The sequence below is a fragment of the Pseudopodoces humilis genome, chromosome 6 (assembly GCF_049639895.1).
Source record: "Pseudopodoces humilis isolate 2021_Gansu_Grassland_sample_001 chromosome 6, ASM4963989v1, whole genome shotgun sequence".
In the NCBI taxonomy this organism is placed as follows: domain Eukaryota; kingdom Metazoa; phylum Chordata; class Aves; order Passeriformes; family Paridae; genus Pseudopodoces; species Pseudopodoces humilis.
The window spans coordinates 7,369,220-7,512,305 of record NC_142205.1 but is presented as its reverse complement, the minus strand read 5'-3'; the positions used below and the strand labels follow the sequence as shown (position 1 = coordinate 7,512,305).

At 42.7% G+C, this 143,086-nt stretch overlaps 4 protein-coding genes across 12 annotated transcripts; 3 read left to right on the top strand and 1 right to left on the bottom strand.

Moving 5' to 3' along the window:
* Positions 1-47,861: 47,861 nt before the first annotated feature.
* On the bottom strand, positions 47,862-67,105 carry TACC3 (transforming acidic coiled-coil containing protein 3). 3 transcript variants are annotated; one of them, XM_088056778.1, is made up of 17 exons: positions 66,965-67,073; positions 66,091-66,151; positions 63,201-63,381; positions 62,915-63,060; positions 59,529-60,608; positions 58,299-58,398; positions 57,684-57,876; positions 56,648-56,694; positions 55,657-55,790; positions 54,920-55,031; positions 54,070-54,222; positions 51,721-51,797; positions 51,587-51,630; positions 50,482-50,642; positions 49,050-49,156; positions 48,713-48,833; positions 47,862-48,031 (listed from the first exon to the last, which is right to left on the bottom strand). In XM_088056778.1, the coding sequence occupies exons 2-17, from the start codon at positions 66,147-66,149 to the stop codon at positions 47,966-47,968; spliced, it is 2,781 nt and encodes a 926-aa protein (XP_087912904.1). In that variant the 5' UTR covers positions 66,150-66,151; positions 66,965-67,073; the 3' UTR covers positions 47,862-47,965. The 3 variants fall into 3 exon arrangements, with proteins under 3 accessions (XP_087912904.1, XP_014114817.2, XP_087912905.1); XM_014259342.2 differs by lacking the exon at positions 66,091-66,151 and having other exon boundaries at positions 66,965-67,105; XM_088056779.1 differs by lacking the exons at positions 62,915-63,060; positions 63,201-63,381; positions 66,091-66,151; positions 66,965-67,073 and adding an exon at positions 61,547-61,594.
* A 1,450-nt stretch (positions 67,106-68,555) lies between these two features.
* TMEM129 (transmembrane protein 129, E3 ubiquitin ligase) lies at positions 68,556-76,118 on the top strand. The gene is made up of 4 exons (XM_005517903.3): positions 68,556-68,983; positions 70,101-70,575; positions 72,816-72,975; positions 75,467-76,118. The coding sequence occupies exons 1-4, from the start codon at positions 68,779-68,781 to the stop codon at positions 75,713-75,715; spliced, it is 1,089 nt and encodes a 362-aa protein (XP_005517960.1). The 5' UTR covers positions 68,556-68,778; the 3' UTR covers positions 75,716-76,118.
* Positions 76,119-80,675: 4,557 nt separating this feature from the next.
* Positions 80,676-104,932, top strand: LOC106629128 (uncharacterized). Of its 7 annotated transcripts, XM_088056478.1 has the most exons (20): positions 80,676-80,806; positions 82,038-82,142; positions 90,858-90,989; positions 91,761-91,910; positions 93,030-93,170; positions 93,780-93,896; positions 94,299-94,406; positions 94,809-94,922; positions 95,065-95,169; positions 95,537-95,668; positions 96,440-96,589; positions 97,375-97,515; positions 98,125-98,241; positions 98,644-98,751; positions 99,154-99,267; positions 99,642-99,755; positions 100,476-100,668; positions 101,534-102,021; positions 102,128-102,226; positions 102,573-104,931. In XM_088056478.1, exons 1-16 carry the CDS (start codon positions 80,760-80,762, stop codon positions 99,745-99,747), a joined length of 1,887 nt encoding a protein of 628 aa, XP_087912604.1. In that variant the 5' UTR covers positions 80,676-80,759; the 3' UTR covers positions 99,748-99,755; positions 100,476-100,668; positions 101,534-102,021; positions 102,128-102,226; positions 102,573-104,931. The 7 variants fall into 7 exon arrangements, with proteins under 7 accessions (XP_087912604.1, XP_087912605.1, XP_087912602.1 ...); XM_088056479.1 differs by lacking the exon at positions 102,128-102,226 and having other exon boundaries at positions 102,573-104,908; XM_088056476.1 differs by having other exon boundaries at positions 102,128-104,908.
* A 376-nt stretch (positions 104,933-105,308) lies between these two features.
* Positions 105,309-112,935, top strand: LOC102114584 (histone RNA hairpin-binding protein). The gene is made up of 8 exons (XM_005517904.3): positions 105,309-105,624; positions 105,875-106,006; positions 108,176-108,280; positions 108,782-108,841; positions 109,106-109,237; positions 109,825-109,974; positions 111,239-111,323; positions 111,971-112,935. Exons 1-8 carry the CDS (start codon positions 105,581-105,583, stop codon positions 112,085-112,087), a joined length of 825 nt encoding a protein of 274 aa, XP_005517961.2. The 5' UTR covers positions 105,309-105,580; the 3' UTR covers positions 112,088-112,935.
* Positions 112,936-143,086: the final 30,151 nt, after the last annotated feature.

Here is a 143,086-nt window from a genome sequence, read left to right as displayed (position 1 = left end):
GTAATAATTTTAGTTTCTTTTTAAAATAACATTTAAAACATCCTACAAACATACAGACATGATAGTGTACCTCTTACATGTCCACAGCCAAACCTTGCATCTAGCCCAAGTCTGGAGGAGGGGAGGAGATTCCTCTGGCCATGCCAGTCCTTTTGATCATCCAGGGCTTCTAGAGCTCTTTCCATAAACTCCCCTAAATCAGGGAATTGGAAGAAATAATGTGCTTTTTCTCAATAGTTCTCCCCCACCCCAGCTCTAAAGACTCCTCACAGCTTGTCACCCAAAATGAAGGATGGAGGCAGCACTGAAATTCTCCCATCCTGCCTCTGCCTAGCCAGGGAGCAGGATGGTACTTCTGACCTCCAGCTGAGGTACACCGGCATCTTGCCAGCCTATAAAATCAAGTTTCACCAATTAACTTTCAGTAGTGGAGGGTCTGGTTAGAAGTACTCAGCTCTAATCCCAGATAATGTGTGACAACTTTCAGTGTGCTCATTCCAAGTGTTGAATGGGCTTCAGTGTTTCCTACAGCTCTGTAATATATGCCACAAATATATAAATCTTTTCTGTGGTACAGAAGAGAGAAAATTCTCAAAATGCTGACTGCAGCAGAAATAGAAACATCTCCTCATCATCTCCTGGTTTTAGTGGTTTGTGTCTAAATATCTCTAGAACTCCAGCTTCACCTATTGTTTAGAAATGCCTGTGATTTCTGTGCTGTTTTTTTGACAGACAGCTAGGAATCCCTTTGTGATTTGGAATTTAACTTCATCTCACCTTAACCTTCCCTATCTGACAAAGGTGTTGCCAGGATTAATTAATAGCTTAAGGTGGTGATTAATGAGTAGATATTACAAAACACAACGTGCCACCGGATGCTGAGGATTTTTGGGGAAGTTTGGAGATCAGCATTCCTAAGGAGCTAGTCTGAGCTTGACCTCTCTCAATTATAAAATCGTCATACATTCTCCACGAAATGGAAATGTTCTCTCATGTTCACTTTTGGTAACAGGCTGGTGAATGGTGAAGGCTTCAGTTGATGCTTCTGGCTACCCATAAATTTCTGCAGGATTTGTAACCTTCTGAGAGATGTTCCAAGAAAACAGATTAATTTTCTTTCCCCCGCAGTCTTATTTTACTTTGAATCCTCAGCATTTTCTTTTCCTAAAACAAGGTATCAAAATATCTTGGATGGAATTTTTCAATGCATACTGTGAAACACCTTGCCAAAAAACATTCACTTCAAATGGTATTTGTTTGGAGTACCTGAGTTTTCCTTCAGCCTCAGGAATTCTGCTTAGCACAACTCCGTAATATTTCAAAATGGAAACAAAATAACACTGAAATTTATCAGCCATATGCAAAGCTTTTTTAAACTTCATGCATTGATCTTGGTTAACTGAAAATAAGTTTTTCTGGAGTATTCTCAATTTTTTTTACTTGTGTTCCTCTTTTTTGCTTCTTCTCAATCATCTTGTTTTTATCCTCTTACAAGTTTTCAGAAAGGTTACTTCAGGTTGGGAACAGAGTGTAACACTTGTCTTGCCTACTATCAATATTTCAAAAATAACTGTTAGTGAACTATTTTACATTTTCATGGATTTTCTTCCAAACACCAGTACAGTCATTCCACAGAGGTAGTTTAGAACAGCTCATGTTCTTTATGATTCTGTAATCTAAGCAATAGGCCAACCCAAAAACGAAGGAGAAAAAGGTATTGCAACAAACTGCCAATTATTTTTTAACATCTCTTTATTTCAAAAATGTAAGAGTCTTTAAGAAAAAGGAAAAAAAATAATGAGAAGAAAACCCTCTTTGGGAAATTTTCCCTTTAAAAATTTAAAGACAATGCTCTTTCTCACTGTGGGAACCACTTCCATTTTAGGACTAAATAGAATAAATATTTTTCCTGTTGTAAAAATTATGGTGGAGAAAAGAGTGAACTAATTTTTTGTCTCTACCTTAGTGGTCCTCTTACACAAAACCAAAATTAAATATAAAATCAAGAACCAGAACTCATCCTCTCCTTTTCCATTATGTCACAAGGTATAGGTTATCTTCCCAATTGGGAGAGAATTTCTCATGAAAATAAGGCCTGGACAGAATTACTTAACCTTAAAATTAAATGTTGTCCCTTAAGGAAAATTAGGTTTTGCTGAGCTAAAACTCTTAGAGATTTGCTAATCAAGCCACCGTTTTGCTCTGCAAATTGCCATAGAACTCACATCTCAGACCTCAGGCAAAACCATCACGGCCATACAGTGCACACCACAAACCCAGCCTTCCCAGAACAGGTGGACAATTTGACCTTTTAAATAGTTGTGTCTTTTCATTTTTTGTTTCTAAAGCCTAGAATTAAATACTGGTCTCAACAAAACAACCTTGAAAGAGGCCTTGGGATAGCACAACCTGTGTCTGCTGCACAGCCATGATGAAAAGGGAACAAGCCTCTATTGTGCTTTTTGCAGCCCCTTCCCCCAGGATTGCTGTTTTGACACATAAAGCCAGGATAAAGGAAAGGGGCTGTTATTATCCTCTGCCACATCTCCATTTAATGGGCTGAGAACCAGGGCAGGAGGTCCCATAACTTATTCTTGGGCACACACCCAAAGCCTGTGCCAGCAAGAGTATTTAACCCAGCTCTTTGTCCCTGGCCAATGTTTTATCAGTAATACCCATTTTTCCCTCCATAGATATTTTTTGTCCAAACAAATACACATGTTTAGGCTACCCCTGCTCTTTTTCCATGGCACATCATCCCAGTAAACCATTCCTTGGCACCTGCCCAACCATCGTGGCCATCGTTTGTTTGCAGCTTCATCCTTCAGAGCACCATGTCATTGTCATTGTCATTTTCATGTCATTGTCATGGTGCTCCACTGAGATCAAAGGTCCCAACCACAATGGAGGCTTGCTTGTTTTAAACATTACCTAAATTACATTTTGATAAAATCAATCATTTCGTAAAGTGAAAACTTTTCTAATAGAGTTGACACATAACCAGATTTAGGTACAGCATGTCCTTGGCTGCAGATGAGCGACTGCTGTTAACACAAGTCATCATTTCTGGGAAGGAGGAGACAATTCCCCATGGCACCAAACCGTCATTCTTGGAAAAAAAAAGCTATTTGTGATTGGGACAGACAAGTTGCCTTTGCCAGGTTGGGGATGACTGGTATGGGCACAGCCAGCTCATTTAAAGCACCGTGAAGTGTAGCAGAACCAATCTCTAGTGGAGACCTGCTTTGGCAGAGCCAGAGATTAAGTTGATATCTCCCAACCCTGTAATAAATAAAGGCAGATATGAGTGTTGGGAGTACTTTATCATGTTGACAATTTTAACCAAGATTTTATTGCAGGAGAGACTGCTAATATTAACCCCATCCATATTAATTAATGGTCAAATATGGTTTTTTTCCAGATTCCCCAGAAGTCTAAATAGAAAACCTCATATATTTTCAGGAAATTCAGTGATTGTTTTGAAAATTCTACATTCATTTGTGTTTCTTGTGAGTTTAGGGACAGAGTATTGGGCTATGGAGGAAAGCCCACCTCCATCAGTAGGGGCAGAAGACATGGAGAAGGCAACGTCCCTTGTGCCACCCAGAGTTAGCCCCAGGAGTAAGAGTCATGTCAACCAGCAACATCCATACCAGGGACAGGGTCTGGTCTTCAGTGTCAAGGATAAAAAGCTTCAAGTAGGTCCTCCTGTAGACTCTCAGACTGATTTTACCTGATGTATCTAGCCACAAGGCCTTTTATTTCTTTGCATGGTTGTGCATTTCCTAAGAGTTGTGCCAGAAGTGGGAGTAAGGAGACATTACACATAATGGTGCCCTTAAAGCTCTTCCAGCCATCAGAACAAGGGAGGGTAGGAAATCTAGCCAGAAGCCCAGTTTTTCAGAATGGAAGTGTTTGGATAAATACTGACTGCTTTGAGGTTTAACCACTCTGGAGCAAAATGAAGAAAACAGGGATGGAAACTGCCTCTAAGATCACCCAGGCTCATTTGTCTGCCAGGATAGGGTTATGCTTCTCCACTCTGTCCAGTCCTGGCATAAAATCCCTTGCCAAAGAACCAACCTGCTCATTTTGGTAAGGCAGGAGAAGTCCTCATCCTGTCAGGGAGGGTAGTTGCTCAAAGCAGGGGTTTTATGCCTTTGTGGCAGCAATTAGTGCTGGCAGCGCAACCTCAGAATCACATCACATGGTTATTTTCTTCTAGAAAAGGACTCATGTTTTACTTGTTTTCTCCTGTTCTTCATTTTATACCCAAGTGAAACCAGCGCCCATTGAACCAAAATGCCTTTTCTATTACTTCACCATTTCCATCTCTTTTCTTTTCCCTCTGCATGTTGCTGAGAAATCATCATCATGTCCTCATGGGGAAAGATTAACACCTCAATTTACTAGCAGTGGCCGCAAATTTTCCTTTCTCAGTTTTATCTCATTGCTCCTCCATGTACCTCCACAGCTCCCAAGAGAAGCTGTAAAGAGAGAAACATTCTTTTCCTCCCAGAAAGCAGTCCAAACTAACATTTTCCTTTGTCTACATAATCCATTGTCCAAAATTTAGGTCAGATTCTCAGCCAGTATAAAGCTCACAAATTCATACTCTCTATAATTTTATGGCAGCTGAGAATTAATGTAAAATGTGTCTGAGGAAAAAAATGAGCCTCTGTTTTCAGACTATCCTGGCTTCACAAACCAGTCATTTCCAGTATTGCTGAAAGAAACCATCCCTCAGGTAGGATGGGAAAAGAGACTGTCCAGTGCAGAAAGCAGGTTATTGTATATATCCATATAATCTTTACACAAATGCAGCAAAACAAGATGCTGCTGTATCCAGGCTAAAAACCTCTAGGGTTAAAAGCACAAGCATTCAGTCTCTCAGAATTTTTTTTTATTTATTTTTCATGACAGCTTTTGTGGCCACATTTATCTTTACAAACTATAAGGCCATTGACAACTTCCAAAAGCATTTCCTGCTGTGCTGTCTCAAAACTCACACACTTCTGCCTGCAGTGGAAACCCTGCAATGAACACGTGCATCAACTGTTCTGAGGGCTGCATAAGATACACAAGAAATATGGAAGCCAGGAAATATGATGGATAAAACAGGCTGGATTTTCATCGCTGGTGGCCACAACAACAGCCATAGAAAGTGCAATAAGAACAGTGTTTCCAAGAGGATGTGAGGTTATGGATCCAGCAATATCAGTAAAAGGCATCTGCTCTCCAGTTTGACCACATAATAGCTAAACTGCTGTATTTTCCACACTGCTCAGCTAAACAGCTTAAATTGGACCCTCTCAAAGGCTAAAAGGAATCAATTTCATCCTAAATAATTCCAAAGCCAACCTGAGCAAAGCCTTTGGTTCATGCCAGTTAAAGTCAAAGGCTTTATGGCACTGGTTATTGTTCAATTTTCACCAGCAGAGTGAAGAGCAAGGGCTGCATTCACCTTGTCCTCCCCCTGCAGAGATGACCAGCAGCTGGTAACAGGGATTGCTCAGGAGTGAGGAGCTCCCTGGCTCAGTCCTCTGCTCCCAGCTCCATCTCATTGCACCTTCTCCTTACCTGGAAGCCATTAACTCCCTGGTCTGTGCTCCCCTTCCAGGGGCCACTCTGCAGAGAATATTGCTGACCAGTTCCTGGTATGTTCTTTCATCTGATGAAAGAGCTTATTTAAACAGAAATCTGAACATTGCTTCTCTGCCAGGCACTGGCTGAAAATATGTTAGTAGATGCTTTGTCATGAGCAAATCCAGGCCATAGTTTCCTTCTAAGTTCCTCAAGTTCCAGTTATGAGGTCCTCAGTTTTCAGCCAGGTAGGTAAAAATCTTTCACATTTTTACAGATGGGGGAACTGTGGTGGAGCAGAGAGTGAAAGAAACACATCCAAGATCAACAGTGACATTTTTTTGGTGGCAGAGTGAAGAGTGAAGCTCAGATCTCCTGCCATACAGTTGGGGTACTTTCACCACCACACCACCCTCCTTCCTTTGCAAGCCTGCTAGAGCTGGGTTAAGGGACAACACTCCAAACCCAGTGGCACCAGCCATCCCACAGAGAGAAAAACAGCGCCCAAGGTCAGCGTCTGGATTGCTAAAATGCAGAACTGAGACACATCACACACATCTCCTGCAGAAAGACAAGCACATGGTCACGGCTGGAGTGTCCCACCACCATCTAAGGCACAAAAAGCTAACTTTTGCCTGCAAAGAAAACTACAGGGAGTCATGGAAACCACTTGCAAACAGCCCTGTCATTCAGCTGAGGGCCGGAAAGAACAGACCGCAGGAGTTATGGGCCATGTACCTGGTGATCAGTGGGGAAGGAATTAATTTCACCTAATTGAGATGCCTACATGGTAGAACTGGTCACTGCCAGGTTCTTTGATAAATGATCTTTAAGGGGACACTTGTCTCACCTACTCTAAAGCTCTGTTTTAAGATAAGTAGAATTATACCCTGGATATTAAAAACCTGTGAAGTGATGCTTAGTCCAAAGTGGCTTTATTAGATATACATATGTACTTCATGTGTATGCAAATACAAGTGCAATTTGCACTGCAATATTTGGCCATAGCAGAGAGCTGATAGTTCTGATCATGGGAAACATTTCCATTATAAAAGATGGCAGTGAAGCTGAGAATTGAGTGCTTTTGACTCAGTCCTGTTTATCAGTAGATTAAGGCCACGTTCTTGTTTTTCTCTGGGCATAATAGGAATCAAAAAGTAAAGAGCCTCTCCCTCTCTTCTTGGTCTCTTCTTCTGGTCACATCTACACCCAAAACATCCTCTTTGTGGTCAGCTGGGGTTACATGCACAGCTGATTCTGGCAGCTTGGGGCTTTCTGTTACTATCTCCTCTCTCCTTCTCTGGTGTTTCTGGCACATTTGCTTTTACACACTCAGAATTCAACCAGAACAATATCTTGACTCCAGGTTTGCTTTCTGCTGCCAGTGAAACACCACAGGCAGTACATCTGGGTTTCTGAAGGGCCTCAGTACAGCTTCTGCTTTGGTAAACAGCTTCTATTACTTAAACTCAGACCTATCTGTCTGGAGTGGAGGATGGCCATAATAGCCAGAAATTCAGTGATATTCTGCAGAAGTAGCCAGACATGGGTGAAACAAGTAGCAGAGCTTGTCCCTTTCAGCTCAGTCCCCTCCTGAGTGATCTTGGACAGATCCTGCTTTCAATTGCTTCCTATTTTGCCAGATTTAACTGTGTGGGCTGAAATGTTATGCTGTGAATATCTGCTGCACACTAAAAGTTTCAAACCAATTTGAGACAAAACATTTCAGGAGATTTCGTGCACAAGACAAGGGAAAAATACATTCTTTTGCCCACGTTCAGGAAGCTGTTTCATGAACAGTGAGACTGAGGAAATGTGGTTTCACTTCAACACACAGGCAGGTCTGGTAACTCAACTCCTCTGCAACTCCCCTTGTTCCCCCCATGTCCTCCTGCCTGCTCCCTGGACAATCAGCAAAACAAACCATGGTTGTCCTGAGCCACCTGCCTATGAGCAGACTGGACATGACAAAATTCAGCCTCTTCCCACCATTTTCAGAACACTCACATGCATCTCAATTCTCAGCCATTAAGTTTCAATGAACTTGCAGGAACTATATTGTATTTGGGTTCTCCCCTCTTCTCTCAAAATTGGTTTGCAATTAGCCAAGTGATTAAAAAAATGAACACAGATGGGCAGAGGGAATGATCACATCTTTTCACTGTGAATGACCCTTCTTTTCACATAGGTTAATATCTTTATTGGACCTTTACTAGTGGCATGACCAGCTCTGCTTACAGCCTATTTAATATGTGTTCTGTGTATTAATGCGTACCTAAACACTGTGCAGAAATGAAAATTCATAAAGGACCTAATCCAAAGATTTCCAGGCTCCCCTGTGCTGCTAAGGCCAGAAAAAAATTCTTCCTCTTCCTCTTCTTCTTTTTCAGTCATCTGGCTGCACCTGATCTTTTTCAGAAGTGCATGAAAATGAAAAAAATCAATGAAAGTCTACTTGAAGAAATGTTATCTAAAACATGAAATGCCTGGTAGCTTAGGAAAGAGATGTTAGTGGTCACTACCCAGATCAGGACAAGTCTTACTGTGTAAAACACCAGCTAAATGATATCTTCAGGGCACTCACAGAGGAGGCACCAGTACGATAAGATTTTTTGACCATTTTTCTGATGTGACCATTTGGATTTAGTTCAGGTAAATAAAGTGCCATGGAAAAATGTGCATTGGCCACTCTTTCCCTTGCACTATTTGTAAAGGATGTCAAGAAGACAACAAATCCCAGCTAGTCATCCAAGTAGGCTAATGAGCCACAGACTCACACTATGCAAAACCATTGTTCTGCACACAGTATTTTGGCTGACAAAATACCAGCAAATCAGTACTGAAACTCTTAGAGATCAGAGCTACAGTGTTATTATCAATTCTTCTTCCACCAGTCCTTCCTCCATGACAAGAAGGATCACACAGGCAGGCCTTTTCATGTGCCCCAAAGTGTCTGAGATGCCCATCAAAATGAACAATTCATTCTCCTGGTGTTGCATGAAGAAGTCCCCGCTCCTTGGTGACTGCAAAAGCTTCCTGAATACAAGAACATGCATGTAATTACCAGCAGCTCTAAGGTTAGCATAAATCAAAGTGAGAAGTCAGCTGCCAGGGGCACTTCAGAAGCAATGCCCACATCTCAAACGGAGCTGAGCTAAAGCAATAACCCCATCCAAGTCCCTGAATGGGCCATGGCTTGTAATGGGCTGGCACAAAGCTACATTATCCCACAAGCTGCACCTGCTCCTGGAGCTGCTGTATCAGCAGCACATAGAGGTGCCACCTGGCAAGATGGCATTTCCTGAAGCCCGTAATGATGAGGCAAAAAAAAAGTTCCAAACAAACAGATGGTGCCCACAGAAATGGGAGTTATATGGAAACAACAAAGGGCATTACAGCAGCCACTAACACACTGCTCTCAGCCCTCTCTAAACTGTCACGCACATCCTTAGTGGGTGGTAAAGACAGGCCTAAATTCAGGTGCCTTCTCTCCCAGGAAAAAAGGGATCTTGTTTTTCAAGTTCATTGCTCCTCAAACTGTATGAAAAAGATTAGAATCACAAAGACCCACTGAACAGTGTCTGTCCCTCAGCATAAAGACAGCAAAAAATAAAACCCAGGGACTGACAGTGCTAGGAACAGGCCATCTGCAAAGGGATGTAAATGTGACTGTGCCCCCAAGTCATGGCTTACAGTCTTGGAAAGCTAAAACATGCTGACTGAAAGCACGCAACTAGTGCCAAGAAGAATATAAAGTATGGGAATACAAGGAGTGGGGAGGTGGTCAGATTTGCAAGAGGAAAACAAAAGCTTGTTTATCCCAATGAATTAATTGCAAAACATGGAAGTAACAAACAGAGGTGCCTCTGCCATGGGTTATTGATTCTGACAATGTCCAGCCCCTGTTGCAGCCACCAGCTATAGAATAAATGGCCTAAAAGGAGAATAACTTCCTGACTCACAATAGTTACACCCTGAAACATAAGAGTTTATGTCTTTTCCATAGCTGTTGTTTATCTAGTCTTTAAAATGTTATTATTATAATGCTGGATAGTCCTGTCATCTGCTGAAATATCTCATCCGTATTTCCATACAGCCAATTTTTTCTTCAGTCACGACCCTCAAGATTTCACAATAGTGTTGAAATAATAACTGTGCTTCAAGGATTTGAAAGAGCTTTGCAAATCATGGGCAAGATCCTGTTTCCCTTCTCAGGAGATGCCCCAAGTTCATACTGGAGCCTCCAAAACTGCAGTGCTCTTGGAGACTGAAGTTACCTTTCCATGGGAAGTAAACTTAAAAGTCAATATCAGCTCATAGGTGGCAAGATACACCAGAAATCCCTGGACCAGCTTCCTGAAGAAGCAAACCATTAATTGTTCACTGCTGTTAGTGTCATTTCCCAACAGTGATTCCCTGTCCCACACCAAACACTTACAGGCTTTGTGTGCCAAAGCAGTGGCAGACACAGCTCAGCATTGTTCACCTCTTGCTCCAATTTCCTGAACTTTGGTAGATCATTTAGGAATATGGCAAAAGGTTCCTTTTTTGTTTTATGTTCTAGAGAAGAAAAACATCTCAATAGGGAAATCTGGAGCAGCCTGGATTGTTCCAAAGACTCCAGATCATGTATTTATGACAGTGTTATCTGTTCAGAGGGACCACTCTCCCTGCCTCAGGCAGGAGCTCTTTTCTCCCTGATATCCCTTTTGTGCAGCAATTGGAGAGGAGCAAGGAGACCCAGCTCCCCTCCCCATGCCACATCTCTTGCATCTTGGAACACTATTTTTTTTCCCAGTTTGCTTGAAACCCTGAGAAATACCACACAATTGGGAGAAACAATTCCAAAATAAATCTGCAGAATTGTTGGGCTGGATCCAGGTGAGCAGTGCAGGCAGGGTGGTGCTCTGGTGATGGCTCTGTGCTGTGCAGGGAAGGGACAGTAAATCCCTGTGGTCCAGGACTCTGGGGGCACTTTGTGTTGCCCCTCTGTGATCATTCCATTTCCAACCCATTCTGGCCACTGGGCACTCATTTTGGTTGTGTCTTGACTGGTGTTTGGCTCTGTCCTAATCACAGACACATCTTCCCTGAAACAAACAATAAAAGTGAAACATCTATGCCATCATCTCCACAGGCATTATCTAACCCCATCTCACACTCATCTGGGCAGAAAATCCAACACTGAAGCATTGCTCTTCCCAAAAGGATACCAAAATTCCTCCTGAGGAAGTTTCACATCCTTCCAGAATAACTGCAGAGTGCTGAAATCTCAGTCTGACCAACAGGTGAGCAACCTCACCTAGGGCTTGATCTTCTCTTCACGCAAGCCTAAACTTAAAGATAGCCTTTGTCTTCTTTTTTTTCCCCTTTAGAACACAGTGTCCCACTGTTGCTGGGTTTTAACTGCAGAAGGTTCAGCCATTAGTACCTGTTGTGAGACCAGAGTGGGTGACATAGCTGAAGTTAACAAAAAAGAGAAGCAGAAAGATGCACAAGTGGAAAGATGAAGATGAAAACAAAACAATTCAAACAAGAAGCACTTGAAATGACAAAAAAAAAAAAAAAAAAATTAATCCATGCCTGTAGGGGGGAAAAAATAAGATTTGAAGACAGAAAATTTGGCACAAGGGCAAACGCAGAATTATCACATTCCCAAAAATGGATCCAGCCATAATGCCAGATGCAATGCAGAAATAGTTCAGATCCAGAACATAGCCTTCCAGTGTCTATCTATTTCTGGGATAATCAGTACCATGGGGGAAAGGGAAATAGAAACACTATAAAGTTTATCTAAGGGATGGAAACACACCCAGCATTTGATGTAAGAAAAGAAAACGTGCTATTATCTAGCATGTGTGCTGCAGGAATGTACTACACTGCATGTGTACTGGGCTGGGGTCAAGGTCTATGGAGCTGAGCTGCCTGAGCGCACACAGAGGCTGGAGTGAAAATACTCTCTCACCATCTGCTCTGACATCATCTGAGCAGAACATGTAAAGACTGATGCTTTAGGGTTTATCCCAGACAACTCAGAAATTAACAAAAAGCCTCCTATAATCCATAAAACAAAACTTAGCAAACATTTTTGTGTTTTGCCATCTTTCTCTGAAGTACATCACAGAAGATAAAATGCTTCACCCACAACTGATCTAAAAACTTTTTGAGGTAAAGTGAAATGTTCGTATTTGCCACCACTGGAGAACTTGGTTTCTAAAACTTGTTGATCTGTTCCAAAGATGTTGGAAACAAAAAGTAAAGTGTCTTGTTAGAATTTTGGGAAAAATCTGCAAGAAAGAAGAGTTTGCACTTCACGTAATCAAAACAACTGAGCCAGAGAGCAAGAGGAGAGAGGAGAAGAGGATCTGAGAGAAAACCAGAAAGACCAAGATTTCAGGAGTGGCTAACAATTTCAATTGTCACAGCTTGTGCCAACTCCTGGCTCTGCTGGCTGGGCCTTAATTCACTGCCTCTGCTTTTCACAGACCAGCTGCCCCGATTATACAGCATCGTGACCTCTTTGGGGAAGGAATTGCCTTCCATTCTGAACGGGACACCTCCTAACCAAATTTAGATCCCAACAACATAAATGTAACTCCAACTTCCCTTGCAGATGATGAAGAGAAAGAGACTTTCTCAGAAGATCAGTTTTATGATGATAAAAAAGGACATCTACTTCATGATGTCCCACTCTACAGAAACTGTATTTTCTGTACTATTTCCATTGTCTACGGCTCTGCTGTGGCACCCACACCTTAACACTAAGCTTCAACACTTGGCCACTTAAATCCCAGCCTGTGTGTCCCTGTCTCTATTTCCAGGAGCCCAGACTCCAGTCATTATCTCAATATACAATAACATAATAATGTTAGATACAACTGAACACACTGAGACTGGGCTCACAGCCACCAGTTATTTAGGGACTCAGCTCCTAACCTGTGCCACGGCAAGGAAACCACTGGGAGTCAGGGACCTAAATACCTTGTGGATCAAGATCCAAATTCCAGACTTACTGGAAGTGGAAGGGCAATGAACTTTACTCACCTTTCATGGGCTTCAGCAGAGTCGTTGTGGTTTCATACTCCCTCTAACATCCACTGCTGCTGATCTGCTGACCTCAGGGGTCCTGGGATGCAGCCCACATTTGGGGCAGGATGATAATTGGTCTGTTTCTTGTTCCCAAGAACCAGCCTATAATCAGAAACTGGCAAGCCTCAGAGAGGCCAGTGTGCCATCCAAAAAGTTCATATGAAACATTAGGGCCAGGAACTGGGATCCAAATCTGCGGAGACCAAACAGGGTTTCTTACCATAGCAGGGCAGAAAGTGCTGGTAACAATAAGCATTTTGTGGTGTTTCACTCTGAGCCCCAACTGGAGCCAAGGAGAGCACACACCATCTGCAGATGTATTTTAGACTGCAATGAACCTTTTTTTTTTTCCTACATACTGGAGTGGAAAAATAGGCTGGGAAAAGGCTCTGGATTGTCACTTGCATCTATTCAAATATAGCTAGCCAGTCACTAATGACAACCTACATTGAGACATGTCCAAAACACAAACCAACCCTTTGATGGAGGTTTTTAAAAGTCTGAATAATAGAGGTTGGGGAAGGCGGGGGGTGTTCTTCTCCTGTCTTTCTTTTCCCTTCAGTTCTTCAGGGTCCCCGGATCAGAAGCAGGAGTGCCAAGATACAGGGGGAGCTGCCCATCCTGCCAGGTTCCCTCAAAGCAATGAATGCTGCTATTCTTCCTGTCCCACAGCAGGCTTTCCCCAAGGTCTCTGCCTGCTTTAATTCCCTGCTGTGAGCACAGGCCCCTCCCTGGTAATCAGTGCAAGTCTGCCATGGGTAAACTTCTGACAGGTAAAGCTGGAATTAAACATCAGCTTGCAGAGCACACAGCCCTTCTTGTGCAGCTTACCTGATGTGTTTTGGGGAAATTTACGTCCTTCAGATTTGCTCTGTGTGCCCAAAAAATTGTTGAAATATTTCTATCTAGATAGAGGAATCTAAAAAGTATCTTTTCATTCTATGAACTTGTCTCTTCTTTTGACACCTTGACGATCACCTCTCAAATTTCCAGCACAGAGGGACCTTGATTAAAGCTATTGAGGCACTGCAGGTTTTGACACTGTACTGCATGCAGGATTTTTCTCTCTGCTGACAGATCTTCAGTCCTATGAGAAAGAACTGGAATGTCTAGAAATACTGAGGATTACCCATTTTGCTTTTCGTTCTTTGATAGAGATACAATTCACGGAAACGCAGAATTGCCACATTTATTGAGAGGGTCCTGGATGTGAGTGGAGCACTGAAGTCATGCTCCCAACAGTGGTTCCACAGGCTCCACTGAAGCCAGGGAAAGCCAAAATCTTCCCCTTTGTGGGTTTCTAGAGAATAAGGATCACCTTCAAATCCCACCTGAATTTGGAGGTGAAAACTGTCGACCAGGCAGAGAGGAAGTGTAGGATGGTTTTTGACAGCCAGCTCCTCCTGTGACTGCCCTGGTAGGATCATCTCGGAATTTCCACCACTCTGGCTGTTTTCTGTAATCGTGTGAGGGAACACAAACAGACACAACAGACATTCTGGGTGGCCTGATAAGATTAAGCAAATGTCTAAACATCATCATTCCAAGAGATACACCAAAATGCCAGAGTTTGTCTTCTTCTTTATACCCCCTCCCTGATTCTGAGTTGGAAAAGCTAAACAGAAAGCCTCTGCTATTTCTAGATATTTCTATTTTAAACCTTTTCACTATACCAGCTAGGAAATGCTGCAAAACTGTCCTACATACTTGGAGATAATTGAGCCATTGAGTGCAGGAGAGTTCATTGAACCACACTGAGCTAAGGAACCAATTACAGTCTGACCTACTGAAGAGTCTTTTCATCTCTATCATTTTAATTCCATTCTTCTTTTTAATTAAACAGTTTATTTTCCAGCATAAAGAGGAAATCCCAAATGCTATTACTTGGGAATTGTCAAGTGATTATTGTCTTGCAAAGTCTATTCCTGGACACTCGAGGATTTATTATAGCTCTATACTAACTAATGAATGCTTGTAGACCCATCTATAGAACAAATATAGGTTTGTAGGAAGGTCTTAAGGGCCTAAAGAAAGGCTTGCATGGACACCAGATCATTTAAAATCAGTAATAAGTGGACTTCAGGCAGATAAGGATTAATCTTACTGGGTTTTTTCCTGAGAGTAGAGAGCTCTTCTCCTTCAGCTTTTCCATACCTGTCAACATCTCATCAAAGATCTCACATTATCCCAGCACTTAAAATGGTATTTGGGTAACTACAATTAATAGCACTAACATAAATCATTCTAGTAAGCATCAAATTACTCACAGACTCATAAAAACCTCTCTCAAGCTGGAAAACAATGTTGCACCAGCCAGGTAAAGACTCAGAAATATTGTCCATCCAGCAGATGTTCATCAATTCTGATCAGCATGGAAAACATGCCTTCTCCTCACATCTGGATATGGGTAATGGCTGTAAGTTCAGACAAGCAGAGCTTTGGTATAAAAAGCCATTGGAGTAATGACAATTCAATGAGAGGTTTTTCATTCTACTCTCTATTGCTTCTGTGTGTGATGCTCTCCCCACTTAATGGTTAGCACACTTAAAAGAACTGGAGAATAGCCTTTGTTTATGCCCATAAAATAAATCCAGAGGAAGTCAAAAGGCTGATGAAGAAAACTGTGCAAGTCTGTGAAGGAAGCAGATCTTGCAAATCAAAATCAAGAAGTTTGTTGGGAACAACAGATGCATGGCATGAATGAACTTCAAATTAAGCATAGAGAGGAACATTTAGGTGTTAGGCACAGAACTTACATCATTTTGGTAATCCCAAAGGAACTCCTGATTACAGATTACATATGGAGATATTTCCACCTTCCTCAGCCTATGTTATGACAAGAGAGAATAAGAGAATCACTGGGACCAGAAGTAGAGAAAAAAATTTTACCCAGCTGAAACTAGGAAAAAAATCCTTGGTACAAAATCATTGAAAAGGGCTGAAAACAACCCCAGAAGTCATGTACCACCTTCTGCTAACCCAAGAGAGCCCTCCGGAGAAGGACTTGGGGTGCTGGTGGAGGAGATGCTGGGCATGACCCAGCAATGTGCACTGAGAGCCCAGAAAGCCAAACATGTCCTGGGCTGCACCAAAAGCCCCATGGGCAGCAGGAGAGGGAGGGGATTCTGTCCCTCTGCCCTGCTCTGGTGAGACCCCACCTGCAGTGCTGCATCCAGCTCTGGGTCCTCAGCATAAGAGGTACTTCCTAGAACAGGTCCACAGGAATGCCAGGAAAATTATCAGAGGGCTGGAGCAGCTGTCCTACAAGGAAAGGCTGAAAGTGTTGGGGCTGTTCAGCCTGGAGCAGAGAAGGCTCCAAGGAACCCTTATTGTGCCCTTCCAGTACTTAAAAGCAGCTTATAAGAAAGGTGAGGACAGAAGTTTCAGCATGGCCTGTTGCAGTAGTTGAAGAGGTTATGGTTTTAATCTGACAGAGAGCAGCTTTAGACTAGACACAGGGATGACATTTTATACATTGAGGGTGGTGAAACACTGGAAGGTGCTGCCCACAGAGCCAGCTGATGACCCATTCCTGAAAACATTCAACATCAGGTTGAACAGGGGCAATATGATCCAGCTGAAGGTATCCCTGCTCATTACAGGGGTTTGGACTAGATGTCCTTTAAAGGTCCCTACTAACCCAAAGCATTCCATGGTTCTATGAAGAAAAAATTTCCTCTGTTGCCACAGATCTCCATGGCAGATACCACAGCCAATGCTGTCACTGCTTCACTGCCTTTCTACTATTCCTAATGTCTATATTGTTTTTCTTCTCTAATTTATGCTCATTGCTTCATGTCTTAGCTTCATATATTGAATATATATAATTAGGAAACCAAACCCTGAGGTCTTCATAGTCCTGAATTCTGAATTCTGGAGTACCAGCCAGCCTAGATCCATTTTTTTGTTGTTGTTGTTTTTTGTTTTTTTGGTTTTTTTCGTACCCACAAGTTAAGCTAAACATGGGATCTAAATGTCTCCACTTGCCCTCAAGGCAATTCCTCAAGGGAATGCAGATCCAGGATCTCAGGCTGGGAGCAAGCAGTCAAGCAACAGGGGAAATTTTACTTCTCTTTGTTCTGGCAGGAACCACTGTGGAAACGTGAGTAAATGTCACCCTTGGTTTTATATTGCCTAAGAGAACAAGAAATATAGACTGGCTCAGAAGTAAAAGGCTTCAGAGGAATATTGGTGAGCTGTGGGGCAAAGTCCTGAGCAAATATATCCCAGGCCCTCAAACAAGAGATTGCTGGCAGGAAGGAGGAGATGTGGGCAGGACAGGTGCTGAAGCCTCCTCTATGAGGTCTGGGACTGATGTGGGATTTTGGTCTCTTCAGGGCTGAGCTTTCTTGGGACATTCTTTTACTGGGAGTTTCACTTAGTTTTGTGTCAGGAAGAATACTTTAAAGGTTTGTTAGGTTCTTGTTTTTAGTGTTTATTAATATATTATTAAAAGACTTGGCAGGCTTACTTAGATTTTCTGCTCAAGTTCAACTCACTATTGACTGGCTCAAATTGGCTCAAATGGCGCAAAACAGCCTTGAAATGTGCAGCTCTTTTATCTTTATATTCATTTTCACTTAATTAACAATAGACACTTGTATTGTTTTTATATTTTAACTAATAAATTTTTTATATCTACTTGTGTAACTAAAACTGCAACTAACTTCTAAGTAATCACTCTTTGTGCTCTTAAAAACTGCAGAATTTTGGAGGAGAGGAAAGAAGAAAGAAGAGGTGTTAAGAACCACACCATTTTTCTTTTACCTTTATTCTATTTATAAAACACTCTAAAATTTATATTTTTTATTTCAGTGATATACTCTATACTACTTTCTATCTTTTTTTTTTTTTTTTAATAAATTCTGGTTTACTCAGGTATATTTTGAAGTTTTTCTATCAATGAGAGACAAAATTAATGCCTTTTTTTTGGAGGATAGGACAAACAGAAATGTTTCTCTGTTTCTGGATTCTTACATGGGACTTTTCCCAACTCAGCCAGAATACCCTTTTGGCAAATATTTCAGGGCCTCAGAAAAGATCAGACACCTGCTTAGCCCTCTATAAATAGAGTGGAGCAAAGAGAGGGAAGAGGGGCTGCTCTATTCAGCTGTGCCTCTTGCAGAGTCCTGGCCTGGCCCTTCTCAGCCTGTTCTATGATTTGGCTCCATGGATGATGACAGTAAATGATATTTTTGAAGCATTCTTAATTTTATCTTCTTTCAGAGGTCCTGTTCAGAAATCTGCCCTTTTGTGGCTTCACCAGTTCAACTCCCCTATGAACTCTGGCCCCCAAACTGTGAAATCACAGACAGTACAAGAGGAAGCTTGGGAACCAGGAGAGGTATTTCGGCTGCCCCAGCAGAGAGCTTTTGGACCAGCAGCTAATCCTTTTAATAATTTCTCACCACCTCATTTACTGATGTGAGCAGAGTGTCTGTCTAATCACCAGAGCAGGGTTTCTCAAGCTGTGTACTTCCAAGAGCCTGTGAAAACACAGTGGTTCAACCTGCTTAAAACTCCACTCCCAGGCTGAAGAGAGAGACAGAGAGACATCCCATGTCATCATCAGGCCCATCTATATTGAGGGAGACAGAAGAGGTGGCTGTGCCTGTCCAGGAAGATGTGGTGATGACTTCTAACTCATGCAAAAACATTCCTCTGTTTGGGGGTTGATGCCCAGAACAAAAGTAAAGGCACAGTTTGCTTTGCTAGTGTAATCCAAACTTCTCAATTTCCCCTTGTATTTTGGCCTCTGCTTCATCCTCCAAGCTGGGAATGCTCCTTCAGGAATGCAATAAGACTTGAAATGGTGACTGTGGCCCCAGGGCTGTGAGGCTGTGGCTGTGTTGGTCAGATGGGGTGGGTTCACTCAGCTCTTGGGCTGAAGTCAGCAGTCACAGACAGAGCACGAGTCCCAGCTCAACCTCAGCACATAGCCAGGCTGGGAGAAGTGAACTAGGAGGGCTTGGAAAAGAGTAAGTGAAGGATGGAACCAGTTCTTCACCTCTGTTTACAGGTGTTGCCACTTCAGTTGATTCATCAGGTACCAGAGTATCTCTCTGGTGTCTGCTCCTCTCACTCCATCACTCTGGACAACTGCATCAGCCAGTTTTTCTCTCCAGCTCCTGCCAGGACTGCTAAAATCAGCAAGATGTCACACCTTTCCACAGTGTCTCAGATATCTCCTCTGGAGGATGTGACAGCGCCCTGGGCAGGCATCGCTCACAACTTTATTGATTCCTCTGCTTCACTCTTCCTTTGATACTTCCACTCATGAAAGGAGTTTGGACAGGATACAGATTGGGTTTACTGCCCCAGCAGGTGCCTGTCTATCCCCCTGGCCAATTCTGAGTGAGTGATGGGCAATTTGGGGCACTTATTACCCAGATTTTCTGCCCCAGCTACCTCTACAGAGGAGCTGCTGTGCTGCTTATGCTGCATGCTGAGACTGGGCAGTATGAACATGGCCCTTCACCAACACTGTCTGGAGGATGTGATCCTCCCTTCAGACTTTGAAATAAGAAAGACATTTTTGAGCTTCTCTACAGTGGCCTGCATACCAACCCACTTCACTCCCAGGGCAGTAAAACAGAGCAATCTGTACCTTTCACCTCAGCCGTCTGCTTTTCATTTTCCCCTTTAATCACAAGCAGATTTCGTCTATCAGTGTGAAAGTTTAGCAGACCCAGAGACCCCTGCAGAGGAGGAGATCCAAACTCAATGCGAAATTCATTTTATGCCTGCTGATATACCTGATCCCTGGTTTGAAAAGAGGGATTTGCTGAATGTTTTACCCCCACAGAGAGAAAGAAAGAGAGAAGATTTTCACTCGCAGGAAGGTAGTTAAACAAATACCAGCAGTACTATAGACAGTCTCCCCCTACTTCAGGAATAAAAACCACCTTCCCTGTGATAAAAAGAAACACAAACCACAAAGGAAAATGTGCATGGTGACTGATTCACCCAGCTCAGTGACAGCTGACCTCTGCTCATTCTCTGATGTGTTCTGTATTTTCAAAGTTCCTTGTACTGTGAAAAAAGAATAACTTCAGCTCCCACAAGATGGGTCCAAATAGCTTAAAGCCCACCAGCAGGAGGGATGAGGGAGAAACAGAGATGCACACTGGCTGTAGGGGCAGGCATACTCCAAGTGTGGATTCACATGGAGGTTTCTCATTTGGGAAGGGTCTCCAGCTGAAGGATGTACATTGGATAGTCAGTGAAACCGCCAAGAGGCACTGTGTGGCTTCTCAAAGCCAAATCTACCACAAGGAATGATGCAAAGTGCAGCAGGAGCAGGTCCCCAGGTGGGACAGTCTCTTCTGGAGATGTCTCCATCACCCTGTGGACTGTTCAGCCTGTCAGGCTGGAGTAGGGTAAAGTGCATATGGAGGAACAGGTCAGCTCTGAATCACACACAGAGCACACTGGGAAAGCCAAAGAAACAGGGAGCAAATTCCTCAATACCTGAGGGAGGAACAGCTATAGTAAAAGATTTTTTTTTTAAGTTTCTTTCACAGCCATCAGCTTTGCTTTCCCCACTCTTATTTATTTTAGTGGATTTATACAGTTCCAAGCACTCAGTTCAGCTGAGCTTATCCATACACAGGGGAGGAAAACACATTGTCAAGACTAAGCATTTGAGCACAACCTTTGACATGCACATCCAGTGCCTGTGAGAGTGGGGGGAGCAGAGGGGCTGTCCTGGAGAAGGTTTGTGTGAGCAAGACTTTGGGGGCTCACCGTTCATCTCCCAACATCTGGTTCCCTTCAGAAAATCTCACAGACAGCAATAGCGGCTACTACTTGTCTCCTCTCTCCATACCTGGCAGCATCCCACACATTCACCTTTTGAAGTGTGTTCCCAAGGCTATGTTGGCCATGTCAGTCATCCCCCATCCCTGGGCTCTTTGAATTTGTTGACAAATTTTTTGTGCTTACCATACCAATATCTCATCACTTGCATCCAGCTAAGAAGCCATCTCTCCATTCCTCTTATTCTTGTAATGTGTATGGTGTTCTGATGGTTGAACTATTTACTATTTTTGTATCTGGGGAGCACACTGAAACTCAAATTCTAGCAGTCTCAAGACAAACATGAAAACAAATCTCCAGTAGCATAACTGTGTGACTTCTATTAATCTCCTCTGATATGTTTCCCTTCTCTGAACCTTTAGTTAATGTTAATTGTCTAGAAGTCAATCAAGATTAGTCTCTTATCCTAGATACTGATTCTTGCACAAAAGACAACTAGTTCTTTGCTACAGAATAGAAAAAAAATGTAGGAAAAAAGGGGAAGTGACTTGAAAGGGGCTTAGCACAACCACTTTTCACACAGGCTGCACCATGGCAGCAATGGGCTCAGGATGTGTGTGAAGCTGCTGTCAGCAGACACAAGTTCCTCAGGGTCACATATTTATCAGATGCACCCTCCTGGCCCTACCACACCTGAGCTGAGGATGAAATCTCCCTATGCACAGGCAATTTTGAAGAAGTTTAATTATTCTATGTAGAAATGTTTGTTATTTTGTGCTTATTCTAGCATTAAGGTACTTTCATACCATAATATTGACAGTGTGGCTGCTTAGGCACTGTAGGATGTGTTGTATTAAAACAATACCCACATGGTGCATTTTAATGGGGATCAAGGCTGAAAAAAGTTTTAACAGTTTGGTAAGTCTATGCCTCATGTTACTTTGCCATGCAGTGAAATAATCCCACATGACTCCATATTTTTTCTGTCTGACATTTCCTACAGTTAAATGGTCCCGAGAACCAAAGGGATTGGAACAGACAGGTATAAGCTCATCCCTGGAGTAGATGGAAAGGATTATTCTAGTAAGCTGAAGTGGTTGGAGGTAGGGGGCATTTCTACTGAACTTGCTGTTCTGGCTAATAAAAGAGCTGAGGCTTCATGTCAGTTGTCAAACTTGCATCGTTCCTGTGTGATGTGCAGTTCCCAAGCCAGCACCCCCCCTGCACACAATGGCATTTGTGAAAACTGTGTTTGCCTGCTCTTCTGTAGAGACAAGACAAATGGCTTGTCTGCAGGCAAACAGCTTTGTCACCTGCTGACACGATGGTCCAGAGGGGACACTGCTCTCACCACTTCAGGAAAGCAGGCTGCAGTTTGTGGGGACAGGGATGCTGTGGAGACCTGCATGGAAGGCATCACCCTGAGCCACCCAGCTCTGTGCTACCAGCAGAGGCTCTGGCTTGCAGCAGGTATTTCTCCTCCAAAAGACACTCTCTGGCTTGTCTCCTTGACTTGGACACATCACCTTCCCAGCTCTTCCCCTAAATAAGTTGTCATTGTGGTGGTCAGTTCCTCAGCAGCCACAGCCACCTGGGGACAGGCTGTTCTCTATCAGCCTGCAGAGGAGGGCCCACAAGCAGTTGTGCCTTCTGGAGACACCCCAGTCCCTTCTCAGGGCCCACACCCAAAACCACTCACTCAGATTACCACAGTATTGGCCCACAAATCCCAAATTAGATACAGAGGAAGCACAGAAATTTTCAAGAGATTCTGCATGTGCAAGTGGATTCAAAGTCACTTGGAAATGTCACCTCTCCAGACTTGTGGTGTGGGACCAAGCCCCACCAAACACACAAAGATCCTGCAGTTCATGTCCCTCTGTGTCTCCCCACGATCACCACATTGTAAACACTGTGCTTATACCTTGCCACTGTTATGAACCTGGGACTTTGTTCTGATACATAACATTTTTCTTTCCATAATAAACAGGTTTCTAACGTGCTGGAAATGCTAGGGAATAATCTGTGCTCAAGATAGCAGTGCTCTTGTGTTGAGTGCCAGCCATCCTAAATTGTTCCCTTGGCCCCAAGCTGGGAAACACTCACTGGCACTGGATAGCTCCAATCCTGGAAGAGTGGCAAAAGCAGGGAAACTAGGTAGCATCAACCCGCCCTAATACCACAGACACCCCCAGACTAACTCCCTTCAGAGGAGCACCTGCACACTCCAAACACAGCAGAGATGCAGAAGTTTGAGTGGGATATCGAGAGCTGGAGATACCATGGCCCTGTTACACACATGCTATCTGCTGTATGGAGTAAAAGGAGTTTCTTGCTGCTTGGTTTCCGGGGGGTTTAGGGTCCTTGGCTGATGGGAAAGGCATATGCTGGAGCAAAAGGTCACATCTCAACTTACTAATATTTGTAGACATTGAGGCAGAACAAAATTAAAGTTTGGACCTCAAACTGGGAATCTTAGGAGGTAGACAGACTAAACCTGCCAAAAATGCCAGTAGCTTGTAAAGCCCCAGCCTGGTGTTAATCTCTTGCCAAACAAGGCAGCAATAAACTTACCAGCCATGTTACTGGAGCTGGGCATCAGGGAGGAGAAGGAAGAGAGCCACAGATGAGTGCCAGGGCTGGCGAGCACCTTGCTGGCCAAAGGCAGCCTTCCCTCAGACCTCATTGAATGTGAATTCTGCCCCTGTGCAAGGCTTGAAATCTGAATGTTTCCTGACGTCCCACGCTCCTATTAAAAATAAACCAAAGAGGTTTCCAACAAAGCACCACATTTTATATATGCCAGGAAGAAAATGAATTAAAAATGCATATCTTTGTTTCTTCCTGACAGTATCACATTGATTCAAAGCAGTGAGCAAAACAGTGAGCAACAATCAGCGCTCTGCAAAGAGGTGCCTGTAACCACAGAAGGAGGAGGTTTTGTTCCTCACCCTTGGACTATGCTCACCAATAATCTGGATTTCCACACACATCTCCCTTCTCACCATGGGGAAATCTCAAGGCCTATTTGTGTGTAATGACTCTTGAAGGAAGAAAGCTCTGTAAACCATCCCTGACACTGTTGAAAAATCAGGAAACTTTAATTAAGGGAGCAAAAACAAAAAACCACCCGCAAGGCATTTTTGTACTTACTTTCACTAAGTGCAAAAACGAACTTCACAGGAATTTCATCCCACAGGAATTTCCAATATTTTAGTATTTGTTTCCGTTATGACTGGGGACAAAATGTTGAAATATCAAAGCATTTTCATAGGATGAAGTGTTCTGGGAAGCAGTGTTTTTTTACGTCATTTTGACGTGCTTCAGACTTGAACTTGCACCTGGCTGAGCTTCCTGGCTGTTCCTGTGCAAGTGCCTTGTGGTGCCAGGCTGCTTCTTTGACCAGCTCAGAACATCCAGGACTTCCCACCCAACATTCATCACCAGGTCCCACGGTACTACACAGAAATCCAAGAAGGCAGAAAGCAATAGTTCAGCACAGAATTCCTAATCCAGCCAATGGCTTGGTCTGTGTAGGAGAAGGGGCCATCAGATCTCCATCCTGTGCGGGCTGAGCATACGTAAATGCTTGACACAGCTGAGCCCAAATGTTTCATTTCAGCATTGTTGGCCTTGTTTATTTTTTAGCATAAATGATGGAGAATTTTTAGCCAGCTGTATCAGTTTATTGGTCTGTCAGCACTCCAGGGACATCCTCACCTCGAACTGCACAGCAGGACCATACCCCTGTTGACACAGATGGGCAGGAGAGTGGTGGCCAGTGTTGGGAATGTCTGTCCACATCAGCATGTCCTTGGCCTGGATCCATTCTGGGGGCTGGATCTGTCCATCTATTCCCTCCATCACCATCTTCAAGACATCAGGTTCTCCCACTGAATCTGTCCTCCTCTTGTGGTCATTTGTCCCAGCCCTGCCCCAAAAACTTCCTCTAGAGTTTTCTAGACGAAATCAAGGTCAGGGAGCACTGCAGCAAGTAGGGCCATCAGGAAGAAAGTCATCTTTGGAGGAAAGGGGAAAACCTCCTTCTCAACACAGAGCTGTAACAAAAATTCCCAGCAGTACAAGAGCCCTTGTGCCTTTTTCTGCTGGCCAGTCTCAGCATCAGGTTTTACCTCACCTGGCAGAAAAGGATGGTAGAACTGATTGTGAGCTTCATTTTTGAAACATGTCTGGCTAAAAGACTGCTATTGTACATTTTCCACTTCTGATATTTTCTCACATGTTGTTTTGTGCTCTCCAGCCATTGCCTTTCTGGGAATTCAGGTGATGTGTGGCTTTTGCAGGCATTTCTTTGCCTAACTTCATTTTTCCAGACATTTTTGGTATCAAGAAAAATAAGCCCCACTCCACACACACACTTTTTCTTTCAAACCTCAATTTCTCCTGGAGCAAGCGTGGATCAGCAGCTGGCCAGGACCACACACAGCTCTTCTAATATCCCAGCCTGATGAACAAGAAGGGGATGGAAGAGACAACCAGCACACTGTGCAAAAGGAAAGAGGTGAAATCCAGCCATCAAAAGAAATGGACTGTGAAGCCCTTGCTCAGATCAAAAAGCCTGTGAGCATTTAGTGACTCTTTTGATGGCATAAGGACAGAGGGACATGATCTGCATCCTAGAACTGTGCATGAGAGATCTCTCCAGGCATGAGCCCCATTTTGGGCAGGCTGGCTTGCCCATTGCTTTCTCTCAGATCCCTTGAAGGTCTCTCCATGGGCCAGAGTCTTGTGGGCTGACAGGGACAGAGGTGGGCACAAACACACTGTGCATGTTGTGGGCTTAATGAACAAAGAGAATTTGTCATGTGTTCCATCAGATCAAGATATGACAAATTTTAAGGTCCAGAGAGTGGAAGATTTTACTTCTGAAAAGACTGGGCAAGATGTCTGTTGGAGCAAGTATCAGCTGATATTGACTGGGAGGAAGCCTTTATCTCTCATAATACTATGCTAATTCAAACCAATTCAGATTTCCTCAGAGACTACAGTGGCAAGCTCAACCTGCTACAAGAACCAGGATTGTTCATAAGACCAGACTCATCTGACCAGACCTAAATCCTAGAAATAATGTAACCTGGTCAGAAAGCACCTGAATTATTGATGGGGAAGTTTACTGATGGTCCCACTGCTGTATCATCTGTCATTCAAATGTCTGATCCCAGTTCAGTCCAGGACTTCAGCCCTTTTGCTTGCCTCAGTGCCAAGAACCCCGAGTTCTCTGCGCTGGAAAAGCTGAAGCACATGGCTTGCTTTCTAGCCAAGCACCAAGGAAATCACAATTTTGCAACTTTACAGTAACCTTAATAATGCATAACTTAAATAAGATGGGACAGATCCTGACATTTTGCATCTTCAAATCCATCTGACAGCTGCCCAGTAGGAACTAATGAGGAGTCAGTCCATGTGAGGAATAATTTGCTGGTAAAAGAGAAATCAAATTCTACTTCTGACTCCTCACAGAAAATATACTTGTGGCATCAGAGCCAAGGGGTTTGTCTCAAAAAAACTCACCTCAGTTTATTTGAAGACGACACCAGAGAGTCAAATGATGCTTCTCAAAGTGTACAATTCCTCAGGACTGTAGGAATCAGAATTTCCAGATGCAAAATGCCATCACAGACTCCAAGAAAAAATGTCCAAACACACTTAGACAGGGACAACTGCATCCTGAGCCACCCTGTCTGCTGACTGCTGGCCCCAGCTTTAGGGGGGCTGTCCTTCAGTACCCACCCATGCAGAGAAGGGCACCATGCTGACAGATCAGGTAAAATCACTCTTGTGGTCTGCTCCCTAGCTACACTTCTTCAGGGTAATTTTACCTCTCACATTTTTTACTCTATCCATAACTAATTTGTTTTCTACACAGTTGTTTCCTATGTCTGCTCCTAGACCTGCCACCACTTCTCCTCCAATGATACTGAGCACCTTCTTTGATACTCCATGCTAAATTAATTCTTGCCCTGGAGACCTAAAGGGCACTAGAAAAAATATTTCCTCATTTTTTGGGGGGGATTGCCACTTTTCAGATGTGCTGGCTCCACCATTGTAGGAAAGGTGATTATGGAATGAGGAACACTTTATTTGCAGAGTTGCTTCTTCCTTCACAGGGAAGAAAGAACAGCATAGATGGGGGATGAATGGGGAGTCCTCACAGAAATGCTGCCTGATGGTTGAAGGTGGTACCAATACCTAAAAGCAGCAACTTGCACAGGTCAATGGCAGCATTTGTAAGAAAACTCTGTTTCCTGTCCTTTTATCACCTCTGGGTCCAGATCTGTAGGAGATGGCCACAGTATTACAGCCAGGCAGAACAGCACATTCTCTAATAAGTTTAAAAGTTGAACCCTTTCACTCAAATATCTCTTTATCCTTTATGTCTCCCTATATCATCTGCAAAACTGGAGGTCACTGTGCAACAGCACCTACTCACAGGTGGGTTCTCTCTCTCTGTATCTTCAATAACAAAAATTTAAAAAAATAAATTCCCAGCACAGGCACAGAAGCACCAGAACTAATTTTCCAACAGATGCAAAAGACCGTCAGCTAATGTAGGAAATTAAATGTTTAAGGAAATTATAGAATGAAAATATAAACTCTTGAGCAGGAGCCAAAAAATACAAATTCCATCATTTATCAAAAAAACCCTCCAAAATGGGCCTGAAACGGTGTGGGGAAAGCTGAATGAAAGGCTATATTCAGGCACAGCACTGTTTAGCTTACTTTTTGGACCTTTTCCCCTTATTGATGCTGTTGGGAGGCGCTCATTCCAAAACCTCTAATGCCGTCGTGTTCTGGGATGAGTTACTAAAAGCAACCATTCTTCCACATATGAAAACATTCGATTATTTGCATGTTCGGCGTCTTTAATGCCTCTTTTGTGCCTCTGTTTTTTTGTGGGGGGAGGCAGATGAGGGATCTTGAATTTCAGCAGTATTCTGATATAAACTTCCTCTGAGAGAGGGAAGGCAAAGAAGAAAAAGTTTTTGCAAGGCTGAAATAGAGTTGAGGCTGGCTGGCTTTCTCGATTTACTTGAAGGTTCTGATGGAGGTGTTATTCAGGACTTGTGCAGTGCTGCCAGCCCTGAAGTAAAGACTCAGCTCTAAAGCTGAAGCATTACCTAGCATTCCTTGAGCCATGTGACAAAAAATGCCCAATCTGAACCATCCCAAATTGTTGCTGCATTGGCACAAACCCCAGCACTGTGCACAGGACAGATGAAGGGCCCAGATGCTCCTCAAGCATCTCCACACAGAAAGGAGTGATAGTATGCAGTGCCAGGCATGTCTAGGCTGAAAACTTCCTGGCAAGCCACAGCAGTCAAGTCCAAACTCCTGTGTGGCCATCTTGGCTCTCTTTTGCATGGGCTAGAAGGTTACAGGAAAGCTGAAGGCACCTGGCCAGCCACAGACATGTTACCAGCATCAGGAAATACTCTAAATACTGCTCAACAGACCTGTGAAACTCATTGCTACAGGGCTTTACCAGCACTCTGGGAATAAACAGATCATGGCTTGCTCCTTAGCACACTGGATGACACCAAAACAGTCTGGTGCTGGGGACATCCCACCCTTCTGCAAATGCAGGTTAGATCTTGGTTAAAACTGCTGCTGAGCTGAGCTGTGCAGAGGGCTAAAAGCTCACAAATGGCCACTGGCCACAGCTCAGTGGAGAAGTAGTAATTCATTATACCATGATACTTCAACTCCTTGTGATTTTCTTCCCATACATAACAAACCTAGCAGGAATCCAAAAGAGAATGGCTTGCACTTATGGCTAACAAGATTAGCTAGTCACAAGAGCCAGTTTTAAACAAACAAAAAATAAGATGTTTGGACAAAATAAAATTCCTCAGAGTTTAAACCAGTGAATGGGGATTAGGAAGCTATTTCTCTGAAGTTCAGCTATTCCCAAACTCCTGAGCTGTGCTGTATCTCCTCCCAGAGCCTCCAGCCTGTGCCTAGGAAGTACTGGCATGGGCAAAGCACTATCCTGCTTCACCTCAGGCAGGCAGAGTCTGCAGGGGACAGCCAAAGGAGAATGCCCTGATGAATCCCACAGTGGTCCATGATTACTCCACAGTCTCTCTGCATCCCATTTTTGACAGGCCATTGTTTGGCACTGGAGCCAGGGATTTACCTGGAAAGGTGCTCCCGCAGCTCTGAGCCGCCCTGGTTTCCTCAGTCCCTCTGACTTTCCCATTTTACACTGCTTTTATTGGAGCTTTTATTATCGGTGAATAGAGCCCAGCTCCGCTTTCCTGGGACAGCAGCACCATCTAGAGCCTCCTCCGACATGTGCAATCCCCATTTGCCTGCGGGAACACCTTCCAGCCACGGCTGAGAAAAACAAGAGACAAAAATAATGTGCAGGTGTTAGGGTGGAAAAGAGAATGTGGCAGACTGAACAGCACCTCTGGGGCTAGTAAAGCTAATGCACAGTCATATACAGCTGGTGTGCTGCACTAAAAGCAGGGAGGTAGGCTTTGTACTGTTGGAGGCAACAGGGCTGTGATTTGTAGCTGTAATCTCGTTCTCAGGTAGCTCTGTTATGTATTTGGAAGAAAAAAAAGCTCTTCAGGGGTGTATGATCCTTGTATACTGCTTCCATGATGTAAAACAGGGGAAACAACTTGGGCAGAGCTGTAAAAGCAGCTGGTGACAGAGCCAGGGCTGCAGCCTGTAGCCACTGCTCACAATTTCCCAGCCAACAGTGGGGGGACATTGCTACTTTTCCAAAGGCAAACAAAGAGGGTCACTGCCTCCAGTGTGCTAAAAACACCCAGCCAGTTCAGATGGCAGTTCCTCCATGCACCTGGGCATGCAGCGGTGCTCTGCAGTGCTCCCAAGGGCCACTTAAGGAGACAATTTACATCCTGCTGCAGAACACCCTGGGAAATCACCAGTGGGAGAGAGCCAGAGAAACCCAGGTCTCTGGGCCATTCACTTAAGAGTTGGGCTCGATGATCCTTGTGGGTGCCTTCCAACTCAATATTCTGTGATTCTGTGAAATTCAATGGGAAGGGATTTGTAAGACAAAGCTCTGAGATAATGCTGGCAAGCAGAGCATGCCCCATGAGCACAGAGGAGAGCAAAAGTGAAAAAAACCCTTCATACCTCTATCTTCTGGTCTGGGGGAAACCCCTGCCTCATAACCCTTCACTTCAAATTCCCTGGGCTGGCCCCTGAAGGACTTAGATGGAGAGGGGACCCAGTACCCTGGGCATGAGTGGGATAGTGTGTCTGGAAATGCCATTTCCTCAAATCTGGGTTAGGCAGACACCGAGGTTTGCACAGGAAAGGACAGTCCTGCCTGGCCTCAGTGCTAAAGCCACCACTGAGGAGGTTACAGCAGCTGTACACATCTGCACTGCGGTACACACAGAAATGTGGGAGGAAGAGCTGGGTGCACCAAAAAAAAAAATAGGAACAAACTGTCCTAACCTATCCTCTCTGTTTTTGCAATAAATCTGTGTTTTGTTTTGCTGCTGCAGGAGCCATGGGACAGTGAACACAAGGGAACAGACAGATTTCTCCCCCTCCTGTGCAGAGAGCAGGACCTGCTGTACTGGCAGCAGCTGAGCCAGGCCCCAGCAGCATTTGTTAGACAGAGCTCCTGGAGAACAGATTGCACCTTGTGGCTACATCCATCCTAGAATCCTAGGTGGGAAAATACCCTGTCTACGCCCATGGGTGTCTTTGGCCTCCCACACCGGGGGGGAACTGGGGCACAACACAGCAGTGTGGGCCAGCAGGGTTTTCCAATAGGTAATGTGGGTGGAAACCTTTGTCTCTCCTGAGGAATTGTTTTAATCACTTTAGGGAAAGTGGCTGTATGCAGTAGGACACCACAGTTTTAGGTACCGAGGAGCAGCTACACACAAGTCCCAAAGCCACAACTGCAAAAATTTCTGTCAGGAGGGAGCAGAGATTTCCCAGGAGATGCTGAATTGCCAGGACCACGTGTCTTTGATCTTGTTCACTGCCTCGCTCTCTGAGTAACAAGGGACTGTATGGGAATAAATCAGCATATTAATGGGAATGCTAATTGCAGCTGAATCTGGGATGGACTAAAATATACACGTTCCTTTAAATTATGAATTCTACAATCCAGTTTGAACTGCACTTGGAACAGTTAGTGAGAGCAACTATTATTTTAAAGATCAACCATCCTTTCAGTGATTTTGATATTTAGATTAAAATAAAAATTCACCCAACAGGACAGATCCCCATTTCAACATCACAGCATAAACCAAACCACCTCACTTACAGTGCAGAGGCCACTCAAAGTAATTGAGGTCAGGATAGAGCCCAGTATTTGAAAGTGTGCCTTTTTAATAAGAGGCAGAAATACACTTCTATTCCCATTTCTCCCTGGCTGAACAATGCTGCAGGGATGTGTAATTGGCATTTCAATGCCTGTTTGCAGTGACCACATTCTTGAATGTCTGTAACTACAATTCCTACATATCATATATATAAATATATGCACAGATATATATATATATATGTGTATGTATGTCTGTGTGTATAGGCTGATTTCTTACCACTCCTCCCTGTGCAGAGGAGTCAGGGTGTTACCTGTTATTCCATTCCAATTTCCCCTGCCCAGGACAGCTTTACAATGGGGTTTAAACATCTTTAGCTCTTTTTTTTCTTTATAGGTGGCTTAATGAAGTCTAAAAGAACTGAAGCACTCCCTCACACCCACAAAGTTACACATGACCCTCAGCCTTGTCTTGCATCTGCTCCCACTGAAGCCAGAGAGAGCCAGTGTCAAAGCCCACTCCTTTGTGGGAGCCTGTCTCAGGAGGGGATGAGCTACAGGCCTAGTTATAAAGGTTAAATGTGCCTTACAGGACTCTCTTGAGGGCAAGAGGAGAGGTGAGAAACCACGTTCTGGATCTTCCCCACCTGATTCCAAGGTCTGCTCATTATCTGCCTCAGAATAAGTTCCCAGCCCCCACAGTGTCCTGCAGCAGTGAGTTCCAAACACCAAACCAGCACTTGTCACTCAGTCCTCTACTTTGTATGAATTATTCCCAGGCTTTGGTTATCTAATGTAGCCTAGTTGTCCAGTCTACCTTCTCTTTTCAGGCCATCCTCCTGCCAGGAGGTTTTTCCTCCCCTTTGTTTTATTTATGGTTATGGTCACCATTCTCCAGAGTGAGGGTGTATCCCACTGGAGACCACTCAAGCCATCTTAGTCCCATCTGCATTATGTCACTGTATGATATCAGAATCTGCATTAGCTGAGTATCAGCTGGACATACTTCCAGTGGCAGAGAAGCTGTGATAGCCATTGGAAATAATTTTAATTATTCACTATTTCCTATTTTTCTACTGTCTTTCCATTAAACCTTCTGTAGGGCCCAAAAGCACCTCATTCAGGTCATCTTCAGCCTTTGGCTGCCTGAGGTCTCAGTCCCAAGATCAGATGCCAACCTTATTGGCACAAGTGCAGCATCCAAAGCTACTCCCTGTGACCTCTCCAGAATGCCACTGCTAAGAGGCTCCTCCAAATCCCTCCTTCCCCCACCCACATATGGCAGTTTTTTCATGGCTTTCTGTGTTTGTCACAGACACTTCATACCTTCATCCACCCCAAAATGTTTGCCTGGAAATTAAGGCATTTGGCCAGTTTCCCCATTATAGCCTATTCTCATTTCTTTCTATGTCTTTGCTCAGGAGAAAGTGAATCTGTCTTGGGTGACAGCTCAAACCTGAAGATGATTAAATTGTGGCAAAGCCCAGAGCTTTTATAGCATCTCAATCTGGAAAACAGCTCTACTCCTAACAGAAAGGCTCAGAGACCAGGTCCAGGAATGCATACACTTCCTTCTATACTGAATTTAACTTATGGTGTGTTGTCATATATAGAACTGTTAAGTGGAGTGATTATCTTCTTTAAGGGTGAGCTGCAGTAACACTGGGATATGAAGAGGCTGCTGCACATGAACCACCAAAGTCAGATCTCTGCAGACCTTCTGCCCTGGGAGAGAGACAGGGAAATTATAGCGCTGCTGATGTCAATGTATGAAAATATATTGATTTCTGATTATTCTGAGTATCCTGATATTTCTGTTTATCTATGCATGCATATAAAAATTTGCCCTGCAGATTCACGTTATACAGGTATAGGCAGAGACTGTGTTTGTTTCTTTTGCAGAAACCTTGTGGCAGGCTGAAACACCCAGGTGGGACCAGAGTCCCCAAGGCCCCAGGGACAGTGGTCCTCGGTGACAGTGGTGCAGTCCCTGGCACACAGCCCCACAGGGATGTAAGAAGGAAAAGGCCAGAGAATAAGTGGTGCTGGGATGACTCTGGATTTACCACCACCAGCCTAACCTCCCTAAAGAACTCCTTGTGGGGATATTTCAGACAATTATAGAAGTCAGCCCTGCCTTACAGCATGGGAATGCAAAAATCAAAAGCTTTGAGTCCCCCTCAGCCCTTCTGGGGATTTGATCCATCCCATCCTAAAGAAGGATGCTGAGAAGGTTGAATCCCCCTCTGAAAATGCCTTTCCCTCCCCAGTGACCAGACAAAGGGCAAGACAACAAACTCATGTCAAGCACATATCCCCACTTTCAAAGAGCTACATCCATCAAGAGTAAACCCCCTCTCATCATCTGTGAGAGTGAAAGGACCCTCTAGAAGAGATGTCAGAGGAGAGGGAATATGCCCAATGTCCACATGAGTGGAGTGAGGACAAAAGCCCACAGAAGGTTTTCAGCACCAGGAAGGGTCTGCAGCTGTAAACCCCAGGCTCAGCTGTCCCCACTTGGCTGTGGGAAGATGCACACACCACTGCTAGAGTTTAGCAGGCGTCTCCATGCTTCAACTTCAGCATGGGCTGAAGCACATCTGGTATCTGAATATCAAATAAAAATTTCAGCTGCTAAAAAAAATTAAGAAGAAGGACTTCACCTCTGACCATGGCTTCACAAGCTTCTCCTGCCACAGGCACGGCTGGAGTGAGTGGCCAGTGGTTTAACTGGGCAGACATGCTGTAAAGTAAATACAAAAGGGGTCAAAAGTAAATAGTATGTTTTATAGCTGTTATACTTATTCTGTTGAGGTGTTTTGATACCAGATCCAGGGAGAAGAGGGTAGAAGTTCAATTCACTTAATGGGAACTGGCTCCAGTATAAGTATCCTTTCAAGATTTGTCAGGCACTGCTATCAAAGGGGATGGCAGGGTGGGTAAACACACCAGCTCTTTAGTCCTGCACATTTATGTTCAGTTTCACAGCCACACACTGATTCCAGCTCTCTCTAGATCAACATGCTCTTGGTGTGAGGCTTTGCTTCTCAAGCTGCAAACCCTGCAGTCAAGTGCACAAGTGAGGTTCTCAGCTCCTGACAAAGAGCATAAGCTCTCCACAATAAGAGATCACAATAGGGCAGAAACACTAAAAAAAATGCACAGTAAGGAAGAACACTGAGATTGGAAAAGGCCTCTAAGACCATCAAGTCAAACCAGTAACTTGATACTGCCAAGTCCACCACTAAGCCATGTCCCCAAGTGCCATATCAACACATTTTTTGGATGCTTCCAGGGACACTTTCAGGTGACTCCAATGCTTCCCTAGGCAGCCCATTTCAATGCTTGACCACCCTCCCAGTGAAGAAATATTTTCATAATACCCAGTCTAAACCTCCCCTAGCACAACTGGAGGCCATTTCAAACACTAACATGAAAAAATATTGTTATATAAGCCTTTGCTGCTGAAGCTTTCCTCATGACTGTTGGCATTTCTGCAATAGAGAGCACCAGGAATACAAACAGGTACCAATTTAATTTACTGCAAAAGCACAGCTTTTAACAAATGGAACTATGCAGCATACAAAAAACCTCAAAAGAGCTGAAGATCCTAAAAAATTTAGCCAGACTCAAGCCTACACAGCAAAGCACCATGGGATTTTAGTTCCATAGAAACCTTTACCAATAGAACCGAGTGCCTAAATTATAGCACAGGCCAAGAGAAATATGGCAAAAATATGTGAAAGTCAATGGAAATGCACTGTGAGTTGGAGGGCTCATTGGCTGCTCCCTAAGAAATGGTTTCTTGTGTTTTCAAACGTGCTAAAGAAGCAGCCAAAGAAAACCTGTGGGTTTTCATAAAGAAAACCAATGAGAGTAAATGTCTTTCCTTGGTGCTCTCACACAAGAATTTCAATTCAATGCCTTGGGATAAATTTTACACATCAGGTGTGTCCTTCACCCTTTGGCTGGCAGATGTCCAGCCAGGCTGCCCACAGGACAGACCCTCATGCCAGGTTGTGTCTAAACAATTCCTAGGTGAAGGTTTTAAAGAAGATGCTGCTGGGCACAGGAGCAATGGGTCTCTACTGAGCCATAAACTACTCACCCCAGTTCCTCTGCTCTCCTGGGCAGGTTCAGTGGAGGCATCACGGGCTATCCTGGAGCTGTGCAGACACTGATGGCCTTGCTGGCAGCTCTCACTCCACTCATGTGGACATTGGGCATTCCCTGACATCTCCCAGGTGCATCAGCCTATGTGTCTGCGAGATATAAAGATGTGGGGCAGAGCAGAGCTGCTCTGGAGCAGTGTTGACAACAAAGCAAACCAGTACCAGAGCTTCTGGGAGTGATGGATTTCTAGAGAAAAAACAAACCAAATAACTTTCAGACCAATGTGGAAGCAAGCAGTGTGTGTAATGGGCTGATGATGGGATAAAGAGGAGCAAACAAAAATGCAATGAATTTTACTGCCTCATTGTGATAAAAGCATGTGAATTGAAGCATTTGAGAATGATGGCCCCAGGAATGCAAAAGCTAAAGAGTCATTTGATGAACAATGGGACTCCATCAATAAAGGAAAAAACCACAATTATTTGGAGTTTAGTTTTTGTTGTTGGGGCTTAGGTTTTTGTGGGTTTTTTTCACGTGAAACCAAGGAATGGAGGACAGAATAGAGATTTCTGCTCCACAGCTGAGAACTTTGGCATCTGCATACAAACCAGGAAGCATGAATTCTTCCTGACTCAAGAGAGAGCTCTGTGGGACCCAAGATTTTCAGGAGGAATTACTGCAGGCAAAAGGCTAGACCTGTAAACAGGAAGGCCATCAGAAATGTCCAGGGAGAGGATGTGATCAACAAACACTGGAGCTGAGCAAGGACACAGCTTCAAGTGAAGGGAGGCTGGAAATAGAGAAATCATCTGTTGCAGGGCAGTGCAGGGATGTAGAAAAGTAAAAATGTACTTACCTATTAGACACCAGAGCAGGGGGAAAATGTTTTACTTCCCTAGCTAGTCCTACTTGCTAGAAGTCAGGCAAGGAAAAAGCAGATTTTGTGAGTCTTTGGAACCCTCCAGTACAATGGCAGCTGTTTGAGCAGGTCTCAAGGCTGGGTGGAATTAGACAGGATTAGAAGATTTTGCCCTCCAGTCCTCTCCCCTCCATGTAAAGATGCTTTTATTCCAGGACAGGATAAGTCAGGAGAGAGGCTGTCCTGAACTGTGGCTCTGAAAATGTGCTACCTCCCCCAAGGAGCAGAGCACAGCAGGACAGGCTGAGCTGTCCCTGGCATCCCAGGCACTGAGAGAAGAGCCTGCACCCTAAAGGAAATGTGAAGCACCTGAAGGCTGACAGCTCTCTGAACATTCTCAGAGGTAAATCTCAAAGAGGTGTCACAGAGACAGTCCAGACCCAGCTAAGGATGTGCTAAGCAGGAAGCCAGCCCTAAACTACAGAAACAGTGCCGAGCAACCAAGGGCCAGAGTGGGGAAAAGGCATAAGGACAGCACAGCCAGCAGCCCCCATGGACTCAGGTGTGGGTCAAACCCATGGATGGATCCAGTCCTTTGGCTCCGTGAATGTGGATCCATCATAACTCCTCACCATGCCAAACTCCAGTGGCAAGCCTGTCCAACATAAGTAGCCCAAAGTCCCAGGAGCTGCTCCTCAGGTCCCCTCCTCCCCTTTCCAGAGCTGTCTTCTCCAGAAGACCTCCCAGACCCACATTTCACAGCACACAAGCCCAGGTAGCAGTTTCCCAGGTGCCCCAGGCTGAGCAGGAGCACAGCTGTGCTTGTCCTGCAGCAGGAGCATGGCTGTGCCCGCACCATTTGCTCCTCATGGCACACGTCAGCCCCAGCACCGTGGCCCTGGCATTGCTCAGCCACTCGCTGGCAAACCTAAGGCAGCCCCAGGTTGGATGGCTCGGAGTATTTTAAGGCATATTCAGCTTTTATATTTGACAGTGGCTCGCTATGCACATTACAGTATAAAGGATTTTATTTGCTCCCATTGTTGCAATGTTTATTCCCCAAACTCTTTTAATAGTGGGTTTTTGACAAAGTGTTTCCCCAGCAGTGGGAATGACATACACAGCCCAAAGCAAACACTTGCAAGATAAACATCCTTCACATCCCAGGCTGGTCCTAACCCCTTGGAGCTTGCCATTACCTCCCTTGGAGCAATTCAGCACAACTTAATCAAAGTTAAAAATGATATTGTGTGATTTTATTTTTTGTACTTGTTCAGCGAGCTTTTATTGGCAGCTGCTGCCAGGACCTGGGACTCTGCCAAATTCCCTGGTTATATTGCTCCAGTGTGGACAAACAAAGAAGGCCTATTTAAAAGTCTCTTGGACACAAATAAGGTAAAAACAACAAAATAAAAAACAATGTGTAATTATTTGTTTCCTTTATGAAGGGCCTCCTTCAGAGTCCTTTGAAATTTACTCTGATTTCCACCTACTAAAGTCACCCAAGTGATTTATTTAATATTAATAGACATTCCTGAACCAGAATGTTACATCCAGAGGCACAAAATCCAGGAAAAAAAGTCAATCTACCTTTTCCTTTCATATTACACTTCCTGAGCCAAAATTCCAACTTTAGCTCCTTGCCTTTCCCAGTAACATTTGACATTTCTAAATACAACTCAAAAAACTTTTTAACTTTGTATTTAAATTATTTAAGTATCATTATATTAATTCAGAATTTTATAGTAATTAAATATTAAGGCCCCTGTCAACAACACATGCCTTTGGGAGCCTGGATTGATCTCCCCACCTCTGGCATTTCTGCATGAGTGCTGCCACTTTCTCACGTCCTTTTGCGGGTAATGAGCACTCACTCCTGTGAGTGACACTGTGGGTCCTGTCACCTTGTTACGGTCACTGCCATGGCACTGGCTCCTTCAGCAGTTAAAATGTCAGAAACACAAAGGCACTGCTGAATCCACAGCCTGAAATTCATCCCTTTGCACAGCACAGCCCCTCACCCCACATCCTCTACAAGAGGAAGGGGTGCAGAGAGAAGAGGAGAGAGGGAGAAGAGGGGAGAGGGATAGAGAGAGAGGAGAGAAAGAGAAAAGAGAGAAAAAAATATCTCCATTTGACAAGGCTATTTGGCAGTATTTTGGACCCAGAGTACCTCCTGTCAACAACACACACAATGTGCCTCTGAAAAAAACAGAGATGTACATGTAGTTCCTTGGCAATTGGAAATAATAGTCAATATACAGACAAACAGATTTTGGAGCATATGTTTTTGAACTCCCTAGAAACTGCTGTTTTTCCTTTTTTTTTTCCAGGTCACCTCCAATTTATTATGCAAAGGCAGTCACTTGCTAGTGTGCACAGTCCTGAGTCACAATAAAGAATAAGGAAAAAAACGCCCTCTCTACCAGCAGAAAAGTCTGACAGCAAAAGAGGGCTTAAAAAACAAGCTTCTTGTTTCTTCACCAGTGGTTTCAAAAAGGAGATTAGGGAGTAAATAAAACCCCTGTTTTGCTTCTCTCTCTCACTCAGCAAGTTTGTTTCTGAGAGAGCCTCTTAGAACTCATTTAAGTTCTAAGTTTGAAAATTTGAAGTCTAAGTAAAATTCAGGTCATTTGCAAGAATTTCTTGGTCTCTGGAAACATCTGAATTCCCACCTGTAATAGAAAGAAGGAGCTGAGGTGTCTGCCTTCTGTGCTAGACCATCTTCCCCACCTTGACTCCACCCAGGCTCAGCAGGTCCACCTACACCAGGGCTTGTGTTACCTGTGGACATCAGACAGCTCAGCCTGCTCCCACCTGGGAGCTGCCAGAAACTGCTTTTGCGCTTGGACACACTGCACTTTGGGCAGCCTCGGGGACATGGCACAAGGGCTGGAAACCCTTCCTGCTGCAATTCCACTTCCTCCACTCCTGGAGACAGAGACACCCCCATACCTGCAGTGTCTGTGCCAGGGACATGCGCCAGAACACACGTGGACTTGTTCTGTGCCTCATAAAGATGCTGCTGTCTTATTCTAGCAAGGTGGGTTTAATTCTCCTTACTTCTGTGCAAGATGTTGGCTCTTCATCGTTTTTGTCAGGATGGATGTGACTTGGACTAGGGTAGAGGGGAAGAATTGAGACTTCACCTCACAGAGCTCATTATTATTGAAATGTTGATTTCTGTTGGTGCTAACCCAGTCCCCCAAGTTTTGCAGTAGGAATAAAGCAAGTTGACAGTGCACAGTTTGACAGTCAAGTCAACTCCCTAACTCCTTCACACAGCCAGCTGCAGACGATGTGGATATTGTACTTTTACAATACTTTTACTCTGCCTTATCCTGATTGTCACAAATTCCCAGTTCAGATCCCTCTCTGCAATCTTGTGTGGACCTGGGTACATGCTGCTAATCCAGGGACCCACAACCCTGCCTGAGCCACATCAGAGAACCAGAACTCAAATTGGCCCATCCAGTTAATTTCTCCTGCTATCTTTATAATCTTTTAAAGCCCTTACCTTTATATTCTACTTACTGTTAATCAAACCAAACAAAAGCTGCAGTTAGTTTTGCTTGCAAGATTGGAATTGTAAATCTTTTATCCACGTCTTTAACATCTTCTGGATTTCACAGCCACAAATCACTGCAAAATCCAATTGAAAGATGCAGTCTGAAGTAATTACTTTGTTAGTTGCCAGGAGGATAAAGTTCCTATAAATAATATTCTTTACAATGCTGAGAAACTGAACATTACTGTGAGTACAGCAAGTAATTAAGCACACAGTAATGTCACACTTGGGTAGGCAGTACAGCCAGCCTTGTCTAGAGCAATCATCCTGCTTTGCTCCCTGTCCATCCATGCAAATCAGCTGAAAAACACCTGGCACACATGCAAAGTGCTTTCCTGTCAGTGGATCAGGAGTTCTGGTTAGCTGTGTGTGCTGGTTTTGGCTAGGATAGAGTAAATTTTCTTCATAGAATCTGCTATGGGGCCGTGTTTGGTGCTGGAAGCAGTGCTGATAACCCAGGGGTGTTTTTGTTATTGCTGAGCAGGACTCACACACAGCCAAGGCCTTTTCTGCTCCTCACCCCACTCCAGCAGCGAGGAGGCTGGGGGTGCACAAGGAGTTGGGAGGGGACACAGCTGGGGCAGCTGACCCCAAATGACCCAGGGATGTTCCATACCATATATATGGCATTATGCTCAGTACATAAAGCTGGGGGAAGGAGGAGGAAGGGGGGTTGTTTGGAGTGGTGGCGTTTGCCTTCCCAAGTCACCGCTAAGTGTGGTGGAGCCTGGCTGTCCTGGGGATGGCTGAACACCTGCCAGGGGAAGTGCTGAGTTATTCCTTGTTCTGCTTTGTTGCATGCACAGCTTTTGCTTTACCCATTTAAACCGGCAGTATCCCAGCCCATGAATTGTCTCACTTTCACTCTTCTGACCCCAAATCCACTGGAGAGGTGAGGGAACAGCTGTATAGGGCTAAGTAGCCAACTGGGGTTAAACATCACAGCAGGATTTCTGGGAGCTGGTGAGCCCCAGTGGGGCTGTGAGGGGCACTTCACATCCCTGGCAGTGCAGGGCATGGGGAGGCTGAGACCAGGCTGCCTGACAAGACCACTGCTATTTTGTAGTGGGACCTCTGAGATAGACTCATTATCACCTGCCTGTGAACCTCTCTCCTCTGGAACACACAAAGATTTTGGGATATCACTTATAGGGTCAAGAGCCTTGGCTACTTGCATTCAGGAGACAAATGGATCCTGACTAAAAATTTCACACCTTTTTTTGCAGAGGGCTTTGAAACTTTCTTCTTGTGCAAGGGGGGAATAGCCAATTCTCTGCAGCCAGGCTCATCCCCAGGGATCCCTAACACCAACACCAGAGACCAGCAGCTCCAGCTCTGATTACACTTGCTACAAGTGGCATCTTGCCCAGCCAGAATTGGGATAAAAATTAATAGATTTTAAAAACATGCTTAACTTCCTAGCAGACAGATGCATACATCATCTGCTCTTGATGTCCTAGGAAGCTTTGGTAAGCAAGGAGTGAAACCTACAGATATATGCATATACATACAGACAAATATGATGCCAGTATTTCCAGCTGCAGTTCTTTTCCTGACCAGGTTATCATAGATGCTTAGATTAGATCTAATCCTGGAAATCAGGATTAGGTACTCCTAACTCCAAAGGTCTTTGGGGGATTCATTTCTTTCCAGATGGGACTCTTCCTCTCTCAGGAGCCAGCCAAACACAGCCAGTGTTTACTCTTAAGCGTATACAGATACTTCCTAATTTATTTTTTTGTGTGTGTGTGGTCTGAATGGACATAATCTTCTAAATCCATACTGAGGCTGGCTCATGGTACATTCACACCTGGTACAGCTACTTATCAGTCATACACATTTCTCCATCACTTCATTCCACATCTCCAGCTGGTGTCACCACCAGCATCCTCCTTCTGCCTCCGAGCTCTGTCATTATCCAAGTGCTTTCCCAGGGCTCCTCAAATGGGTTTCATGGTAGAACAGGACAACAGCACTTGGAAGGATGAATTACAGACCCCTGCCAGACAAGCAGACTCCAGGCTGCACTTTGCATAATTGTCACTGCAGGGACCTCAGGCTCCAGAAGGAGGTTAATAACTCTCACTGCTTGTGAAGAGTCACTCCAAGCACTGAAATATCCGGAGCTGGAGTGATGGATTTGTCAGTACCAGCTGCTCCGGGCTCTGCAAAGGGATGCCCATGAGGTGCTTCTGCCTTGCTCAGGGTCCTAACAGCAGCCACACATTAAAAACTCTTTACTTAAAAACACTCATTTTACAGAAAACATGGAGCTGTTTCCACTTTTATTTTGAAACATCACATTTTTCTCATTATAAATATGTGATGTTTTACCACATGCTCTAATAACAGACACAGCTGCTACACTGCTTGTCACAGGTAATGCAAAAAGCACCCAAAATTTTTAGATCAGGTTTCTCTTTGGAAGGGGGAGTTATGAGCATCACCTACATTAAAGAGTTAAATCCACAGCAAATCTACCAGTCCTGCTGTCCCAGATTCCAGTGATACTAGATCTGGTCTGAAGACTTCAGATTTGAGACCCAGATATGAGTTCTATTGTTTGGAAACCAACTGCTGATCAAAACACTGTTTTGGAAATGATTTTTTTTATTTGCAGAAATCTCCATAGAAACTACAGCAGAGATTTTTCAAACAGATGTGATGCTTCATTGTTAATTAGTTCATCTATTGGAACAACAGCTTTCCTAGCATGAGATCTGTGCAGATAAAATTTGAAGTGCTAGCTCCAGGCTGCCCCTCAGATGGAAAATATTAGCAACACACTCAGTTTTTGGAACTGAAAACCTCAAGTGTGTGGTGTAAAAGGAGTAGACACTGTTAATCCCCAGACACCTCCAAGGAAAAGAGGTGCAGAGCACCAAAGTGGTCTGTCCAAGAGCATGTTACTACTCAGCCCTCAGATCCCTGTGCTCAAATTCACTTCATATCACCTAGGTCATTACACCCTGAAATTAACTAAACCCCATCTTTACTGCAACATCCAATAAACAACATTATTTACTGATATATGGATTATATGCTGTGGCTTTCTGCATCTAAATGCTGGGGGCCAGGGTGAATACCAGGAAAAAATCAGAGAAGCAGCAAGCAGATGATGCTATGATTGGGAAAACAAAGCAGTCATTGCATCCAAGTCTCCTCAGTTTAGGAGCCAGGCTGGATGTATTTTTAGAACAACATTTACCTTTCTTCCAACCCAAACATAGTTCTCCCATATAACACCAACAATGCCTTCAAACAGAACAGTGAAGCATGGTGCCATGATCACAAATAAAATTATCAGCTGTCAGGCACAGGCTCTTACAAAACTCCTCAGTGTAAGCCAGGGTAACACTTGTCACTTGCCTCCCAAGCACAGGCCAGTTGGCTTTGCTAATGGAAAGAAAGGAATGGTGTTTAAAATGCCAAGACACAGACAACCAATGGAACTTCTTGCATATTGAAATGTTGCATAACTAACTTTCCCAAAAATGTTCAGTTCCTGGATCTACCATCCATTGCTGGTTTGTTTCATTGTTTTTGTTTCTTTAATGCTACCTGTTAAATTGGAGACAAATCCCACACATGAAATGAATGGGAAACATTTGGATTTCCTCTGCACCTGGGTTTGACTGGCACCTTCCTGAGCTCCAGGAAGCACAGCCTGTTCATACTGACTGATATGGGCTGCTTGACCCCCAAAGCTTTCCAGTTAGCTTTGTTCTTTTTTTAGCTGGTGCATTCCCAAGAGGAAATAATGGATAACTAATTTGAAGAACTTAGGAAATGGGTTCATTGAATTTGACACACGCATTTACTTGTGTTGGGCGGGTGGTGATATTGGTTCTTGATTTAGAGAAAAAAATTATATGGCACTGGAGAGAAGGTATTAGAAAAAATGAAAAAGTAAAAAGTAAAGTAGTTGGCTGGGCTCCAGGATGCAATGTTGCTTAGCAAATTTTGAAAACAGAGAAAAAAGAAAAAAATTAAATGATTCATTAGCTAATTCAGTGTCATCCCGCACCATTTCCTCCAGAAGAGTCTGAAGCCCTGGCATTGTACAAAAGTTATCAAGTTTGGGGCTGAGGTGATACAGAAAATGGTATTGGAAGGGTGCAAAGATCTTCCCCACATAGTCTTGTGCTGCAAGTCTAAGTGGATTTAAAGAGGACAGTTTTTGTGTCCCAAGTGGCTCTTTCCTCAAGGCAAAGAAGCCAATCAACACCAGTGGGCACACTTGGTGCCACAACACATGTCAGCCCTGCTGAACAGCCACAGCTGCTTCTGGGCCACTGAGGCCCATCACACACACAGTCAGGCAAGCTGGTCCCCAGCTCCAGCAGCTCCTGTAGTGGTTTGCCCAAGGGAATGTCCTCTTACACACTCAGAACCAGGAGAGACTCCATGGAGATGAATAAAGTTACACCACAAACCTCTTGAGGACAGCAGAACTCCATTGTGAAACCCTCTCACACGGAGAGAGAAAAAAAAATAATCAGGGTTTGACACAGGTTCTGTCTGCAAATTACAAGAGAGACTTTCAAATGGCAAAGACATCACCAGCAAAAATCTGGTAGCAGGAGCTGAAAAGCAAATAGCTGATGTGAATTGCAGTTAATTTAATTTTACATACACTATCATCAAAAATCAGACAAAACTCATGAGGAATTTCCTTCCCCTTGACCAATACAAAGGATTTAGTTTGCCTGTATTAGATGTGCTGGAGAGGAAAAGAAATCTATAAGAAAGTAGATGCTGTGACTGATCCATTTGTCAAAGTCAAGCCACACAGATCTTTCAGAACCATAAAAGGATTAGTCATGTCATGATCTAATGACTTTTAAAGAAATGGAGACCTCCTCATACAGCCAAAGAAATTGCTGAAATTAAATGTTTTTACCATTTGTTTTCTAATGGAAAATTAGTACTAATTTCCCTTTTCTGCTTTATGTTATTCTTGTAGGCTTTTGTTCAGGTAATAAATCCATCCTCCAAACTGAATAAAAAAGGGAGACTGTTCATTATTTCTCTGATTTTCTTCTGTGTTTTAATTTTCACAAAAGGGAGGAGAAAGATACTTGCTTTGGAGCTGTAACTTGAAACCTAAGAAGTAAAGCTGTTTAGAAGTCCAGCTGAAGTCAGAGTTTGATTCAGCCCTTGCCTGGTCTTAATTTCACGCCAAGGTGACTCCTGAAATTCCCTCATGTCAAACTGTGACGTTTCTTTACGTACTCTGTGCTGTCAAAGCTTTACAATAGGACTGGAAAATTGGTCAACATGCAACCCACTAACTCTAGAATCAATCTGGAGAGATGCCCTGACTCCAAAGAGGTTTAAAGCCACAATGTCAGAACATGCAGGAAACTAAAGTCTGTGCTTGGACAATGATGAATGTTCTGCTGAAAATTTGTTTTGGTGGAACAGGAGTGAAAATGGCTGGGAAAAAGGTTCAGTACCTTTGCTCTACCTTAATCAGCTCTGAGATAAACCACATCCTTCCCAAGTACTTCAACTGGAAACAGGTTGTCTGGAGAAGAGGAAGTATCATCCTCTTTTGTACAGCACCTGAAAATTTTTCATATAAGTAATAAATAAAAGGCACCAAGTAGTATCACTTTTCCATCCTATAGCCTGCTTGCAGAACAGGCAGTTCACATCAGTAACTAAATGGCAATAATGCAAAAAACAAGACAGCATAATTCTTAGTAAGCAAACACTAACTAATCCTACTGAAACTCGCATATTTTCTACACAACAGCTCACACAAATTGACTAATATGTATTTAGGCACCTCCACTGTAAAGCTGAGTTCTGAGGGGACTGTCCAGCATTAGGATAGTCACAAGAACAATTCTTTAAATAAGGAAGGCAACACTTAAATGATGCTTTCAGCTAGGAATTACAAAATACCAAATTCTTATAGATTGTGTCAGTGTTAATTTGGAGGTACAGATTGCACCTGCAGAGAAAAATCATCCAGCCTTTCTGAGCATTTTAAAATAGAGGCCTTCCTTGCCCCCTAGCCTTCGGTAAGGACAATAGTTATCCAAGGTTATATCCAAGTTATCCACTGAGGTTAAGCCTCAGGGACTCATACATAGAAAAGTTGCTCACTCCTCCCTGCTCAGTGCCCTGGCATTTTATAGCCATCTCCATTCAAACATTGGTTTCCACGTACTGTCAGTTTTCTTGTAGGTACTGACACAAGCAGCAAACAAGAGAGCCCTGGGCAGATTTCCCATGGCAGGGGTCACAGATTACAGTAGGAATGTGGCAATTTCCAGTATTTAATATCAACAGGCAGTAACTGGACACACAAGGAGTGATTCTTAACGAAATTTTTCATATCATACAAGAATTTTCAGGCATCAACACAACCCTTGCACCTGTATCTGGCATGCTGGTCTCTACTGGTGTTTGTATTCACCTCCGTCAACACACTGGGGCTGGTGGTGTCTGTACAGCTCCTATATTCAATAAACAACAAAATACATTTTAAGTCTCTCCTCACGTCACCTAGCAAACTGGACCAGAGATATTCTGCATCAATAATAGAAAGCCAGGGGAAGAATACAAAGTCATTTTAGCCTGAAAAACACAAGAAGGAAAGGAAGAGCCCAGTGCTCCCTGATGCAGCAGTTTCCTAAAGGTGCACACAAGTGGTGTAATGCTTTAGCACCTGTAGCACAAGAACTCCAGAGAACATTGTCACTATTTACAGTTTACTATTTATCATACATTGTGCAGTTCTTTATCCATTCCAACAGAAATCCATAAAAACAATTGTCTTACAAGCATTAAGCACAACTCGAGAAGAGGGACAGCCTCCAGCATTGCAACGTGAAGCAGCACCCCATAAAGCCCCTATTTCAAAGGGCAGCAGCTACACCTTGTGGAAGTATTTAGGATTGCAGGTTTATCTCTAATAAATATCCCTTTATCCCTGAAACACTCTGCCCTTTGCTACCCCCTTTTTATGCACAGTGAACCTGTATAACACAGTGATCTATTGTAAAACAGCAGCTTCAACCAGTCACTGCTCTTTCCCCCAGACCAGTCTGGCTCATCACACCACAGCAATGATCCAATACCAGGGAGCAAAGCACAGCTCTGGCCTCTGGGATTGAAGGCTGAGCCCTTGCTAATTGTAGCCTAATAGCAGCAACTTCCATGCCAACCTCGTGTCTTGCCCAGAGAATCTGTGGATAACCCACCCTGGGAAGTGTTCAAGGCCAGGCTGGATGGGACTCCAAGCAACCTAGTCTCATGGTCCCTGCCCATGACAGGGGGGCTGGAATGAGAGGATCTTTGATGTCCCTTTCAAACCATTTTATTGCAAATCTAGTAAAAATCTGTTTCCATAACTAAGACATTTCTCAAATTAGACAAAGTATAAGATTTCTCACCAGTATGGTTGTCTATTTAAAAAGGAACATCCCAAGGGAATCCTACAACCTGAAGTTGAAGCAAAGGATAGTGAGTTTTGGTTTTGTACACTCTTCTACAGCTATTTCTTCTCTTCCATCTGCCACTTTCCTAAGCTACAAGTTAAAAAGTACAGCACAACTTCTACAAGAGCCAGGCATTTAATATCACTGCCACTGCTGTCACTCTCTCACATTAGTGCAGAAATCACAAAGAAAACCCCACAAATCACAAACCTGAAGCACATTGATTAACTGACTTTGATCTATAGGGTGCTCCTGCTACCTACACTGAGCAGTAGCTGCCTCACAGAGGAGCTGACTCTGTTCAAGGGATTGCTGTTCATTTTTCCACCTGCCCAGGCAGACTACATTGATTTAAGGGAAAGGCTCCAAGTGCAGCTCAGCACACTCAGCAACAACAGCCCTTCTGAAGAAGTGCATCTACAAGTCAAGGAAGTGAGGAAATAAACTCCCATGTAATTTTATAAATCTAAAGTTATAGCTTGCACTGAGACAATCCTGCTGCTGTCTGTCAGGTAATAACAGCTTATCCAAGATGTCAGCTATTGCCTAGGGCTGACTTCATCACAACCTGTGACCTGCAGCCCACAGCTCTCAAGACTCTCCATTACTGGCAGGACCAGGGAGATTGACTGAAGATTTTGTAGTCAAGTGTCAGACAGACTAATGACATGGAAAATCCCAGAGAAGGAGAGCAGCAATCAGTCCTGCCATTAAAACCTCTGCTTGGCTTAACTGCAAAAACAAAATCACTCCAGCTCATCTTAATAATAATAAAAAAACCCAAACCCACAAATCATAGCCAAAGTTTAGTTCCAAGTCTTTTTAAATTATTAAATACTTTATAGCATTTGTGCAGGCTCAGTTTTACTGCAGTCTTGTAACTTTGGAATGCCTTGATTTAAGTGCTAGAGCAGCAAGTGCAAAATAGAGACAATGCTCACAGCAACCTTCCCCAGCAAAGCCAGGTTAAGAGTATAGAGCTTTGGAGTTCTTACACAGGAAACAGACTGAAGGTACACCCATTAAAAGTTTTTCCTTTGAGCAATGTGTGAAAATGCTATCAAAGACATTGTTACTTACTGGAAACAGCCGTTGAACTTAAGTTAATAGATGTTTCCTAGAAAAGATACAGCCAATAATACAGAAGACAAATGTGAATCAAGAATTTTATTTTTTCCCCACATACATAAAAAGTGAGTGAACACACAAGTCAACAATTTAGAGAAAATAAACATATTTACAAGACAGTTAAGATATCAATTTTTTTCCATCTTCAAGATCAAGTCATCACAGATTTTCGTTAATTCATCATTTTCTTTAGTCTGTGGAAGAAAAAAAGCAAGTTTCAGGTATGTCCAAACTATGTTACAACCTTGTAGCGAGCTGAATTGCAGTAAGTCCTGTTTGCTAATAAATGCAACAGAAAGTCCATTTACATGATGGTGGCTCATGCAAATTTCATGTTAAGGACAGTCTACTATGCCAAAGGTCACAACATGGCCTCTTTAGGAGCCTCAGAAAATGAGCCAGAGTCCACTATACTGTTTCTCTTCTTCCACAGACATTCCCATAATACACGGAGACCAACTAATCCAGGGAAACAAGGCTTTTGGGACTCAGCCTTTGTAAGGTACACCAAAATTCAAGATACGGACAGTTTTAGATTTTAACCTTCACAAGACAGACTCTGTAAAATGATGCCTTGATACTTCTACTGACATGTGGCAATTTCCTGTTTGTAGAATTATTTAAAATCTTCTCACACAGGAGCCCAGATTTGTTTGGAAACGAACCTTGTGCTCCAAAAAAATCTGAACATAGAGGCAAGTCCTGACATGAGAGTTGTGCCTTATGTCTCAATGCCAATTTCCCAAAGCCTACCAGGACAGCAGCCATCCAAACTACCACAGTTAGCAAGGTTTCTCTAGCCCTGATACAAGGCAGCTCCTGACCTATTCTAAGGCAATAGCTTGAAGAGACTCACCCATGGCATTGTGACTGACCTTTTGCTCAAGGCTTTTCTCTAAAGACTGGATCCTCATCTGTTCTTTGCGCAGAGTGGCTTGAAGTGCTGCAGTCTCCGATTTTGCTTTGCTGCGAACCTGAGCAATTTCCTCATTGGCTCTGAAACAGGTGCAAGATGGTGTTTACATCCCCTCCAGACAGCATAGCAAAGCTCTCACAGAATCTCACTAGATGCTTGTACTTTGGATTAATCACCAAATGAAATATTTAATTTAAATTTAAGCCAAGTTTTGGCACTATTAAACCACATTCTGCAGCAACTGTGAAAACTATGTATGTCACTCCTGCTACCTGGCTTCTTGACATGGTACTTACTGCTTCAGCTTTTCCTCAGCATGTGCTTTGAGTGCCTGGTATCTCTGCTCCTCTTTCTTAATTCTAGCCAAGTAATCTTCTGCACATTTCTTCAGAACTTCTTCATTCTGTCCCAAAACCCCAAGAAGTTCAGTTAGCTGTTTAAGCTAGTAGATGGAACAGTCCCCCCACTTGAACAAATGGGTTATTTGACTACACCTGAGTGATAGGACTGGCTGGAATAACAGGAACTACTATGAAATCCCACAGTCCTATATGGACTAAACTGCCTCCTTTCAACTACCTTAACTTTGCAAACATTTATTCACCATATTTCCTCCCAATACATTATTTAGTAGCAAACTCTACTAAAGAAGGTCACTAAAATAACAGTCACTATTTGGTTTTGTTTGTTTTGCTCCAATTTTTTTTTAAAATCAGCTTTGTATTAAGTTACAATTGTCACAAGAATAGCTAGAAATCCAACTTCTTCATAGAACCCGTGGAAAGATTCAGGCTTTGGACCCTGATGTAAACGAATCCAACACTAACAGCAAGAAAATTACCTTGGTAGTCACACTATGAACACATTTTATTTACTATTGTAGGAAGTTGGAACTGTTTGAAACAATTGCTAAGACTCTACTAATTGAAGATCTTGAATTAGTAACTGTGTTTCCTAACTGTGTTTATCTCTGTGCAAAGAAAAGGACCTCTGGATTTAAGGTGGAGATGGAAAGGACACAAGATGAAGGAAGCCTGACATGCTAGCAAAGAAGAAACTTAAGTTGTTACAGACACTATGCCTGTTTCTAAACCTTAGACTTACCATGAAAAGTCTAACGGGCTAGTTTTTGAGTTTTAGTAAACAGGAACATTAAAGGAAAACTGAATGAAAAAAATCTGAAGGTACTTCTTTTATGCACCAACCAAATCAATTTTTATGCATTTCATAGAATAAAAAACCATAGCTTATATTCCTCATTAGCTTCCTTCCTCTAGCCTCTGAAGAAGCTGCAGAACGAAGGCTTGACTTTAGCTTTAGAAAAACCCTGCAAGCATTTTAGTAGGGAGAACCTAATAACCTATTATTCTGACTTGTAATTGCACATCCTCTTGATTATCCATTAAATATGTAGAGGAAACAAACTGCTCTTATGCAGCAGTTGCCACATAAGAGTATCTCTAAGATTAACAAAAAAGATGTGTTGCAGCAAGAAACAGCTCACTTCTGTCTGAAGAAACTTTGACTTGAAGATGATATCTTCAAAAGCAGTCACTAAATACAACAAATTAGTAGTTTTTTATAATCTTTAAATAAACAACTTAGCACCTGGTTTTACAGGTAGTCCCTATACTATCTAATTAATGGCTACTCCAGAAAGTTCACCACTTCCTCACCACTAAATCTCCTTTATTTTGGAAGGATATTATTAACATTCAATCATCTTACTTTATGGTAGCCCTCTAATGCATCTTTCTGTTTTTCAAGTCGCTTGAAGAGCTCAGAGAAGGACTTCTCCATAGAGTTCAGATCTGAAATAGCCTGCTGTTTCTCTTCCATCAGCTTCTGTATTTCTTTCCTTGAGATTTCCTTCTGCTTCTGAGCATCCTCTAGAGAAAGTGGAGTTAACCCATGATAATTACTGCTTTAGCATAAGACCAGATCCATAGTACAGACACAACTCCCCCACCTTCAATTCTTCCCCTTACAAAGGTCTCATAACATAGCCTCACCTGTAAAGACACCACGTCTGTGCTTTTAAGAAGTCTTTGTATCTTTTTTATATGTTTCCTCACAACAAACACCATGACAATGCTTGCCAAAAGCATTTTTTCTCCTACGCTGTAGTCAAAATACTCCACTCAAGTTTACCCTAACAGGAGCCTTGAATGCTGTGATAGGAGCAAGGAATCCAAAAATATTTTTTATTAAACATACCCAACAGCTGGAAGATCTGGAGGAGACTGGGATAACAAGTCAGACTAGCACAGCAAACTTTCAGAAGAGGCTTGGGTTAGCACACCCGAGTTATGTTTCCCATGGCCTTAGAGGAGGAGCACAAAAGAGCTGGCAGAGATGTGCCTATTTCAGCTTTGAGCTAACAAAATGTAACTATATAACAAGAGCTTCACTGGATGTCTTTCCTAGTTTCGAAGCCACGAACTTGACTAAAGCAAAAGGCCAGATCTGTCCAGCAAGAACTTCTAGTGATACCTTGCCATTTAAATGATGTCAAATTATAAACAACTAAACACAAAGTGCTGACAACTGGATCTGCCAGTTATAATAAACTAACAGCTCACACTCCAGTGGAAAGTAATAAAAAGTTGTGTTCATGCTTGATTCAAAAAGTCATCATTACCTATTAAGTGATATCATATCTGTATGAATATGCATAAAATTGTTAGTCTACCTTGTCTTAAACCTTACACTTACCCTGGAAGCACTTGAAATGCTAATGTCAGAGATGAAAGACTACTAACTTCCTTTAGTAACTCTGGGCTAAGCATGCCCCAGCCCCCCAAGGCACTCAAAGTGTAAATATGGAACTTACCCACAATTTGTGTTATTGTCTGTTCAAATTCAGCAACTATTTTTCTAAAAACCATGAAAAAGAAAAATTGAATGCAAGTAAGAAAAAGCATCTGGAAAAACTAAGTAGCTATAAAAGTCAGGACAGATTCATACCCCATTTCCTTGTATTCCATGTGAAGCTTATCATACTTCTGACTCCATTTCTGAATCTCCAGCTCTTTCTCTTGAACCTTTGAGGGTGAAAAGGTAAGCTTTTACTTTTTGCAGAAAAATAGATAAAAGATTTAGTACTGGAAACAGTCTGAAGGGCAGCTACTTAATAGAGAGAAAAAAAATTAAGTTCTTATTCTTAATAGAATCAAAATTGTTTAATTACAAACTTGACTGAAATAAAGTTTAGATATTTTGCATATATGATTCCCAGCATATTGCCAGTATCTCTTCAAGTGGCAAAATCAGAGCCAACTCAGCCCAATCAACCTCTTGGCTACTCTTATTCAGTGTCTGTGTAAATAACTATAACTTCTGAGAGAACACAATGGGCCAAGGAACATTCTCTCAAGTGACATGAATTTCCCTCATCTACAGCACAAACAAAAAAAAGCACTCCACAAACCTGCTAATATTAACATGAGAGAACAAATACCAGAAGCCTGTTCAAGATCAAATTGCTATTTGCAGTAACTTATACTCAACACTAAATTAGGGAATGTGGAAGGGGGAAAATTAAAAGATGCCTCAATTAATTTGAGAATAATGATACCTATTTCATATCAGCTAAACTAAAGCAGAGCTTACAGTAACAAAATTAAGCAGCACAAATATTCTTTGCTAAACACTTTGTGCAAACTCCATAACAAAGACCTCAAGACAACGTTATGTTTAAAAACTAACAGAGCTGACTGCACTGTGGGAGGCCTTCAATGACAAGAGGCTGAAAATACATAGAATAACCTGGAATTTAAAGAAAAAGCTCATAATTACTGTTAGTTTTGTCACAAAATTACATAGTAACTATACTACACTGATTTTTCAATATTTATTTTAGAGCTATCTAATTTCAAATATATTGCAATATTTCAGGTGACAGGAAGCAGGACACTAGTGAAAAAAATGTACAAACTATTAAGAGAATTAGTAATACTTAAGCTAGAAAAAAAATTACAAAAGTAAAAGCATGTGAAGATAGAAACAAGTTAGAAACTTGCACTTGCAAGCTCAAAAAGGGTTCAGTAGACCCCAAAAAAGCAAGTGCTCCTAAGTGCTGCATTTCATCAGAAGGAAAAAAGTTTTCACTTTCCTCATATTCCTGAGTTGTTTCTCAGAAAAAAAAAAAAAAAAAATTTTGTCTGTTTTCCTTTCTGGTTGATATTTTAATTCCAGACCTTTTTATTTCAGTGACACAGTTGGAGTCATCCAGTCATACCTGCAACAATGTTTGCATGTTTAAAGTAGCTTTTTGCAACATCAAAGAGCAGCACTTTTAAGATATTGCAAGCTTTACCCCCTTGCTATTATAAAGATTCTTAGTTTTAGATCAATGCACTAAAAGCTGCCCCCTGTCAAAGCCACATTTACTTTCTTGTACTAGACAATATGCTGGGTGAAAGTCACCTCCTAAATGACAGAAAGTAAAAGTTATTCATAAAAAAGCCACTATCTCCGTACTCTAAAACAAAATAGTAACTTAAGCAGCAAATAATCATAGGTCATCCTTGTTTGGTGTCCCTAGTGTCACTGACTACAGTAGAGCAGTCAGGAAATTTGAAAACTCCAATTTTTGCTGAAGTAATACAATTAGCTTTAAGGACATTTATGCTTAAATACTCCTCTTACATTATTTAGTGTTTGTAAGGTTATATAGCTCAGAAGTCATAATGGATCAAGTACTCAAATTTTAGAAATGAGTGGATATAAATTCTTCTTCCCTCAGTCAGAAGATTGGCTTTTAAAGGCAATTTCTGTAATTACAGAACAGACTTAAAATCTTTCCAACTACTTCCCTCCTTCACTAACATCCTTCTTCTCTGGAGTGAGCTCCAGATCTCACCTTCACAGCTGAACAGACTATTATGCTTTCACATCCCACAAGAAAAGAATTCATCACAGCACTGAACTGGCACAAGAGTTTTAGCTTGTTTTAGGGAAATTACGTAAGTCACTCCCTTCCATGAATATGAAGATGTATTTCCTGCCTCTTGAAAAAGTATCCAGGTCACTGATATTAAGCCTAACCCATCTCATAACATGTGCCTTTTAAAAGTGACCAGATCTAAGGCAGAACCTGACTAATAATGAAGTTTGTCCTATTCCTTTAAGTGTTAGCTCTAAAGAGTCCTATACCTACAGCACCCATCAAGTCCACAGAAAGCTTTTCATAACAAGATACTTCTGTCAAGTATGATGAAAAAAACCTGTAAAGTAGAGATTTATCCAAGACAATCCAAAAAAAAAGGACCTTTCAAGGCTATGGCAAGTTCTGCTTCGGAAGGGCCCCCATACCTCTCTCTTGACCAGTTCAACAGCTGCATCCATGTCTTTTTGGCTGTATTTTAGCACATCTATAATAGCATCCACCGCAGTGTTTGTAGAAGTGGAAAAAGGGACTGGAGGAACATCACTACTCAGTGAGTCTGGAATTAGGGGAGCAGCATCCTGAAAAGAAAAATGCAAGGTTTCAACAGATTCCTACTGTCATACATTGACTAGGTGTACACATGTTATTTGATGCCAAGTCAACATATCTCACTTGAACACACAAGATACCTCCAGAACTTCATTAGCATAAAACTCTTACTTTGAAGTTGACCAGCTCTTAAGAAATACCTACAAGGTAGAAGCAGAACTGCTATCCACCAATTACAGCTATCAGAAACAAAGCAGATACCATGCTGCTCCACACAAGTGAAAGAGAGACTATTTCAGGATGAGCTGCTGTGGGCAGATCTGTTCAAACTATAAACCACAGCTGCAAAAGCATCCAGTTTAACCTAAGTGCTTTTCATCCCACCAATGCAATTACAATACAAAGCTTGCCTTTTGTAGCTTGACTTACATTTAAAAAAAGATTACTTGACTAGACCACTCTTAAAAACAGCTCAAATTCCCTCAGATCCTGTGCAATGGCATCAGTTTCCACAAAAAATACTTTTAATACTTAAGAAAATGTTCATCACAAAGTTCAACATTGATATAAATGAGTATCCAACCTGGTTTAAAACAGCAGTTTAAATAAACATTTATTACATTCTGCAATCCCTAAAGTATCTGCATAATTCTTAAATCCAGAACCTAGGCTATCCCTTTCCCAAACTATCAACATAAAAGCTGATAGCATTCCAGACACCCTTACAGAAGTTGTAAATGTTCCCAGAAGATCTAGTCCTTTTGGTTTTTCTTCACTCTGAAGACTCACTAGAGGCTTTCCAGCTTCCTCACACAAGTTACTTAAATCAGCAACAGGACTGAAAATGAACAAACATAACACCATTAAATTCAAGTACTGTCTTTATTTGCAAAGCTCTTGTACCAGCTCAGTCTGTCCAGCCAGGCCAGGGCAGTGATTGTCCCCCTGTACCCAGCACGGGTTAAGCCACACCTTGAATCCTGTGTTCAGTTTTAGGCATCTCACTATGAAGGACATTAAGGTGCTAGAGCATGTCCAGAGAAGGGCACAGAGCTGGGGAAGGGTCTGGAGCACAACTCTGATGAGAGACAACTGAGGGGGCTCAGCCTGGAGAAAAGAAGGCTCAGGGGACCTTCTCACTCTCTAAAGCAACCTGAGGGGAGTTTGTAATGATGTGGGAATTGGTCTCCCAAGGAACAAGTCTAGATGAAACAGCCTCAAATTTCACCAGGGGAGGCTTATATTGGACATTAGGTGAAGCTTCTTCACTGAAAGGGTTGTCAAGCATTGGAACAGGGAAGTCACCAGACCTGGAGGTATTTAAAAGATATGTGGATATGGTACTTGGGGATATGGTTCAGTGGTGGACTCCCCCAGTGCTGGGTTAACTGTTGAACTTGACAATCTGAAAGGTCTTTTCCAAGGTAAACAACTCTGATTTTCTATACTAAGTCAATACCTACCCAGGCTGAGATGGAGCTGTCATGATGCTCTCATTTGATTCAAAAGTACCACAAACTGGCTTTCTTGGACTGTCTCTCAACAGAGGGTCAAACTTCAAATACAGTGACTGTTTTCTCAAGGCCGATTCTTTGAACTGAAGGGAGACAGGCATAAAACTGGCAGATCTGTTGCTTCAGAGCACAATGCACACATCCCACCCACACACAAATAATCCTCTGAAGAGTGGGTGAGCCTATTCTTCAGTGGCCAGAGCACTGTTCTCAGGAGGAAAATTACATAAGAGAACTCTGTGCCCACATGCTTAAGTCCTTATGTAATATCAAGAGACCTCAATCTGCTCACGGACAGAACCAAAAGGGCAAACATTAATGAACTATTCCAAACCAGAAGAACACTGAGAAAAAAGCATAGTATTGTAAGCTGGAAAAGCAGTGTATGCCATTTTCTCTTTGCTCATAAAACAATAAGAACAAACACAGCATAACCAAAACAATTTTAATTCAGTGCATTCACTGTTCAGAGATACTCCTATTCTGGACCCAAGCAGAAGAAAGAATAACTAAGCTGAACAGATTAAAACATGACAAGCCCCACTTAGAGACAGATTTCTTAAAACTGGCCATAAAGCAAAAGAGCTTAGGAAAAATATTTTTGAAACAATGATCCTGCACTTTTAAAGCATTATGTTCTAGCAGTTTTGGCCAGAAGTGAAATATCATTCACCTCAGTTCCACTGCTATTAAAGAAAAATAGCACCTTTGCACACTGACAGACCTTAGGTTTTTAGCTGAACTGCTTATAACTACATTTCCTTGCACCATCACCCCTTACCCAGCCTTGTCATCATATTCTTTGGGAATAAATGACAATTTCTAAGGCCAATTCAAAGCAAAGTTAATTCATGAAAACATTTAAGGCTTGACACTTTCACCTTTGCTTTCTCCTCCACACTGCCAGGAAGGCAAACAAAATACTTAATGTCATACTTACTGATGAAGACCCAAACTGTTCCAGATAGTCTATGCCCATTCCAAAAACTGGAAAAGGAGGGAACAATACAATGAAGATGCAATACTGCCAAACTGTCCTACCACAGAGAGAAACAAATACATGTGTATAAAGCAAATAAATCCCTGCTCTCATTCTCATAACTTATAGCTCTTCATTTGTTCAAAATACTGTCTTTTTATCCAGACCTGAAAAAAGCAAGGATTTCTAAACTATGCAAACTTACAACTTCCATTTGTTTCCAAATACTTTTAAGAATATATAGGATTTAACATACAGCTGAAGAACTTCTGTTGTTCTATGGTTAAAGTGACAAGCACACTCAGATATTATTATACACAACGTCCCATGAAAGAGCAAGATTGTCAATCTCACCATTAAAATTAGCACACAGCTCAGATTATGAAGTTATAACCATTTCCCAATTCAGTGATTCCACTCCAATATGGAGGTAAGTGACAAACTGCACTGCAGTCAAACCATTTGCTCATCCTTCCACATAATGCTCCTACCAGGAATAACCCTTCCAAGTGTTAAGTCACAGCTGTATAAGAAGCTCTCAAAACAAGCATGCTTGTCAGGAAGATCATTCACACTGCAATATCACACTAGTGCTAAGGCCTGCAACAACCTACAAGACTCAAACACACACCTGTACAGCTCTCGAGCTCTCAATTTACAAAGTCTGCAACACCAGAAATAATTTTAAGGGAGCAAATTTTCAGCACAGAAACTGCCACTGAAACTCTAAAAAGACAGAATTTATGCTGGTACAGAAACTATCCCCACAGGCCACTGAATTCTAATAGCCAGCTTTTTGAATTTAGCTTAAACCAGAAGAAGTTAGAAATAGGCTTAGATACATTTCCCAGTACTGCTAGTCATTGTGGGTTCCGGAGTCCTTTCAGAAGGGCAGAAGGAGAGAAAAACTAGAACCCATAATAAAACTTAAGTAGAAATGTATATTCACATTATTGAAACAATACATTTTCTGTCTGTTTAAAAGAAATGCCCTTACCTTCTGATGATGGTCTGAAGAGCTCTTCAGGTTCAGCATTAGCTGTCTCAACCGCTGTTACTTCAATTCTGGGGGAACTAGGTTTAATTTCTTCTGCAGCCATTGACTTTTTTCTACTGTCAGTAGAAACCAAATTATCTTGAGAGGGGGCAACATTAGCTGGAGACATTTTAGATGGGCTCATTTGCTTCTCCTGATGAGAAAAACAAAATCCTTTTAATTGTTAAAATAATTATTTTAAAATGCAATGAAAATAATTTTAATGATCAAATTGGTTTGTCATAAACTAACTGGGCAGCCAATATAATAGAACAAGTAATCACAGGTATAAAAACTAAACTACCAACACTGAGCACAGCTCAGGAGTCACTTTTTTAGAGTCTACACCCTTATATACAATTCCTGATCAAAAAAGATACTAAATACCAAGGTACCAAATTGATGTTACTTTCAGAACACAGGACTGCACAGCTGACACTCCCTCTAGAGCTGCTGAAGATGCATAAACCCTAATTCTTAGACAAAATATCAAAAATAGGTTTCACAAGATTAAGTCATTAAGTCAGAACTCTGTTTTATGGAACAACTTGGCTGGCTATCCTTCCTATACCTTACCACTTCTCCTTTTCCTGGAAGTTCAGGTTCCACTTGAACTCCTGGTTTCTCTTCTTCAGTTTTTGACATGTCTTCTACCACATTCTGCTCAACAATTTCCCTAAAGAAAATAAACAAACAATAAAAGAGGAAAACAAAAAATCAGTATTTATGTCACACAGTTTGAATTCTGTACTACCAGATGAACAGAAGAAAAGAGATGAGAGAAGAGAGAAAAACTCTCTTATTTGAGAGTTTCTACTGCCACAGCACAGGAAGCTTTACAGAGGGTGGGGATGTAAATTTACTGTCTCACCTGGTGACAACTTATGTGACACAAAGCTCTCCCTCCATCAGAAGCAGTAAGTCAGAACAGCACCACTTATTCATATTCATTTAACACTGCTCTCTTATTTCCATTTTTAGGCTCATTGCTTTTTTTTAAGTTAAAGATAGGCTCTTTGTTTAATTAAGAACAGAATTACATTCAGTCCGTTCCTCTTTCCAAGGCAATGCTGTGATTATTGGTGTGAACTTCATTAGAGAAGTCCAATACTCTACTTGTGTTGTCAGCAGTAAGTAAACTTTTCACCTTGGTAAACAGTAACTGATCATGTTACACAGGGAGCAAAAGTGCAAACATTTCTGTCAAACAAACAATTTGTGCCAGTCTAGTTCTGGCAAGCACCTGACTGTCTATAGTAACATTAATAACTAGACTTTCTAGGAAAGGTAACAACATAGTCCATCCTCAAATAAAAAGCCTGTGCGCTGCCAAAAAACCAGACAGGTTTTTTTATTGGAGATAGCATTTAGATACCAAGAACATCCGGGGAAGAAACAGCACGTCAGTGTTTCGCAGGGAACAAAATTGCCTGATCCCTTCCCATGCTGCACCATGTGCAACACTGCTGCCTACTTCCCTGTTTTATTTAAAGACAGTAACAGTCACCTGATTCTCCACACTTTAATCTTGAAGGAGTTCAATTACTTGAACAATGCTCTTTCCATCTAAGCCTGTTCTCTCCCATTCTCCCAGACTTAAGAACACCTTTTGCCTAAAGCTAGTCATCTCAGGAGTTTCCCCAATTAAGGTCTTTGTTGTTGCAACATAATTGTGTTATAGATTACAACAGACTCTGCCAACCTGGGAGAGATGCAGTCTAAGAAGTAGGAATGGACTAGTCTGAGATACTGTCTAACTTCTCATGAATTCAAAGTGCTTCTGCATTCAGCTACAGATTCACTTACAGATTTTTGGGTTCTTCTTTCTCAAGAGTTTCACAGGTACTTGACCTGTTATCCTGCTCCACTGGAAGAGGTTCCCTTCTTGGTGAGGTACTCTCCTGTTCTTCTGGTAGGTGAGCTTTCTGAGAGCTGGGTTTAGAACACTTGGGTGAGGTTGAAATTTTAGAGCCTCCTCCAAATGGATTAAAGTTTGGATCATCAAGTTTGTCCCAGTCAAATTTATAAGATGCTTTAGGAAGAGGGATTTCATCTTCCACATTACTTTTATTTTGCACTTCAGTATTCTCCGGTTTCGTTTTGGTAATAGGAATTTTTTTGGAAGGTGGCTTAATTCCAGGTCTTTTACCTAGTTTCTTAGGAGGTGGTTTTCTAGCAGTGGTATTATCAAAGTCAAATTCCAGTTTTACTGATCCAGGCTTGGTGACATCAGGGTTTTCTGCAGGTTTCCCTTTGGAGACACCCAGCTCTTCATCAGGCTTTGACTCTCCTGCAGAGGCTTTTTCTGCTGCTGAAACATTCTGAAGCTTTGATTCTCTAGTTTTAAGAAAGTTACTTGCATCAGAACTGCTGGGACCTAAGTTGCCAGGTGACTGTACAGGTGTAGGTGCCTCTGCTAATACCACTGAATTATCAGTTTGGCTTGCATCTGTGGAAGCAGACTTCACACCCTGCTCAGAGTCACCAGTTGTTTGCTTAGGGGACAGCTTGGATTTGCTAGACTCCAGCTCGCTCAGTGCAGATTCTTTTTCAGAGATGAGAGCCTTGTCTTCACCTAAACAATCTGTAGTTGCTGTGGTTGAAGCAAAAGGAACTGCATCGTCCTGCACAAGAGAATCATTACTTTTTTCAATAGTTTTCTCAGGGCTGCTGGACACTTTTACAGGAGACTTTTGCAGATTTCCAGGAGAATGAGGCAACTGTACTGAACTTTGAAAAGGATTGATGTCATTTAAGTTATCAAAATCAAGACTGTAAGAACCTCGACTCCTCACTGGCATCTCATCATCTGGGTAAGGAGCCACGCTGACCTTCTCTGGCATTTGCGTATTGCTTGTTTCAGCTTCAGTCTTTTGTTGACATGTGCTGCATTTAAAAAAAAAAAAAGAAAGATGACATAGTAACTTTGCAGGCATAGTTTGAAATTACCTTTAGAAAGATTTGCAGAAGTAGCTTTGCATGGTCTTGTCACCTAAACAGTCAAGGCTTATGATCTCTGGTAGACATGAAACATAGGGAGATCAACCCTTGAAGTTAGTCAGTGTTCTTAAGCTACCTGTTCTACACAGCCTTGCCACATTATGCCAGTCATCCCTGGAGACTGCTCCACTCACCACAGCATTTGGACATTGCCATTTGGACACTGCTCTTTCGCTAGGCACCGAAACACATTGCTGAAACAGCAGCTCAAACACATGCACATCTTGCGGTACCATCTTCATGCAGATTCACCCGAGTCATGACAAACGAGTCTGGGACCAAACCAAGTCATGATTCAGGTACTCCCACACTAATTATTACTTTGTCTGGGCATTCTAGCAAATATTTTTCCCCCCACTGAAAGTATTCATCAGCATTTGATTTTCAAGGGCCTACACACAAAAAGAGAACCTGGATTTCAGGCACTCTGAATTCTGTACAACAGCAGATCTGAAGAGCAGAGTGATATACAACAAAACACTTCTCCAGTAAGAAAAAGATAAGGCTTTCTAGTAAAAGACACAGGTTAAACAGTTTGTGTACTCGTTCTCGCTGAGTACTCTACAAGTTATTGCTCTCCACTTTATTTCCCCAAACTCTACACAACTTCTGAAAGCTCAGCCTCAGACTACAGAGAGTTAAGCCATTACTTCCTGAAAGAGTATTTCCTCCCATTGTTTTCTCCCTCCATAAAGTTATTATTTCTATGTGCCATCCTTATCTGCTGCAGAACAGAACACGATTAAAAGCCACTCACTAAAAACTCCACTTTGATAAACTTGAAAGCAGAGGCGGGAGATAAGAGCTGAAGAAGTTCTTCTCACCCGGTTTGAGCGCCTCTTCCCGGCAATAGCTCAGCCCCAGGCTGCGACTACTCAGGTCCCTCCCACTCTGCTTCAGTGTTTAACCTAATAAATGCCAGTCAGGAGGGAGATACCTGCTTGGAAGGTCAATCACTTGTGACGAGTCAAAAGTGACCCGGTACAGCAACACGGAACCATTTCCATTATTTGTTACAAACAAATCCTCACATTTTAAAACTAGAAAGGACACGTTCAGTACAAGCAGCACAATGATACAATCATGCCCTAACTGAAATAATTCAGTGCTGATCCTTTAAACTCACTTGAACCCTATAAGTACTAAATCTTTGTTTATTTGTGCAAGCAATGAGTTTGGGGCATAAATACCATTACATTATTTAATTGTGGTGGTTAGTACAGAAATAGCTTTCTGAACTAGTTTGTACATGGAAATAAACAGTTGAAGCAAATTTATACACTTAAAGAACATTTAAGTGTTGCCACCTTTTCCACTTTCTCTCCCTCCCAACAACAAAAACAAGGATCAAATGAAAGTATTGGGTAGTTAAAAACAAACAAAAGGGTGTATTTGTTTGCAGAAGGCAAAACTAAGACCTGAGACTTCTTGCTGGTGGGATTACAGGTGTTAGATGTCGATAGTAGTTTAAAGGGGGGGGCTACAAGTCAGTAACAAAAATTTACATTTAATATTGTCACAAGACCCCCAAATTGAAACATTACAGATTTAATGCTCTTCTCCAAACAGCTACTATGAGCCACTTTGAGACTCAGGCTGCTAGACTATAGAGGCACATAAACATGTTTACACTTGTGACTGATGTTATATTCACTTTGTGTTGCTTGATTAAAGGAAATCTTAATACTCCCCAACTCAAGGTGTCAATTCAAGCTAACCCTTCAGAAGATTTATCTCTTTAGATTTATCTCTTTAGATTTTACTCCTCAAGATACAGCAGTACTTAACACATAAGATATTTTAAGGCTTAGCTTTAAGTCTTTAGCTTCAGAATAGTTTTACTCTCACACAAAAACCTTACATCAAACAAAGATTACAAAACTGTTTCTTACAGTATCTCTCCTCAAGGTATTTATCCATACCATAAGTTACCTTAATGAAATCAGTTACAGAGGAGTTAGAAATAAAGTTCAATAATTAATATTAAAATCAAAGTAAAATTTTCTTAAACGTAATAAGTTACCTTGAAAAAGTTCATGAATTGGTCAGTATTAATTTTGGTCTTCTTGCACATTTTACATCTTGTTATAGAATAGAAAATTATTTTTTAACTATACAGGTTTAAAATAGGCAAAGTTAACTTGAGCATGTCCCACATGGGTAACACAGCAAGCAGTGGATTCACTACTCACTCAGAATAAGAGAGTGCAACTAAAACATCATCTGCCACATCTTCACGGCAATCGTCAAGTGCAAAAGCAGTCTGAAGTTTATCTGTCATAGTAGGACTCAGGATTTTTCGAGTGTGAGGATCTCTTTGAGGAGTTTGAAAGGTTACCTTAAGAAAAGGGTGGGGAAAAAAAAAAAAAAAGGAAAAACATTAGCACGGTATTTTTCAAGCACCAAATAGCACATGCATTCAGTAGAAGAGATCATAGAAGGAGAAAAAATAAAAATAATACAAAACCAAAAGTTTACCTTCATCACTTTTCCCACACTTTTTGGTGGCAAGTTTTCTTTCTGGGACAGGCGAAGAATAGAAGGTCTCCCCGTAGGTTCCGGCGGCGCAAAGAAAAAGCCACAGTCTTCCACTGTTAAATCATCCTTAATGCTTCCTCCATTTTCTGCATTTTCTGCATTTAAAATCTGCAGACTCATTCTAGAACATCAACACACACAGCACCGCAGCATGAATGAGAGGGTGTGGTCAGCCAGATGCACTTCGAGATAATGGAAGAAGTTGGCAGCCTGGGATTGACTACCCAAGACTAACAGCTTCAAAGAAAGTTGGAAGCATTTCCTGGGAAGTCTTCACAGGGCCTTTCTCTGAGGTATCTAAAAGCAGCAGTGCAAAGCCCCGCTGTTTTTGGTAGGGGCTTGAGAAGCTAATTGTTGACATTATGCCTTCCACAGCTCACATTCTAGCCTTACTAATTAAGCTGCCTGTCTTTTAAAGGGAGCTCAATGTTTCCCCATTTCCAACCCCTTCAGCCAGTGAGGTATAGCCACATCTCTTGTAGCAGGGCATCTTAGCTAAGCAGCACAACTGCTTCTGCAAGGGGCAGATGAGACAGATGACAATCATCTGTTTACTCACATGGTTTCATTACTACATTGTACACCAGCAAACCACAGAAACAAATTTGGCTAGTTAGGGTGTGTTTGGGATCAGAGCCCTGAATCAAATTAGCCTTCTCCTGCACTGTCTGAGCATATGCTGCTCTTGTAAAGCACACAGTACTTAGGAATCCTTTGCAGCACAGACATCACTGGTATGTAAATCTGAGAAAAATCATCATTAGAAAGGTATTTCTGAAATATTGTTCTTATAATGGACATGCACAAGCTTTGGTAGATTGTTAAATACTGATCTAGTTATACTAGTGTGAAGAACTTGAAACTAAACCCTTGGCTGCAACTAAGATTAAGGATGAAAATAAATTAGAAAAAAAGTACAAAGCAGCCTTAAAATACACCAGGCAAGCCACCATGCTGTACGTACTTGAACTCTGCCTGCTTTTTATTCCCACTGGAGCCTCTGCTGTTCTTAAAAGTTAACACTAACACTCAGTGATGCACAGCTGCTTTTGAAAAAAAAAAGCAACAGACAGAAGGTAAGGCAAGGAAGATCTAAGCATAACCACTGTCTGTGAAGGATGACACGTGAGAAATGCAGTTATTTATCGGAAAAAATGCTATCAAAGCGATTTATTTCATAAGAGTTGATGTATTCTCTTTTATCATGTGCAAGATTACCAGTATCAAGTGAAGAGACACTGGCTTTCTGCAATGTGTAACCATTCTAAGTGATCTCAAATGCTTGATTTGACCAAACATGTCATGACCTTAGCCTATTTCTCCATCATATATTCAGGATTAATCTAGAAAATCAGCTGCGGAAGACTACATATGATTGTTTTCAGTGTCATACAGAGGTAACAAGAACATTTCGACTGAAAATTTTAAGTCATGTTTTCAATCTCCTTTCCCCTATGTATTTAAATTTCTGTACATAATCCTCTAAACATTTCTCCACTCCTACATTAATCCTTACAGGAAAATTTGTTTCATACTCTCCACAGAACTCAGCTGCTTTGTCTGCAAGCCTGACAGCAGCACTTTCAATCAGCAATGGAATGCAAACAATAGCTGCAGAAGCAATGGCATGCAAAGCACGCCATTATTAGCTATTTCTTCATTCCTTCTTTATTCATCATATTAATGCTTCAGGTTATTTTTTGTATTAAGTATTTTTACATTAATCACTTGTAGAACTTGAAGTGAACGTCATTGCTTTCCTTTATTGCAACCTAAAATTGAGTCAACAGATGAAGTGAATCTTTACAAACTTTATTTTTTACTGTAATTATTTTAGAAACAAGGCTAAGACACAGAAAAGTTTTCAACGCCTTCTAAAACAAGCTCCATAAGCCGGGGAAGTTTGTTTGGAGACTTTTTCAGCTTTGTCATTGAGCTACTTGCATATCCTTGCTAAATCAAATAAACTGACATCATATACATATACCACTTTACATATTAAATCTAAAAATCAAGTTTCTTTCTAGGATTGAAATATTAAAAGTAATTAATTTTATTTTAAAAATTTGCAGTCAAGATTTGATCTAAATTGTATTCCACAAGTTCATTAGCTAGTAGGTGTGATAAAGTAAAAGGGAAGCCTTATTCATATCTGTGTTTGAAGTGGTCAGCATCCAAGGCACACAAGTATTATGAAAGGCAGCAGGTTTTCTCACTATAGCACAACAAAGTTCAAGGCCAGATGGGGCTTGGAGCAACCTGGTCTATTGGAAGGTGTCCATGTCCCTGAGAGGGTTCCCTCCCTGTGAGGGAGGTTAGAACCAGATGATAGTCAAGGTCCCTTTCAACCCAAACTTTTCTATGGAGCTATCAAAGTTCACAAAAATTAAAATGCTCCTTGTTTTAGAAGAATAGTTATGTGGGCACATGCAGGAAGCCTGCCATTCTACAGTTAAGAATCAACATAAATTCAATGACATGACATCAGATAATTAATCCTCAGTCATCTATCATTTGTAAAGTGCTTCAAGCAACCTGTTGTTTAACAAATAATGGAACACAATATCCAAAATAACAACATGGTCTCAAATGTCTGAAAAGCCACTGAACATGCAGGGCAGAGATGGAATTTTTCTACTTAATTATCCTTCTGAACTCCTCCAGCAGCCGAGATGCAGAGCACTCACTCATGGCAAAGCATATTGGTACGTGCAGTGAATATTTCCATACAAACTAACACACAGCTGACTGATATATATTTATTTTCGTGCAAATATCTCACGTCAGAACAAATAAATACTCTCCCGAGAAGCAAGTCTATCCTAATCACCTTTTCCTGACTGCAAGGGAGGAGCAGCAAGGCCAGGGAGGGCTTTTCAGGAGTTCCATTCCTGCCCATCAAGGCACCGAGACGTGTTTTAAGTAAAAAAAAAAAAAAAAAAGAAAAAAAAAAAACCAAACAAACAAAAAAACACTCAAAGAAAAACCCGCAAAAACCCAACCACAAGCCTGCTCCAGTTCCTGACTCACCCCGGGTCACCCACCAACCCCATATCATCCTCAAAACACACAGAGATTCTCCCAAGACCCTCACCTCACCCCCGACTTCAGTGGGGCGGAGCACCTGAGCTCCTGCCATTACCCCCAAGCTCCTGCCTTCGCTTCGTCCTTAAACTGACAGAAATAACTCCCAAATATCTTAACCTGAAGCTCACAGAAGTGCCCCTGACACCCCAGACAAGGACACACCCCCGGTCCCACAGCACCCCAAGCACGAATTTCGCTAAAATCCCCAAGCATCACACCACCCCAAGCTTACTGCGGGGTCCTCAGTCCCCCCATCAAACTCAAACCACCTCAGGCTTAGAGGGGTCACCAAGCCTGCCCCCAAACTCACAGGGTAACCCCAGAGCTCCCCTACCCCAGTACTCCAGAGTCACAGAAAGGCCCTAAACCCTCCCCCAACCCCAAGCTCCCAGAGCGGTCCCCGAACGCTCCAATCTAATCAACAGGCCCCGACACAGCCCCTCCCAGTCCCACACTGCCTCAAGCTTACAGAGCCCGAACTTCTCTGAGCCTTACCCTCCCACCGCTCACAGAAGAGTCACCAAGCCCCCTGCAGCACCCAATCTCACAAAGGGATACCTAAACACTTCGCCCCAGCCTCTCACCGCCTTACAGCGGGGTCCCCAAGCCCCGCGTACCTGCCGGCAGTTCCCGGGACGAGCCCTCAGGGCGCTCAGCTGAGGCGGCGCACGCTACACCGACCACCGGCCGCAACCCCTGCGCCGCCGCCACACGATTTCAAACCCAACGGAAGCCCCGGCCCGCCAATGAGGGAGCGGAGCCCGGGGAGCGCCCGCCAATCAGAAGAGCGTCATGAGGGAGAGGGGCGGGGACAGCGCCACGCGCGACCGTTACGGCCTCCCAGTGCGCGCCCCCGCGCGGGGCAGAGCGGGCAATGCAGGCGCGGCTCCGCCCAGGACAAACTCCCCGGGCTGCACAAATGTCCCCGTGTCCCCGAGCACGGCCACCACAGCGGTGGCTGCCCTGTGCCTGGCAGCGCTCAGGGCCAGGCTGGATGGGGCTCTGAGAAACCTAGGCTAATGGAAGGTAACCCTGCCCATGAAAGGGGGTTGGAATGAGATGAGCTTTAAGGTTCTTTCCAACCCAAACGTTTCTATGATTCTACAGGCTCAGCTGTTCTGCTTCGACATGCTTTTGCATGAAATCACAGAAAGAAAACTTGCTGTTCCACAACCCGGTTTTTATTACTGAACTTCATAGTCCATTCAGCACATTAAAACAGTCCTTACTGATGAGTCACCAGACAGCAACAACGAAATGATTGTTAAAACAATGAACTCGTTAAAAAGGACATCTTTTAGAATGAAGTAAGATGCACAGAAAATCCATGCACGATTTTACTCAAGAGTCACTAAACCACCATGAATTCCCGATCTCCATCACAGCAGTTAACACACATCCATCTGCCAGCGTTAGGATGTCACACTCCACGGGTGACATTTACTATTGTCTTGGGTTTTCCATCAGCAGTAGTATATATAAAGCATCGCATGCTGCTTTCTTTGCCGTGTTTTTCCAGTTATAAAGTTATTCCACTTTCTCTAAAAGAAATAAATATGGAAGTTGTGGTTATAACAGGGTATGAGCAGGGGATTTCCTACATTTTGTAAGAAACAGCAAATCTTGCCACTAATATCTATTATTTGTACTTCAACAGTAACAACATATTCCAGCCAGGCCTCTCCCTTTAGTGGGTTCGGGGGTGTACGAAGATACATTGAATCATGCCTCCCTTTGAGGCATTTTAAGATCCTACATCCCTTATTAGAAAATATTAGAAAACACTACATAAAATGCACAAAGAGAAACAAGGAGAAGCTTTTTTCGACGCTTAAGTAAAACAGGCCTTTTCCCTGCTTCAGAAAGACGCTGCCTTCATCCAACAGAGCTCTTTTCCGTTCACAAAGAACTGGAATCGGTTCCTTCTGCCAGCCCTGTGGAGCATGACCTGGAGCGCGGACAATGTCGGAGGCCACGGGCAGGGGCTGCGCGTCCCGGCCGGGCTGGGCGGGGGTGCGGACGAGGCCCGGCTCAGGGCTGGGACGGGGACGCGACTCGGGGGTCGCGGCCGGGCGGGCACTGATGGGCGGAGGCGAGGGACGGGACGGCTGGAGGGGCGGAGATGGATGGAGGGGCGGGGACCATCAGTAAGAAGCGGCCCCGCCAGCCCGGCAGCGCCCGCGCCGCGCATCCGGGGGTGCGGCGGGAACTACCGCTGGAGCGGGGGGGAACTACCGCTGGAACATCCGGGGTTGCGCGGGGAACTACCGCTGGAACATCCGGGGCTAGGAGGGGAACTACTGCTGGAACATCCGGGGCTAGGCGGGGAGCTACCGCTGGGGCGGCGGGAAGCACCGCTCCCCGCTGGAGCATCCGCGGGTGCGGCGGGGACTACCGCTCCCGGGGACCCCGGCGCCCCACGGGGCGCAGCATGGAGAGCCCCGCGGTGACCTTCACGCTGGCCTACCTGGTGTTCGCCGTGTGCTTCGTGTTCCCGCCCGACGAGGTGCGCTCGGCGGGGCTGACGGTGCAGAGCCTGCTGTCCGGCTGGCTGGGCAGCGAGGACGCGGCCTTCGTGCAGTACCACCTGCGGCGCAGCACCGGCACGCTGCTGGCGCACTCCCTGCTGCCCCTGGGTGAGTAGCGCTCGGAATGAGCGCCCCGAGCTTTGTAACCAGCGCGCTGCACCGCAGCACATGCACTCACCGAGGAGCTGCAGTTAAAGTACGGACTGCGGAGTGAGATGCTGGAGAGCAGGGCAATGGAAAGGGACCCGGGGGCCCTGCTCAGTGGCAAGTTGAACTGAGCCAGCAGTGCCCTGGCAGCCAGGAGGGACATCCCTGTCCCGGGGACATCAGGCACAGCATCACAGCCGGGCAAGGCAGGGATTGTCCCGCTCTGCTCTGGGCTGGGGTGGCCTCACCTCCAGTGCTGGGGGCAACTTTGGGTGCCACAATAAAAGAAGAACATTGAGCTATTAGAGAGTGTCCAAAGGAGAGCAACAAAGATGGTGAAGGGCCTTGAGGAGAAGCCGTGTGAGGAGAGGCTGAGGGCACTTGGTCTGTTCAGCCTGGAGGGGACTGAGGGGAGACCTCAGTGCAGTTACAAATTCCTCAAGAGGGGAAGAGGAGGGACAGACACTGATCTCTTCTCTCTGGTGGCCGTGACAGGACCTGAGGGAATGACCTGAAGTTGAATATCCTCCCCTAAATCTCAGAGGAGATTTAGGTTGGATATTAGAAAAAGGTTCTTTCCCCAGGAGGGTGGTTGGGAACTGGAATAGGCTCCCCAGGGCAGGAGTCACAGCACTAAGCCTGATGGAGTTTGAGGATGCTCTCACACACATGGTGTGACTCTTGGGGTGTCCTGTGCAGGACTAAGTGTTGGACTTGATGATCCTTGTGAGTCTCTTCCAGCTCATCATCTTCTGTGATTTGTGATATAACCAAGGAATGCAAATCAGCTTCCTTTAGCCATATAATTCCACTAAAACTAAATGGCATCTTGCAGGTAATTTTTTTCAGCAACCAAATTCAGATCACTTTCCTTTAGGTATAAAATTCTGGTAAGAATCAGTGATGCCTAAGAATTTATCTCAGCTTGCATAATACAGGAGGCTTGAATTTGAAGTCATCCAGAAATACAGTACTTCTCTTGGAGGTGAGCTCACTAGTTAGGTAACCATATGATTCAGGGTATCTGTTTTTTCAGGTACTTAATTGTCTTCTGAAAGTAAGTTTTTTTTCCTTGCAGGTTATTACCTTGGTATGTGCTTTGCTGCACCTGAAAAACATCTTTGTTTTTTCTACCTGGCTTCAAAAGAGTGGAAAACTTTCTTCTTCTTCGCCGTTCTCCTCCCAGCAGTCACCAGTGCCCTGGCATATTACTGGTCACGGAAAGGCTGGAATAATCACCCGCTAGCCCGGACACTCGCTGTTCATGCTCTCCCGCAGTCGGGTTGGAGGGCAGTAGCTTCTTCCATCAACACAGAATTTAGGAGAATCGATAAATTCGCTACCGGAGCTCCAGGAGCGAGGGTGATCGTTACAGACACGTGGGTGATTAAAGTGACCACCTACTGTTTACATGTTGCCCAGCAGCAGGACATTCACCTGACGGTGACAGATTCCAGACAGCACGAGCTCACCCCAGACTCCAACGTCCCTGTGCAGTTCCTCACCATCCGAGTTGCCAGTGTTAATCCCTACATTAAGGCATTCGATATCAGGTAAAACAACTGCTAAACCTGTTATGTTACGTGTGTGCTGTTTGACGGTGCTGAGGGAGCACTTCTGTGCCCAACCTGGAGACTCCCTGGTCTCATCCCTTCCTTTCTGGTCCCTGCCTGCTGTGGTCAGGGCTTTTGTATGTGCAGTTCTGCCATGCAGTGCAGGTTGTTTAGAAAGCTTCATACACATGCAACACTGAATACAAAACGGATAAACAAAGGGATTGGCCTCTTTGATCCATTCTTAGGGAGAGGATTGTGCTGGATGTAAAAAGAAGTAGCTGGATAAAATTAGGTGAGAGATGGAGAACAGGAACGAAGGGTAGAATTTTTGATCTTTTAAATTTTGGGTGAGGAGAAATAGTTATTTGTCTAAAACTGTCTGTTGTTCATCCACAACTTTGGATTTTCCTTGTGCTTAAGGCTGATAATTTTGTCACTGCTCAGAAGAGTTCTCACTGAGCTATTGCAAGCCAACTGCCCCTGTAACAAGGAAAAAATTTTGGTCCTTTTCTGATTTATGTGTTCTCATAGCAGTAAATCATAACAATTGTGAATGTTAGGGCTTGTTTTGCAAGGGCCTATGCTGTTTATCTCAGCAGTCTCTGTGTAACCAGGCTAAAGTACAAGCAGAAACCTCTTTGTTGTATTATTAAGAATCATGTTAGTGCTCCTAAAACTATATTTGAAAAGGTATTTGACTGTCTTCTTGCTATAAATTTGTATGTCAGGAGCATTTATTAGGTAATTAAAAGGAGGCACATCACCAGACCTGTATGTGTGCAGTGGGGCAAGCATGAGGAAGGGAAAGAAGTGATTATGGTAGAAATCCAACTGAACAGAACTCAGAACAAGAGGTTGGTTAAGGTAAGCATGACAGTGCTAAGAAAAGAGACTTTTGTAGACCTGTGACCAAATTAGTATTAAACAACTAATGATTCTGCAAGCACTTCAATGCCAGAGTCGTAAAACTACATCCCCAGATGAGAAAATCGTGATTTGTTTGACAACTCCTTTTAGGGAAAAAAAGTCTTAAGCCCAAACTGCATTTTGTGACTAAACAGAATAGCATCAAGAACAGTGTTTAAAAGCTGTTTTAATAAGATGTCAGTAATAGTAAATCTCTGCTAGAATGTAGAATCATACAGGATCATTGTATATATCCGGAATCGGAATCGGAATCAAATACAGTGAGATGTTTCTGGAGGAAAAATGCTTCTGTGCAGGTGGGCCATGGTCCCCCTACATGTTCAGTGTGAGTTGTTCCTCTGTGTAAAAATGTCTCTGTGATTTGCATGGATAGCATCTGTTAAATGACATTATCCTGTAGCAGTAAAAACAATAGAGACCACTGAGAGCTAGAGCTAAGCCAGCCTTGCATTGTGCTGGTCTTTAGGAACTCAGTGAGTGATAGGAAAACGAGGACAGTTCTTCCCAGGACTTCTCCATGAAAGCGGTTTAATGAGTGGAAGCATTGAGCTGGAGAGTTCTGACACTACAGTTCAGAACTCTTATGGTAAAAAGGGATGACAACAGGGATGTGTCACTGTCATCTGTGTGAGGTCGCAGGTGCCACTTGCAGGCATCACTTTAATTTACAGAAGCAGCTTGTGTGAAACACAGCTTGCTGCAGCCTGAAATCAGCAGTGGTTTGTGACCTTTGTGGAATTTCTGGGATTATGTTATGATATAATCTAAAATTGTATCATAAAATTACAGAACCTGATAGATTGACACTTTTGCTACTTATATAGTACTATATCACCTTGTGGTGCCTGCTGCATGATACAACTAATTTCTCTTAACTAAACTCCTCAGGAGTTTATAATTGAGAATTTAAATATCATCGAAGTAAATAGGCATTAAAAAGGTGACAGAAATGGTGCAAACAGCACTTTGCAGTTAATGCATGATTTATGTACCTGTATTGCTTTTGTTCATGCTGATTACTTCAAAAGCTTTTATTTTTGTGTAATGTTTTACCTGATCTCTGACATACCCTGCTGGCAATCTGACACAGATATGAATGAGGACAGCATGTTCTGCTGACCAAGTTGTGCCAAAACAAATAGCTGAACAGCAGAAGAAAACAAGAAAACACAATGCTGTGTATTTATTCTGTCCAATAAGTACCAGCTTTTCTGTGGATTCGCTTCATTGATGTTAACCTCTGCAAAGTACTATCAAGGTATTTGGGTGGATAATCATGGTAACATTTTTCTCCATCTTTTCTTCTTCAGGTTGAACTCCACAGAGTATGGGGAGCTCCGGGAGAAGCTCCGTGCTCCTATCAGCAATGCAGCTAATGTTGTGATCCATCAAAGCCTTAGTGATTTATTTTTAGAAACCTTTACATCTCTGGTGGAAATAAACCAGACATACCATGTTCCAAGTACTCAGGTGAAACTTTCTATCCATGTGAGACTGTAACAATTATACTTTCAATACAGATGTGCCTGTGATTACTGTGTAAATGATAAATGTTTACCTAGGGCTATCTCAGGTGAATTACTAAGAGAATTTGTTGTTGTGAGGTTAACAAAAAGGTTTAATTAAAAATACGGATTAAATGACAAATTATTATTAAATTATTATGTTATTACTGCTTAATAATCCTCATTTAATAATTAAGCAGTATTCAGTCAGTAATTAAATGGTAAGTGAACAGCAGTTAAATACCCTATTACTCGTTACACTTCTAATAAATCAGCTAGCTTGCATTCAATATGTTTTACATCAAATATAAACTATTACTTACCTTGCTGTAGATAACAGATACCAAGTAAGGGATCTCTTGATCTCAAGAGGTCCTTTGAAAGGTCTCCTACCTACCTGAGGCTGCCCTGCAGGAGAGTTCCATGGGCTTGGGGGATGCGGTCCCTTACTTAGAGCGTGACTGGTGGTTAGAGTGTCCCTTGGTGTGGGTGTACAGCTGTAGGACTTACCGCTTCCTCTCGTTGGCCCCTGATAAGACATGGCCTAGATTCCTTAACTTCCTGAGAAGATGCAGCCAAGCACAATTTCTCAGGGTCTGCACAGCCAAGGCTGACTCCAGTCAGGCCTCCTGGTCAGTAATGCCAGAAACCCAAGTGCTCTTTGCTCATTCACGGTGATCCTTCCCTCACAAATGCTCACCTGTGTCAGTAAACTTATCATACACATAACTGGCTGCTGCTTCTGTTCCTGCTACAAGGAACACACTCTATTGTGAGCATTACAGTTTTGAGACATGAGAAATAACATAGTGAAATAAAGTCCCCTGTAATAATGTCTACAAAAATATTACATGAATGCATTTGGAAATGATGACATTGCACTTGCAGAAAGTTTATGGGGAGCCAGAGCCACAGCTGCTGTTGCTGTTCTTTAGGCAGTTTGCTCCAATACAGCTTGCTTTTCTAGACAGCCAGGTTTTGTTGGATCTTCTGCTGAAATAAACTAATGATTCTTAATTGGGGTTCGCTTTAGTTATTATGGCTATTATATGGTGTTAATTATAACAGCACAGAGTCCTACCTCCATTAATACTCACAGAGACCTGGTCATTATTCTACTTGTGCAGCAGTTGGAGGTGTGACTGGAGCACTGTCCAGTGTACCAGAGGGAACCAATTAAAGCAGTACTGGTGACCCTGCAGGGAGTCTGTGTCCAGTGGTTCAGCTGATGGAGTGAGGGGTATCTGTGGTAGTGTTGCACAGCTTATATAGTTTATGAACTAGCTAAAATAAAACTGGATCAGGTGTGTCTGCACATTATGTTGTATGTTCTGATGGCACTTCCAGCAAAAAGGGCTAGTCACAATAAATAGAAGATATTAAAGCTGATTTCTTGCAAAGCATTTAATTTGTGACACATTTAATTGTCAGCTGAACTTCTGAACTTGGGTTTGATATTGAGTGATAAATGACATCACTGATGATGATAAGGATGTCAAAAATACAACACTGAATTTTTTTGCTATTCTGAAGCTCCATTAATATGTTGAAAAAGTTAGTTATTCTTTCTATGCTAGAATTTTTCCTTCTTAAAAGCTAAGACCTAATATGACAAGTTAAAGCTGAGTGGCTTGTGTTCATCTGGATCTGCTCCACAGCCCAGCTGAGCAGACAGTTGAGCTGTCAAAGGAAGAGTCACTGGAGATGGGAACTAGAGACCACGGAGAGAGCTGGTTTTTGTTCCACCAGGAGCATTTTGAACAGATTCAGGTCTCTGTGCCTATTCAGTGTGTTGTCTTTTGAGCTTTGTCAAGTTCTTGAGCAGCTGGAAGACATATGGGAAATGCTAATTATTTTTTATTAATTGTAAAACACTTCATAGCAAGATGTTCCCATATGCATCTGCAAGTTCATGTGGCATAATTAACTGTGGGAAAAATCAGTTATTCCAGTTTTATCCAAGAAAAATAAAGTTTCTGGGCCCTCAGGATGAGCGTCCTTTGCTGAGTCCAGCCCTGGTTTCCTCATTTATGTCTTTTAGAAAGATGGAAGATAGGAACAGATGTTTGCTATTTTAGGTGGTAAGAACTGTTTGCTTGGTTTGTTTTCCTTCTTTTATACTAGTATGTTTTTTGAAAAATAGTTTGAATGACAAAGCTGGCTGCTTGCTTACCTTGCTGTGGCTGCTGGAAGCTCTTCAGAGAGTGAATGAATGTTTATTTTTCAGTCATTTTTGTTTAATCATTAGTCTCATGCAGCAGTTCTGGGTTTTCTGTTCAAAGAGAAGCTTTGCTGTCATTCATTACAGTGTTCTAATAAAACCATTTGATTTCCTCTGGTGGGGCAGTTCTGCCTTGATTATTCTGCCACAGATGATTTTCTAAAAGCCTTTGAAAAGCAGTAACAGGAGCCATTCTGTGCAGTTCACAATTCTGATGGTTTTTCTCCTCCCTCAGGAGCTGGAGCCATGCATAGGGTGTATGCAGACTATTGCCAACATCAAGCTCATCAAGAACTGCCAGGAGCCAAACGAGGGGGAATGCCAGCAGTGCTACTGCCGGCCCATGTGGTGCCTCACCTGCATGGGCAAGTGGTTTGCCAGCAGACAGGACCAGCAGCACCCAGAGACCTGGCTGTCGAGCCAAGTGCCTTGCCCGACTTGCCGAGCCAAATTTTGCATTCTAGATGTTTGCCTAATACGATGAGTAGTAACCTGGGTATGTTTTTACTTTTTTAATTTGACTATTTCATAATGGGTTTGGTTAAAGGCCTGCTAGATCTCTTTCTGAGACTTCATGTTCTACCAGGGTACAAACTCTAAAAGTTTCTTTTACAGTGTTGAAAACAGATGTAAATCTTTTCAGTTCCTTTCCACTTTTACCTGTAACTGTGGATTTTACTCACCTGATGTCAGCTTCTGGATTTTAATTTTGTTTAAACCCCTGTTTTCTTTTCTTACATTTTGGATGGAATAAGGTTATCCTTCTATATTTGCAGTACTGTTGTTTTTTCATGTTTTAACGTAGGTTAAATTCTTTACATTTTAAAATTTATCTTGGGTTTTGATTCTTTAATAAAGGGCTAACTGAGAAAATTGTTTTGATTAGACTTCATTGATGCTTTTGTTATTCTTTAATCCAGTTGTAAAGTTAAATTCTCAAAGTAATCTGACATGCCTCCGGTGTTTGTGAGCTTCTTAAAGACTGTGTTAGAGAAATAAGTTGTTAAAAATTCTTATGAACGTGAAAATAATAGGGTACAAAAATAGACATTTGTCTTTGTGATAGCTTCAGGTTATCATCAAGAGCTACATGCACATATATGGTCATTTCTAGAGAAGATCCTCTGTTTGCAGTAAAGAACACACCACTGCCTCCCACACAATCTTGATGCATTTCTTAAACAAGAGGATAGGGTTTAGAATAAGTTTTCTTACAGCATTTTGTGAAAACAAAACAACAAACCAACAGAAAAAAAAACCAAGTAATGCAAGTGGCTAGACTATTTACTGAACTTTTTTTTATTATTGTGATTTAGTGATTTAGTTTTGCATTTCCAGCTGTGTGTATGCTTTTCCACATCACTGACTTGTGGGTGGCCAGTGCTAGTAATCTGAGGTATATTATATACATGTGATGTCATTAAACTAAAGACAGTCTGTGGGTGGACTGTGTCAGTTTAAGTACTCCATAGGAGTGTATCATGTATAGCCCAAATTTCCCAGTGTGGTGCAGGTCAACAGGTCTTTCAGAACATGAGTCACACCTATATTATTTATTTCTCCAGCTGTAGTTCTGTAATTGCAGTGTTCCAGAAGATATTGGGGAAAATGTTATCTGTTGGTTTTTTTAGGTTAACATAATTTGTCAACCCAAAAAAGACTTTTTTCCAAGCAGGAGATATTTTTAATCCTTTACATGAATACTGTTTTTCTACCATGAGGTTTGGCATAGCTTGAAACCAAAATACAAAGTTATCATGTGATCTCTGCAGTGTGACTGTTTTTATTGTGTTGAAACTGGACCAAGTTGCCCAGAAAAGTGGCTGCCTCATTCTTGGAAGTTCTAAAAGGACTGAACAGGACTTTGAGCAACCTGATCTGGAAAGTGTCCTTACCCATGGCAGAGAGTTAGAACTGGATGATCTTTAAGGGCCTTTCCAACTCAAACCTTTCTCTAATATTGCTAAACTTGCTAAACTGCAGCTAAGCACCATTCCAGTCAGGACAAACCTTAGTAAGACTGAGGTTCTCAGTGCCATTTTTAAAGAAATGTTTGTTGACTTTGAGCTGTTTAAGGACTTGAGATATAAATACTCAAGCTTATACACAGATTACAAAACATTTTCTTCCAAAGACATACTGCAGGATTTCTTATTTGTGGTTTTTGAGGTTGGTGTTTTTTGTTTGGTTTTTTTGCTAGACAGCTTACCTGTTTAAAATGAACAGTTTTATTTGGATAGCCCTTAAGGAAAAGGCTTAATGAATATATGCAGTTATTCTTAAAACTCTCTGAAGAGCTCAATAAAAATACAGTAGATTCTTTGTAAGACTTCTGGTTTTAATTTTAAAGTTATGTTTACCAGGTAAAACTTTGTATGGTTGGAAATCGGTCTGGCTTATCTGTATGCAGTGTCTTACCTGAGAACATGAGAATAAATACAAATAGGGCTTAAATTCTCCTGAAGGTGTACATGGTAAGTCCTCCTTGGATGGATTTTCCTACCACAGCCTGAATGCAGAGGATTGCATAAATGGAGGAAGGTGTGTATGAAATCTCTGTAAGAACTTCAGGGGAAAAAATGGCCTCCAGATACTTTTTATCAGATGGGAAGGAGTGACACTGGATGTCATGAAATCAGCAGGGGCAATGACAAAAAATTTGTCTTTCCAAGGAAGCACTGGCATGTAGCAATGGTGTGTCCTATATAAAACATTTATTTAATTGTGACCTTGCTCAGATTTATTACCAAGCACCAGTAATAAAGAATCTATCACATTCCTATATCACATTCCTGTAGTAGAGGACCAATTGGAGTGCATCCAGAGGAGAGCCATGAAGACATTTAGAGGACTGGAGCACCTCTGCTATGGAGACAGGCTGAGAGAGCAAGAGGCATTCAGCCTGGAGAAGAGAAGGCTCCAGGGAGACCTTGCAGCACCTTCCAGTACCTAAAGGGTCTCTGAGAGAGCTGGAGAGGAACTTTTGACAAGGCCATGGCATGACAGGAGAAGGGAGAATGGCTTAAAACTGAAAGGGAATAGGTTCAGATTAGATAGAGGGGAAGAAATTCTTCACTCTGAGGGTGGTGAGGCACCAGGGTGGAGAGGCTGACCAGAGAAGCTGTGGATGTCCCAACCCTGGAAGCAATCCTGTTCAAGGCCAGGCTGGATGGGGCTGAGCATCCTGCTCTAGGGGAAGGTGTCCCTGCCCATGGCAGGAGTTTTAAGTAAAGGTCTTCAGCATCCCTTCCCACCCAAACTATTCTGTCATTTTATGAAACTGGCTAGCCTGCAGCTAAGTACCATTGCAGTCAGGATAACCTCAGTAAGACTAAAGTTCCGAGTGCCTTTCTTAAGAAATGTTTGTTGACTTTGAGCTATTTAAGGAGTTGAGATATAAATATTGGAGCAAGTTATCTTTAAGATCCTTTTCAAGCCAAACTGTTCTATGATTCCATTAATGGTATGAAATGTGGTACACATTCCTGTAGCGTGTATATTGAGGTGGCCACCAACCCCTCACGACGCTGACCCAAAACAAATCCTTGGCTATTGCATGAGGTACCACCGTGATGTGCGAGCTGGGTTTTCCCTGCATTTGCGAGCGGAGTGGGCTGGGCGATGCAGCCGGACGGAGATGGCGTGAGGGCACTGGTGCCCTCGGTGTGAGGCAAGCTGCGCCCGGTCCCTCAGAGGGGCGGAGGACACTTTACTCCAGTCGGACGGAGCAGCACTCCCGCAGGAACAGCACCGTCCCGGGCCTTCCCGGCCGCGGCCCCCCCCGGGCCGCGCCCGCCCTCCCCGCGGGAGGCCGGGCCGCGCCTGCGCTGCGCCCGGGCCGGGCCGGGCCGGGCCGGGGCCATGTTCGGCCGGGCCGGCGCCCGCCCCCGCCCTGTCGAGCGCGCCGCGCCCGCCGGGCGCAGCGGAGCCGGCCGGGCGGCGCAGGTGGGAGCGGCCGCGGGGGGACTGGGAACGGGGCGGGCAGCGCTGGGCGGGCGGGGATGCGGCGCTGTCTGTCCCGGGGCGGCTCCGGAGGCAGCTGCTGCCTGTGCCGCCCGTGCTTCTCCGGCGAGCATCCCCTTCTCACCCCCCGTGCAGGGGCTCCTTCGGCCTCCTCTGTCGGTGGCGACTGAAGGACCAGCAGCCCGGGCAGGGCGTGTGGGCTCGGCGGGACGCCCCAGCCCGGCTGGGAGTGCTGGGGCTTGGTATCAGGCTGGAGTGGGCGGGATGCAAAGCAAATACTGGAATGTTTCTAAAAGACGTAATTTTCATTTATCATTTCACCTTAGATTTTCAAACAGTGTCTACTTACGGCATGTGTTGTAGTATACCTAAGCCGGTTTTAAAAATGTTTCTTTCAAGTCGTTGAACCGAGTAATTGTTTAAGATGGTTAGGGAAGGGTTTTATCTGTTCATTGCCGTGGCGAAAACTGACCGGATTTGGAAGCAGACCTTTTTGCCTGAGTCTGTGATTCTGAGCAAGCTGTTTGCTGTCTGTTGTTGGTAACTTCGAGCCCTCTGGAAGCAGGAAACTCCCAAAGCCAGACAGGGTGGAGGAGGTAGGGAAAGAAAACACGGGTGGTTAACACGGGAGTAAAATACCAAAATTCTTTCCTTCTCCCTTGTTGAGCTAAGGGAGAGACCTGGCACGTACAGAGCAGTGTGTTTGCTGTTACACATACAAAACACGATATATTTACAGTGCAGAGGCTGCAGTACCTGATCGTTCTCTCTGGCAGGGGTGGCAGTGGATCTGCAGGTGTGGTCTTTAGCCCAGAAGCCCGGTCGGGTGTTAATAGATGCTACGATTGTGTTTTGTTTAGTAACCTGTCATTTAAGATGTCAAAGCTGTCAGAACCGAGGAGGAGAATGTAGAGAACTCAACCCTTAAGCAATCCCTGGCTGACTAGCCAGTGTGTCGTAAGCACTACAGTCTGCTCCTTGTCCCAGGCCTCCTTGTGAGGGCTCTGCAACCACATCTGGTCAAGAATTTCCTGTGTGAAAGTGTTTCCACATAAACATTTGACCTACTTCTCCTTAGTCATTGCGTGGAAGTGTAGTTTCTGGTCTTTTCTTTGAGTTTACTACTGGATGGGGCAGTAAATAAGTGTCAAATAATGCACTGCTGACAGAGCATGGTCTGTGGATGTTGGCACATGTCCACAAGTCCATAAATATTGATGGCAGTCTTCCGCACCATTCTTTTTGCAAAAAGAGTATTTTTTTTGTTACCTAAATATGAACTGTTTATTTGAAAATTTTGATATCTTAATTGTATTAGTCAAAGATATTTTCTCAGCAATTGCACCAACACCATTGTTAAGTACATGTTGCATGAGTAAGCTGATCTAAGTCACGTATCTGTATGCCAAATCAGATTGTCCATATTTGATTTTTATAGACCATGTTCAATGACTGCCAGTGACTTGATTTCAAGATGAAAATTCTTATTTTCTAGTTCGGTGCAACATCCATACCGCTGGCATCAAGAGCAGGAACACAGAAGCTGCAATGATTCACATTCTCTCATGGTTGAGGAATATCAGTGTGGTCATTCAGACCACTGGTTGGAGAGGTAAGGAATAAGTGTAATTTTTTTTAAAATCTCCCCTTTGCTGCATTCTTCTTTAGGACTCCAAGAAAAGCTTGGACATGTTTAGGTTGAGTGTTTTCTTGTAATAGAGTAGCACAGAGTTAGGAGATGATACCTGCATCATGCCGAAAGAAGACCATCAAGTTTGTCTCATTGAAATACATGCCATAGTATTAGCAAGTATTCAAAATGAAAGGGTGAAAGGCTATGTACTGAAGTAGTAGTTTAAGCCCTGTATTGCTGAAGTCTTCAATATTTGTATAAAACTCCCAATAAAACCATTTGCTGTTATTTTCATACTTTCCTTATGCATCTTTATGTGTAAATGTGGGTAGACCATCTTTGTCTCTTCACAGTCCACCTGGTATATTCAGCTGTACTGCAGTTTTTAGTGAGCACCCTATATTTCCTACAGTCCCTTACTGAGGACAATTTGAGATGAGATAGAGTTTTATACTTAGGTAATTCTGTGAATATTTTGCTTGGTTTTTGGATAGTCTAGACTAAAGACCCAAGGTGGAGGAAGTGGTTGAGACTGGTATCTTAGAGTCTGATAGCAAGGGTGAAAAGTGGTTGAGATATGTTCAGAAAACTGAACAGAATGTAAGAGGAAATGTTTTACTGAGTGTACAGGAAAATATTTTTTTATGTAATTCATACATTTCTGAGTATTCCACTGTATGAAGGTGATTTTTATTTTTGATAGAATGTTTAATATTGCTTCATTAATGAATGAGTCTTTTGAAGAGTTTAGGAAAGGCCTTGTATTCAGAGTGTTTTCTATGTCTTTGATGTGGTCATAGTAAGTACTAACAGTAAGGCATGAATGTAAGACTTAAGTGGATGTACCAGCAGTGTTTTGTGTTTCTCTTTCGCTGAGTGGATATGTTCCTTTTCCATGTGGAATCTTTGTCCTGTGTTACAATGACGTTGTCAGCTTGGATGGTAATTTCATCTGTTGATGTGAAACCATTTAGGGAAAGTAAGACTGTCAGCGAAATCTGCTTCTGTATTACTTACATGACTTGCTAAATGTTGAGGCATGAAAATTAACAGAAGAGGGCAGGCTGAAGGTGACTCAGAACTGAGCTGGAGAAGTAACATGTCCGTAGTTTTACAGTTATAGAGATGGTTTTGTCCATTATTGCTGTTTCTGTTGATTAAATGTGTTGCAAGCAGCAAACATTCATGTTGAATTCCCATTATTTTCTAGCTCTACAACATCAGAACACTCTAAGCAGCTTTCCAATTGCCCCCGCTGGGAAGGTAGAATTGAAGAAGGCAAAACAATGAGGACATCAGATAAAAAAATGACAAAGTAGGTCTTGAACTATTATTGTTTCTTGTTGCATTGGTTTTAGCAATAACCATCTTTGGCTCCTTTACTGTGGAGGCTGGTGATTCAGCCAACAATGTAACCACTCTCACCTTAAGAAAAAGCCCTTAGGCTCCAGCTTGCCATGCTCCCCCTGGGGGAGAAAACCTAGCTGATAGCCTGCAGTTGTGATGAGCAAAAAGGAATTGCCCCCCCCAGCATGCCTTGTAGGCCATGGAAATTGTGTACTCCATGCGGATTCTATGTATCCCATTGGTCCTTCCCCTTTGCTCTGCCCCTGAACCCTCTGTGGACTAGTTCTGATCCTCCTGTATGAACCCCTGCTCCCTCTGACTTGCTGGCTCTTCATCCCTGGACACTTCTGAAGAAGGAGCTGAATAAAACCTCCCGAAGAATTCCGTATGAAGGCTCCGTCTCTTTCCTGCTGCGTCACCTGAAGAGCTGCATTCACTCAACAGCCCTTTTCAGGGCTCAGAGCTGTAATCACAGAGCAGCTGCAGACATGCCTGTGCCTCCAGGACATCCTTTTAAGGACACTTCTCTAGGAAGGTCTTGGCATTCTTACCATCACTGCCCACCACAGCAAGTAGCGCCCGAACAGGGACTGCAGCCAGTGGTTCCCTGGAGAAGCGTCTCCTGCAGCATTAGCTGCAGGAATTAAGTCACTCTCGGGTTTTGTCTCTTCCCTGAGGAGAACCCCTTGCGTTTTAGCAAGGGCTATCTGAAGGGTGACCGGGACCCTCCAAGCACCATCTGGGGATTGAAGGAGACTCCCTGAGGACCGGTCGATGGGTGACCATCCACCCAGCAGGTTTCTGTTCGCCCTGCGGGCTTTCCTTGCCCGAAGAAAAAATGTGAGTTTCATTGAATTAGCACTTTTTTGTTTTGCTGCTGAGTGTGGGAGAAGAGTGAGGATGGGCAACAAACTAAGTCGTCCAAAGCTCAGCCTTCCTCAAAGAGATGTTTATCTCCAAGTTGTGGGTGCCCTTGTTGCGAGGAAATTTAAGTTTTCTAAAGGTGAATTGAAATGTTTTGTTCATTGGGTTTTTAAGTATTTCCCAAATGCAACACAGGATTCCCTTTGTTTAAATTCTTTTTGGGATGCCGTGGGGTAAAAGTTGTACTTAGTTTTAGCAGATGGGGATCTTTTAGTTTCCAAGTTTTTATCTCTGTTCCATCTCATTGTTAAGACAGTGGTTGGCTTGGGGAATGTTTCAGGGAATGTGTTGGGAAAAGTTTCGGGTCCCCAGCTGAAATCCCCTTTCCCTCCTTCCTCTCCTCATGTTCCCAAACCCTCTTCCCCGCCTGAGGGGCAATCGGAAGGTGGTCATTCCCATATGGTGCAGGGCTGTTGGCAACTCCCTGACACCTCCCGAACTTCCCTCTACCCGCGCTAGCGAGGGCCCTGCTGCCCTGGACCTTTCCCTCAGCCTCCTTCCAATGCTCTTGTGCTGGCTTTCTCCTTCATCTAGTTTTGCTCCACAAAATGGCACAGGCAACATGGTCAACCCTGTCGTTGTATCTCCTTCTTGTCCAAGTTTTCCCACCCTCACTCCACAAAATGGCCACTTTCCCGCCTCTCCTCCACTTTTTCCTGTGCTTTCCATCACGCCTGGCTCCTCCTGTCCCCCTGCGTCGATGGATGTAACTGCCTTGGGACCCCCCCATTCCATCAGTATCACCCCCTCCATCCCTTCCAGCCTTGGCTCCTCCCCAGTGGTCCAACTCCCTCTCGGTTCCCACGCCACCAGGACTGGAAGCGGAAATGACAGTGACTGGAAGGAGGCCATATTGGCCTCCTCTTCCACCCATCACTTGGCAGCTCCAGTTGGCCTGAAAAAGCCCCATGCTGCTATCTGGAACCTTCCATCCTCCTCGGAGGATGAGAGCAGTGACGCTTCAGACTCCGATTCTCAGTCTGAAGATCACTGGGCCAAAGCCCGAAGGGAGGCCACCAGGGAGGGGGATTGGGAATTGGCTAGTAGGATCTCTGCCCAAAAGCTGGGAGCTGCTTCCCAACGGGGAGCTAAAAGAACTATGTAAGGCGGCAAAGGAACACAGGCAGGGATCACATTTCTTTAAGAATCTAGTAGAAGCTACCTTCTCTGTGCACACATTAGTGCTGCATGACATCAAAAACATTGAACTGCCTCATTTCCCCAGCAGAATATATGCTGTGGGAAAGGCACTGGAAGAAAAATCTAAAAACATTAGCTGACAGCTATGCCAAAGATGTAAATCAGCCCAACTTAACAACTGAGCAAATGGCCAGAGAAGGTAACTTTTTAAAACCCACTGATCAGGCCAGAGACCTGCCTGAAGCTGTTCTGCATGACGTTGCTGCTGCTGCCAAAACATCACTGTCCCTACATCTACCCCCACACAAAGTTTCACAACCATCAAGCAGGGATTCAATGAGAGTTTTATTAAATTTGTTGACAGACTAAAAGTTGTGCTGGAAAAACAGACTGAGAGCCCAGAAGGGCAGAAAGAAGTATTAAATAAAATGGCTATAGCTAATGCAAATGCCCAGTGCAAGGCAATTTTAAGAGCTCTTCCTTTTGACCCCGAACCCTCCATTGAACAAATGGTTGAAGCCTGCACCCGATACACATCATCAGAAAACACTGTGGTGCAGGCTGTGACTAAGGGGATTGTGGGTGGAGTGACTGGAGCATTTACAGCAGTAGCCAAGGACTTCCTAATAAATAATGTTTTAATTGCGGAAAGACTGGACATTTCTTTAAGGACTGTCACGACAAAATACATGAATTGACTACTGCAAGCACCATCCATGGCCACAACAATGCCTGCCATTCCAGCAGCGCCTGAGAAACTTCCAACAGTGCACAGAACAGCCCTTTACGATGACACGAAATCAGAAGCCATTCTTCCCTGCTCTACCATCCCAGAGCAGATGGGAGACCAGACACCAGCTCCAAGAGCTTGGCAATTGCCAGAGCGGTTCAGGTGGGAACCTGGTGCCAGCTGGTAAGCGACCTATCAATTAACTTAATTGATGAGTGCTTCCACAAGAGTCCACCTGGAAAATACGGACCAGAAGACAGTCCTTGGGACATTTTAATTATTGACATGTTCAACTCACCTGAACAAATTTATGTAATTCCTGAGGTGCAGACAATATACCCAGGGGACAAAATTTTTGTCTCCCTTATGTGCACTGATGCGCCATACTACTTATTCCAAGGAACACCAATTGCACAGGCCTTTTTACTGCCACCTGTTTGGAAGAGGTTTCCCTCAAGCCTACAGCCATGTGGATGCAGACTGTGGGTTCAAATAAACGCCGTATAGAGTGTGACCTGTTCTGCAGAGGGGAGAAGATCTGCTGCCCAGGCATGCTGGACACTGGAGCAGATGTTACCATCATTGCCTGTTTTGAGCAGCCAGAAAACTGGGAACTGCAGCCCGTGGCAAGGATGATCTCGGGGATTGGAGGTGTGGCACTTTCATATAGAAGAGAAATATTGTTGTAGAAGGTCTGGAGGGAAAAATGGTGACCATTCGACCATTTGTGGTGAGGGCACCAATTACCCTTTGGGGCAGGGACCTATTGTCCCAATGGGGGCCCTCTCTATCAGTCCCCAGTAGAGATTTTTAGTTGGGGCCGCTGTGGAGTGTGGAACATTCACCATTCCTCGACTCACCTGGAAACAAGGTCATCCAGTGTGGGTCAACCAGTGGCCCCTTTCCAACCAGAAATTGTGTGCTTTGGAAGCCCTCGTGGAAGAGCAACTCTCCAAGGACCACCATGTTGAGACCAATAGCCCTCGGAACTCCCCTGCTTTTGTTCTAAAAAAGCCTGGCAAAGACAGGAGGAGGCTCTTCCTTGACCTCAGAAAGATCAATGGGGTCATTGAGAGCATGGGTTCCCTGCAGCTCGGTTTGCCCTCACCATTGATGCTACCGTGGGATTGGAAACTTCATCATCGATACTAAAGACTGGTTCTTTAATATCCCACTCCATCTCCAGGACGCACCTGGATTTGCGTTCTCTGTCCCCTCCCCTAACAGACAAGGTCCTCTAAAATGGTACCACTGGCTTGTCCTCCCACAAGGGAAGAAGAATTCACCAATGACATGCCAGTGGTACATGGCACACATTATGTCCCCCATCAGGAACCTGCTCCCTGAGGCAGTCATCCTCCACTACATGGACAGTATTTTGGTCTGTGCTCCCACTGATGCTTACCTGGACATGACTTTAAAAAAAACATAAAAGCTACTGAAAGAGAAGGCTTTGAGATCTGGGAAGACAAGATCTGACAAGCCAACCCCTAGACCTACCTCGGACTTCAAATACGTGAGCAGACCATTGTGCCCCAGCAACTGATCATCTGGGACGACCTGAAGACCCTGCGGGACCTCAATCGACTCTGCTGATGCATCAACTGGATACGTCCCCTGCTGGGGATAACAATAGAGGACCTCAAACCACTTTTCAATCTCCTCTGAGGCAGTGAGGACCTGGACTCACCGCGTGCCCTCATGCCCGAGGCCTGAGGCTCCATCACCAAGGTCCAGGAGGCCCTGTCCTCTCGATAAACCCACCAGTATGAACCTAGCCTGCCCTTTAATATGGCCATTTTAGGTAAGGCCCCCTGTTTCATGGCCTTATCTTCCAATGGGAGGCTCACTCAAGGGACCCCCTAATCATCCTTGAGTGGGTGTTCCCCCATCACCAGTCGACTAAAACAATTACCACCACACAAGAATTAATGGCAGTATTGGTAAGGAAGGCCCGAGCTCGTCTCCGCTCTCATGCAGAGTGTGATTTCAATGCATTCACCTACCATTGGCCACTGTCGGGGATTTGGAGCATTTGCTCCAATTAAAGGAGTCTTCAGTTTGCCCTGGATAGCTACCCAGGCCACATTTCAATCCATTATCACAAACATAAATTGCTCAATTGAGCTATTAATTTAGTCCCCAAATATCCAAAGTAAAACCCTTCTCAAGGTTCTGACCATTTTTACTGACAGCTCAGGGTCTTCTCACAAGTCAGTAATGACCTGGAAGGATCCCAGGACACAGAGGTGGGAGTCTGACGTCCAAGTGGTAGAAGGGTCACCACAGCTTGCTGAGTTAGCAGCCGTTGTCAGAGCATTTGAGAAGTTTCAAGAGCCTATAAGTGTGGTCACTGATTCAGCAAATGTTGCAGGGCATGAGGGCAGAACATTCCTTATTAAAAGAAATCTCCAACCCAAATTTATACCAGATGCTTTCCAAACTGATTCATCTTATCTCCCACAGTAAGCATCCGTTTCATATAATGCATATGAGGTCACACACCAACCTCCCGGGTGCCATCGCGGAGGGAAGCAGGAGAGCAGACACACTGCCATGACAGCTGGGATGGTGAACGTGCCGGACATCTTTGCCCACACCTTTTTCTGCCAGAATGTCCCAGCCCTCATGTGCATGTTTCATCTTTCAAGAGATCAAGCAAGAACTATCATGGCCACCTGCCAGAACTGTCAGTCCTTTCACTGTCATCCTTAGGCTCTGGAGTCAACCCCAGAGGCCTCAACAGCTGCCAGGTTTGGCAAACAGATGTAACCCAGTTCCCGTCCTTTGGAAGAATTTGGAAGGTGTCAGTAGATACCTTCTCAGGAGCAGTGTTTGCCTCAGCCCATGTGGGAGAAGATGCAACACATATCATCAAGCATCTTCTGGCGTTTACCACCCTAGGAGTCCCCAAGGAAATAAAAACTGACAGTGGGCCTGCTTACACCTCCCTCAAATTAAATGCCTTTTCCAATCAGTGGGGGGTGAGGCACACCACAGGCATTCCACATAATCCCACAGGCCAGTCAATAGTGGAACGGACCCATGGTACCATCAAGCGAGTCCTTAGCAGTGGGGAGGGACAGAGACAATGTCTCCCACTGAGAGACTCCATAAAGCTCTCTATGTGATTTAATTTCCTAAACTGCTCATTTTCAGAGCCAACCCCAACCCCCTCCCCTCCATACCCTGGCACTTCTCAAATTTGGCCCAAGCTAAGCTGGACAAGAAGCTGCCAGTGCTGATTAAGGATCCTGAGACCGACAAATAGCAGGGCCTTTCCCACTGATTACCTGGGGGAGGGAATATGCCTGTGTGTCAGCTCCACCTGGCCCAAAATGTCTCCCAGGGAAATACATCAAACCTTATTTAGGACCAACAAACACTGCCCCTGACAAAAATATCAATAATTCCTCCAAGTCTACCACAGAACCACAGGATCAAATATCAACTGCCTGGAGATGGAAATGCTGTAAGACACAGCTTCTACAAAGACTACATCACCCCATCACCAGGTCCCAGACCAAACACAACACCTGAAACAACAATGCCAAAAGCTGGGCACATCCTAGCAAGTTTACTGCTACCCCCAGTTGTCCCCTGACCCTCACTTCCCTTTAGACTTACCTCCCCCATGCTTACCTTCCCACTACAGCCCTCTTCCCTCTTTACTAAACTTCCCAACACCACCTATACCTTCATTCTTTTAGTCTTATTAAGGAAAGGGAGGATGAAGAAGGGGGATGAAGAGTAGAGGGGAAATTCAAAGGGTATGAAGATATTCCCTTCCCTTCCCACAAAGGTCTAATAATGTATGTTTATACCCCCAACAGAAGCTCTTTTCCCAGCCAAAGATCAAAAACACCTATCTTAACACCCACCTCACCACCACCAGGATGATCATCTGGATGCTCCTGATGGCTTAGCATGTCCTTGGCTGGATGGTCAGCCAACCCAACCATAACGTGTGGGTCACTCTGGCCAGGAGCCTCCAGCAGAACAATATGTGCCTGCCCATGGGCTCCGTCCATAACTCACTACAGTCATGTCTGCTGGGGATTCCCCTCAGGCCCAGTGAACACCCCTTTGTGGGGAGATGGCCCAACCCAATGAGAGCACTATGGAGGGATGGAACTGGTGGATAGAGAAATTTCCTAAGGCACCGGAGGAACCTAGAGAATTAGACTTGTTGGAGTCATCCAAAGCCATTTTTTGCTTTAACTTTTATTTCCTTAACCCTTCAGATACACTAAGGATGTAACCCCAACCAAAAAAATTTACGATTCAGCCGAGTGGTGCAACTACACAGTTGAGACATCACTTGACTCCTCCAGTTCTGTCTTTCCCAGAGTGCTCCCTCCGGCTGTGTTTCTTCTCTGTGGAGACAGGGCCTGGGGTGGAGTTCCCTCATGTCTCAGAGGAGGTCCCTGCATTTTTGGCCAACTTAGCACCCTCACTCCAAACATCACACTGTTACAAGATTGGAGACAGAAAAACAAATTGGCACGCCAAAAATGTACTCTCACCGGATCTGATGAAAATTGTGATTCTAAATTTACTGATTGGCCAAAGAATTAATGGGTCTCAGTGCCCATCTTCCTCCTGTGGGTGGCCGCTGCAGAAGGCCTGGGCAAAATTTCGCATTTGGGGTGTTGGCTTACTAAACAGGCCAACAGAACATCTAAGGCACTCAGCACCCTCGTCAAAGATGAAGAGATGACCAGACACGCCACCTTGCAAAAAGCATGCAACGATTGACTGTCTCCTGTTAGTCCATGGACTCAGCTGACAGAACTTTGAGGGCTTCTGCTGCTTTTTCCTGTCAGACCACAGCCAGTCCGTATCCAGGAGCATCCAGATGCTCAAAGAAAATGCCAAAGAGCTTCAGATGGAGAAAGACACCAAGTGGTTTATGAATTGCTTTAGACATTATAGACTGAGAGGCTGGGTTGTCTCTTCCCTTAATAATGTGTTGTACATTTTTTTGGTTATTGTGTTTATGTTTTCATGTTTTTACATTTCTTAAAAAAAGCTATAGGGGAGGCATTCTTAATTAATAAAGAAGGAGGGAGTTGTGGAGACTGGTAATTCAGCCAACAATGTAACCTCTCTCCCTGGAGAAAAAGCCCTAAGGCTCCGGCTTGCCCTGGGGGAGAAACCCTAGCTGATAGCTTACAGTTGTGATGAGCAAAAGGGAGTTGTCCCTCCAGCACAGGCCATGCAAATTTTGTGTACCGCATGCAGATTCTATGTATCCTATTAGTCTTTCCCCTTTACTCTGCCCCTGAACCCTCTGTGGACTGATCCTGATCCTCCTGTATGAACCCCTGCTCCCTCTGACTTGCTGGCTCTTCATCCCTGGACACCTCTGAAGAAGGAGCTGAATAAAACCTCCTGAAGAATTTCGTATGAAGGCTCCGTCTCTTTCCTGCTGCGTCACCTGAAGAGCTGCATTCACTCAACAGCCCTTTTCAGGGCTCAGAGCTGTAATCACAGAGCAGCTGCAGACATGCCTGTGCCTCCAGGACATCCTTTTAGGGACACTTCTCTAGGAAGGTTGTGGCACTCTTACCATAACTGCCAGCTGTGACACTTTATCTGCATTAATGAAGATTTGAAACCACAGACAGGCTGTTTCATGTCAGGCCTCAAGAAAGACTTATGGAGGGAGTAGCACTGAGAAAATTTATCTCAAAAGCTACTTCAGTGTGTTTATTTGATATTCAGATTTGATTAGCACAGCTTTCATTTCTGTGAACTACTGAGGCAAAATTTGTGCTCGCTGTCTTATCAGTAAGAATACAGGACAGTTCTAGAATGTGTGTTCATCTAACTTCTTATAAAGCTATTAAGGTTCTTTTTAACTTAATTCTTACTTTCCTTTTCAAGTTCTGTTTCAAGCAACACTGGTAATCCACAGGAAAGGGAAACTGATGAAGTGGTCCTGAGGAGGAGACAGAAACAGATCAATTTTGGAAAGAATACCCTTGCATATGACAGATACATTAAAGAAGTCCCAAAGTAAGTGGCACTGTGTTACAGATTTCCAAGTGTACTCTTATTTCTTCCTGGTGGGTGGGTGGTTGTGGATGTGTGTTTGCGTAGAATAGCACACAGCCTTAGTTCTCTTCAAATGCTTCCTGAGGTTTTTATTGCTGAGTGTGATATTATGTGATGTGTGATATCTCTGGGTAATTTGAGTCAGCTGTCCCAGCACTTTTCCCTCTCAACTTAGTGTCCACTCTCACCTTAGTGTCTGTGGGGCGGAGAAAGGAGAATGCCTTGAAGCTGTGCAAGCACTGTTCAGTAATGCCCAAAAATCAGTGTGGTTATCAGCACTGTTTCAGCAATCAGTGCAAAACACAGCACTACAGGGACTGCTGTGGGGGCAGGTAACTCCGTCTTCAACAGGCTCAGTGCAGTGCTAAATAAAAGAAGCTGGAATTTGTCAATTGCAAAAGTAAAGTGGAAGGAGTTGGAGGTTAGGATAATGTTGAAGCAGTATGAGTTATGCTTCTGTTTTGTCTTTGTTCATGGGCAATAAGGATCAGCTTTTGGCAGCTGTCAGAGTGCTGGACTGGATGAGCCTCCAGTCTGACTCAGCACATTAGTTGTTGCTCTTGTGATCTATTTTTGATAATGTCTTATACACATTTCTGTGAAGTGTTTAAAAATATAAACATTTTATTCATTAGACCACCAATGCTTGTGTGACCCTGACAGGCTAAGGATTCTTTTTAAGGAAAAAGCTCCTTATGTTCTGAAACATTAAATGTTACTGTGTATTGACAGGAACCAGCGAATTCCGGGAGTTCACCCTAGAACTCCCAACAAGTTTAAGAAGTACAGCCGTAGGTCCTGGGACCGGCAGATCAAGCTGTGGAAGATAGCCCTGCATGCCTGGGATCCTCCTGCTGAAGAAACCTGGGATCTGCAGCCCGTGTATGTTACATGGGTGAATTAAGTCAGAGCTTAAGAGATTTAAGGAGGGTTCTGTAGTTCATTTAGAGCATTTCTGACTGGGAGAAAAAAGATCCGACTCAAAAATGGGAGTCTTCTTGAATTCATTGTTTTCCACTGGAATTCTCAGTCTCCAAGACATTCCAGTTATTTAGTCCAAGTTAATGTGCAGTCAGGTGTTATGGGGAGAAAGGCATTTGTTCTGCCTGCAGCAGTACATTCCCTCCCGCTTTGTATTTGCACTGGTGGGCACAAGGTAACATTACGGTTCCCAAAAGCGAGAGACAAAAGCAGAAATTTGGCAATTACTGGTCCTTGACTTTGATAACTTTCCCTCTTTCCTTTTCCTGATGTCAGTGGAACCACAGGTCTCCTAGAGTGACAATATGTTAGAGGATTTGAGATGTTTAGGAAGATGAGAGAGATTTCTGTGCTCTCTGTAGGATGGTGGCAACTGTGTTCAAGAAGGAAATATTTTTGTTTTCACAGCTCTGAATTTCTGTAACAGGGCTGGCTCTGCTGCTTAATGCCACCTCATGCTTTACAAGATTTGGACTAGTAAATTGGGAAAAGAGTGAATGGAATTCTCTTAGTTGTTTACATAGTTTTACCTGAGTTGTAATTGACCAGTGGTAGATGTGGACCTGATTTTCTGCAAGAGTTTCCAGCCTGTCAGTGGCTGTTCCAAGGGAAAGTCTCTTGAGAACATTTCTCACTCAAGGATAATTTTTGTAAATAACTTGTAGTTCTCAAAACAATATTGTACAGCTGTGATGAGTGTGTTTTCGCTTGTTCCACCAAAGGGACAAGAGGGGTGTTGTTCCCTTTACCAGTCATGTTAAACCTGTATCATAAGACCCTATAAAGGAGCTGAATGTTCTGAAATAAGCCCTTCAGATGATCCTCTTTCTACCTGTTGCATTAAATCCACACTCCTTATTTCGTGTCCAACAGCGAAAGGTAGAAGTTGCAGTTTTTACACCATTTGGGTGTCATATGAGATGAACTGTTAATTATTGCTGCAGCTTAACTGTTTTCAGTTTGGAGCAGAAAACCATATCAGTAGTTTTTGAAAGCTTTTCTTTTTCCTCCTGTGTTTAGCAGTACAGAACCTTCAGGTAGTTCCCAGGAACGGTTCTGCAAAGATGAGGATGTTTCTGGCTCCTTTGTGTTTGACAAAAAGCAGAAGAGAAATGAGTGTGAAGATGAATGTAGACAGACTGCCTACTACACACCTGAGAGGTATGAGAGGAAACTTCTGTGCTTAACTTAGGGAAAGAATTCAGTACATGTCAGTGCTGTCAGGTTGTTGTAGGAAATGTTTAGTGTGGAAGGGCAGTTCATACTCAGCTTTGGAGTTTGACACTTTTGCTGTTGATCGCAATCCATCGATGGTACAGAGCACTGAATATGGAAAAAGAAAACAGCATTGAGGAATTACATGATTTAGCAGAAGGAAATGCAGTGTTTTTTTAGCTTCACAGTTTATACAGTGGAGTACTGAGGTTTCTTTAACCACTGCTAGAATGTTCTGAAAGTAGGGGAGCTTTTTCAGAAGCAGGAGTCCCCATCTTAGTCATATTGTGCCTGTCTGCTGAACAGCAGGGAGACTGACTGTGACATGCACTTCCCTGTTTACTGAAATATCTTGTCCTTGGGGGAACGTGTGTGGAGCTCAAAATGGTTTGGCTTCCAAAATGTGAGCGCTTTGCTCAGTGTTCCTCTGTGTGACTGAAGAATCATAGCTCAAAAGAAAACTTCCTCTGTAGCATGTGCTATTATTTAGCAGAACACTGCTAAATGTTTAAACATAGGTGAAAAATGTTATGTGTCTAAAATCTATTTTTGCAGTTCCTGTTCTCCCGATTCTTCTCCAGTATGGAAACGCAGAAAAATAAACAATTCTGACTCCTCTGTGGTTTCAGAGAGCAAAAGCCATTATCTTCAGATGTACCAAACACTGGAAAGGTATGAAATGATTCTCCATGTGGGAATTCTTTGATATTATGAACTGGCTTCAGGAATATGACTGGTATTTTCCCCTCCCTTTGTTAATAGCTTTAATTTTATCTAAATGTGTGCCAATTAATGAGGAAGGGAAATCATGTTGGAATAACTGTGCTGTATGATAGCAAATATTTACAGTGCTCCATTGCAAAGTGTCAGAAGACACAGCACAGGTTGTATTTTGTGTGTGTAGATTTAGGCAACACTAAGGGTTTTGGCAGTTTAGTAGACATTTCACACTAACCTTAGTAAAAATGTTCATACAAGTATGGTTTCTTCTCTCTTCTTAGTCCCCCTCTGAAAAATTAATAGGAAATGTGTTACCACAGTGCATGGATTCAGACATTTTCATTTTCTTTCCAGCCTCACTGACTTAGGACATCAGGGGGCTTATTCAAAGTGCTCAGATTGGGAAGCCTTTGGTGAAAAAGATGAATTAATGACAGTACAACAAAGCATAGAAATAACAACGTGAGTACCCCAGTGATTATGTTGTTGTTTCTGTTTATTGCTTATGCTGTAAAGATGTCCTTTTCTGTTCTTTTTAATCTTTTCCTTCACTGGTTACTACTACTTTTTTTTTTATAATTATTTTTGCCTTCTTCCATTTCCTCCAGCACATGGCATGGTTGTTATTTCTGTTCTTTGAGTTGGCTTTTTCCTGTCTGACTCTCCATCTCTTGCTTTCTGCTGTCTCTGCCATCCCAGGTGATGCTGGAAAATGATGAGCCCCTTTCATACTCTGTCTTGTGGAAAGAATTGGAAGTTTGCCTCTCACTTCTTTGGTCTAAGAGCTGGAAGCTTCCTCTCTATCTCTCCAGAGATTAAGTTGTTTTGTAGTGACAACAGTGATAGTTGTTTCTTTTTATGCAGTGACCCGATTGCAGCCAGTTGTTCTTCAGGATGGAACACTCCAAATCAGAAGCTATCCAGCTTCTTTCTGCCTGACAGCAAGCCCTGCAGAGATGCAGACTGCAGGCTGGAGAGGTATGAAATGCTGCTCATCAGTTGGGGATTCATGCCTATAGTTTGACAGTTATGGAGCTGGTTTTGTCCATTATTGCTGTTTCTGTTGATTAAATGTGTTACAAGCAGCAAACTTTCATGTTGAATTCCCATTTGTTTCTAGCTCTACAACATCAGAACACTCTAAGCCGCTTTCCAGTTGCCCCAGCTGGGAAGGTACAATTGAAGAAGACAAAACAATGAGGACATCAAACAAAAATATGACTGAGTAGGTCTTGAACTATTACTGCTTTTTGTTGCATTGGTTTTAACAATAATGATCTGATGATCTTTGACTCCTTTACATGCATTAATGAAGATTTGAAACCACAGACAGGCTGTTTCATGTCAAGCCTCAAGAAAGACTTATGGAGGGAGTAGCACTGAGAAAATTTATCTCAAAAGCTACTTCATTGTATTTTTTTGATACTCAGATTTGATTAGCACAGCTTTCACTTCTGTGAACTACTGAGGCAAAAGTTATGCTCGCTGTCTTATCAGTAAGAATACAGGACAGTTCTAGAATGTGTGTTCATCTAACTTCTTATAAAGCTATTAAGGTTCTTTTTAACTTAATTCTTACTTTCCTTTTCAAGTTCTGTTTCAAGCAACACTGGTAATCCACAGGAAAGGGAAACTGATGAAGTGGTCCTGAGGAGGAGACAGAAACAGATCAATTTTGGAAAGAATACCCTTGCATATGACAGATACATTAAAGAAGTCCCAAAGTAAGTGGCACTGTGTTACAGATTTCCAAGTGTACTCTTATTTCTTCCTGGTGGGTGTGTGGTTGTGGATGTGTGTTTGCGTAGAATAGCACACAGCCTTAGTTCTCTTCAAATGCTTCCTGAGGTTTTTATTGCTGAGTGTGATATTATGTGATGTGTGGTATCTCTGGGTAATTTGAGTCAGCTGTCCCAGCACTTTTCCCTCTCAACTTAGTGTCCACTCTCACCTTAGTGTCTGTGGGGCGGAGAAAGGAGAATGCCTTGAAGCTGTGCAAGCACTGTTCAGTAATGCCCAAAAATCAGTGTGGTTATCAGCACTGTTTCAGCAATCAGTGCAAAACACAGCACTACAGGGACTGCTGTGGGGGCAGGTAACTCCGTCTTCAACAGGCTCAGTGCAGTGCTAAATAAAAGAAGCTGGAATTTGTCAATTGCAAAAGTAAAGTGGAAGGAGTTGGAGGTTAGGATAATGTTGAAGCAGTATGAGTTATGCTTCTGTTTTGTCTTTGTTCATGGGCAATAAGGATCAGCTTTTGGCAGCTGTCAGAGTGCTGGACTGGATGAGCCTCCAGTCTGACTCAGCACATTAGTTGTTGCTCTTGTGATCTATTTTTGATAATGTCTTATACACATTTCTGTGAAGTGTTTAAAAATATAAACATTTTATTCATTAGACCACCAATGCTTGTGTGACCCTGACAGGCTAAGGATTCTTTTTAAGGAAAAAGCTCCTTATGTTCTGAAACATTAAATGTTACTGTGTATTGACAGGAACCAGCGAATTCCGGGAGTTCACCCTAGAACTCCCAACAAGTTTAAGAAGTACAGCCGTAGGTCCTGGGACCGGCAGATCAAGCTGTGGAAGATAGCCCTGCATGCCTGGGATCCTCCTGCTGAAGAAACCTGGGATCTGCAGCCCGTGTATGTTACATGGGTGAATTAAGTCAGAGCTTAAGAGATTTAAGGAGGGTTCTGTAGTTCATTTAGAGCATTTCTGACTGGGAGAAAAAAGATCCGACTCAAAAATGGGAGTCTTCTTGAATTCATTGTTTTCCACTGGAATTCTCAGTCTCCAAGACATTCCAGTTATTTAGTCCAAGTTAATGTGCAGTCAGGTGTTATGGGGAGAAAGGCATTTGTTCTGCCTGCAGCAGTACATTCCCTCCCGCTTTGTATTTGCACTGGTGGGCACAAGGTAACATTACGGTTCCCAAAAGCGAGAGACAAAAGCAGAAATTTGGCAATTACTGGTCCTTGACTTTGATAACTTTCCCTCTTTCCTTTTCCTGATGTCAGTGGAACCACAGGTCTCCTAGAGTGACAATATGTTAGAGGATTTGAGATGTTTAGGAAGATGAGAGAGAGATTTCTGTGCTCTCTGTAGGATGGTGGCAACTGTGTCCAAGAAGGAAATATTTTTGTTTTCACAGCTCTGAATTTCTGTAACAGGGCTGGCTCTGCTGCTTAATGCCACCTCATGCTTTACAAGATTTGGACTAGTAAATTGGGAAAAGAGTGAATGGAATTCTTAGCTGTTTAAATAGTTTTACCTGAGTTGTAATTGACCTGTGGTAGAAGTTGCAGTTTTTACACCATTTGGGTATCATGTTAGATGAACTGTTAATTATTGCTGCAGCTTAACTGTTTTCAGTTTGGAAAAGTAAACTGTATTTTTTGAAAGCTTTTTTTTTTCCTCCTATGTTTAGCAGTACAGAACCTTCAGGTAGTTCCCAGGAACGGTTCTGCAAAGATGAGGATGTTTCTGGCTCCTTTGTGTTTGACAAAAAGCAGAAGAGAAATGAGTGTGAAGATGAATGTAGACAGACTGCCTACTACACACCTGAGAGGTATGAGAGGAAACTTCTGTGCTTAACTTAGGGAAAGAATTCAGTACATGTCAGTGCTGTCAGGTTGTTGTAGGAAATGTTTAGTGTGGAAGGGCAGTTCATACTCAGCTTTGGAGTTTGACACTTTTGCTGTTGATCGCAATCCATCGATGGTACAGAGCACTGAATATGGAAAAAGAAAACAGCATTGAGGAATTACATGATTTAGCAGAAGGAAATGCAGTGTTTTTTTAGCTTCACAGTTTATACAGTGGAGTACTGAGGTTTCTTTAACCACTGCTGGAATGTTCTGAAAGTAGGGGAGCTTTTTCAGAAGCAGGAGTCCCCATCTTAGTCATATTGTGCCTGTCTGCTGAACAGCAGGGAGACTGACTGTGACATGCACTTCCCTGTTTACTGAAATATCTTGTCCTTGGGGGAACGTGTGTGGAGCTCAAAATGGTTTGGCTTCCAAAATGTGAGCGCTTTGCTCAGTGTTCCTCTGTGTGACTGAAGAATCATAGCTCAAAAGAAAACTTCCTCTGTAGCATGTGCTATTATTTAGCAGAACACTGCTAAATGTTTAAACATAGGTGAAAAATGTTATGTGTCTAAAATCTATTTTTGCAGTTCCTGTTCTCCCGATTCTTCTCCAGTATGGAAACGCAGAAAAATAAACAATTCTGACTCCTCTGTGGTTTCAGAGAGCAAAAGCCATTATCTTCAGATGTACCAAACACTGGAAAGGTATGAAATGATTCTCCATGTGGGAATTCTTTGATATTATGAACTGGCTTCAGGAATATGACTGGTATTTTCCCCTCCCTTTGTTAATAGCTTTAATTTTATCTAAATGTGTGCCAATTAATGAGGAAGGGAAATCATGTTGGAATAACTGTGCTGTATGATAGCAAATATTTACAGTGCTCCATTGCAAAGTGTCAGAAGACACAGCACAGGTTGTATTTTGTGTGTGTAGATTTAGGCAACACTAAGGGTTTTGGCAGTTTAGTAGACATTTCACACTAACCTTAGTAAAAATGTTCATACAAGTATGGTTTCTTCTCTCTTCTTAGTCCCCCTCTGAAAAATTAATAGGAAATGTGTTACCACAGTGCATGGATTCAGACATTTTCATTTTCTTTCCAGCCTCACTGACTTAGGACATCAGGGGGCTTATTCAAAGTGCTCAGATTGGGAAGCCTTTGGTGAAAAAGATGAATTAATGACAGTACAACAAAGCATAGAAATAACAACGTGAGTACCCCAGTGATTATGTTGTTGTTTCTGTTTATTGCTTATGCTGTAAAGATGTCCTTTTCTGTTCTTTTTAATCTTTTCCTTCACTGGTTACTACTACTTTTTTTTTTATAATTATTTTTGCCTTCTTCCATTTCCTCCAGCACATGGCATGGTTGTTATTTCTGTTCTTTGAGTTGGCTTTTTCCTGTCTGACTCTCCATCTCTTGCTTTCTGCTGTCTCTGCCATCCCAGGTAATGCTGGAAAATGATGAGCCCCTTTCATACTCTGTCTTGTGGAAAGAATTGGAAGTTTGCCTCTCACTTCTTTGGTCTAAGAGCTGGAAGCTTCCTCTCTGTCTCTCCAGAGATTAAGTTGTTTTGTAGTGACAACAGTGATGGTTGTTTCTTTTTATGCAGTGACCCGATTGCAGCCAGTTGTTCTCCAGGATGGAACACTCCAAATCAGAAGCTATCCAGCTTCTTTCTGCCTGACAGCAAGCCCTGCAGAGATGCAGACTGCAGGCTGGAGAGGTATCAAATACTGCTCATCAGTTGGGTTTCAGGGATATTTTTTGCATGTTATTTTAGCAGCTTAGTTGCTTTTTGCTGTAATTCAATCAAAGCATTTATTATAAACATTTGATTTTTAATTTGTATTTAGTTAGTTTTACTATTTGTTTTTGAGATGTGTTGATACCTATGTTTAAACATAGAAATTACATAGAAATACAGGACATCTAAATTATATGAATATGTAATATTTATTTGTTGTGTGGTAAAATTCTGTCCTTCCGTTTTCATGTTACAGTCTGTGTTAATTTAAATGGATTGTAACTGTATTTAGTATTGAAAAGTTACCATAGTAAAGCCACTTAGTCTCTGTGTTCTGGTTTTATTTTTTGTAGGCTTAAACTTTGTAGCAGTTTACTGGAAGGACATCAGTCAGAATACCCTAACAGAGGGTGGGAAAGTGCAAATGCTGAAGATACAATATTGAGGAGAAAAATCTAAATAACAAGGTGAGTTTGTGCTGTTCTGTTTAAGTAGCCCATCGACAGTATCATTCTACAGAATCCAGCTGTTAAATCAGTTTATGTTTTATTTTATTAGTGTTTTATCCCATCCTCTTGCACTTAATACAGCATCTTAACTTAAAACATCTTATGCTTCAGACCCACTTAATTGAAATTGCTACCTGCCAGCCAGAAAATGTGTTTTTATCTCTCAAATTAAAAGTGCCAGGTTTTTTAAGTATTTCAGTAGCACCTTTTCTGCCTCTTAATGTTTTTGTGATGAAGTCATGATTTAGCATTTGCAGCAGTCGATTTTATTGAAAATTTTCTCTTGGACTGTAGATTCCCATGTGCTTTAATAGGATGGGTGGGATTCTGAGTCAAACAGATTTTATTAGCAGTTAGTCTTTTGTGTAGTTAGATTGTCTTTGATCTGCATTTGATGCAGGCTCGGAAACATGGACTAGGATATAAATGTCTGTTAAACAGTGATCTTTGAATATTTTGCCTTTTAAAACTCATTAAGAATATGGCCAAAGTAGTTCTACACTTATATTTTGAATTATAGCAATGTAAGGAAAAGGCAGCTAGAGCTTTTAAAAAATTATGCTGATGGCATTTTTCTTTTTACTTTATTGATTTTTAATTTAAATTCTTTGAGCATGAATAAGATTTAACATGCATTCACTTTTCTAAAGAGCTAATTCAATATTTGAAAATATGTAGTTTCTCTTTGTATATAGAAGTATTGAAGAAGGAAATTCTCCTGTGACAGAAAAAGACTTGAAGAATAGGGATGTAGTCTGAGATCAGCAGATCGAGTCTTGGAAAACTGGTGCTGTCATGCAGGATCTGCACTGAAAGAGGAAGAGATTTACAGTCAGCATATGTGCAATCAACATAAAGTGAAATTATTCAGGTAAAAGAAGCATCTCTGCATCACAGTTAAGGGGTTTTCTGGTTTCCACATAGTTGATATTTAGCTTTTTTGCAGCAGTCTTTGTTGTAAATAGGGCTGTATTAAGGAGTGTATATATTCAGTGGGCTTGTAATCACTTGTTCTAAATGACAGAAAAGTTCTGTTAGATGTAGAATGTACAAAGTGAATTAAGCACCTTCTCTGTGGAGCAACACGTTGGTTTTCTGGGATGGAAAGGTCAGTATTTAGAACAACATTGCTTTTAATCTTGTCTTTTAGGTGTGATGAGCTCTAACTCTTAAGCGTCAGGAACTTTATCTGTGGATGTTTAATCTTGCTTGAAAACCAGATTGTGGTTTACATGGTGGAATTCCACACTATGTTCCCTTTTGCTAAAAGAAAATTTCTTAAACAGGAATAAATGTGAATGTATCTCATTGCTTTCTAGGGAAAAACCTTAGTCAATAGGATATTTAAGATATGGCAGAAATTTGTTAATTAGGATTGAGATAAAAGACTGTTTTATGAATTAATAATGACATTTAGATGAAAAAGAACAAGAGGTTGGGAAAAATAGGCTCAGCTGCTTCTTTTTCTCTCTGACAAATACTCTAGGAATGTAGGGTATCTAGTAATGTATTTTTTCAGTGATTTATGTTCTCAAAATGTTCATACTAGCTGTAACACTTTTTTTAGTATGGACAATATAGGTTTCTCCTTTATACTGCACTGTAAGTTCACCAAAGGCAGTGCTTTGTTCCATTTATTGCTACTGTGACACTACAGCTTAAAAGAGGAAATATTTTGCTGTTAATGCCTGGAAATAGCACATTTATAAAATGCTGTTACATGCTTTTTTGTTTAGGTTTCTCCAGATCTTTATAAGGATAGATTGTTTTCTGCAAGCTGTGCCTCAAGTGTAAAATTTCAGATTTCATGAAGTCTGTGCTTCAATGACAATGGATGTTCCTTAAAGCTTTTGTGAGGACATTCCCGCTGTGCCTGCATTGGCAGGTGACATGTGCTTTATATTTCAAAGACTGCTTCAGTTTATGGATCCTGGCATCATTCCCTCTGGAGATCTTGTTCCTCAGAGTGTGCTGATGTTTCACCAGTGAATTGGTCCAGTGTCAAATCAGACTGAAGAATGCAACCTCTCCAACCAAGGAACCTCCTCTGCTCCACTGGACCAGAATTGGACACCCAGCCTGAAGAACTGCTTCAAAAGAATGTAGATAATTTCAGCCTTCTCCAGTCATTAATGACAAGCTGTTAATAACTTTTGGATTGGGTGATCACCCATTTGGCCTACTTATTGTTCTCTGAGATGTATTAAGCTGGCATTTAAGACAGGTGAGAGAAGTGAAAGGAAAGGTAGATGGTTTGTCAAAATCAGATCCTTTTCTTGAAGGGGCTGAGTGACTGTTTTTTTTGGATTTTGCTTTTACATGTGTTGCAGCCTGACCCAAAGAGCCAGTCTACAGTAAAAGAGTAGAAGAGGATGCATTCAGTGCCTGTTGTTCCTACAACTATTGGGGATGAATAGCAGTATTTGCAGGTGTGGAGTTGCTCTTATCCAGGCTAAGGGTTGTGATGGTATTGGGATAGGCTCTCCTTTTTTTTACTCTGCTAGCGCTGTATGCAGAGCAGAAGTTTGAAGTGAGAGCTGTTGCTACAGTGGTTTAGATTAAATTTGTGTGCCAGTTATAAGAATTTTACAGCTCTTGTGTAGCATGGACTGAGATACCAATGTCTGCTAGAGCTGGGAGTTGTCTCTGCAGGAGTTTGGTTTTGCTTTCTGTTGCTGTGGGGCTGGCAGTATCCAGGGCCAAGAGCCCATTGTGCTGCTGATTTGGAAGCTGCTTCCCCAGAAACTACTCTCACTCCCAAAATGTTATTTCCAGGCATGCTCAGGCATTTTTCTCAGCACAAGGGTGTATCAGTCACGCACCACAGAGCGCCGAGCGTGTGTGTACAAGGGACACATCTGTACAGCACTTTTCTAAGAGGTAATATTTAGAACCTTATTATTCCAGTCTGCATGTTTCCTTGTGATTTATGATGATTGTAAATAAGGGAATGTGTTACATTTTTGGCAATTTGCCTTTATGCAGAAGAATTAAAGACTTTAAATTTAAAAATCCTTGTTAGTCTGCTTTTGCAGTTGTGTTGTCAATTTGATTATAAAAGGAATATGTAGGTTCAGTAGTCCTTTATTGTTTGTTTTAGGGTGTTTTGTTTGGTTTGGGTAGTGATTGTGGATTTTTAGCCCATGCTAAAGGGAAAAAGAGGAGTCTTCAGAGATTAAAATTATGGCAGTTTACAATGTTTTGTCCACCCCCTCAGTTTGTTCAGGGCATTGTAACTTAGTGGAAGGGAGCAGCTGAAGTCCCAGCACCCATTCTGCCATGGAAAGGTGTCCTGCTGGAGAAGATGGAACTGCTAGGTGAGAGTAATTGGCTGTCGAGAAATACTTCAACTCATCTTAAGAATTTGATGAGTATTAAGAGTCCTTAAGCTTTTACTTATGATTGACAGGGCCTGCAGTGGATTTTGGGAGACATCTGCAGGATTTGTAATTCAGCAATTACAATTCAGTCCTTAAAAGATCTTTCTATTTCTTGAAGATACTAGACTAGACATAGCATAACCAATCTGCCTGTGGCAGTTAAACTTTGGGCAGATTTATTCCCTAATCCAGATTTTGTTGAACATAGCTTGAACAAGCTGTGGTAGCACAAGGGAAGGAATGAAACAGCAGATGAAGTTTGAGGTCTACTAAAGTCATTTCATGCAGTGCTGCCGCTGGATGTAGAATCATCCTGTGTTCTAATTAGTAACCTCATTAGTCTAAACAGAACAGTCAAAACTGGAATGCAGCCTGTCCATGTACTTGTTTACCTACCCAAGGCTGTCTGACACAGAGTTTACAACTGAGGTAAGTGAAACAGAAGTCTGGCGCTCCACCTCCAGTTCTTCCTTTAATTTTACCCAACTTAATTAAATCTCCTCTGCATAAATCTGTGCTCAGTTTGTAATTAAGCCAAAATGTACCCTGAACTTCAGCAGACAGGTTTCAGTTTCAACCTAGAAGTGGCAAGTATCTTCTATTGGCATGCTGCCACTGAGAGAATCTCCTTACAGATGATACATTATCTGTGTTTCTGGAAACCATCCTTCACTGCCAGTCCTGAAATGCCACGGGTTTTGTGTGTACTTTGTTTTGTTTGTAAACTCCTATGGGGTCACAGCTGAGGAAATCTCCTCTCCTTAAATTCCCACCATGGTGTGAAACTACTTTTCTGAAGGATTTTTGTTGCTGTCAAGGACAGAAAGATGCAGTGCAGCTGTAATCCCTGAGCTGTGTCCCAGCAGATAGTTCTGCTGGAAAAACTGAATTTAATTTGTGTATAGTGTTGTGCTAAAAGTACTGTGAGCTGCCAGGCTGTAGCTGTCCTCTGTCTGCCTTGCTTGGCTGTGTTCAGGTAAACATGCTGTTCTAGCTTAAGTCAGAGCCAGGCTGAAGGGAAGGAAGTTTGTTTGTGCATGTTTTGAACCTCTGCTGAACTTCAAGCATGACCTTGGTTCAAGAACACAGATCTGTTTTCCAGAATAGTGTGTGTGGGAAAGGAGAGGTGGTGCCAGCAAAGCACACTTTATGTAAGAACGTGGATGCTCATGCAGATGCTACACGAGAGTTTGTACAAAATTTACTATAGTAAGGCCAGGCAACAGGAATGGGGTTTTCAAAGTAAATCCCTTCATGAATGCTGAAGAGTATCTATTTAAAAAAAGAAGAAATCAAAACCAAACACCACTTGTTATTGTGTACTCAGAAAGTTTCTCCAAAACCATTGCTGCACTTCAATAGTTGCCTTTGTGTTTTAAGCTGATTAGAAAAAGCCACCAAACAAATTTTTGTTTGCTACTTCTGCCATCTGTTTTACCAGACGTGATACTTGGGGACACTTAGCAGTGCCTCGTTAATAATGGTTGTATTTGATGGTCTTAGAGGGCTCTTCCAACCTTACTGAACCTGTTTTTGTAAGGCTTTTTCAACCTTAGTAATCCTGCGATTGTAAGGCTGACATCTCTCTGAAGTGTCCCACCAATCTTGAGGCTGCAAATGTATTATTGTTTAAAGCTGTTTCTGTTCTGCTGGAGTTCTTCAGGTTGTTTCTAAATTACTGTTCTAAAATGTGTGTGCCCCATAGCACGGACAGGATCTCACTATGCATGCATGTGCAAGTAAAAACCTCAGAAAGGCCCAAGAACCTAAAGGCATAGCCTCCTCGTGTCATTACCCAACCTTCTTCACTGTAGATACGGAATTTAATGCCATGTCATTGTGAACTTAAGTGGTAACCGTCTGGGCTGGGGTTTGAGCTGGGGCTTGAAATATCCTGTGCGCTTTATCGACTGTAGAGCTGTGCCGAGGAACCGTCATCCTTAATATTTAAATCGCGGGAATTTGTGTTTTTCTTTTTGTTTGGGATGGGGTTTTTTTTCCCGCTTCACGTGAGTCCCGCCGCAACCGCGCGCCAAAACCGCGCGCCGCCGCGCTCGATTCTCCCGCCAACACGCCCCGGGGGCGGGGCCGGGGGAGCGGGCTGAGCCATTACCTCGGCGGGGGGGTGGGGAATGTGTGTGAACGTTTAAGGGCGCTGCACTTTCGCGCTCGTCCCCCCCCTCCGCACCTGTCCCGGTGGAGGCGCCCCGCGGGGAGGCGGAGCGGGCGGTGTCGCTCAGCGCCGGCGGGAGATGCGAAGGGGCTGAGCGGGAAGGCGGCAGCGCTCTCTCGGCTCTGCCTCGCCGGCTGCCAATCCCACCGCCCTGCTCTCCTTCACTGCCCGCCTCATCCCCGTGCGCCCGGCTCTGCCTCCAGCCCTCCCTCCCGAGGATACCCCGCGCCATGTCCTTCCGCCAGAGGAGCCCGCACGGCAGCTCGAAGAGCAGGTAGGGCCGCCGGGCCGAGGCGGGGGGTGGTGGCGGCGCCGGGCCCCGTGTCCCGCGGCCCTCGCTCCCTGCCATCCGCAGGCGCAGTTCTCTGAGGGGGTGTGGGGGGGCAGAGCCCCCTCAGAGGGCTCGCGGCGAGTGGCGTCGCCTCTCTGCGTTGGTGGGGGTGAAATCGGTAAATAACCGCGGGCCCTGAAGGAGGTTAAAGCGCTAAAGCCCAGCTGGGTGCTCGTGTGTCGCTTGTCCCCAGCCCGCAGCACCCCCCGCGCTGGGCCCAGGCACGGAAGCGCGGCGCCGATGGGAAGCGGCGGAGGCAGAACGAGCCCGAATCTTCCGTGTTTGAGGCAAACGAGCCCAGGCCTGAGGACAGCCGGCTGGACAGGTGAGCAGTGGTGACAATAGCAGCGACTCCCTGCTCTTTTGTTCACCAGTAGCTGTTGAACTGACCCTTCTACTCAGTTTTCCAAGCCCTGCCCGTTTATCAATCGCTCATCAGCTGCTAATAGCTGGTCTTAAAGGAGGGAAAAGGATTGAGCGCGGTGCTCTTATCTTAGAGTCAGTTCTTAAGAGTCAACATTTTTCATTCTTAATTCTTAAAATGTGTTCTTGAAAATTTATGTCCTATTTCATGCTGGTTTACTGCCATTTATCAGAACCAATACTTTTTTTGTAAATACAAGCTGTACAAATTGTGGGACAACTAAAGAAATTACAAAAATTCAATTCTTAGAAATCATATTTTATGTTTCTGAAGGGAGTACAGACCACCCTGAGAAGTTGTGTTATATTTCATCACAGGGGGATCCAGCTTTGAGGTCACCCCATAATGGTGCCTTCCCTGTTTCCCAGCACAACTAGACTTAAGTATATATTTTTCCCCATCACATTTGCAGTCTGAGCTCTTCATGCCATGCTCTCTTTTGTCCCTTTGATCTGTGGATGGGAGTTGTGGGCACAGTCCAGCTGATTAAATCAAGGTTTCTAATCTGAAACAGTGTAGGTTCTGCCCACCCATTTTCCTTTCCTGACAATAAGCACAGAACACGTTGGTCAGTGGTTCACGTTAGACTCTTAAAGTAATTCCAGGAAGCATGGTCGAACAGCAGTCAAAAGGATGAAACTTTACAGATAGTTTCAATGTAAATAATCAACACTTGTGTGTCTTCCAGTATTGTGCAGGCATACTTCCTGGTTTCAGTTTGGGTTGACCTCTGACTGAAATTGTTCTCTTTCTCTGCCAAAACTACTTTTTGTTTATGCCAATCCAACCATGTCAAATTAAAATTCTCAAAAGTAAAGAAGAGCAGGATGGAGGCTGGGTCATCTTGATAATCACAGCACAGGTGCAGAATCAAGCAAGTATAAAAAAGTACATCACAGGGTTGAGGAAAAAGCTCAGGAGTTGGGACTAACTTGGATTCTGCTGTTTGTTCTCTACCACGGGAGACCAGTAACTGTAGTTAACAAGTGCCTGTATTCTCTGCAAATCTAGAAATTGGTATAAGCAAAAGTTAAAAATCCTTGGAGCTTGAACAGATCTTTGCAGAGGGACCTGTACTATTTGCTATGGATTTTTAATTTTGCCAAGTTGGTAACTGGGTTTCATCTAAAAAGAACTTTTAGTTTGAATTTGACAAAATGTTCAAAGTTGTGCAAACCAATGTGGGAACAGGGAGGGAGCTGGAGCTGGTTTCAGTGCAAATGGATCTAATTCCCTGACTCCAAGGGACATGTTTGCACAGAATCCTGCAGTCTCCAGAGCATTTCCAGATCTACTGAAAAAGCTCTGCTCTGTAAGATACTGTTTTGAGTTTTACTTTGGGAAAATTGATCATCAGGAAGACAGATGGGGGGAACATTGAATAATCTGAATGCATGCAGCAATAGGTGGTTGGAAAAGGATATGAGCTTATTCCCCTGCAAGTGTCTGAACCTGCTTGTGATGCTAATGGCTGCAGTAAAGTTGTTAAACCAGTTTGCAAAGTCATAGCAAATCTCAGTTTCCTAGCTAAAACAGGATATTTTTGTGCCTTTGCCTTCTCTATTAGGCATATATTTATGTGGAGCAACTCCTGGTGCTAACATGTAATTTTAATTAATTAGCTTTGCAACTTAATTTTGTGTTCCAGTTTTTATCTCTTATATAGCTAATGAGTCTGCAGTTATGGAAGAATAAATAATTACTAAGTCATTTAGTGGAGTAAAAATAAGTGAGTAAATGAATAAAGTTGATATTTCATGTACCATTTTCTGAAGAACATGAGCTGGAAGTTACTGAAAGCATGGGCTGGGTTATCAAGCTGCAGTGATATGTTTCTATAGATACCTTCATAAACTTTAAGAAAACCCAACACAAGCCACACAGCCTCAAGGTGGAACTCACAACTGATGCTTAATATTACAGTGATAAAACTTGAATAGAACACAAGTTTTTCATGGCCATTTTGAGTACTGTAAATAACTATGTTTAAGGGATCAAGCTGTGAGTAGGGGAGGTAAATATAATAAGCCAAATTTTTAACACAGAGCCTTAATTTGTTTTTCTTTCTAGTTTTACAACACCAGAAGGTCCTGGACCCCTTCCCCGATGTTTAGACTGGGGAACTGCAGTGGAAGAAGATGAAATGAGGACCAATGTTAACAAAGAAATTGCAAGGTACCCCTGGATGTTTAAGATCAAGTGGTGAAAGGAAAGGAAATGGAAGTTGTCTTATAGGATCTGTTTCAACTTGTATTTTTAACTTCACCATTGTAGTAACATCTTGCCAACCTAAGCCTCTTTGCTTCTTTTAGATCAACTTTGGGTTAAGTCATGGAGGAATATCATGGGATACTCTCTGGAGATTGGATGTGTATCCCTAAATATCTCCCTTTTGGAAGCAACTTTTCCTGCATCTCTTAGATTGAAAGTCTTACTGATGACTTCTTTTTGTATTATTGCTACAAGAAGTTGCATTAGGAAAATGAAGTCCTTGTTTTTTTCTTGTTTTTTTTTAATGGAAAACTGAAATGTCCATTTCATAGCAAAAAGGCTTTTGCAGTATCTGGGGTGCTGCTGCTTTTCTGAGAAGTTAATTCAACTGTGAGCTGTAACATTGCAGCCTTCATATTCCTCTTTGTGTATATAATTTCTTAAAACTGTTTTGAATTCTTACAGACACAGAAGAAAGCTCCTGATAAATGAATTTTCAAGAGAAAGGAAGTCCTCCTCAGGAAGGTAGGTTAAATTTCTAGCTTAGCTGAGGAAAATCTTGAAAGTATAATTTTCATTGTAAAATGTTGTTTCTTAAAACAGTTTAAAATACTTCATCTCAAGTCTCTTCCAACACCATGGTTTAGTAACACCCTGACCATTTGTTTGAAAATTTTTAGCATGTTTATTTATCACCTTTTACAAGTGGGTTTGTTTGAGTTTTGTTCTGAGTGGGTTTGTTCTGGTTTTCTAGTAGTTCCAAACCTATCATGTTTTTTTCTTCTTCAGTTCCGACTCAAAGGAGTCCATGGTGACAGCAGAACTTGAGACAGATGAGGTGGTTTTGATGAGAAGACAAAAACAGATAAACTATGGAAAAAACACAATTGCATATGATAGATACATTAAAGAAGTTCCTAGGTAAGCTGCTTGACTTTCTAGAAAACTAAATGTCCACCTGCAAATCATACCTGTTCTTTTTAAGTACATTAATGTACTAAACTTGGTATCCAATACACATTCAAATAGAAGGCATCTACAAATTAAACTTTTAAGACATTTTTGAACTGGTAGATCACACTAGTAATCAACTGAGATGTGGTTTGAGGTTTTATTTTAATGAGTCAGTATATAAGAAATACCTCATGCTGCTGAAATGGAAATGAAAGTTCTTTTGGATGTGCTTGTCAATTAGAGGAAATGAAACTGCTTTTTGCAGTCAGATTTCTCATGAGTTAACTACAAGACAAAATGGGCTACAATTGCAACTGAGCTTGGAATGTGGTTTACAGACCTTTGAATGATAATTATTATTATCATTATTATTATTTCATTTGACTTGAAGTCAGAAAAACCAAGAAGTTGGTATGGAGCTGGCAAACCTTTGTGTGAGTGCTGGAATTGCACATTGGTTTTTCACATAAATAATACCATCAGTTAACATTTAGAGCTATGTTCTGTATGTGAATAAAGCACTGATGAATTTTTCATGTCTAATGTCTGAACAGATGCCATCGTATACCAGGAGTTCATCCCAGAACTCCAAACAAATTTAAGAAGTACAGTCGTAGGTCATGGGACCAGCAAATTAAACTGTGGAAAGTTGCACTGCATTCCTGGGATCCTCCAACTGAAGGAGGATGTGATCTGCAGGAAATGTATGTACGGAGTATTCAAGATGCTTTTATAGAAATTATGGTGTGAAGTCTCATGTTTAAGAAATAAACACCACTCCCAGCATAGTTTTTTTAGACAAGTCAGTGAGTGCTGAATGTTTTCACTAATTATTTACCCACAGTTAATGCTGTTCAGTTCCTTCTCAATCAAAATATCCAATTGCTTCCTGGTTCATGCCCAATGTCCTTGGAAGGGCATACATACATATCCCTCACTTTTTTAATGGTGAAAGCAGAGCCAGTTCTGCACTGCTCTACAAAACAATCACCACACTATTGACATGAGCCAGTTCTTTCAGAGCAGTCTTCAAATTATCTGGTAGGAGCGGTGCTGGAGAGTTCTCACTAATGGCAGATTTCCTGAATATTGAGCTTGGACCAATCCCCCATGTACAAGAACCTGCCTCACCCTTCTCACCTGCTAGTTCAAGAACAATGGTATAAAAGATTTCTTGACCAGAGAGGGAGGATTGTGAACATATCCCAAGATACCACCAAGCTCAAAGCATGGTCACAAGTGTTCATAGTCCAGGCTCTACAAGATGTAGTGTGATACCCTAATTATTTTCCTCTGTAGAAAGCAGTACAGTTGATCAGCAACATGTGACATAAAACTGGCACTAGAGAATGAAGGGGACAAAGAGAGCTTAATTGCTCAGCAAGCAGTTCTATGTTAATAAAATAGTGCTTTTCCTTAATGGAATGCTGATTTTAAAACTAGTGCAAAGCAATAGGATTTCAAAGCAAAGCTTCATTTTAGCTTCCCTTTACTTGCCATCAGTGTGAGTGGAGTTGGTACTTCATCCACAGCCCTGCTGTGTGCATTGGTGTTGAAATACTACCTTCAGATGCTGAGGTCTAGGTCTGTGTATAATAGATATTAAATCTTTGCAAAACAGATGAATACCTTGTCTGAGGAAAAAATAATCCTTCCTCTCCTGTAACATTTGCACTGAGGCATTGCTTGAGCACTGTTTTTTTGTCTTTAACAAGTTGCAGTATTCAGTCTCAAGACATTTAATTCAGTCCTTGGCTATTTTGGCAATATCCTTTGGCTATTTAGCCCTTTGCTATATTTCTGCAGTTCTGTCTGTCCTCCCCAGTTTACCACCGCTGTCCCTTGTGATTTCTCTAGGTCTCTTTGCTCTCCTTTGGCCACTGTTTTTTCAGAACTGCACAACAACATGCATCTTAACACTAAAAGATCAATTTGTTTTACACTGTATTCTTCTAAATAATTTTACAGTTGTCCTGTTGTCCTTGGTGAGATGGAGACAGAATCTGTTGGAAGCAATTCTACTGAATCTCAAAGAAGCTGTCAGGATAATGATGTAAGCATATCTGTCATTTGCGTAAATATTTGTTGATAATTGGTTCATTGCTTAGAATGGTATCCAGAGTAGCCTGAATACCTCATAGATCCCATCATCTACTTTGTTTAGGGACTGTTTATAAAGCTGAGCAATCTTGAAATTCAGGTATTTTCCAGCTATAGCCATTATCTGTCTGTAGTCTTTGGTTTAGAAAATTAGAACTGAAATTATCATCTCAAAAATATCCCATTTTTTTCATAGCCTACAAAAGAAAATCTATTTGTTGAAAGCAAATCAGTTATGAACTGTAATGTACAGTTGAAATATGACTTTAGATTGCAATATCAAATGTTAAAATAGGGTAGAATTTCCTTGTCACACAGAAATAGGCTCCTTTTATGTCCTGAAAGCACTTGGTATATTAAATCTGTATGGTGTTTTAATGTTTTCATATATAGGTCCCTAGAGCTCTTGCAAGGTATCTTCAAATGTGCTTGGATGGGCAGAAGCCTGCATCTCTTTAATCTTAAGACTAGCATTAAGTTTTTACGGCATTTGTTAGCATTTGTTCTAAGGTGGTCTAAATGAATTACAGAAGTTAATTGAATTCCCTGTACTAATAACCTCTACTTAACTAGTAATTACTAATTGCCTTTCTTTTCCAGGATACCTGTTCTGGCACTCCCACCAAAGTTAGACATGTTGACTATCAAGCAGAAGGAGAATTTGACTTGGAAGTGTGTTTGAGTGAGCCACTGAAAGAATTTGATACTGTGAGTTAAATAGTCCTGTGCAAACTGTTTAAGAGAGAGTTTCTTTTAAATTTGCAAGGTTAGCTTGATCCATAACCTGTTAATAGTAAGAAAGCTTAAGCAAAGTTGAAGATTGTCTCAAAGCTGTGATTGGTCTAGATATTCTCCAGACCAGAATTATGTAAAATTGCAATTAAGTTGTGTGACTTCTTGTTAACTTTTAATTTATGTATATCAGATTTTTTTTATAAAACTTTTTAATAGAAAAACTAGCCAAAGGCAGTGCTATCCTTTAGTAATGATAAATAGCACAGCAAGATCTTACCAATTTCCCCCCACTCCCTCCCCCACTGTAAACATGATTTTAGTCCACCTGCAGATCAAGAGCCAAATAGGGAGATTTTTTTTTTGTTACCTTGTTTCTACATCTGGCTCTTGTAGAACACCTGACCTAAGTAATGCACCAGGTGCTGAACCATGTGGCTGATTCATACTAGTAAACCCATCTACTGCAAGATTACTGTAAGATCAACTACCTTACCTTGAAAAACCATTCTTTTGCAAAACTGTTTCAGAAAAAATTGGTAATTTAATACCCTCAAGAAATTGGAAGTCAGCATGGTAAAATCTATGCAATAATATTTTGGGTTTTTTAGAAGCAGTAGCCTTAACTTGAAATTTGTAAATTGTCACTTATTAATGCAGTCAAGAAAACAGTGTCCAGGGATAGAGCTTGATTCTTTCAGTTCTCTGGTTTTAAATGTAAAACTGTTGTAAATGTTAACAACTATACAGATTTTCTGCTGAGAGCAGTTCATGTTTCTGTTGCTTTTGCGTGGGATGTTGCTGGAAAATAAACAGAACTGCGTTTACTTTCATATATGACTCTTCATTTCCTGCTAGCAGTGCTCTGTAGATAATAAAAAGCAGGGAAACACTGAAAGCCAAGTGTCTGATATTGGTACTAAGCCAGAATATATCTGTGTTAGCACCATCCTGTGACTTTGAGGAGACCTTAAAATCTATTTACTTGGCCACCAGAGTCAATTTGAGACAATTTAGTTTAGTAGATGTCCATTAGCTGGTTGCCAAGTTCTGTTCTCTAGGAAAAACTGTTAGAAGATCTGGGTGAACACTTCAATCTGCTTTACTAACAGGACATCTTTTACAGTTACCTCACCTGGTTTTATCTCTTAAAATGGAATTTCTGGGTGTTGATGTTATGCCCCTTAAACTCATGGGCTCAAGGTAGTATCTTAGCTAGTAAAATTGCTTACAGCTGTCTAATTTGTTAGGCACTTTTGAAGTCAGGTCGCTTGATATGATGAGGAAACTTTCAAGAGGAAGCAGTGGCATTGGGATAAGGTTGGTGCTAAGCTCTGATGTTAAGGGGACAGCCTTCCTAACATGTATTTTTTCCAGAGAAGGCAACAAAATGGTAGTTGCTTTCAACATGGACTGAGCACCCTCTGTTCTTCCCACATTGCTTTTCTCACGTCACATTTTCTGGCTACAACTGTTCCTGTTTGTTCTTAAGTATTTTTGGTGTGTCAGCCTATACCTAAGTATCAGAACTTCGAGTAGGATTGGTTTTTTTTAAAGAAGTTTTCCTATCCTACTGTAGCTACCCAAACAGGTTGGATCAGTGGGATATTCAGGAGATTGTTTAGAGGCTTCTGAGGGGTAAGGTTACTTACACCTGGTTTTGAAATAAGGAAGCACATGGGTTAAGACAATTTTTAGAGCACAAATGCAGGCTGGGGTATGAACAGATGGAGAGCTGCCCTGAGGGGAAGGACTTGGGGATGTTGGTGGGTGGATGAGAAACTTGAAGTGACTCAGCCATGTGCACTCAGCTCAGAAAACCAGTTGTGTCCTGAGCTGCACCAGGAACAGCATGAGCACCAGGGCAGGGGAGGGGAGTCTGCCCCTCTGTTCTGCTTTTGTGAGACCCCCACCTTGAGTGCTGCATCCAGCTCTGGGGTGGAATGTGGGGACAACATTAGGAAGAACACAAATCCCTAGGCAGTGTTCAGGCAAACAACTGGGATGCATTTCTCTGTTATAATGGAACACACAACAAATAATTCTCCTTTGGCAAATGTCTTGAAATGCTTTTAAATTTCTGCAGAGTAACTTCTCAGTTCATAACCTGGCATATAATTTGAGATTAATCCAACTAACCTGCCTACTACTCAGACAAGGTTCTCAGCACAGGCCTTGGGATATGACCCTCCTGCATTGCCTGTGCCCTGCCCCTGAGCTGTGCCCTCCTGTACATGACCCTGCCCTTCTGAGATGGGTGTTGCTTCTCACTGTGCTCACTCACTCTTCCATTTCTGCTCTATCCTGTCACCTTTCAGTGTGCTCTGTCACTTCTACTTCAGACTGTAAGGTTCTATGTCACTGTTTCTTGGGGTTTTTTTTGGCTAGTTTATCCCTTGTTTTCTTTTCCTGTGGTGTGCTCCAGCTTGCTTACAGATCTTAATTCTGTTGATCTCATTAAAAGCAATCTGAGCTGCTGTTCAGCTTTCAGTTCTGCACAGCACACTCACCCAGGAAGGAACCAGGTGGGTATGATCCAGACTAGAAATGTAACTGTGTTCAGTAGCTGTTTGTGAAACAGGCTCAGATTTGTTACTTTTTTCTGAAGGAGCTGGCCATCCACTGTAACGTCTTTACTACAACACTTCCCCTATGTCTCAGTTACTTAGATCAATTAGTTTTTATGGTTGGTACTTAGCATTCAGTTTGATGTTTTTCCAAAGGTACTGAACACCAAATTGGAAAAAAACCTGAGCTTTTTGTGATAGAGTTAAGCCCTCTAGTGGTTAAATATGGGCTAACCCCATCCATTTAGGGCAGTATCTGGTAATAGAGGAATCTTATGGAAAAACAATATTCATATGTTCAGTTGTGCATAGTTGCATGCAGTAGAGTTAGCTTCAGATGGAGAACAAGCAAGTACTGTTGCTAAATTTTAGCCTTATTAGGTTAAATTCCTCTAAAAATAAAACTGAGCAGGTTGCTCTGTAGGCAGGAGAACCTGTCAACCCTGCTTTTTATAGACCTCTGCCTTCTGGTTTGTGTTTCTCTTACTCCCTTCACACCAAGCCCTGTCCCCTTTCCGCATCCTCGTGCCATGCCTGGCTGACAGCAGTTGTGGCTGTGGCTAATTTAAAGCTCCATCTGTTTTGGCTGGGCCATTGGTACACGTGTGTGGGTAAGGCGGCAAGCAGAACATTGAAGAGCTGAGTTGTCCCAACTTGTCCTTCACTTGGGCATTAATTGGATCTTCCTTCATTAGTCAGCTGTTGTCACATAAACCATAAGGGAACATATTTACCTTTCTGTCCAGTACCTGGACAGCCAGTTCAAAAATTAGAAGTGACAGGACAGATATTTTGGAAAAGACTTGCCAGTACAACAATTTGATGCTCTTAGGAAGCCAAGCTAAAACCAGCTTTCTTCCACAAATCCGTTTTTAAGTCCAAAATACCATTCAAACAACTTTCTGTTCATGCAAGTATTTACTGAAGTTATTTTCAGGATTATCTGTTTTATTGTGCTCCTAATGTAAATAAGAACATATGGAGAGCAACTACATCTGCTTGAGGATGGATCTGTGGAAACCTGGGGGATCAGGCATTTCTTTATCAAAACTGGGCTAGTAAAAGCCCCCTTTTAAAAGAATTTTGATGTTCTTAGAAGTTCTTGCTCTTCTGTTTTCTTCTGTTTGGTTTCCCATAATGTGAGAAGATTGGCTGCTAGCTATTGAATACCTTAGTATTCAATATTTGTGCTTCCTGACAACTAGGGATAAATTTGCCAAAATATTATATAAATAGTTAAGAGATTGAAATTACTTTGTGAAGTGTCAAAAATCCATTTTACTTTCAAGGAAAACAATGTTGTTACAATGTAATATATACACTTTGGTTAGATAAAATGGTAATGCTGAGCAGAATTTACTCCAGTTGTGCACTGTTTAGTTTTGTGGCACCTGGGTAATCCCTGAACACAAAGCGTGCAAGGAACTGAGATTTAGCATCTGCCACTGCTGGCCTCCACTGTATTTTTTGATTACCAGTCCTGTTCACTCTGAGCTTGTCACTTCTCTCTTGGATTGTGTTCAAGCACAAGAGAAAACTAATTTATCCAAAAAATGCTGATTTATACACTCAAGAAATAACTTCACTTTGAGTGTAAATTTGGAACTTTTGTGGGTTAAAGTGGGGTGCAGCTGTCTGTGTTGGGACCTTTCTATTTATCTGTCTATTGAGAAAGTTTCTGGGAGGTACAGGAGTGGCTCTAATTATTAGCAAAAACAACATTCCCTTTTGTGTTTCTTTAGAAAGGGGTTATTCCATTTCTGCTGAGAAATACTTTGTTTTCAAAAATATGAGTGCCATATAGAGATGAAGATTTGGGCCTGCTCTTTCATTCCACTTTCATGTGCTGGAATCAAAGATACTTTGGAGCACTGCAGAGGGCAGTAAAAGTGCATGTTTAATTACAGGCACACAAAAGGGAGCTCTGAGTTGCTTTACATTTGTTGTAAAAGCCAGGAATCTAATTATACTTACTGATTCTGACCTCAGGAGCAACCCGTAGTCCCAATAAAGCCCCTTCAAGTCTGTCATCTTTCACTGTTCTTTCCATTTCCAGTTTCACTTGATCTTAAGCCCATTATTACAAGGCATGGAAGATAATAGTAACTTAAAGCAGACAGAGGAAAAATGGACTTCAGGGGGGAAAAAAAGTCCTCCTGACAGACAGTACGAGCCTGCCTGCATTTAAAATCCTTAGTGATCTACAGTGCAAGTATCTGAAAATGCTTATTTAAGTTGTTTGAACTTCACTTTTGTGAAGAACAGAAAACTGTTTTTTCCTGAGGAGTTGAGATTTCCCAGGGAAAATTAATTTCAGGATTTTAGCCACAGCTGACTGGTTTCAGAATATTCCTGGACACTGAATCCCATATTCCTTGACCTGTGTTAGAAAGTGTTTGTCTCATACACCTACCAAGGCCCTCACTGCTCTGAAAGTACTGCTGTCTGAGCTAAAATCACACCTTGTAGCTGGAGTGTTGGATGTGAAATCGTAGCAGGGAATTAGCAGCAACTGAAAGGGACACGTTGGTGAGGTTACCATGTGTGTGCATAGAGGAAAGAACACCAGAAGAAGGAATAGAGAGTCAGCCCCACCTAGAGACTGTTCATAGCCTGAGTAGCTGAATATTGTGTTGCAAGGATATGACAAAGCTAGAATTGATAGGTATATCAGGAATAAAATGTTTTGGTGGGTCCCTGCACTGGAGCACTTATCTTGAAATAAAAAAGACAAAAAATTAAGCCAGCCAGGCTTATCTGGAAGCAGACTCATGCTTCAATATGCTGCTAGAATTTCTGGAACAGTGTATTCCAATGATAAGACTAGTAAGAAATGTGCAGTATTGATTAACAGAGTGGCTGATAGTGCTTAGAAGAATTTGATACTAAGTCTAGTGACCTGTCAACTTACCAAAATAATAAATTACTATTTTTTTGACATTTGAGAATAAAACTCCTTCTCATTCTTACTGGAGAAACTAAACTGGCAGCAACAATCTTGATACTAGATCATATGTAAGGCACAGAGGTGAGGCTTTACCTGATCCTTAATCTATTTTTAATGGATTCTGGCCATTCTTTAGAATACTTTAGAATGTAAAAAAACATTGTTTGGTCATGTTCTCTTCCCAATAGTAAATTTAGATAATGAAATTATTAGAATTAAAATTTATTTATATATATTTATAAAAAACATTTTAAAAATCTTGTGAATTGCTGACAGAAGTGCTTCCAGTATGAGTGGATCCCATTATTTCTCTGAATTATAATAATTCTATAGACTAAGTGAGACCTGGTGCAGTTTTACTGTTGGGAACTAAAGGGATGGATGGATGGATGGATGGATGGATGGATGGATGGATGGATGGATGGATGGATGGATGGGGAGGAATTGCAGGTTTTGCGAATCATAATCCAGTCTGGTTGAAGTAGTTGTGTTCAAGCAGATGGTGAGCTCCTCAGAAAGTGTCTACAACTGGGCAGGGACAAGCTTCTCATGGTGAAAAAAATATCTACAGACAAAACTTCTGTTTTAAATGAAAAAAGCAAAACTGTCAGTGGGGAAGTTGAATCCAGATCCTTGATGTGCCTGTTGTGGGAAGGCAGCTACACCAGGGACTCACTTCCCTGCAGGCTCTTAGCTGGGGACCAGGGTCTCTTCATGGTCAGAAAATACTCCCAAAGAACCTGCCTGTAAAAACATCACAAAGTCTATGTTTTTGCATCAGTTAATAAATTACTTCTGCCAAGATATTCCCCTAAAAAAACCTCCACAGCAAATCTGAGATGAATTTTCATGTTCTGATTTGAAGAGGTAAAGTAGATTTGGGTAGCATGGAAGAAGATAACATTTTGTGTGCCAGCACAAATCTGTTTCACTGGATCCACAGTTAGTTAGGCTGTTTGCTGGAATTCAGCATAAAGAGGTTTGTTTGTTTTTTATATTAATGCAGTATTTTAAGATGTTATGAAAACTCATGTCTGTAAGAACACCAAGAAAATGTGACTTCTTTCACTGAAGAATGTGGTTTTTCTTGCTTTTATAGCCTTTCTTGGTTTGGCTGTGATGCATTCATAAGGGAACAATACCAGCAACTTTGAAAAAATGTGTTTTACAAATTAAAATGAGTATAGATGAGGGGGAAAAAACCCACGTTCTTGCTGGTCAAATAAGTATGTCTGACTTAACAACAAAGTAGAGCCCCTGCATGAACTTTGTTGTAAATCAACTAATAGTATATTAAAGCTAAGAACAGTATTTTGCTTTCAGAATCTTGCTGCTGTGAGTTCTGCTTTTTATGAGGATGCAGATGAAAAAGGGATGATCCCTTTAAGAGTTTGATAGGTTAAGTCACGAAATTCATATCTCACACACCAGGCAAAAAAATATACCAACAACTGCTGGGAAAATGACAACTGCAGTGTCTGATCGCTTGTCAAATCAATGAGGCTTTTCTCTCCTTTTGGTGAGAATTTATTTGCAGGGGTTGGTGAGCTGAGAAAATAAGATTCCTGACCTAATGGTCACCCCCATTGGTATCTCATTGTGGAAAATACTCTCTGCTGCAGTCCATTCAAGTGATTGGCAATGACAGCTTGGATGGATATTGTCAGTTGACAGGGCTTTGCACTCTCTCTGTTTTAAAAATGATGCGAAAGATCCCTTCCTCAGCATGCTGTGCCACAACTTGGGTTTATGAATGAATGGATGAATGCATGCTTCTCTCCTGTCATCTGCAACAACAGCAAAAAAAAAATATTCCAATCCCATCTCTGAAATGATATGCTAAGTAAATTCACACACATGCATTTAACACGCAAATGGTGCCCGAAGGCAAGCTGAGCTAGCCCTTCCAAACACTGGGGCTGTATTTTTTTTGTAGTCATTAGGAATTTCATGGAAAATGTGAAACTGCCCATTTGATATGGAAAATCTCCATGAAAAATGTGAAATTCCAGTGTTTCCAGCAAGGTTTTGCTGACAGCTCATGCATGGAGAATAGCCTGAAAGCCATGCATGCAATTAAGGGATCCATATAGGCGAGCTGGAGAGAACAACACAGGCAGTGGGGGATGTGGCCTTTGCTAGGGCCAGCTGGTGTCTGCTCCTGGACTCTCTGAGGGCACCAGACCATTGAGAGAAGTGGGGTGAAAGGGGAAAAAAGAAAACACAGAAGCTTCAGAGAAAACGAACCAAGTCTCTCGGAGAAAATCCCAGAGCTCCTAGGTAACACTGTTCCTCCCTGCACCCCCCCTCTTCAGGATGCTCTGAGATGCAGCTCGGAGTGTGACACAAGTTTCTTGTTTTCACAGACATGAGAGTAACCATGCAAATATCAGAGGTGCTGGGGAGCTCAGCCAGGGAGCCAGATGCTGGGCTGCAAAGATGAGGATGAATGGTTTGGGGGGGGGACAGCGTCCAGTTTGTGCTCCATAATCATGGCCGGCCACTGCTTGTCTGCAGTTGAGGAGATGCTTCTGCATCCTCTCCTTTCTTTGCTCTTTCTGAATGGTTTAGCCCTTCTGATGCCTTTTCCTGGTCTTAAAAATTGAGAGCCAGACATGGTTAAAGGATAAGGAGTTTTTACCTCGGTATTTTAATAAGAATCCTTAGTGGTGCACCACGTCGCCAAGGTGGGATGCACCACAATGCACACACACAATAGATCACCTATATGATTTATAGACCTTAAAAAGTAGCATATCTAACAAGGATGCCCCAATGGGAGGCCTGGATGAATGACCTGATATTCTCCAATTTGAGGAATTTCCCCCTGGATGGGCCAAATCTCTAGTTTAGAGGATGTATTCTAGAGAGGACCTTGGTTTCCCAAGATAGCATAGGGTTTTCTGGCCTCCTACTATGAGGGCTTGAGGATGTTTGGTCTCCTGGCCTGACAAAATACTAGGACTATGCTAAGATATCAGACTTAAAGAATTACAAGTATCCTTGCTAAGAATACTGAGGATACATAAAAGTTACATAAAAGGTGTATAAAAGAAAAGGAAAAAAACATTTTGGCATCACTTCCAGGAAAGGCTCAGCTGCACTATTTATTCTGGAAGAGAGATTGAAAAGCTTTCATGTTTGTTGTTGAATGTGCAGGGTAAAACAGAATTTCAACCCTCCCCTGCCTCCCCCTGCTGCTGCAATAAAACCACAGAACGCTGCAGGTGCTGACTCCTTGCCTTGTCTGTGGTCATTTATCTGCTGTCCAGTGACACCAGCCCAGTGCTGCAGCACTATGTCACCTCAGCTCCTGATTTAACCAAGATTAGAGGAAAATGACTGGGTGGTTTGCAAGCTGGGCACTGCAGGGTCGAGCAAGGCAAGGCTGGAGTGCAGAAACTGCCTTGCAGCGTTGTTCTGTTCTGAAGACATCCCCTGTGAAGTCACTCTGTGCCATTGCTCCTGTCTGATGGGGCAGGTGTGTGACAGAGCAAACTCCTGAGGAGGTCCCTGCTCCATGCAAAAGCCTGGGGTAGAGGTGTTGAAGTTATCAGGGGTCTGCGCTCTTGGAGGAGCCACATGGATCTGGAGCAGGGCTGCGTTACCCACCTGCACTGCTGATGCTGCTGGATCACCCTGAGCTGGCTCTGCTCCGTGCTCCTTGTGCCCTGGAGAGCAGGATTCATGGCACCATGTAAAGGAGTTGGGAATGAACCAGGAAGCTACTTGCCTTGCAAGAGATTCCAAGGCCCAAACTCATTGTTCTCATCTGGCTGCTATTCCAATTTTCTCACAAAGCAAATCGGGTTCATTTGTGCCATTCTGTTTGTACTGGTTAGGAAATATTTCTGGTATGCCATGCTTGGGAGAGAAGGTGGGAGACGGGGTCATAAGGAAGGGGAAAACGAAGCATCAGTTGTTGTTCTTTGGGAATTTTGAACTGAGATCTGCTATGCAGGCAGGAGAGGTTGACTTGAGAAGAACCTGGCCATGGAAACATGATTTCTAATTAATAAAGGACAGGAAAACTATGCAGTTTCTGAAATACAGCAAAATCATCTCAGTTGCTCTCTCACAGCTGCACCATCAAAGGAATTACATTTAAATGTTTTGTTTGGACTCTTCCCCCTTTCCCCCTCCCCTCCCAAATCCCTGAGCACTCACTCCCACGCACACAGAATATATAAACCATGCAGCAAGGATACGAGGGTCCTGGTGCCTGAGCTTTGCAATTGCAGAGAGGAAGGTAAGAAGCTTTTGCTGTACTCCAGGTCACTTCTTGTAATTGGAACAAATTGTTAACTCATTGACTTAACCAACTTTTTCCAGAAAAACTTGGGCATCCCGTGCAGCAGCAGTGCTTTGTTTGTAAAGGTCTGTTTGCTTTACCAGCAGCCTGCAGTCCAGGGAAAATGGAAGTAAAGGGGAACTCCTTGTTAGACCCCCTTTGGCTGGGGCTGCAGCACAGCTGATAGCCTTGCTCTGTCTTTTGGGGAGCCATCTGCTTCCACCTCTTCTGGTTCTCAGCACTGTTTTAGTTTAAAGAGGGTGTCTTGCGTGGCCTGAGGACAGTGATGTGAGAGGGGAGAGCACTCTGCAACATGAGGACAGGAATTACAAGACCTACCAGGTGTTTCTAGTAAAAGAGAATTATGTGCAATGGAGAAGATGCTGGCTGCTGGAAAGGTCCTTGGGGAAGAAAGTAAATCCAGACATCCCCTTCTCACAGCAGTATCCCAGTTAACACACTTGCCCTGTGACGCTGCCAGTTTGCAAGTGATATAACGTGGCATGTCTGGCCAGTTCATGCATTGCCTAGCAGGGAGCAACATGCCTTTATTAATGTCAAATTCCTCACATTTTGGAAGGTAAGCATTTGTTTGATCACCATGGATATGCAGGGCTGTGGTTAACTGTGGATTTGGCTCAAATTGTAGGTATTGTCAGGGATTTGACATATAAAAGCTGTGGAGTAAGGTGGTGGCTTAAATAGGAGTCAGCTGGGTCTTTATCCAGGGTTTGGCTGTGGATTAGCGCATCTCATCAGCTGAGTGTTTTATATTGATAAACAACCCAGTGCTGTTTTGTACTTTTTTCTCATTTTGCTTGCAGAAGTTAAACTATCTTTAAAAGGCAAAAACCCAGCTCCATAGTTCTGTAATATTAACATTACTTAAATACCTGATTGCTCCTCTTCTGTACAGAAAAGGCAGAATTGTACCAAGCATGACCAAATGATGCAAATAAGTGTATTTCCCTTCATCACTTACATGTGCACAACTGGAATAGCCCCATACAACACCAGTCTGGTATAAAGATTCTTTCACTCTTTAGATAAAAATAATTGTTCACAGAATAAGTCACGTTCTGTGACAGAGCCTAGATTCTTCTATAAAAAAACACACTTTTGCTGTTGCTGCAATAGCAACAGCCACAAATAGATCTATCCAGAACCAGTTGCACCAGCCAAGCCTCTTTCCCTTGATTAGTGGGCAGAATGTGGGTGAAATGATAAGAAGTGCATGGCAAATTGAAATAAAAATGATGCATTGTTCTGTATTTCCAAGGCTTGACTTTCTGCACATGTGACCTTCGTGCCGTCATCTTTTCAGGGGAAAAATATTCTCATTCCCTCAAAATGCTGGTGGTCACTCAACCATGGTGAATGTACTTGAATCTTAAGATTTACGATCACAATCCTGTTATCTGCAGTGTCAGGATGATTATTCCAGCAGTCCTGTGGAATCAACCTAAAAATTGTTGGACGAGAAAATTATTTATCAGAAATTACACCAAGAAGATGATTGGTTCTGAATTTGAAACAGACATAGTTATTTGCAGCTGCTCTGGCTGCCCCTTCTCTAATCTCTCCCCTGCTGTCCAAACAAGATGAGATACAGGTTCTTGTTTTGTCAGCACGTGACTGGAAGAAACTTTTTATATTTGCACTTTCTTTATTTTACAGCTGTGAGTATGCAATAGCTGCACCATATATTAAATGCAAATTAAATATATTTTATGTTTTGTGTCCAAGGATTTAATCAATTGTATTGGGGTGGGCATATTTAATGAAGCAGACATGAAATACAGAGGGGTCTCTTGTGACTAGAAATCTGAAGTATCTCTTTGCCATGCAAAGCTTGCCACTGCCTGAGTTCTGATCTTTAACCAAACAAAAGGCAAACCCACAAGACAACTACACTCCTGTTTCACTGTAATTTCTTAAAGCCTCTGTCAACTTTCTGCAGCACTTTCTCAGAAAATAAAAACTGGTCTTCAGACCAATGGAGTATGAAGAGCTATGATTTTCCTGGCAATAGGAGGATCACTTTTATACTTTGAAAAGTAGTTTTATTAAGATTCCTTCTCTAAGCACCCTCTCCCCTCAACTATGCCTAGACATCATATTAGAAATCAGCTTAACATCTGTACAAATTTGACCAAGGCAGCAAGTTCTACAGACTTAAAGAACTGAAAGGTACTCGTATCCCAGTGCTTTTAGATAACTGGTCTGATAGGAGACCTGCAGTAAATGGAAACCTCCCACTGATTTCACATGGCTCCCAGATTAGGGATTTGGGAAGGCCACAAACACCACCTGTGACAGAAGTAATTCATCTGGTGTTATGCCAGATTTTCTGCCTCTGTCTGACTTCTCATTCTTTGCTATTTGTGTTAACTGTGCTGGGCTGCTTTTCTTGGGGACTTACTGAGTATGGTTTCTGAACACAGGGCTTCACCAGGCACCCACCTGGCCCATCTGGGGGCTGAGATTTTAATTCTTACATACAATTGCATCTACGGTTGTGATTTGATTTACTTTAGCATCTCCCATGAAGATCCAGGGACAAAGTGAGGATGGCTGTGATGCACCTCACAGCAATTGTCAGCAGACTTCTGGGAAACTCTGTGAGATCTATGGGCACTTGCTCCTTCATCCTTGACAGTTATCTTGGATTGTGAAAGAAGTGCAGCAGAGCAGACTCCTCCTCTGTCCATGTTGCACAGACACTCAGGACTGTGCTGTGCTGAAGTTCAGAGCCACTTGAAAACTGTTTACATAAGTCACAACCCAACAGAATTTACAGCCTGTTACTTGCTCTTGCATTCTTATGGTCTTCACTGATCCTTCTAATCTGGCTATAATTTACAGCCACATCTGTTTTGGGGAGTGGGGTGGAAGAGGTGAGTCCAATTCAACAGCTGCAACAAGGTCTAAGTAATGCCCAACATCATTTAAGGTTGGAGGAGACCTCAAGACAACCACACGGGCCTGCTATTTTTGTACCGTCACGTGCAGTTGTCAGACCCCTCTTTGGGCCAAATAATGGGTACATCAGCCAATTGGTTCAGCTCAGTGAAGGTCACAAAAAAATCCACAGTCTGTGCAAAAATGGGGGAGCAGGAAGCTGAGACTGCACTGGAGATGTACCAGAGATCTTCAGGAGCGGTGGAGGTGTGCCCAAAGGCAGAAGTTGTGTTATTGCAGAAGCAGAGAGAACAACAGGTCATGGGGAGGGAAAATCTCACTCTTCTTCTGTCTGCTTCCAGCTGTGCTCTCCCTTCCTGTCCTTGGGCCAGCTCTGGCACACATTGAATCAACTGGCTGAGCAGGCAGAAAAGCACACAGGGAATAAAAGAGGCATTTGCATCTTGAAGGGATCTGAATGAGTGCAGCAAAGGTGGGTATGAGGGAGGGGTGGGGACAAAGACAGAGCTGTACCCTCAGTCCGTGCAAGGGGAAGGTCCTGCAGCATGGACAAAGCCAAGGAGAGAGCAGATGAGTGAAACCAAGGGAGCACACACCATCACTTTGACCAGAGATGTGAGGACCAGGCTGAGAACATGAAGGCAGCACACAGGCAGTGTCCTGTCTGTGCTGGGTGCTGGAACAGAAAACAATGACAGCACTACATGCTGAGATTTCTCTGGTACACTATCCCACTTTCCAGCTATCCATGGCTTAAAGGCTTCCTGAGTTAGACATCATGCTTTTGTGTTTCGTTGCCCTTGGCATGCCTTGCTCCTGGAAATTTATTTTTCATGTCTTTGAACCCGTGAAAGCTTTGGCATGATAATTGATAAAAGATCCTTGGATGAAAAGAACCACAGTGATATAAAAACAGATCTTGCAGGATTTCTCCAGTATGATGAAAAATTCAAAAATTCATGTAAACAACATGAATATTTTTCCTTGAATGTATATATATATATATATATATATATATATATATATAAATCAAAACAAATCCAAAAATATTCAAGGACTAGTAACATCTATATAACTTTCGCAAAATCATTCCTCTGTTTTTCTCTTCACTGAAATAATGAGGATTTTGTTATATTTATGCTGCCCCTACATGGCCTAAGAGGTTTTGCCCATATTAACAGTGACTCTGTCTCTCTTACTTCCTTGAGCACTCGCAGTGATGGAAATTTAGGAGCTGTGGCTGCTGCTAGAGGTGTAGGTACATGGTGTGGTGCTACAGGTGTAGCTTTGAAGTGCCAGGACCAGCCAGCAGCCACCTACACCCTGATTCCCAGCGCTAACTGATGCAGGGGAAACCCAAATGATATCATCACCACCAGCAAAACTTCCAGTAACTTCCCAAGCCCCAGAGCCAAGACACCTCAGTGTGACCCACTCAGCAAGGAGGTGCTCAGAAGCTTTCTCTAGGCTTCCAGTGTCCCACTTGCACTTTCCTGACAGAAAATCATCTGTGTTGCCCCATGGAATTGTACTGCACCAGTTGGCACCATTTTCCAGACACACAGGTCTCTTAATATTTTCTTTTTGCCTTCTCTCCTCAGGAAAAGTGAACAACTGGGTAATAGCCAGGTGAATTTACTAGCTGTGTGACTTTGGAACATCAGAGAAGCTGGCTTCAGAAGAGAAATTTCTGCTGCATTTTAATTGAATAATTCAGTATAAATTGACAAGGACTTAAATCCACCAGATCAAACCTTCACCCTACTGAAAAGACAGATTAGATCAGGTTGTTTGGTGTCTTGTATGGTTTAGTTTTGATTATCTCCATGGATGGAGATACCACCATCTCTCTGGCCTCCTGTTTAACTGCTCCGATCATTAAGTAACTTTTTAATACAGATTGGAATTTTGCTGATGGAGATTGGTTCTGCTGCCTCTCATCTTCCCCCTAGGCACACCTGAGAGGAGTCTGGCTTCATGTTCTTCCTAGTCCTCATTCAATACTGACAACAGGTGATTTAGTCCTTTCCACTTGCTGAAAAGAGGGCAGAACTGTGAAGCAAAAATGTTCCAATCCCATCCCTCTCCTCTTTTCATTTTGGGCTTGTTTTCACTGAATAGTGATTTTCTGTGTGACTTTGGGGTGGTGTTCTTGCAATTATTTAATTTCTTGGCTCACACTGACATTGCACTTTTTTCAGGTGACCTACACTTTACCTAGCTTCTTATATAGCCCCTGATAACCATGGTATGAAAACACCAGTGTGGCTTTATTACCACCTGCAGGGACACTGGCCAAAAAGTGAAGACCTGCAACAGAGCCCCTGGGTTAGGTGAGAGGTGTGACACCCCCACAACACAGCCCAGCTCAAGGCTCATGGCCCAGGGTGTATGTTGGAGGCTCATGACGATTTTTTTTGATGGTTCCAATCTCTGATGAATGTCTGAGCTTGTCCCTGCAGGGAGTGAGGAGCAGAACTCTGCCAGTGAGAACTTCCTGGCGTGATTTGCATTGCTCTGTTCCATGTGTTCTGTAAAACCAGAGCAAACCTGTCCATGGGCACTCCTCACTTTGGTTTAGTTTCTCACCAGATTAAAGGAAACCGATCAGAGCCTGGGTTTAACAGGAGAGCATCCCCCCCTCTGCTTGCTCCGGGGTTTGTATTAGTTTAATGAATTGGTTTAAATTAACATCTACTTGAATGGGTGCAACTCTTTCATGTAGATGAGCCCTGAGGCTACAAGATAAACAAGAGATGAGGTGAGAAGATCTTTAAATTATTCACAGCCCAGCAGAAACCCCTATGAATGGATTGAGTGCTATTTTTGTCTTTATTCTCCTACCTTTTAAAAGATATCATAAAACAGCTGGAATAACTCTTAGCAGAAAGCCAGGGCCAGGGAGTGGGTGGAGAAGAATGCCAGAAGGTTATGGGTGCAACTTTTGGAGCTTGTACCTGTTGAGTGCCTCATCCCAAACAAAGCCAGAGGAGCTGCCAGAGAGCTACACATGTGCAGCACATGAATGGGTAAAAAGAGGAAACGCAGGGAGAGGCTGCAGGGCTAAATCCCAATCCCATTTAAAGTCAGTGGCAGAGCTTCACTGACTAAGATTGGCCCTCAGCCCTGATTTCATTTGTTCTGAGGGTTTGCTTGTGCAATTGTTAATCTGTGCTGATGAGCAATAATTGCTACAGGAAGGGAAAAGTAAAGAGGAGGCAGCACAAAAGCCATGGAGTTTATCCTGACCCTGCCTGGACTCGGCATTTCACTGCATGGTTTCACTCTGTGCATTGCTGGAGGGGAGCATCCTCCCTTTGCCAATGCCACATCAAAGTGCAGTGTGTGGTGCAGGATTTCAGCATCCCAGGGTTGCAGACAGTAACAGCCTGAGCTGCCTGTGAAATGAGCTGGGATATGGGACTGCAGCCGGACAAAGGCCCACGTTCCTTCTGGAGATATCTGGGGAAATGTAAAACCTAATCAGTCATACAGGGGGATTCAGGAAACTCTTGCTGTAATGAATGTGACAGTGTGACGGTCACATGTGGGTTTTACACATCAGTGCTTCCCCAAGAATGTGGTTGACATCATCCCAGTGGGTGTAACAGGAGCCCAGCTGTCATTGACAGGGGTCAGATGTAGTCTGGTGGTCAGGGATGATCCTCCTGTGTGAGATTGTCCTCTAACTCCATCATCTAGCTGGGTTTCTCCATCTCTGGCTGTGGTGGACCACTGGCACAAATTCCATGGCCTGGGAGGCAGCACAGGACAACAGCAGCTGTTTCCCACTTTCAAATCTCCATCCCATGTGTGGAGGAGCTGGCAAGCACCCATCTTTTATGAATGCCTGAGACTGCATAACTTCTAATCTTGGATATCTGGTGCATTTTCTTCTCCCTATCTTCCCTTCCTCCCTCCAGCCAGCCAGCCTCAACATCTGGAGCTGAGTTGGGAAGATTACCAGCGAGCAAAGGCTTGAGATTGCTCTAAACCAGACCAATGAGCAGAGACTGTACTGGTGCTTCCCCTTTTCTCAGAAATGGTCTAGTCTCTAATGGGACTCCTTGTCCAGCCTTTATTTTCAAACTGGAATGAAAATATCAGTATTGCTTTAATTTGCATTAATAATCTTAGCATCTGAAAGACTGGGCAGAACTTCTGTAAATGTTAGTTCAAAGTGTGTTTTCAGACTTTTGGTTCTTCAGATAAACACCCAAACCAGGTTTTTTTCATGTTCTCTCTCTCATTTCAAGCATTGAAAGTATAATAAATATACAACAAATAAAATAGAAAATATAATTTCAAACTGACTCTTTATTAAACCTAAAACCTTCTGATTTACTCAGAAGAGATCTGCCCACTAAAGCATTTATCTTTTCATTTTGTATCACAGAGTTTAACAACTATTACTAAACAACAGTACAGAAGTGTGCCAGGGTTTAAAAAATTAAGTTTTAACATAGGAATTACTTGAAATCTTTACAATCTAGTATTTATTTTCTTTATTTCTGTGGTATAACTGTCCTATAACACTTCAGAGTCCCAGGCCTGGTGTTTCAGAGCTGACAGAGAGGATGCTGCACTTGGTTTATTTGGTTTATTTGGTTTATTTGGTTTACTTGGAAGTATTAAGGATGTAGAGGAGTGGAGAAAAGACCTGTTGATGATATTTCTGGGTAAATGAGAGGGCAGGGCTGTAGGGACACTTAGAAAGTAGAAAAGTAAGACAGAATGGGCTTCCAGTAGCTATGGAGGGCAGAGCAAGGAGGAAGATGACAGTCATTTGGAAAACTGCAAGCTGGAAAAACAGTGAAGTGCTGGATGCAGCTCCTGGACATCCTTACAGGGGCTGACAGCTTTTTAACAAATGGGAAATGTGCTTTTCTCATTGAATGTTTTTCACTTCCACCTCCTCCTGCTCTTGTGCAATAGGAATTGTTTTGCACTGAATGCACTGACCAAAAGTAAGGACTTTTCCTGGATGTATTGTTTAAACCTTGTGATTTGGGCCTTTCTTACTCTTCTTACTCCTAAGGTATTTACCCTAGTAAGGCTGACCCACTCAGTGAAATTGTCCTTTTATTATATGCAATAGAGCATTTTCAGAGAAACTTCAATAATTCCTAGTTTTAAGGAAAAAAACCCTAGAGCTCAGTTTGCCAAGGTGTACTTAGCTTCCATTTGTTCTCCAAAGTGTTGTTTCCCTCTTTGTGCATCTCTTTCAAACCTGAGCTAATCCATGAAAGGCTCATCTGTGTCTCTGTGCTTTACAGTCAAACATTCCAGTGGCCAGTGTTGCCTTCAGTCAGATGAGATGTCATTTTCCTCTGCAGTAGCTGGAAAATGCAAATCAAAACGGGAGGACCTAGAACTCCTGTGGTCTTCTGCTTTGATTGAAGTCTGAGTGTTTTTTCAGCTTTTATTCCTTTACACACTTTTCCTTGCCTTGTTACAGCTGAGGGGCAAAGGCAATGCAATGCCCAAGTATATACAAAGGAACTGGTGTGACAGAGATAAAGGGTACAATCCATCTCTAGATGGATCCATCTCTGGATGCATGAGGAATGTCCCTCACACAGTAATCACATGAGGCATTAGTATGCTAATGGCTCTCTGTCATTAAGTAGCAGCATTATAAAATTATTTTTTCTTTACTTTTCTGTTCATCCAAGACTACTTTTGTGCCATTATCAGCCATTCCTATCAATCTTCTAACCTCCCTGTTCTCTCTGCTTCAACAAACAGAAGAGACCAAGCCTTACTCTGTATTTTTTAGTGTTTCAGATTCAGAGTTAAACTCATAACAGAGCTTATAGTTTAAGACTTTGCCCCTGGTGAGTCCTAAGAGGTGAAAATGTTCCTTTCTGTGGTGACACCTATGTCTGCTAAAGAGCAGATGTTGTTTTCACTCTCAAAGAAAAGTGGCACAGCCAGTTAGGTACAAAAGGTCTGTGGTGCTGTGGTTTGCCCATGTGTGGCCTTTAGGACTAAGACACAAATTGTCCAAAAATCTCTGCCTGTGCTGTATCCCACGCAGATGGCTTTTCACAGTATGAAACTGCAGGTGTGTATGTGTGGTGAGCCCTGGTGTGCAGCATGACGAGGGGCCAGACATCCCTGGGGACAGAAAGCCTGCTCAGCCAGTGCTGGAGGAGCATGGAGGGAGCCAGAGCTGGCTCTGTACTATCCATATTGCCTTTTAGGAATGCCTGCTATTCCCCAAGCCATGCCAGGCATTCTCTGGAAAGGTACTGATGGGCACAGGCCACAGCTTTATGATGAAAGGCACTGCCAGTTTAGCAGGGTGCACAGTTAATAGTCCAGAGCTTAAGTTTGCTTTGGTTCTGGAATTAAACACACCTGATCTATCTTCAGTAGAGATGATAGTTATTCTCCGTGTTGTGATTTTGGCTTGTTTTCATCACATGTAATGTTTTGTTAGTGGTACAGACTGACCCAGAGCACACAGTGAAACTGCTCATCACAGGTATTGTGACATTTCTGTGGTCAGCTTGTGATGAAAGAGAGGTTTGATGGAGGGATTTTTTCAGGCTTGCTAAACACCTCCAACTGCTCAAAAAAACTGCTGAAGTTGTAGGGAATGGCAGTTCTGAGTAATGGGCCTGAAGAAATTATTGTTAAGCATTTTGCTGTGCAGGGGAAGAAAAAGGGAGGGGATGGGAAAAGTGAGATAAGGTTTGTCATTCAAACGAAACACAGAATAGCCTCACCTTAAATCTTTAAATCTGCATCAATTATAATGCCTCGTTCACTTGCAAATTTCATTTTAAGATAAAGAATCATGGCTGGTTTGTTTGCCATTCCTATAGCCAGAGACAAGCTTCACTTATTCCCCTTTTATTTTCAATGACTAAGATTGAAAGAACTAAATTACATTTCCTCCCCACTATGGAAACCTGATGAACCAGTGTGAACCTGCACCTGAGAAGCCCCGGAACGCCAAGGATTTGGCCACACAGATCGGACAGTTGGATGCTTAATTGTGTTCTGGGCACAAAGCCTGCTTGAATGTGCGTCTTTATTAAGTGCATGGGAGGCCAGCACAAAAAATTAGACCCCATAAAGGTGCAGAAGGAGGAGAGTGGTGCAGAGGCTTTGCAGTGCCTGTCTCTACTGTGCTAGAGAGCACCAAGCTGCCCATGTCAGAAGCCCTCTGAAAATTGTACCCTGAGCGTCAGCTGGGAGCTCAAAAGACACAAAGATTTGCTGCAGGTGCTGTTAGAGACCTGAATTAGCAGTTAGTAATGGAGCTAAGGCTCCATAAATAAGGCTGGTGCCAGGAGCAAAAGCAGAGCCAGACCTTAGGGAAAGAGAACCAGACTGGATGTGAGAAGCAGAGCACAGGCAGAGCAGTACAAGTAGCTGAAGTGTGCTGGGAGCACATACACCCTACAATGGAGATGATCCTTCAGTAAAAAGGTTCACCCAGAGATGGAGGTGGAAACTGAATTTTGGTCTAGACAGCGAAGTAAAGAACAAGGACTCGCTGGCATAACTGGATAAGTTCAGGAAGTGCAAATTTTGTCAGATAAAAGGGCCACGATTTTTCAATTTGCTAAAGGATTAAATTAACAGTATATTATCCACTCCAGGTCTGTGTTTGCACTTTCCCAGGCTTTGCAAAAGTAGATTGTACTTTTCAGTACAAAAGTCCCTTTTGCTGTATGGGAGCCTCCTTAATCTATGTATCCTTGCATGAATTGCTGTGGATGTCTGTAGCTGGAGCAAGATCTGTGCCTCCCAGACAAAATAGCCCCTTGTGTCTGCCCCCTCCTACCACCTTGGCCACTTGGTGAAGACACATTATAGTGCTGGCACACAGATGCTTGTGCTTGCGTCATGAACAAGCATAGTGTGGTACAAACAGACATGTTAATATTTTGAGTTTCGGGACCTTTTCTATCACCCCCTCATTATATGTCCTAGTCGCAGCCCAGCTGAAGCACAAAAAGCCAGTATAGTTAGTGTCCAATATATCTTACGGTGCTCACTCAGGATTTGTAACTCGGGGCTGTCCTTGGACTCTAAATCAGGACATGAGTGAAGTGTATTGAATGATCCCATTAATATAAATAGCGCTAAAGTTAAAAGCAGGGCTCCGTGAAAGGACTTTTGATACACTGGCTGCCGTCGCCCTCGAGTCAGCAGGTGGCATTATAGAACAATCGGGAATGCCCAAACCTTGGCCGCTTCCCGCCCGCAGCCCCAGACCTGAGCCCACGGGGGAATGAGCATGAAACCCGCCTGTTCAGCACAGCTGAAGCCGCACAATGAGCACTTGCCAATTAGGGCCGGGGCTATTGTCTGCGAAAGGTCAAGTGCTGGCCTTGCTGAAATCTTTCAACACCGGCTCCAGAGCGATTGGGACTTAATATATTTTATACAGCTGAAAACTTGCTTGGCCCTACGCAGGGCAGAGCCAGCCTTTCCTCTGCCCTTCCCCCGTATTCCCCAGGCCGGCAATACGTGCTGGGAAACCTCAGCGAGGGAGGAACCTGGCTTTTTAATCTGCTACCACCTCCCTCCCTGTAGGTATTGTGGAAGAATTGAGTTGTTGGCAGGGCCGTGGAAAGGAGGTGGTTTGGCAACGTAGGCCAGGGGAGGGTGTTTGGGACTGGGTTTGTTTTACCATCTCCCAAGAGATTTTCTTTATAGCTCTGGTGGTACATGTTTTTACAGCTTACTACTTTTAGTATCTGTCACTTGAAAAGAATAGATGGTCTAGATACATGGGGGAAAAAAAATGTGCAAGCAGCAACAGGTAACCAACAAAAAGAAAACTTTCCCATGAAATACCCAAGTGATACAGATGTTGCAGGGTGCTTAAGGAACCACGGGTTAAGGAAAGACTCAGTGCTTCTGGCTAGCTTTTGGGTCCAGAGGCCGCAGATGAGAGCCTTCAAGCTCCCTTGGGTCGGATGCCAGATGATCCATTAGCCCAATGGCCATGCCAAGACGTGGTACCTTCCAGCAGCTGTAGCTGGCAAGGGTCTCTTCCCAGACTCCAAACCAGAAATGGGAACTCCATGAGTGCCTTTAGCCCCAGTGCTGTAATTAGCTGCTGCATGGACGAGCATTGCCTGCTGGGCTTCCTGGTGACACAGGGGTTTCTGTGCGCACAGAGGCAGAGGTGAGTACCCTCCCTCAATTCCCAGTGGACGATGAACTCCTGGTGTTACTCCTTTTGCCCCTTCACTTGGGGACAGCCCTTATTAAAGCAGATGGTGGCTTTGATTTCCAGGCCACAGTGATTAGTGACTGTGCTGTCCCCACGGGCTCTGGGCTACAGTGTCCCCTTGGGGGTGTGAGTTCAACTTTTAAACCCCTGCACAGGAGCTGACCTTTGTTTCCACCAGTGGCACAATTAGGATGGACTCAGGGTGGTCCTGGGGAGAACATCAGCCTCCCTGTAATTGCTGGTGACCACAACCACAAGCCGGCGTTGGACATGGCCCACATTCTTGTGTTGTGACCACTGTGCTGTGTGACTTTGTGAGGACATTTTCCAGTGGGCATTGGCCTGGAGCCAGGCTACAGCCCGAGTTACTGGTTAAACCCATAGTTTTAATGTGCTAATCCCAGAGTTTGAGCTACATGTACTGTGTGTCTGTGTGTGTGTGGTCCTGAAAACTCACCAGTCTACTTGCAAATTAAAAAAAACCCGAAAACACTATAATATTTGCCCATTTGTTGCCATGGCGATGAAGGAGTGTGGAACAAAAGAAAGATATTCCGGTTGCCCCCGGGCCTGTGAACAAGCAGAATCAGAGAGAGTGGGTGAGAATGTGCTGTTAATTGTAACCAGAAATGCAGTAGGTCAGCCACCATCACTGCAAAGTGTTCTTCAAACCTCCTTTCATGTCCCAAAAAGACATCCTGTAAAAGCCGGTGAAAGCACTGACAGCGGGACTTCCATTGTACCAGGCGGGACTTGGCCCATAAATTAAGCAAACTGAAAACCCAGTCTTGCTCCCTCCAGGTATTCGTTTTCCTCAGTCTATCGATAACCTGGCAGGAGCAGATCTTGAACCAAATGTTATCTCGGCGCTGCCGGGACTTGCCGGCAGCTGCGGGGGGAAGGCAGCGCCGCTGACTCGCGGAGATAACAGGTGGAATGCAACAGGCGCTGCTTTTGTCTGCCATAACTTGCACTTCAAGCTCTCGGATGCTGCCGGGCCCTTTGCTGTCCCTGCCTGCAGACTTTCCTGCCATGCATGCAAAAGAAATCCGAGGCATTTCACAACTTCCAAGTTCTGACAGCATTGAGAAAAATGCATAAAACCCCAATAAAGCCCCTTCCCCCATGCATTTGTTGTGCTAAGGAGGCACGTCGCTGTTTCTTGGGTACAGAACATGGGCTCAGAAATTAACTCTAATTGTTGGTTCTCATTCTGTACGTGCACAACATTTGGCATGAAAAGTGTCTGCATCTTCTGTAAATCCCTCTTCAATTATGTGGAAGTGTTGTGCTTAATTTAAACCATGGCTGCTCCCACCAAGCTTAAAAATAAAATAACATAAAAACAGAACCACCCAAATCAGTCATAGTATCTTGGTCATGTTTATGTTATATATATGTAGCTAAGTTTGCTCCTATATAGATGGAAACCTGAAGCCCACTCTCAGAGCCACCTAGCTTGTAAAGTTTCAAGAGGCTGTTGGATCCATGTGTAGTTGTTCTTCTGAGAAATTATTTTCCTGTCTCAAACTACATTCTTCTATTTGCAAGAACCCAGAAGGTAATTCAACCTTCAGACCAATTCCACAACCACAAAAAAAGCCAGTACTCTTGATTCATTGCCATAAGGATGTCCAGGCACAGTATTTTCAGAGGCAGTATTACATAGCTCTTGCTAGGTAAAATGGATTTTTCAGAAGTTAAAGAGCAGTGCTTTAAAAATGTCCCAGATTAAACGCAGTCTTATTGACGTAGTTTTAAACACAAAGTTGGTCCATATAAAGATCACAGTATCTGGCTTACAGTCATCAGAGATGGAAAAATACCTATCAGACAAAGCTGTACGAGGGCAGAATCTGGTTCCTCCTAAAAGAGGGCTGGGTCTCATCTTTCATTATTCTTTCTTCCATTAACTTGATCTTTGATCTCAGTTCCTGTTAGAAATATCTGTAAACAGTGATGAAGTCCTAGGCCATTAACCAGATGTTTAACATTGTGAGAAGATCCTTGCCTCTAATAGACTATCTGACAAAGAAGACAGCTACAAGAGCAATCAATAACAATAACAATAACTACAACAATAACAATAATAATAATATTCTTCAGGAAAGAAGACACAGCATTTTCATTTTCTGAAGGATCTGTCTGTCACTTTGAAGCAAACCAGGCTGCTGGAAATGTGGTTCACATTTCAGAATCATTCCTTTCAGAATCATCAGGCTCAAGCATCCAAGCCAAGCTAATTTTTTAGTTTAACAAATATGAGCATTCAGTTCAACTATATTAATTGGGTACTCAATCCACCACCAAGTTCTTGACCAAAAAGAGAATTGAAGAACAGTTATTACAGAAACTGACCTTGTAATAGGGCATTGCAATTATTTTAGTTTAGACTTGGTCAATACAGGGTTCAAACCCCGGAAGCTTCCAGCCCCACACAGGTGACCTGCTGGGAGCTCCTGGAGCATGGCTAGTGCTGTGCAAAGACTGTGTTTTCAAGGACAGCTGCCTGGAAAGCCTTCCCAGAAAAGATCTGCCGTAGCCCAGGCTGATGTTGTTCAGGGAAAGCTGCAAAGTGCATTTTTAAATTCATAAAGTCTCCCCCTGACCTAAGTGATACATAAACCCACATTGGCAGTGCTCTTCACTGAGGAAGGGAGCAAGGCAAAAAGCCAACAGTTTTACTTTAGGTTTTTATAGCCCAGTAATTTTGTACAGCATGGTAGGCAATATATAATGGAAAGGTGTGTGGAACCATCAGGTTAGAGAATTAAATTCTATGTATTATATAGCCATGACTTATAAGTTATGGCTGAGGTATTATTTAGTCCCATTCACAATCCTGAGCATTTAGAAGTTAAAGCCCATCATGGCAAAAATGAAGCAGAGAAGGAGATCTGCTTTAAATGTACTCCTAATTACTGCTAGAGAGCTTTTATGAAGAACAGACCACAGCACTTCCTATTGTTTTACATTTTGTCTTGTTTTAGAGTCTCAAGAGTGATGTCATAACAGGGGGAAACTTGTCATGGACACACATTAAACCCTGGACACAAGGAGAAGATCTTTGATAACATATTCAGTGCATAGATGGGTAATTCAATAAGGGGAGAAAATGCTGAATTAAAGACATTTTTAAAGTTACTTGTATGCATGTCTCAGAAATTCTACCTCTGTTCAGAGGCATATGCTGAACTGCAATCAAATTACTACGTCCAGCTCTGCAATTTCAATCATTTATCCCATTTATAGGGGTCTTTTTGTCTTCAATTAGGCAAAATGTGAGCCCAACAGGAAATTAAGCAACTAAGCAAAATCAGGAAATTCACTCAAGTGGCTTAGTCAGTGGAATGCCACTGCTATCTTCAAACTAAAACTCCAAAGAGGTTGAACTGCAGTTGGATTTATTTTCAAAGTGGCTAATTTGCTTTTAATTTGTACAAGGTTAGTAACCAGGAAAAAAATACATTGCTCTCATGAAGCTTGCCTTTAATTATTTTCACAGAAGGCCTCAGCATACAGACATACATAATGAGTTTAAAAATATAAAAATATCAGAACATCTATTTTAATGACAAAGTTTGAGATGCTTATTTTAAATAAGTACCTGCTGTCTTTAGAACATTAAAAAAGAACTGAAACAGAAAAAAATACGTTCAAAGATTACACTTGGTCCTCAAAACACATATTTGATGAAAGCTCTTGGGGTGGGGAGAGAGGAATTCTTTTAGCTGTTTACAGTGCCTCCCTGCATTTGGGATCTACAGATCTGTATGCAAAGTATTTTAAGTGATTTTTCTGGGAGGACAAGCTACATATTTTGCTTCACAGAAAACACTTCACTGCCCTGAACCCTCAAAACAATTTCTTGCTTGCAAATTACCATTATTACTTATCTGCCCAAAGTACCTAGGAACTCCTGTGATGGTCCAGGTCCCTGTTGCACTGGACAGTGCACCAACACAGAATATGTGTATAATCCTTGCCAAGAGCACACAGAAGCCAAGAGGTGTCTTTTCATAGTTTAAAAAGAAGACAGAGGTACCATGGCTGATCTTTATTATAATTCCGGTGGTCCTCATAGTGTTGATCTATTGCAGTTTGAAATCAGACATTTTCTTGTGATTTTAAATAATTATTGCTGCTTACACAGCAATGCACTGCACTTGTCTTTGATTTAAACTAAGCTATGAGATGCTTCATTAGCTTCAAGAGGAAACCATGGAGCCTCTCCCTGTGGTAACAGGTTTGGATCTGGAGGGTTTCACTGCTGCTTTCTGAGCCCAGTGCCTGTGTCACACTCCTCCTGCTCAGTTCTTCTTTCTGGGCAGCCTTTGCTGGATTTGTAACAACTCCTGTTTGGTATTCAAATAACAGCTATAATTAAATCTTCTGCCTTTAGCCAACAGTATCAGAGATAAGGGAGGAAAAAAGAATAGATTTATACTAGGCATAAGGGAGAAAGTTTTTATGATGAGGCTGTTGAAGCACTGGCACAGGTTACCCAGAGGGGGATGCCCCATCCCTGGATACATTCAAGGCCAGGGGGGCTGGAGCTCTGAGCAACCTGATCAAGTTGAAGACGTCCCTGATCATTGCAGGGGGGTTGAACTTGACGGCCTTTAGAGGTCTCTTCCAACCCAAGCCATTCTGTGTTCTGTGATAACACACAGCCACTGTTGCGTGTCATCTGTGCCTGTCTGTGCATATCTGTACACGATGTAACAGATTTAAAACCAGTTGGGCAACTTCAACTGAATTTGGTAGAGATTTAGAGACCTTCTGGAGATTGTGCAAAATTCATGGAAATACCCAACTGAATAGAAAACACCCCACAAATATTTCTGCTGAAAATAAGGCCTCTTAATCAGCTCCTGTCTGGTCTTAGACAACAGAGAACAAAGAAAAAAAAAAAACAAATTTGTGAGGCTTTCTTCTACCTCAAGTACAGAAGAAGTTTCAGCCAGGACTTGCATCTTAGTCAGTCAGCCTTGAAACAACTTCAAAAGACACCAAGTTTCATTAAAACAGATTCTAAAATGTACTAGTTCCAATAGTATCTCCTCCTTTCTTCAGAAATATCCTAGATGTTTCATAGTTCAAAACACAGAACAGCTTATAGGGGTGTTTGGAGGTGATGGGGAAACCCCTCTTTCTACAGGACTGATGGATGTCTCCTGCCCCTTTGCACAGGGTTGATTTGGGGTCAGGAAGACATTTCCCTCCCAGTCAGGGAAGAAGGGACATGAAGATTCATTTGTCTTTTTTTATCCCTTTCCTCTACAGCCAGCGGCCTGGCTGACCTCCTGAATCATTCAGGTCATCATAAAAAAGCCTCAGGTCATGGTGATCACTCTTGTTTTCTGCTTGTGAAACACAGGTTACTCTCCTGAGAATGAAAACACTTTAGTTTAATTGAAACCTTTGGGCTTAATATATGAGTACCTTTGTTAAATGTAAAGCCCTGAGGTAAGTAGAGGTCACAGTGGTGTAGTTCAGAGTGTCTGGGGGGCTCGAGAGGCAGAACAGCCTTTGCTTTAGTGAAGGGTAGGCACAAGAGGCTGTGAAGGGCTTTGAATTAAAAGATGGGGGGTTTGTGGCTGATACAACTAAAATAGAGCACAAAACCAGAACCACCAGAGTTAGGAGGAGGCTCATGTGGCTAAAGGACATGGCTAGACAGCCACTGCAGCAGTAGTGAGTGGGTCTGGATGGGATGAGATTGTGTTAGTTGAGAGGAAAACAGAGAAAATGAAAAGTCTTGTTTGAGCCACAGTGGGCTCTATCTCTCACTTATGTGTCAGGGACTGGATTTCTCACAGGCTGTGATTTCAGCTGGAGCAGAGAAGGCAGGTAAGGGAGTATGAGTAGAAACGTGGTGTTTGAACAGCTTTCTGCATGATCCAGAAATAAAATATGTAAGAGAAAACCCTTCAATACTTGAATACGCCCTGTGATTAGTACGCACAATTCTATGTGAATGTTTCATGGTTAAAATCTTTGGTACATATCACTCTGCTTGGCTGAAACACAAGAAAAATTCTTCCCTATATTGCTGTTTTGATTTAAGGATGAAAATAGTCCCTGCTTTATCTAACCATAGTCAATTTAGGAATGAGATGAAGTGACATACAGATATTATTGGCTTGCAATCACTTTGTTCCCCAGTGAAGTTTCACATTTGAAAGATCTTTGTTTCCAGAGAGATGGTAAAAGATGTTAAGGCCTGACACTGTGACACTGCACTTCTACCACTTCACAGCCAAGTTCGAGGCAGAATAAAAGAAAATAATATGTATGCAGATATAAACAATTCTAACACTAACAAAATATTTATCCAGTGTGTTTCCACAGGGAAATTAATTTGCTAATTGCTCTCTCAAATTCCTGGGTAAGTAAAAGCAGAAAACGACCAGAACATTGCTAACTACCATCTTCTTGAAACAAAAACCAAAACAAACAGATTTTATAATGTACTAGTTCCAATACTATCTTCTCCTTTCTTCAGAAATATCCTAGATGTCTCATAGTTCAAAACACAGAACAGTTGTTTAGTTGCACAACAACAATAAAAAACACCCCCACAAAAAAACCCAAAAAAACAAAAAAAAAACCCCAAAATTAAGAAAAAACAACCAAAACCAGCCCAAACCAAACAAAAAACCCCCAACCTCAGCCCATAAAAAATGAGAAGCAAATGAAATGGCTCATACAGAAATTCTATATTAAGGATGGTGAACCATAACAAGTATGATATGTTGTACAGAGCAGGCTTTAAGTAACAGGGCTTATTAATCAAATTTAATTTATTTGTTAGTTGTATGTCTTCCCTATGCCTTGTATTGGAAATCACTGGAGGAGTTTGAAGGAGCTCTGTAAGCCCTGTCCTGGCAGAAAAACTGCAAACCTGAGAACTTCAGCAGTAGGATGCACATTCCTGATGCACCTGTGCTGCCCCTGGCTTTTTCAAGGAGACACAAACTGGGGAAAAGTTCTGGGCTGAGAAAAAGCTCAGTCAAGAGATGAACAAGCCATTTGGAAAAGCAGACAAGTGTTGGAAAGTCCAGGAAGTAAGTGCTGTATACAACAAAAAGAACAAGGCACTTGGAAACGTATGTAGCAAGGACTAGAAACTTGAGCAGGCAAAAGATTCTTCGGCTGAACTCTTAGTGGTTTAGAGTTCTCAGGAGTGGGGCTGTTCCTCAGGGTCTGCAGTGAAAAGCTGCACAGTGCTGTACTGGCTCAGCACATGGCGCTTGATTTGCCCTTTTTGAAATCCAGTGGCTAGTTCATCCCCTGGAAAAAGAAGTATATTCTGGCTAGTTGGTTCAATTTAAGAAGAAACAGGCAAGAGTGCAGCTGGAGTTACAGGTAATGGAGGTGAAAGGCTGGGTGTAGGAAAAGTCAGCTGTGTGCAGGGGGCACAGGATGGAGTCACCCTTCCATGAAATCCAATAAAAACTGATCTGGTCATGATTAACTCAATGTTTTCAAAATCCTTTTAAGAGTTCACAAGGAACACAATATCTAGCCAGCTCACAGTGGTGTGTGAGGGACTCCTGACTCTAATATCCTTGGATGTCAGTCCTCTGTTTGTTTCAGATTTTGATGCTGAACACTGCTCTGCTTCTCAGTTCCAGCTTATTTATTTAGTATTCTTATCACTTTATCTCATTTTTAGCAAGCTTGTGAATGTAAGTAAGGAAAAATACCTTATACAATAACTTCATCTATTTGAGCAGTCTGAGCAAGGTCTACATTAAGCCCACCAATTGATACATATAATTAGTGGCAGAACTTCCTCTTGTGCCCAGAACCTGTGAAACTGCTCAACAGAGAGAATGGAGAAGTGTGAAAAGCAGCTTTGATGGGGCTCAGCCATGCTCAAACATCCCCTCAAAACAGGAAGAACATCACAGTCAACTCAATACCCAAGCACTGTGTCCTGTACCTGCTCTGTGTCAGACTCCAGAGTCAGCCCAGTGTCTTTCTTCACCCCTTGCATGGGAATTCCCTGGGCTGGGAGAATCCGCATTGCCCTCTTGCTTCTCAGGGGAAGTGCAAAGTGACCCAGAGGGAAACAGGATCTGTGAAGGATTTTATTTGATCTGGACTCTTTCTGACAGGCCTTCATAAATGTATCTTTTAAAAACAGAGGCCCCTTTGCCACGATATATATTTTATGGGGAAGCAGATGAATGACCAACGGTGATTGCTAAAAGAAGTGAGATAGCATGATTTGGGGTAAATTTACCTGAGACTTGCTATTCCAACTGAGAACTGCTATCCCAACCTCCTTGTCTTGCTCCTGTAATTCACTGTTAAAAGAGTACTGTATGCAGTAAAGACACTGTTTTGTCATACTAATGTTGACCTAATCAGTGTCCACAGCAAAACACTTTGCAATCAGTTAGAAATAGTGTTGGAAACGCTCATCTGACCTTTACAAGCAGTTGTGCACATTACAGAGTGTCTGAACTACTTTTGCACTTCATGACCTTACATCAAATAGCTGCTGGGCTCCTTGTCTACAAACAGTATGAAAATAATAACCAAAAAAGAGCTGAGTTGCACAGTCTCCTCGGCTTCCCTTCCTGATCTTAGGTGGTAATTTGTCTAGATATGCAGCAGCTTAGTTGTAACACACACCCATAGCATTCAGGTCTAGCCATTGTTTTCGCCCGAGAAGCAACGCCAGAGTGTCACTCATGTCTATCTGCCATGCTCTAAGGAGGGGAAAATATTCCATTTCTTGAATACCTGGATCCATGACCTGGATGTGGAGACAGCAGGTTAGAGGAGCTGCTATTTCTTTATGAAACATGGGGGTCAAGATGGACCAAACTCATCCTGTAGTGAAGACTTCCATATTCTTAATGCAGCAGTTTAGGTGCATAAAATAATGCTCAGAAGGACATTTTAGAGAAGCCATGCCATCCATTGGTTCCCTAGGTGAAAACTGTCTCTTGAGATTCATTCTGATTGCACCTATTTCAGCTTGTGCTTTATTGCAAAGACAACTTTTTGTCTCTCTTTAGTTTGCTTTCTTTCCCCT

Coding starts and splice junctions, on each gene's coding strand:
- TACC3 (XM_088056778.1), bottom strand. CDS start 66,149: ATGGAACTCCTGAAAAGCCCTCCCTGGCCTTGCTGCTCCTCCCTTGCA. Junction 63,061..63,200: donor GTGTGGGAAAAGTGATGAAG/GTAAACTTTTGG, acceptor CCTTTTCTTAAG/GTAACCTTTCAAACTCCTCA. Junction 56,695..57,683: donor CTTCAGACCATCATCAGAAG/GTAAGGGCATTT, acceptor CTCCTTTTCCAG/TTTTTGGAATGGGCATAGAC.
- TMEM129 (XM_005517903.3), top strand. CDS start 68,779: ATGGAGAGCCCCGCGGTGACCTTCACGCTGGCCTACCTGGTGTTCGCC. Junction 70,576..72,815: donor ATTAAGGCATTCGATATCAG/GTAAAACAACTG, acceptor TTTCTTCTTCAG/GTTGAACTCCACAGAGTATG. Junction 72,976..75,466: donor ACCATGTTCCAAGTACTCAG/GTGAAACTTTCT, acceptor CTCCTCCCTCAG/GAGCTGGAGCCATGCATAGG.
- LOC102114584 (XM_005517904.3), top strand. CDS start 105,581: ATGTCCTTCCGCCAGAGGAGCCCGCACGGCAGCTCGAAGAGCAG. Junction 105,625..105,874: donor CACGGCAGCTCGAAGAGCAG/GTAGGGCCGCCG, acceptor GCTTGTCCCCAG/CCCGCAGCACCCCCCGCGCT. Junction 108,842..109,105: donor AGGAAGTCCTCCTCAGGAAG/GTAGGTTAAATT, acceptor TTTCTTCTTCAG/TTCCGACTCAAAGGAGTCCA.
- LOC106629128 (XM_088056478.1), top strand. CDS start 80,760: ATGGTTGAGGAATATCAGTGTGGTCATTCAGACCACTGGTTGGAGAG. Junction 90,990..91,760: donor TACATTAAAGAAGTCCCAAA/GTAAGTGGCACT, acceptor GTGTATTGACAG/GAACCAGCGAATTCCGGGAG. Junction 98,242..98,643: donor ATGTACCAAACACTGGAAAG/GTATGAAATGAT, acceptor TTTTCTTTCCAG/CCTCACTGACTTAGGACATC.